This window comes from Rhineura floridana, chromosome 14 (assembly GCF_030035675.1).
Source record: "Rhineura floridana isolate rRhiFlo1 chromosome 14, rRhiFlo1.hap2, whole genome shotgun sequence".
Classification (NCBI taxonomy): Eukaryota; Metazoa; Chordata; class Lepidosauria; order Squamata; family Rhineuridae; genus Rhineura; species Rhineura floridana.
Window position 1 is genome coordinate 9,698,841 of NC_084493.1, and position 129,277 is coordinate 9,828,117.

Here is a 129,277-nt window from a genome sequence, read left to right on the forward strand (position 1 = left end):
AAAAATCTTTAGAAACGTCTTAAGAAGCCATTCCAAAAGAAATGCAGACTGAGATAAGATCCCTACTTAAAAGTCTTGTTGAAGGAGGAAGGTCTTCAGTAGGCTGTAGGTTGTGTGAACATTGTAAACAGTGAGGACAGAGGGAAACAAGATGCACCCTCTCAGTAGCTGCACCCTGACTGTGGAACTCCGCCCCTCCTAGAAACTGTAATCATACCCCAACCTGTTTTACATGTCAACTAAAAGCACTTTTGTTTCGCAGGGCTTTGAGGAGATGATCTTTGCCCTGGGTCTTAACAGTGTTACCACTGTGCTATTGTTGTTGTTGTTGTTGTTGTTGTTTCAATTTATATCCTGCCCTTCCCAGTAGGAGCCCAGGGAGGCAAACAAACCACTGAAAGTTACTGTATTGTTTTTAACTTCTAAACTTTTTTGTACACACTTGCTCTACTTAATTGTTGTTTGTTTGCCCTGGGCTTCATTGAGAGGAAAGGTGGTATACTGTATGATAAAACTCCAGACCTGACCCTGGACTACCCTACACCTCCTGCTTTGCCCTTGCCCTGGGCCTGGACTGCTTGGGTCCCAACCTTGGACTGCTCTGACCTTGCTTCTTGTCTAACCCCTTTGCTGTTGTTGGGGACTCTGTTTGGACTGGCTCTGGATACAGCCTTGCTGTTGCCCTCATCTGTTTTATTGCTGAGAAATTTTCTCTCTCCTTAGGAGCCTACTGAGAACAGTACACACTCTATTGATAATTTCTATTGTGTTTATTGCTGTTTCTGCTGTTTGTAAAGGAATTTCTTTTTTAATGGTGCAGCTGTTTTAATTGAGCTTCTGTAAGCTGCCTTGGAATTTTGTTAGTTAATTATATGGTGACATATAAAAATTAAAACAAAAACAACAAAATAAGAGCATAATTTTTAGAAGAGGGGTACACAAGCCTCTCAGTCTGAAATCTTATCTACCAAACTGAAATCTTAACTGTCTGCAGATATTTGTGTGTGTGTGATTTCACTCTACTTATACAGTTATGAAGGAAAGGTTAAGACACAAAGAAGCTGTCTATCGTTACTTCTCATGTAAGTAAAATTTTATTTCAGTCACAGACCAATACATACACATCATAAATGAAAAGCAAAACCACGCAAGACATAAAATTGGCACTGACTAGAAGAATACAATCAGTGTACAAAACTGTGTATTTAACCAACCAAACCCCAAGATTATACCTTAATATAATATTCCTTCATAATATTATTTGTCATCGATTTCTGGAATACAACGGCAGCAGCTCAGAAACTAGCCACTGTTGCTGTAACCTGTGGATTCATATCTCCCAATAAATATGCTAAGTAAAAATAATTGGATTTACCCAGAAAACACTGTAAAATTGGAGTAATAAAAGAATAACGAAGATCACTTCACTCGAGTCTGGGCTTGCCCAGAAGTGTACTATGCACATGCTCAGCAGGACATTTGTTATAACTTTGCATGTTTCACTTAAGATAATTGTAATGTGTTTTCTGGCCTTCATTAAGTCCTGACCATATATTACTATCATCCAGATGATCAAAAGAGGAAAGTGCATTGTGGACTCTGGGTTCAACTTTAATCCTTAGAACAAGAGTTCTTGTTCTTGGTCAGACTATGAGTCCATGGACCACTAGGGGTCCATGAGCTTCACTGAGATAGTCTGTGGTGTGTCTGTGGATTTGTGAATGAAGAGATGAGATGGCACATCCATTACATTAAATATTTGTACTGATTTTAAATTATATTTTATTGATTCTTTTACTTCCTATATTGTATTTCACTGTGCTAGTTTGAACTCTATGGAATTGCAATTTCTACAACAGGCAGAAAATTTATTAAGGGGTCCACCAAGACTCTCAGTAATTTTCAAGTAGTCCATGGGGGGGGGAGCTGGGGAACCACTGCCCTAGAAGATCCACATAATTATGCCGATAACTGGAAGACTCTAAAGCAGCCTTTCCCAACTAGTGGGCCACCAGATGTTGTTGGACCACAACTCCCATCAGCCTCAGCCAGCATTGCCAATGGTCAGGAAAGATGGGAATTGTGGTCCAACATCTGGTGACCCACGAGTTGGAAAAGGCTGCTCTAAAGCTTCCTTGGCACTGCCACCTTTTTAGGCCCCATCTGCACCTTACATTTAAAGCACTATTATACCATTTTAAAGTCATGGCTTCCCCCAAAGAATCTTGGGAAATGTCATTTGTTAACGGTGCTGAGAGTTGTTAGGGGACCCCCATTTCCCTCACAGAGCTAAAATCCCTAGAGTTCCCTGAGAAGAGGGATTGACTGATAAGCCATTCTGGGAAGTGTAACTCTTTGAAGGGAAAAGGAGTCTCACAAGAACTCTCAGTGCCCTTAACAAACTACAGTTCCCAGGATTCTTGGGTGGAATCCATGACTGCGTAAAGTGGTATAATACTGCTTTAAATGTAAGGTGCAGACGGCGCCTTTAGTCAGGTATCAGTAGCAATTAGTCTAACCCAAAGATGTAATCCTGAGACAGAAAGCCAGGCAGATCAATTTCCAGACCTCATGTGGCTTGTTTTCTATCCCATTATTGTGCTTATAGGCTAATGATCATGTAGTTGTGCTTTAAATTAGGTTCCCGCTTTCGCTAACATAATCAAAAATAATTTTGTCTCACTGTTTCCTTTCCTTCTTCCACCATAATTGAAAATGGAAATGGACTGCCTTCAAGTCGATTCTGACTTATGGCGACCCTTTGAATAGGGTTTTCATGGTAAGCGGTATTCAAAGGGGGTTTACCATTGCCTTCCTCTGAGGCTGAGAGGCCGTGACTGGCCCAAGGTTACCCAGTGAGCTTCATGGTTGTGTGGGGATTCGAACCCTGGTCTCCCAGGTCGTAGTCCAACACCTTAACCACTACACCACACCGGCATAATTACTCCATCCTTTTTAAAACAACTCTTTATTCCTAGCCTGATATTCAGCAATATACCTTTCAAATTCAGAGTCAATTCCAAGAGGCCCAAGGCAAATGGATGAATTGTTGAGCACCTTCTTGGTCTGCATTCAGGATTCTTGGGCATCAAAAAAAATCACGAAAATGAGATGTGTAATATAGAACTAAATAGGAAGAAATGTAATAAGCCTGAGGGCCAATATAGTGTATCAGACAGCATGCTGACTTTGGAACAAAAAGACGTTTAAAAACTGCTATATAGAGCCCTTTGGGCTGGCTTCTTCAGATGAGTAGCACTGCAATAATAGGCCTCACCATGCCAATGTACTGTAATGCGTAGTGGAGTTTAGGCTCCTCAGAACTTCAGCTCTCTTTTAAGAAAACACACACATGCAAGCCAAGTTTCTAGCACTCATGGATGTGGAGATATGCTTGCAGGCAAGTCATTATAATCAATTTCCTCCCTAATGTGATTGCAAATTTGTTGCACTTACTGAGCTCCTTTGTCTGCAAAGGCTTATATTCTGTGTGTAAGGAAACTCAACAGACACAGGTCTCTGAATTATGCTTTGAATGCACCAAATTTGGGTCACTGTTGAACTGGGGCGGTTTTAATGTAAATCTGACTGCTTTTGTCTGCATGAAGTCTCTTTCTGCATAAGAGCCAGCTGGATGAAGCCAATGGTCCATCTAGTCCAGCATCCTGTTCTCACAGTGGTGAACTAGTTGCACATGGGAAACCCACATGCAGGACCTGAGTGCAAAGAGCACTTCCCCCTCCTGCAGTTTCCAGCAAATGGTGTTTGGAAGCATACTGCCTCCAACTATGGAGGCAAAGCATAGCCATCATGGCTAGTAGCCACTGATAGCCTTATCCTCCATGAATTTGTCGAATCCTCTTTTAAATCCATTTGTGGGAGCAAATTCCATAGTTTAACTACGCGCTATGTGAAGAAGTACTTCCTTTTCTCTGTCCTGAATCTTGTAGCATTCACCTTCATTGGATGTCTACAAGTTCTACTGTCATGAGAGAGGGAGAAAAGCTTTTCTCTATCCACTCTCTCCATGCCATGCATAATTTTATACGCCTCTGTCATGTCAACTCTTACTCATCTTTTCTCTAAACTAAGGGCTCATTCACACCAGAGCTAAACTTCGCAGTAAAGACACAGCTTTTGCCATTGTGATAGATTTGCAAGGCTCACACTTCCTACCTTCAAATCCACTGTTTTCCTTTCACACAAGTAGGCATTCCTCTGGAAAGGTTGTATCCCTGTTTCCTTGTGGCTCCACCCCTAATTTTATATGTTTACTCCCTTGGGAGTATTCATATTGCTAATGGAGAAGGTGAGATTTTTTTGTCAGTTTCATTGTTTCTTGTCAATTGCATGCCTCTCCCAGCTAAAGCCCTGAGTGGGGGTGCAATTGACACAAAACTGTATGAAACCCAATAGAAGGGGGAGTGAGTGAAAGGCAAAGTAGGCAACAGCTGCTGCAGCTTTTGCAGGCAGCAGAGAGAGAGGGAGCTGGCAATGGGGCATAAGAGAGCCCACCCACTACAAAAACATTGAGGCAAAGCGCCTACAAGGAGGAGCGCAGCAAAGCTGAGACTGTTCTTCCTTTCCTTTTCGCATTATAGTTGGACTGGACTGATAGGGGAAAATGATGTGATAGTTGCTGATTGCCTGCAATGTCATGTCAACCATGCAAATTAAATGGGGATGCAAGTAGCACCAAACCTCACAGTAAGTCGCATGTGAACAAGCCCTAAAAAGCCCCACATGCTGCAACCTTTCCTCATCGGGGAGACATTCCATCCCCTTGATAATTTTGGCTGCCCTTTTCTGAATCTTTCCCAGCTTTACAGTATCTTTTTTGAGGTGAGATGACCAGAACTGCACACGGTATTCCAAATGCAGCCACACCATAGATTTGGGTAACAGCATTATGATATGAGCAGTTTTATTCTGAATATCTTTCTAATGATCCCTAGCACGGAACTTGCCTTTTTCACAGCTGCTGTAAACTGAGTCGACATCTTCATCGAGCTATCAGCCAGGATCCCAAGGTCTCTTACAGCTAGTTCAGACCCCATGAGCGTATACATATTAAGATTTTTGGCTCCAATACGCATAACTAGAACAGGGATGGAGAACCTCAGGCCCAAGGGCTGAATGTGGCTCTCTATGTGTATGTGGCCTTGGGATTCTCCCTAAGGAACAATTCTCCTTGGTCCTGCTTTACACACTCTTCAAGCGCTTTTGCCTGGCTGACACATGTCCTTGCTAACGCCTCTTGCTTGCCTAGATGATGGAGAAGTGTGTGTGTCAAAACCTATGACTTTTGCACTCCCAACTTTTGCCTCTGGCTCCATTCACTTTTGCCACTGGCTGTATCCACCTCTGGCCTGCGGCCCCCGGACGGTTGCTCATGAGAGAATATGGCCCTCAGGCTGAAAAAGTTTCCCACTCCTGCTTTAGAGGGTGGGGGTGGTGTCATCTTGCTCCACTGTGCCAATTTGAAGAAGGGCACATGGGAAAATGTATGTATCCTTAAGTCACACAAAATAGCTATCATAACTGTACCCTATGGACAGAATCTGCTGAAAGAATCTGTTGCGTCCTTTTTACTACCTTGTCCCTTCAGTTCCAGATCTATCCATTTTGCTTCAGTCCATGGTTTCCCTTGTTTCTGTTGCTTTCCTTGATTGCACTTTTCAGGCTTCTGACACCTCACGTATTTGTGAGATAGCTCGCCGTAGTCATTGTGCTGGGAAATGATGTGGAAAATGTAAAAGATATGAGACTGGCTTAAAATGGAAGAGCAAGCAGAGGAGCCAGGAGAATGATCGGGAAACAAATCACACCCATACATCCCTACAGACGCATTTTGGACTCATACCAGGATCCTAGTTTTGGAGTACTGGAAGGAGAGAAACTAGCACAGTTTCAAGTTTCTGCTGCAGTGTCTGACAACCAGATTTCCCAGAGGAACAAATTTAAAGCAAAGCACATTGCAGAGAGGTCGTTATTTCCCTGCCATACCATGCACCCGTTGTTCCAGATGTACTTGTAACTGAAAGCCACACACATGCATGCTTTTATCTTGGAAGTGAATGACAGACCCCAAGAAATGTATGTGGGGCCAGCCTTTGTGTTTCTGGAAGATCTTCTTTCCTTTTCCAAAGCCAGCTGAGAGATTACCTAGAGCTAAAACACCTCCACTGGAGGCTGGTCCATAAGGGCTAATGAAGAGGTGACCTACCAACCTCAGTCTGCTGCCATCTGCCTGACTTCTTTCTTACAACCATGTCAGGGGATGAAACTGCATGTCAGCTTCCTCCTTCTTAAGTCTGTGTTGTCATTGACTCGGCAGGGAGAAGGATGGGGACAAAACTAGAATTAGTTGGCTCTGCCTGTCACTGGCTCCAACTACTATTGGTCCCCACGCCTTCCGCCCTACCAGTCTCAGTGGGCATCAGCCACCACTGAACACTTCTCTAAATCCAACAGCAAGAAATGGAGGGCCAGCTGCTGGTCAATCATCCATGTGGGCTGATTTTAGCCCAGGAGCAATCAGTTGCCGTTTGCTGTTTTATTTGTCATGATTCTGCTTTAACAATGACCTCTCACTGTAGTTCTGCACGGATGGCATGGAAGTAATGTTTACACAAAAGATAGCACTGCTTTTAAAGTCTATTATTTCAGAAACTAGTGGCGTCCCACTGGTGTGCTGTTGGGTAAATTTAGTTGAAGTGCATGGTTGTAAATTTAACCAGCGGCCAGTAAACATCAAACTTTCCCAGCAGTGGTCTTTGAAATCAGTAAAGGCAATACATTTGGCATGATTTTTTAAACAGACATCAGGGAAACCAGTAAATCCCTATCAAATCAGACAGAAGCAGGGTGCCCGCATCAGTGTTTGAAAACATTTAAAATGGGCATCAGTTGGGACATGTGTAATCATTTGAAATTTAGCTTTGTTGACATTTGGCAAAACTAAAAGGACACTGTGCCCTAGAAAAGAGATGGGGAACTGGTGGCTTGCCAGATGCTGTTGGGCTCCAGTTCCCATTAGACCCAACCAGCATGACCAATGGTCAAGGATGATGGGAGTTGGAGTCCAGTAACATCTGGACAGCCACAGGTTCTCCATCCCTGTCCAAGAACATCACTCTTCATCTTTCACCCCAACCTCCCATGTATGCATTTCAAATGTCTTTTTATTACATATCTGCCCTCCCCTTTGTGTCTTTCCCTGTCTTTCTTCCTCCTTTTCTTAATATAAAATACATTAATAAAAAAAAGAAAATGACCCACCAAGCTGAATAACTGTGCCCCTAAAACATATGCAACAAGCCCCTGCAACCGAGTTGGAAGAAGAAATCGGTTGAGATGGGCAAGCTGTTGGGGAAGGCTGCCAGACAGTGACTTCTCTTCTTTTTGAGGAACTTGGTAAGGTTCTGAGGAACTGCAGTTTTCAAAAACCATCTTTCTCTACCCTAAAGTCGTAATTTAAAAAGTTGTGTTTTGGTGCCACCTTCTGGCTCCTCAGGATCTATTCAGGAAGAGTTATCGGCAATATTGATATGATACACTGTTACTGTTTTTTCATTCCCAAATATGACCAAGATTACAATAATAATGACCTGAGCCACCTCCCCATGTGGTTGGGTCATTTAAAAGTTCTCCTAGCATTTTTACAGCCACAGAAACAAAGTGGAGGTGAGAAACCTGTGGCCCTCCAGTTGTGGTTCGACTCCAGCTCCTATAATCTCTGATCGTTGGCCATGCTGCCGGGGTCTGATGGGAGTTTGAGCCAACATCTGTAGCCCTGGTTCCCTGTACCTGATATAAGGGTTACTCTAGCCAACCCTTCCACACCCTCCAACATTTCAGTTGAAACTGAGTGTTTTATTGTTCGATTTTTTCAAGTTGGATTTTTTGGTCCAAGTCTGGTTTAAAGATAAGAAAGGAAAGTAGGGCCTTGAAGTTGTCCATCTAACAGTTAGCATCTGGACAGCAGACCCTTGCTATTTTTAGGTGAGATTCACTCCTACACTAGTAAATTCATATGGCATAATTATAGTTGATTGGGAGGCTTTTCTGCAAAGGATCAATTTTTTTTTTTACAATAAAGAAAGCAACTACAAAGTGAACTTGTGAAATAACACTTGCTTTGACCTAACCTCATCTAACCTCCCCGCAAATGAGTCAGGATGAATGCTCAATAATGTGCTTGTCTGGAAGAACCCAAGGAAAGATGCACTGGACATTGTGGGATATCAGTTGCTTTGATGCAATGTCACCTAACCTCCCTGCAAACAAATCATAATGAATGCTCAACAAATAGTCCATCTTCTTTAACCTCCCTGCAAATTTTGTGCAAACAAATCAGAACAAACGCTAAAAAAACAAGACAAGCAAGCCACTCTGGCAGTGCAAGAGAGGAAGGGCCTAGAGATGTGATAGCTCGGAAAAAATTGGGAAGAACACTCACCCCCAATTTAGAAAACAAAAAACAAAACAGGCTATGGGGGGAAAAACCAGGAGTTTTCCTAATTTTTTCCCCAGACCTGCCCTTCTCTAGAGGGCCATAGCTCAGTGGTAAAGACTCTGCCTTGCATGCAGAAGGTCCCAAGTTCAATCCCTTGCATCTCCAGACAGGGCTGGGAGAGACTCCCTGCCAGAAACCATGCAGAGGTGCTGCCAGTCAGTGTAGGTAATACTGAGCTAGAGATACCAAAAATCTGACTCAGTATAAACAACCTTCCTTTGTTGACTCAGAAGCAACAAATCCTGCTCAAATCACTGGGGTTTTCTAACCCTGGTGCCAAGTCTAATTTATTTTAAACTGTATGTAATATTATATTTTAAATTGCTGTAACCCGCCCTGTGACCTATGGTGAAGGGCGGGTAAGAAATAGAAGCGAATTTTAATAATAATAATGATGATGATGATGATGAAGTCTTGATTGTTCAGAGCCATAGGCAATGAACAATTAAACAGATACAAAAGGAAGATACAAAATACATATTAAAAAACAGATCACATTACAAGAAAACACAGTTCGATGATCATAATAATGAAAAGAAGCAATAGTAGCACAAAGCTGCAGGCAGTTTATTCGAGCTCTCGGCACTCTCCTCTGCGCTTTCAGACGCTGGCGCAAGGCCTACTAACCCCAGGCAGGCCCCTTTCTCCCTTCCTGCTCTCACAGCAAGGCCTACATTTCTCGAGAGTAAGCCTAATCGAGGTTTAGGCCTCGAACCAAGCGTTCAAGCCTTCTCCGCTCCCAGAGGCGGCCCGACAGCCCGGAAGTGAGCGCTGAGGCGGCGGCAGCAGCAGCGGTGGAAGCTGGCAGCCGCTCGCTCCCTTTGGGGCAGGGCCTGGGCCTTCTCTTCCGGGATGCGACAGCGCGGGGAAGCCGAGGCGGCGGCGGCGTCCCGGGCATGAGCGACGTGGTGGAGCGGACGCTGAGTGCCTTGCCCGGCTTGTTGGGGCAGCACGAGCCGGGGGCTGTGCTTGGCAGCGCTGGAGTCGGGAGACCCGGCCGGGGCTCGGCCACCTCGCGCCTTGGCGGGCTGATCCGGAGCATCACCGCGCTCGCCTCCAAACATGTATGGGTGGGTCGAATTGGAGGGCGGGCGACGTTGTGGCGTGGAAGGTCTGGCGGGGAGCCTCGCTGGGGCCTGAAGCGGGGCTAGCGCGAGGTGTGGCCATCTGAAGCGTGCTTACCTGGAAGCAAACTCCACTGGAAACCTGCGGGATTGACTTCTGAGTAAACGGGGCTAGAATGCGCGTTTGCGTTCGCCCCGAGGTACAGCAGTAAAAGGTCCTCTGGGCATGCACAGAGTTCCCCCCTGTCTACCTCACCACATAGGACCAGCAAGCCACCAGCACGACCTCAAAATGAATGTGCCGATGCACTCAGGCTGCATGCACGAAGGATGAAGCATGGTTGGGGGTAACAGTGGGAGTGGGGTGTGTGCAAATAAAGCGTTCAAGGTGAAAGGGCAACCGACCCTGGATAAAGAGGAAGCTGAGGAGGGAAGCCCAGGTTTCTTATGACAGTAAGGAGTCACTCCTTTTGATCAGAGGCAGTGCACTGGGAGGGCTGCAGGTCTGGGGCCTTAGAAGAAACAACATTGTCCGTTAAAATTGCTCCCAGAAAGCAAATCTTTTAAAAGCCCGATAAGAGATGAATGAACTGTGCAAAGTTGCAAGCGTGTCTTTCAGCATTTTGTGCTATCATGAAACTGCTTGCTTTGTTTCTTTTGTTCTATGAAGTGTGGCCATGATTCAAGCAAAACCCGGCATTCTTTCAGCTGCATCGGCTTCAGTGGGAGTCAAGGGCTTGTCTTTGGCAGCAGCATCTTATGTATCATGGGTGGGGAACATTTTCAGGCTGAGGGCCCCATTCCATTCTGGGCAGCTGCCCAGGGGCCTTGCAGTGATTTAGATGCTACTATGATGGCAGTTCTAGCTGAGGTATCCAATGCAACATCAAACCCAGTGTTGTGGGATCAACTTCAGTTAGTGCGGCCTGATGATGTGGACCAGATGCTTGTAGTGATGCGCCTGCCCACCTGCTCATTAGATCCTTATCCATCCTGGCTTATTAAAGCAATAACTGGCTGTTAGAACAAATTAAACCAGAACTATCATTAGAAGTTAAAATGATGAATCTGAGGTTATCAAACTTTGGACGTATAATGAGAAGACATGATTCACTAGAAAAGACAATAATGCTGGGAAAAACAGAAGAGAGTAGAAAAAGAGGAAGGCCAAACAAGAGATGGATTGATGCCATAAAGGAAGCCACAGACCTGAATTTACAAGATCTGAACAGGGTGGTTCATGACAGATGCTATTGGAGGTTGCTGATTCATAGGGTTGCCATAAGTCGTAATTGACTTGAAGGCACACGTAACACACAGACTAGACACATTTTCACTCCCTTCTGTATCCTCCATCCAGACGAGAGAGGCGTTATTAGAATTTAAGGATGCATTCCAGGCAGGCAAAAATATTTGGGGTGTGAAGCAGGCCTAGGGAGGGGGGTGGTTTGAGGACAGGAAGTGTGGCCTGGGAGAGTGCTAAGGGCCAGAGAAAGAGGCCTGGAGGGGCGCATTTGGCCCCCAGGCCTGAGGTTCCCCACCCCTGTTATATATGTAATAATAGTGTATTTTTTAAAAAATAATAATGTATTGCACTGGGATCAACTTTTTTTTTAAAGTCAAGTCTAGCTGATTGTAGAAATCTAGTGTAGTTGTGCTATAGGGTAAAAGACATCATCTAGATGCCAAGAAAATACTTGGGAATGATTTTTGACTGACTTGTGACAAAGTGTCTTTTATGTTTTAGTTTTATGTCTACTAAAATCGTAAACATTTACAGTGCTTTTAAAAATTTCTTTATTAGGAGGAAGAAAAATTAATCCAACAGGAATTAAATAATTTAAAAGCAACAGTTTCTACACCCACTACAACACTGGTAAGTTCTCAAAGAAAAAAGCTGATTCTGCCCTGTCCTAGCATTTCAGATGTTTTGCCACTGGTGTATCTGAGATGTTCCTCTAGTCTAGTGTATCTATTATAGTGGTGTATTAAGACTTCCCCTGGTTGCTGGGGCTGGAGGGAACTGTAGTTGAACAACAGTGGGAGGGCCAAAGATTTCCTACACCTGCTACAGTAGGGCCCTGCTTCCCGGCACTCTGCTTCCTGGCGTTCCGCTAATGCCGTGGCTTTCATTCCCCGTTTTAAAGCCGCTTTTGCGGCATTTTTGCGGCATTTTTGTGCGACACACCCCATTATACTCAATGTGGTTCTGCTTTACGGCGATTTCCGCTTTACGGCGGGGGTCCAGAACGGAACCTGCCATATAAGCGGGGCCTGCCTGTATAGCCCTTCAGCTGGTGGACCTTTAAGGTAAGGATTGCACTCATAGTGATGTCAAATAAAGGCTTAAGAAGAAAGGCTACAGGACCTTAATGGAATTACAGCCTTAGTCAGAACAGGACTGAATAGTTAGAGCGCTCCCATGATTTCTGAAACATGACAAAAGAAGTGGCTCTTAGCCTCTGCCATCTGTGAATAATAGTTACCATGTCATATTCAGATTTTAACAAAGTTACTTTTTTTGGTGCTGTATGCTAATCATGTGTTGGGATTCATTAGAGTTGCCATAACTGGTGGTCTTCATCTCTTTGCAGAACTAGCACTTAAGAATCCTACTTTTTTCTTTTGGTAATTTGTATGATGTTTCACTTCTTGTATTTCAGAGGCTGATGAAGGAATGTATGGTGAGACTGATCTATTGTGAAATGCTGGGTTATGAGGCTTCTTTTGGATATATCCATGCCATCAAGTTAGCACAACAAGGAAACCTTTTTGAGAAAAGAGTTGGTAAGTATTTGAAACCATTACACATCAGTATGCTGCTCAAGAAAATACACATATAGCTCATGGTAGTATCTTGAGAAAGCAAACATTAAACAGGTTGGTCCATAATAGGTCCTCTTCTATCCATGATTTAATTATGGATTATGGGGCCTGACCTGGCAGATTTTGAAGACTGGGCAGTAGCTGTCATACACCTCCAGATCCAGAGGGCTTCTTAAGAACATCTACTCCAGATCCTGTTCTCATAGTGATCAGCCAAATTCCTGTGGAAAGCCCACAAGCAGGACCTGAGTGCAAAAGAGCTCTTCCTTCCTGTGTTTTCCAGCAACTGGTATGTCGAAGCTTTCTCTGACTGTGGGGGCAGAGCATAGGCATAATGGCTAGTAGCCCTTGATAGCCTTTGTTGTTGTTACATGCCTTCAAGTCGATTACGACTTATGGCGACCCTATGAATCTCTTTTTGGATATATTCATAGGGTTTTCATGGTAAGAGGCATTCAGAGGTGGTTTACCATTGCCTTCCTCTTACGGCACCCGGTATTCCCAGGCGATCTCCGATCTGCTTACCTTCCGAGATCAAACAAGATCAGGCGTGTTCAAGGTAGTATGGCCATAGCCATTGATACCCTTATCCTCCATATATTTGTTCAATCCCTCTTTAAAGCCATCCAAGCTGGTGGCCATCACTGCCTCTATGGGAATAAATTCCATAGTTTAACTATGTGCTGCGTGTAGAAGTATTTTTTTTGTCTTATTTCCAACATTCAGCTTCATTGGATGTCCATGTGTTCTAGTGTTATGAGAGAGGGAGAAAAACTTCTCTGTGCCGTGCATAATTTTATACGCTTCAGTCATGTAATTTTTTACTCACCTTTTCTCTAAACTAAAATGCTTCAAATGCAAAGGGTGGACCATCTCCTCCTTAAGGGTAGCCAGATCTATGTCTTTCTGCAGAGAAATGTTAACCATTTCCTGGCCCGCTAATGAATCTCATCCACCTAGCTGGCAAACAAACTCCCCCGCAGGCTAACTTTGACACGTGGGTCGGACCAAAAGTTTTTATGATAGTATAAAATGCTGAAGCAAGACATCAGTTTCAACATTTTGTACTATCATAAAAATGATCAGGCTTGCAAATTTGTCAGCTTCATTTGCTCTAATGGATTAGCTCTGTTCACTGCCCGCCTGGCATTGTGGCTTACTGCCTCTGAACTTGGAGGTTCCACATAACCGCACGAGTAATTACTTTTTATGTTTATAACATTATTTAATTATTATTATAAAAAATTATTTTGATCCCTGTATTTCTCACATCCTTTAAAAATTTTTAGATCGTCCTTGGGGACAGAGGTGTTTCGTATTTGGGAAAACTGCTGTAAAGCTCCTATGAGCTTGTAAACCAGTGTGGGATAAAAACTGAATAAATACCAATTCACTGGAATGCATAACATAGATTAGTTTTTTCCTTCTTTTAGGTTATTTGGCAGTTTCTTTATTTCTTCATGAAAACCATGAACTACTGCTTCTCCTTGTGAATACAGTTGTGAAGGTAACAGTTTTGTGGGAGGTTTGGAGGTAAACGTCACACTGGCCTCAGGCCTGAGTTCTCAATTTTTATGTAAAGTGTAAATTACAATTATATTATGTATTGATTAATAAAATCTTGTTTACCAGCTACAACATTAACAAAAGCACAAAGGGCTTGGATATTTCTCCTCCTGCGTAGGCCTTTTCAGCTCCGCCTTTCTGAAGGAGCAAAAGATCCTTGTTGCAACCCCCTTCTGAGAGCCCCAAGGGGGACTGTCATTGGACGATTAAATAGGCTGTGCCCCCCTCTATGCTTCATTCTTCTCTGGTTATTTGACAGTGAAGATCTCACTGTAAATTTGTAGTAGTTAGACGTGTGTGCGTGCGTATTGCTTTTGATTGCTCTTTTGTGATGGTTAAACAAAAAAGAAATGGTTTCTGACTCCTTCAGAGCCTTAAACTTCCTGTTGATAAATATTGGGTTCTTCTGAAGACCACATTGCACTTTACAAAGAAGAGGTATTTGTCTTACCTAAAGATCACGTTTTTCTGGTCAGTGAACTTACTTCACTGTATTTTTTGCAAACATTAGTTCCCTCCACCCCAGCTTCAATCTTCCAGGTTTATAATCTATGGGCGGGTAAAGTATTTATTTAAGAAAATCAAAAGAGCCTGCTGGATCAGGCCAGTGGCCTATGTAGTCCAGTATCCTGCACTCACAGTGCCCAACCGGATGTCTGTGGGAACCCTGCAAGCAGGACTTAAGCATAGGACTCCTGCAATTTCTAGCAACTGGTATTCAGACGCATGCTGCCTCCAACCATGGAGGAAGAGCGTAGCCATCATGGCTAGTAGCCATTAATAGCCTTCTCCTCCATGAATTTGTCTAGTCCTCTTTTAAAGCCATCCAAGTTGCTGGCCATCTCTGCTTCTTGTGGGAGCGAATTCTGTAGCTTAACTGTGCTATGTGAAGAAGTACTTTTTTTTTGGTCAGTTCTGAATCTTCCAACATTCAGCTTCGTCGAATGGCCACAAGTTCTAGTGTTATGAGAGAGGGAGAAAAATGTTGCTTTATCCACTTCCTCCATGCCATGCGTTATTTTATACACGGAGCCTGGCTGGGAGTCCAGAGTCTGTCAGTTCAAATCCCCGCTCATGTCTCCTGGGTGTCAAGGGCCAGCTAAAGATCACCCCCACAGCGAGTGGCTCAGGGGTTACGTGCCCTGCCACCTGTGTAGCTGTGGGCAAGCTGCATAGTCCCAAGGAGCCCAGTTGCCCCCCAGCTGGCAGCTGCAGACAAGGAAGGGGCTGTCTTGTGCAGCTGTGGCAAGCTGAGCAGGCCCTAGCCAGCTGGGGAGGACTAGCCTCAGAGGGAGGCGATGGTAAACCCCCTCTGAATACCGCTTACCATGAATTCCTATTCATAGGGTCGCCCATAAGTCGGGATCGACTTGAAAGCAGTGCATTTCCATTTCATCATGTTGACTGTATCCTGCCCTTCCTCCCAGAAGGAGCCCAGGTTGCTTATGAGAATGGAAAAAGCTCTTCCATGAAATGAAATGCTACAAAAGCCCAGAGAAAGTGAGGATTTTTTTTTTATGGGAACGCAAACATCGTTTTTACATGTTGGAGACGGTAACAAACGAATGCAGGATAAGCGAAACAAGTATATTGATATCCCTGTTGGGAGGAAGGGTGGGATATAAATCAAATAATAAATAAATAAATAAATAAAACTGTGTAATTGAGGTTCTGAGAAACATGGATTTACACTTATTGTTTTGATGTCATTTATATGGGAATAGGGAAAATACTTCTTTCCACTACTTTTTATACATAAGACTAACACATTTCAAAACACATCAAAAGCCCTTAAGCTTCACTTCATGTGGAAGCTTTTGTGTACTTTATGTGAGTTGCTATGAACTTCTTTGTTCATCATCTTAAAGTGGTTTTCTGTCTGTGTGGGGCCTTTTTTTTTTTTGTGCAATGCAGCTGTTGAGGCTGCTGTTTGAAGAGAAAGACAACGGAGATAACCTTTCTCCTGTGCTATTTCACCCTTTGGCCAAAAAAGACTCTCGGGGTGGCTTACAAAAATCCGTGCTAAGGCAGTCCCCGCCCCGGCTCATCATCTAAAAAGTCATGACACACGAGGAAAAAGGAATGGCAAGGAGGAAGGAGAAGCAAGCTCCAGCACAGATTCTTCAAGTGACAGTTGTCATCAAACAGTGGCATAGTCCTGTCTATGCAGATTCTGGCTGTCTAGAGAAGCAGCAACTCAGTGGCGGTTCTGGCTACTTTGCCCTTGACAAAGAGCAGATTCTGCAACCCCAAGAAGCCTCCTTCTATCTCCTTCCTTCCCCCTCCGCCAGATCAGATCCAGGAAGAGAGCAGTGAGTCTCCAGGCCAGGAGGACAGGGCAGCTTCTGCCACACTGTTCTTCCCTCAGACAGCTGACTTGATGGCTGAATCCTCATAGGAGGGGACTTACCTTTCTTCTGTTCCCTTTTCAAGCTACACTGCTCTTTTGCTTGAAATTGCACCTTCAGGAACCAGTCCTATAGGCACATAGGAAGCTGCCTTATACCATGTCAGACCATTGGTCCATCTAGCTGAGTACTGTCTACACTGACTGGCAGCATCTCTCCAGGGTTTCAGATAGGGAGTCTCTTCCAGCCCTGCCTGGCTCAACCTGGGACCTTCTGCATGCAAAGCAGGTGCTCTGCCACTGGGCCATGGTCCTTCCCCTTCATGTCACAGTGGCCTTTGTTCTTCATTCAGAAGTTGATAGAAACTGTTTTTCCTAAACAAGGACTAGAAGGACTAGGAACTTTAATGCCAATTTGTGCTCTTTTTATGGAGAGTGGTTTCTTTTCTTTTCTTTTTAGAAGTTGCTCTTTTAAAAAAGAATGACATTAGCGGTTCAAGGCTGTAATCCTATGCACGCTTTCAAGATGCTCCACCACTGAGCCAAGGCCCTTCTCTTGATCCACCAGCTATGGGGCCATAGGATATTCCCACACCCCCCAATGCCATTTCTGCATGAAATACAACAGCATCACTGTGTGGATGTAATGTCACAATAGCCAACATGGGACGGAACCAGGGGCAGGGAGGATGTGGGCCGGGTAGGGGAGGAGTGGACTTAACTGAATTCTATATCTCTTCCGATCCTGAGTGTGCCCCCAAATCAGCAGTGAAGGGGGATTGGCCACATGGGTTGCTGGGGATGGCGTGAGCCAAAAATGCTATTTGGCCCATGCAAAAGGCATGACGTTGGCCCATGCATCGGTCCTCCTGATTGGCTTTACCCGTACCTCAGCCTGGGAGTCACTCCTGGCCTTTTGTAGTCTGACCATGTACCCTGGATTCAAACCTGGGAACCCCCTAAATATTTGAGGCCTAGCATAGTTTTGACTTGCATAAGTAAAAATGTAAAAACGTTTGAAAGAACCTTTAAGAGAGATCTGTTAAACAGACTTAACCCAAGGGTGGGGGAAATCACCAGCTTTGTTTTCACGTCTCTTGCAGGATTTGCAGAGCACTAACCTCCTCGAAGTGTGTATGGCACTTACTGTTGCAAGCCAGATCTTCCCAAGGGAAATGATTCCAGCTGTCCTTCCTCTGATAGAAGACAAGCTTCAGCATTCAAAGTACGCTTGTAAACAATTCTTTTAATAACAACGATATTACTGCCAGCTCTTGAAGGCGCATTTGTTTAGACAAGCGTTTTTATTATGTTGTTTTAATGGGTTTGTTTGCTATATATTTTAATTACGGGTTTTTTAATGCAGTTGTTTTAAACTATTGTAATTACTGGCATTTTTATGGTTGGTTATAGTCCTTTTATTTTGCTGTTGCCTTTTATCTGTGAACGCCTTGGTATTTTTTCTTGAAATGAAAGGCAGTGTATAAATTCTATCATTATTATTACTATTATTTTATTCTCTTAGGAGACTTGAGTTTCAAAAGCTGTGACATAAACATGGAGCCCAAGATATAGTTGGGTATAAGAACGGTATAGTTCGGCTCCAACAAGTTGCAGTAAATTCTTTCTTATAGGGAAATTATTAGAAGAAAAGCAGTCCAGGCTCTGTACAAGTTCTACCTGATCGCTCCCAACCAAGTCCAGCACATCCATGACAAGTTTCGGAAAGCGCTTTGCGACAGGGACGTGGGAGTGATGGCTGCCTCGTTGCACATCTATCTCCAAATGGTGACGGTGAGAATCTTAGAAACAAAAAGCAAACAAACGCAGGGTGACCATGTGACCTGGGCTTGTCTTCAGCGAAGTGACAAAAAGAATGGAAATCTGAACGAGTGCGTTAACAGTGCAGCATTTCTGCCTCTGCAGGCCACTCTTGTGTGTTTCTGACGCATCATTATAGAATATAGGAAGCTGCTTATATGGAGCCAGTATTGTGTGAGAGCCAGTGTGGTGTAGTGGTTAAGGTGTTGGACTATGGCCTGGGAGACCAGGGTTCGAATCTCCACATAGCCGTGAAGCTCGCTGGGTGACCTTGGGCCAGTCACTGCCTCTCAGCCTCATGAAAACCCTATTCATAGGGTCACCATGCGTCAGAATCGACTTGAAGGCAGTACCTTTACATTTTGTGTGCACCAGCTGGCAGTGGCTATCTGGGATTTCAAGCAGGGATCTCTCCCTACCTGAGATGCGGGGGATTGAACCTGGGACCTTCTGATGGGTATACTAAGTTTCGTTTGTGCATTTTCTGCTCAGCTGTGTTTGATTTTGAGTTTGAAAGCTAGGGAGAATACGTGAGTAGGTCAGAAGTGACCAATGAGTAGGGGTGGTTTGGAATATTCGCAAAATTGGATTTGATATTGAGTTCTGGCATAAACTGCAAGTTCATCTCATCGTCGAAGAGGCTCCCACTCTTTGCCTGTGTTTGCGGCTGTTAGTAATGCTGCAATTTTAAAAAAACCGCAGTGAGAACCATGTAATTATTTACGTAATTATTTTTGTAATCTGCTGCTACTGTATACATTATATAAATATACAGCAGCATAAGGAATAACAGAGAAAATTACGTAATTTTTCAGAAAAAATAACAACAAAAAAGGGAGAACCGGGAATTGCGATAACTAGTGGAATAACAATTTGTAGTGAATAGGAGCTGGCAGCCCATTCGACAAACTGAGAAATGGAACCGAATCTCATCCCTACCAATGAGGCATTGAAACATAGCTTTTGTTTCTGTGTTTACGTAGGCCTGTGTCTTAATTGCGTGTTTTGCTCCTTTGTCTAGGAAAACTCCTCTGGATACAAAGACTTGACAGGCAGCTTCGTCGCTATTCTGAAGCAGGTGGTGGGAGGAAAACTCCCTGTAGACTTCAATTATCACAGTGTGCCTGCTCCTTGGCTACAAATCCAGCTATTAAGAATATTGGGGTTGCTTGGAAAAGACGACCCAAGGTAAAACGTTCCCTTCTTTGCTTAAACTTCTTGACAGCTTGCTTTGGCTTCCTGAGCCTCTTACTGTGTTCCCATGACACAAAAGCCCAAAAACATTTCCATGGAGCAGCTCTGCCCTCCGTTCCTCAACAGTTGACATGGCCAGTTCTTTTCTGTTGGATTGCTCTCATTTCTTAGCTAGTCTCTCAGTTTTTCTGCCAGTCAGGATGTGGGGGAACAGGGCAAACAGTGCTTCTGGAATGTAGTTCTGGTTGTTGAATGAAGCTACTGCCTGTGGATGAGTGACAGGTTTTTTTTATCGTCATAAAAGAAATTTCTTATTTGCAAGGCTATCAGTCTTCCCCTTTCCCATGAACATTAGAAGAGCCTGCTGGATTAGGCCAATAGCCCATCTAGTACAGCATCCTGTTTTCACAGTGGCTTACCAGATGCCCATGGGAAGCCCGAAAGCAGGACCTAAGCACAACAGCGTGTGATTCCCAGCATTTAGAAGCGTATTGCCTCAGGCAGCAGGGTAGAACATAGCCATTGTGGCCAGTAGCCATTGATAGCCTTATCCTCCGCGAATTGGCCTAATTCTTTCTTAAAGCCATGCATGTTGGTGGCTGTCACTACTTCTTGTGGTGTGTGAAGAAATACATTTGTCTGTCCTGAATCTTACTAATTAGGTGTGAGGTGTTTTGAGCCTTTACTTGAGGTCTCCATTGCAGGAATGTACATGGATTTTTTATTATTTGTTTATAAAATAAACAATTTCACATGCATCTCAAAGTGGCTTACAAATAAACAAAAAATGCTCCACAGAAAATTTTAAAACGTAGACTTAAAATATCAGAAAATAACATTAAAGCAACATTCACGATGCAAAGGCATCTTGAAATAAAACCATTTTAATCTGAAGTCTGAAACTTTTGCAGGAATGGTGCCTGCCTGGTTTCCGCTGGGAGGGAGTTCCATAGAGTTGGGGCCACTTTCCTGACAGCATGTCACCTTGTCGACATGAGTTGTGCTTCTGGACTGTGGGGGCCACTAATAGTGCTCCCCCAGTGATTGGCTTGGGACATACGGGGCCAGGGTGTAGTTGTCCAGGGTCTTGGGGTGTGTGTGTCTTAGACCCTTTACTTTTTTGGGAGTGGGATCCCAGCACAGTCCCTATGTCTCCAGCATCCTACGAGCCAATCAGTGTGAAAGGGGAGTGGGTTAGTCACTGAGAAGAGTCTTCTGACATGCTTCCTGGTCCATTCTTGGTGATTGGAGCCAATCAGAGTGAAAGGAGGTGAGTCAGCCACTGAGAAGACTCTTTTCAGTAGCTAATAGTATCCCCTTTCATGCTTATTGGCTCCTAGGGACATTGGTTGTTTTAGGAGAAGGCATTAACAAGGATCTCATTCATCAAAAAAGGGGGAGGGGTGTGACTATGATGAAGGGCCCCTGCACTTCTGAATTTGCCACGACACTACTATACGGGGCATTTTGTGTTGTAAATCAAAGAATATTTTGCATAGTCTCCAGTGAGAGACCTCTGTGCTTCTCTCCTTTAATTCATTGGTGTTTTTGCCGGAGACATTCTTGCTGAAATATCTGTGGCTGCTAATGCCAAATATAGTAACCCTCCCTCTCCTCAAGAATGCTTCAGAATATGAACTCTGTGTGGCTTCTAAAACTTCCTTAAACACAAATTTTGATTTGCTGTGCTTTGGATTCTTTCTAGGGCTGTGTGCTTAGCCTGCACGTACTGTATGTGTTTGACACACAGTTGCAAAGGAGCAATCAGGAGCCTTAAAAGTGTGCTCCCAGTTGTTCCTTGACAAGCAGGACTCTTTCTCTGCAGGGCTTGCTGTACGCACAAATACTCCTGTTCACCACTGGATGTGGTGATGCAAAGAATCTTTCTCTATAGCCGCAGCTCAAGCTGTGCCCATAAAGGAATGATTTTACTTTGCATCAGCTGATGTAATTATGACAGCAGGTGATTGACAGGATCAGCCCCCCCCTACTCCCAATTTGGACCATAAACTCTCTTGGGCAGGTTTTGTTACTTGCAATACATTTTGCACATAGGATCCTGATCTCATTTGTTCCTAGTAATTCTCAATTGAAATGACTAGCATGATAAATCATAGTTGTAATATGAAGGCACCCCTTAAAATCTTATAATGGGTTGTTGGACTACATGAAAAGTTGGGGAGCACTCAGATCTTAAAACTGAAACAAATTCTTCTTCTTCTTCTTCTAAAAAAGCATGTTCTTGAATGCTTTTTCATTTTGTTGCAGGACCAGTGAGTTAATGTATGATGTTTTGGATGAATCTTTAAGGAGAGCGGAGATAAACCATAACATTACATACGGTAGGTGAGAGTATATTTTGTAAACTTAAGGAGAAAATGCAAAGTACTGGCTATGTTAAAATTGTATTCTCTTTTAAGTTATAATCCTGAAGGGTCACAACATGAATGGGTGAGAAAGGTATATGCAGGTGAAGATTTTTAGTACAGCTGATGATCTGGCTGAATAAGCAAGCAAGTTTTAAATGTAAAAGCTGTTTGCTTCTTCTGCTGGGGGAATTGACTGCATTCAAATTCAATAAATAAAACTCCTCAAACACATACTGCTTCCTTCCCATTCATACAACTCTGTAGATTACAGATTAAAGTCCTATTTAATAATGAGGTGGCGAATTTGAGCTACTTTGTATAATATACCCTGGTCCCAAAAAAGCTTCCAGCAAATGTGTGCTAAAATATCCTTCGCTAAAACACTCCACTAAGAGTCCTAGTTGTCACTGAGATGGTAAACCTGTCTTTTGGCTATGCTACTGCAGATGGGAACTCTCAGGACTGACTGAATGCCTCTCCATATAGAAAAATTACCAGGGTATAGAAGATATGTTGGGAGAAGGGTTCCAGCCTAGACGCTTACTTGTCATTCGCTTTTTTTGTATAGAAGAAATTCTTTTGTATGGAGGAATATTCAGTAATTTGAGCCCCCACCTGCAGTCTAAAATGGTACACTCCAGTAACAGGTTTATTGCCACAGTGTGAACTGGATGACGACTGACAGCTTAAATGGAAACTTAAACGTAAAAAGTCCTGGCCAGGGTGGGGTGGGGAGAGATCTTCAGCTGGCAGCAAAAAGAATAGGTGAGCCTGCCAGGGGTGATCATTCTGTAAGTGGACCTTCTAGGCACTTATTACCCACTTAACATCAGTAAGCAGGGTCACTTGGAGAAGAACCTCTGAAGATCTTACATCATGGGTTAAGACAGTCTTTTAAAGCAGGGCTGTGGAGTCGGTACGCCAAACCTTCGACTCCGACTCCTCTATTTTTCTACTCTCCGACTCCGACTCCACCCAAAATTGCTTCCAACTCCACAGCCCTGGAAAGGGCTGTAAATGTCTTTTTAAATTGGAAGCTCTCATAGGAGCATTTTTATCGCTGCCTGAATATGCGCTGATCTTGGCATCACAGCATTTGTCTTCATCTGGGTCCTGTGTCATACACTGACACACAAAATGTTTTCCATCTTCAGTTATGGTGAAATACTCAACTACAGCTGACTTCATGGGAAGCTTCTTTGACATTTTGAATTTATATTTTAAAAAATTTGTCAATCAAAATTTATTTTGAAGTCGGAGTCGGTACATTTCTACCGACTCCACCCAAAATTGCTTCCGACTCCACGACTCCGACTCCACAGCCCTGTTTTAAAGGTGTCCATATACAGTGTGGAAGTCAGTGAAGATGTTTCAGAATGAAAGAAATGCACTGTTGAAAGAGTTGTCCTCTGCTTTAAGTGCATCTAGTGTAAATGGAACACAGAATGCTAAAAGTACAAAAATATCTGTGCTCAGGAGTGTTTTTAACAATGGCGCTAACTTCCTTGCTTTCCTACAACACCAGCGTTCTGATGCTGCTACAGAGTAGTGGGATTTGTTTCGTATTCATATGTCACTTTCTACCAACACAACTTGCTGTGATCTCTTTGTCTTCCTGCAGCAATCTTGTTTGAATGCGTCCAGACAATTTACACCGTTTACCCTAAATCTGATCTGCTGGAGAAGGCTGCCAAATGCATTGGAAAATTTGTTCTGTCGCCTAAGATTAATTTGAAATATTTGGGTAAGTTCTCTGATCATCACAGCCCAATGCATTTGGTGCTGAGTGCCCTTGTTTTCAGCTCATATACTTCGCAGTAACTTTTCTTTCTAGGATTAAAGGCCCTAACATATGTTGTCCAGCAGGATCCCACCCTGGCACTGCAGCACCAAATGACAATCATTGAGTGCCTTGATCATCCTGATCCCATTATGAAAAGAGAGGTATGTTGAATTTTAAACCCCCCCCCCATAATCTCTAGTAATACATTTCAAATAGGTATTCTCCTTTTTTAATTGTGTCCCGCTAATGGGGCTTATGCCAGTATTGTACATTTAGAAATACAGCCTCCAATGTTTGTGAGAGATAATGTATATTTTAATTGTTTTTAAACAAAAGTTGTTATCCCACTTTAGCCTTTGACACAAAGATACTGGGTGAAATAATAAATGCTCTTTATAGGCTGACCTTGTAGCAATATAGCAAGGCACACACCTGGATCTAGTAATTGTAAATTTGTATGGGGGAGCGTGCCTGTCTGATTTACTACCACTATATCTTCTCCTTCCACATATTTTTCTCAAGGCGATATACAAAATATAATAAGAAAAACTAAAAAATTACAAACAGCATAGTCGTGTAGTCGTCCAGGGTCTCAGGGGGTCTTAGACCCCTTACTTTTTTGGGAGCAGGGTCCCTATGTCTCCAGCATCCTATGAGCCACTCAGCAAGAAAGGGGAGTGTGATAGCCACTGAGAAGGGTCTTCTAACTTGCTTCCTTGTCGTTTCCTGCTGATTGGAGCCAATCAGAGTGAAAGGAGGTGAGTCAGCCACTGAGAAGACTCTTTTCAATAGCTCACACTCTCCTCTTTCATGCGTATTGGCTCCTAGGGATGTCTCTTGTGGTGGGAGAAGGCACTAACAAGGATCTCATTCTCAACCCAATAGCAAAAAAAGAGGGAGGGCTGTGGCTGTGACTATGATGAAGGGCCCCGGCACTTCTGAATTTGCCATTACACTATTGCGTAAAACCCAACAGAATATGAATTTTAAACAATAGTACACAAAGGACACCTGTGGCAGAGACCCATTCATCCAGCTGAGGAGGCTTTTCGGAACAAAAATGTCTTTAATTGTTTCTGGAAAGTGCAGAGAATGAGCACCTGGCAAATCTACTCACATTTCAGTAGAAGTACCCAATCCATGCATGCAAAATAAAAATTAAATTGTAGGCATGGATTGTGTTTTTAGCTGACAAGAAGCAGCAACCCTTGTGGACTGGGGCGCAGGCAGGTTTCTGGACTGGGGAGTTTTACTACAATCTAATATTCCATATAGATTGCACAGAGACAACTCATGCCGTTTCGAAGTGTGCAAATTGCTCAGCAGTGTTTTCCCATAAAAGCCTAGATTCTGAAGTTCTCTTGATGATGATGATGCATTTTTCATTATGCTTAGACTTCTTTGTGCTTCCTCAACTGCAACTCTCTAACATTCCTAATGTTGTTTGTCAGATGCTTCATGCAGAACTTGATCTTTATACTTTTCCTTTATGGTTTGTGTAACTTGTTCTTAAAAGTGCCAGAGCTGTTAAGATGCATGATACTTGTTGGTTTAGAGCATGGCTTTTATCATATTCACAACCATGCAGCCCGTTCCTTATTATGTTTTCTATTTGGGGATGATTAAACATTGATTAACTCTCTTGTTTTCTCCTTCAGACATTGGAACTTCTCTATAGAATCACCAATGGACAGAATGTCACTGTCATTGTTCAGAAGATGCTCGACTACTTAACTCAGAGTAAGGACGAGTATACCATCATCGACGTAGTTGGCAAAATAGCAGAGCTAGCTGAAAAATATCCTTTTACTTGGTTTCAACAGCTCTGGAATGGCTACATCGGAGTTTATTGTCTGTGATCTCAGTGCTTAATGTGCATTTGTAGGCTTCAAGAATACAGTGCAGAGAACTGTATCTAGTTTTGAAGCACATTAGATTTGCAGTACAGATATTGAAGTGCATTCTGTTGGGCTCTTTATAAAACATGCACCAGAAGAACTAGACATTTTTAAAAAAATTGGTAACTCTCCCTCCCTTCCTCTCCCTCCCTCCCTTCCCCTCCCTCCCTCCCTCGCTCTCCCCCTCTCCACCCACTCCCTCGTCACACTGTAGTTTGCAGCATCCCCTGTTAGCTGCCATTCAGACCCAGTCTTCGTCTGTGTTGGAATTGCTTTTTAATATTTTTTTAAACCTTTTTTTAAAAAAAAAATGTTTATAAACTTTTTTAAAAGATATTTTTAAAGCTTTTAAAATGTTTTTAAAGATGTTTTGTTTTATACATTTTAAAGCCTGTTTTTATGATGTTTTAAAGCGTCTTTAGTGCTTTTGTTTGCTGCCCTGGGCTCCTATTTTGCTAAAGAATTTTTTTATAGAAGGAGGCAGCTGGGCAGATCTAACCTTTACCAATCAAAGGCATGTTGTGGATGATGAACTTGGTGTTAATTGCCCAAGTTGTACGTTCTGTTACAGGGTTGGATAACCTTTTTGGCTCCGTGGGCCAGATGCTTATCAGATCCTAAATCCTTACTGTCAGTACACATAGAAGCTCATGCAAGTAGCTGCATTTTGAAAGTTCTTTGATTTCTAGTGTTTTTTAGTTTTTTTCCCCACTGTTGTTTGCTGCCCTGGGATGAGGGGCAGGATACAGATTTAATAAATAAACAAATAATAAATAACGTTGGGATGGATTGCTTGAACCTGCAAGAGGATAGTTTACAGTGTGTTGATGCTGCAGTGTATATTTCCTTAATGTTCCTGGCACATATGCACCTGACAATGAATGGTTCATCCAGACTATGAATGCAGTATTTTCCATAGGAGGAGAAAAAATGCACTCTGACATCCCAAATAGCTTCTTGCAACTCCTCGCTGAAGGTGAGAGTAATACACGAAATTCAGTAGTGGAAGTCTGAAAGACTGGTGTTATTTGTCTTAATTAAAATAAAACAGAGAGAGAAACAAACATATTGTCATATCCTTTCTAGGTTTTGAAGGTGCAAAAGAAGATAGCCAACTACAGCTTCATGCTGTCCAATCCTACCTTGTGTTGCTAGAGGATGAAAATGCAGTGTATCCACAGAAATTTCTTCAAGTGATGAGTTGGGTAAGGAGGACACAGATGAAAAGGAAATGTGGGAATTTTTTAGCACAGGCAAAATCTAGGTACAGCTTAGGCAATTGAATTTTGAATCATGATAAATAATTTTAAAGGAAACGGAGTAATTTGAAGTGTGAAAAATAGTAATTCATGCATAAATGGTCATGTGTTTTAATACATGTTAAAATGGTGGAAGAATGGCATCCTACTTGTGGCTGTTAGCAGTGGCCAAAGTTGCTCATCAAAATGTCATTGATTTCACTGGGAGTGTTAAGTGTGTGTTGGCACTTCCCAAAATTGTTCTGTGGTAGCGTAGCCTTTGTTTCCAGCGTTAAATCACCCCATTTTCAGTGTGCCCGAAAAGCAATAAAGTGACACTGGGCAGACAACCTGCTTTACAAAATAGTTTGTCCGTTTTTCTAAGAACCTTGGATTTCCCAAAAAAGAAAGCCTTCATGTTTTGCAGCGATAAGGTTAAAATGTCATTTTTTTAAAGGACCGTGAACAAGAAAGTTAGTGAGAAGAAACCAAAATCAATTGTTTTTTCAACCCTCATATTCTTATGATTTCTCAAGGACTTGACACATTTCTTTCACATGTGCGAACCAGAGTTTCAGTGTTTGGCATCTGCATGGTTCATAACAATTTTATATACAAATTATATTAATTGTATGCCACCAAATAAAATATGTCATTTGTAGTTCTCTCTTCCCTGATCTGTTTTCCATTTGGGCCAGTTACTGCCTCTTAGCCTCAGAGGAAGGCAATGGTAAACCATCTCTGAATACTGCTTACCATGAAAACCCTAATAGGGTTGCCATGGGTCAGAATCGACTTGAAGGCAGTCCATTTCAAAGTCTGTAGATCTAAGATTTTGAAATCAGAACTTTCTTGTTTCTTCCTTTTTGCCCAGTAATAGTTTCTTCTGCCATTTCTTGTTGCTCAAGATAGTTTTGAGGATAAAAGTCACTGTTTCGACTCAGATGTTGGCTTATTGCTTGCAGCATATTTTATCTGCAAGCCCTGTTTTGTACTTAAACTCAAATTCCTGTCTGTACATCTCAGCTGTTTTCTAGGCCTCTCTTACTTTTTCTGTGCTCTTGTACAAATGCAAACACTGAGAAGAATGTGTGCATATTTCTTTTCAGTTCATTGTTGCGCATGCCTTTTATAAACTGACCATGGTGTTAATAATTGTCTCCTGATAGGTGTTGGGGGAGTATGCGTACCTTATGAAAAATGTGGATCCAGAAGTTGTCTTGGCAAGTTTGCATAGGATACTTAGGAGTAATGCCACTTCTGAAACCAAAGCCTGGATTATGGCTGCGGCCACTAAAATAGCTTCGCGTACGACACGTTCAAAAACAGTTGATAAACTCATCATGGAATTCAGTACCTCCTTGGATACTTGCATGAGGCAGTACGCCTTTGAATTAAAGCACCTCTATGAAAACAAAGAATTGATGAATAAACTGTTCCCAGTTGATGCTAGTTGTAAGGATGTAGTGGTGAGTTAATGATATTGCATCAGTGTCCATCACTGTTTGGTCCTTGGCAGCTGAATATTTCTTTAAAGCACACTTGAGAGAAGAGAGTGGTGTTTCTAAAGCTTGTACAAAAAATGTAGGGTAGACAGTTAACCTGGAACTTGTACAGAGACAAGTCGCTTCCTCCCTCCACAGTGAGTGGCAAGATCCTGGATAGAGCTTGGCTTCTATGTGAGGCAATACAGTCCCAGCTAGGCTTTTGCAGGGACCTCAGTTTAAATCTAGGAAGTACATGTCTTGAATGAGCAGTGTTGTGTAGCGCAGCTAGTGAGAAACATGCCAGGGTTGCTCACCTCTGATTTGTCAGCTGGACCAGAGAGATTGGGATTGGGGGGAAAAGCCCTTCTTAGATACATTTAATGCAGAGATAGGGAACTTCCAGCTGATGGGGCAAAGTTGGTCCGCAAAGCTGTTTTCTGCAAAGCATGTCCACTTACCCCACACCTGACATGATATGTGACATCAAGTGCAGGGAAGGTAGAGATGTGGCTGGATTGGCTGCATGGCAGTTTGCTGTGTGGGACTTGATTGTGCAGCTGATCCCTGCAGAAAGCAGGCTTGAAATCGCCGCCAGTCAGCTGACAGGTGGTGCCTTCAAGCCTACAGATTAGCAGTGCTTCAAAGCACCATGTGGGGCTATTTGCAAGCCCTGTGTGGTGCTCTGAAGTCCTGATGATCATCACCAGATATTGTGATGTAAGCTGACTGGCAGGTGGGCGGCCTCTGTCAGCTTTGGCCTGCGAGGGGTTGGGAAGCTAAGGATCTGGCCTGCTGGCCCAAATGCAGTTCTCTACTCCTGATTTTATTGTTGCAGGTTTTAAGAACAAATTAGTGGTGAATATAAAATAATAAGGCAAACTGCTTCAGTTAAAAATGAGATGTGTTCCATTTGTGAAGTGAGTTTTTTGAGCAAGATGTATAAAACCTTCTGCTTATGTTCCACTGGGAAGTTCTCCCACGGTATATTTAAATGTAAGCAAGGTGGGAGAACAACGGTGGAAACCCTTACAAAGAAAGGGAACCTAGTGGGCACTGCACACATTTTTACGTATTTAACATAATTTGTATACTGCTTAATTGTAAATAAAACCTCTAAGCAGTTTACAAAGAATATGAAATAGACATTAAAACTGCCAATAAAAGTCAAAGTTAAAAACAAGTTTTTTTAAAAAAACCCACAATATAAATATAATCAATAGTTAAAATTTCATTACAAGCTAACATTACAGATTAAAATACATGTCAGCTTTACACGTCTGAGTAGGCTTGCCTAAACAAGGAAGTTTTTAGCAGGCAGTGAAAAGAGTACAGCAAATGTGCCTTTAATGTTTGATCTGCTGCAGCAGAAATCATATTTTAAAGCAAGGATGGGGAACTTATGGCCTCCAGATGTTGTTGGATTCCAACTCCCCATCTTCCCTGGCCATTGGGCTTGATAGGAATGGTAGTCCAACGATATCTGGAGGGCCGCAGGTTCTCCATCCCTGGTTTAAACTTTCTGAAATAGATTTGATCTGGGGAAGGCCGCAGAAAGAGGACAAAACCAAACTCTGCCTACGCATCTAGGACATTCTCTTATCGTTCAAAGCAGTTTTTCTTAAAAAGGCACTCAGATATATGAACTATTAAAATGAATATTAGTTTGATTTGGTTTTATAATAATAATAATAATATTTTATTTCTAGGCCGCCTATCTGGCCGAATTAACAGCCACTCTAGGTGGCGTACATAGACTAAAATATAACATAGAGTAAAATACAACATATAATACAAAACAACAATAAGTATACTCAATCCAAACCTACCCCCATCATACAAAAATTTAAACTAAATTAGACAGAGGTCTCGAATGCCTGCCTAAAAAACCATGTTTTCAGTTCTCGGCGGAAGCCTGTCAGGGATTATGATAATTGGTTTTGTTTTGGTTTTATGATGATTTTGTTTTGTTGTTTTAATTTATGCATGGCTCATTTTTTGTACACCACGTAGAAATAAGAATGATTAAGTGGTATATAAGTGTCTTTTAAAAATATTGGGTACTAATGGAAGCTTGGTGTGAACAAAAGGTGCTGGATACTAGTAGGTGGGATTTATATAGTGGGAAGGTGTTTCCTTAAGAGACCTGTAAATGGAGAATAATCAGTTTTTGACCTTTCACTCTTAATTCAATGCAGGTTGATGCTTCGTTATCTTTCTTAGATGGATTTGTAGCTGAAGGACTTGACCGCGGTGCAGCACCATATAAGCCTCATCACCAAAGGCAAGAGGAGAAGCTGTCTCAGGAAAAATGTACGGTAATTGCTTGCTTCCTTTTCCTGCAAACAATGGCCAGTATAATCTTAGGGCAAGGATGTAATGAATGTGACTGCATGGAAAGTTTTACAGGGAACTTTTTCAGTGCTTTTGTAGCAGTTAATATCTTGTTGCATGGATGTGTATGCAAATGACAGGAACACACAGAAGCCTCATCAAGTAATTATCCATTACCTTCCCTGCTTATTACTTCCAAATCTCTCTAATCAATTATATAGACTTTTGGCGAAGGACCATTGCTCAGTGATGGAGCATCTGCCTTGCAGGCAGAAGGTCTCCGGTTCAGTCCCTGAAACCCTGGACACCCGATGCTAGTCAGTGTAGACCATACTGAGCCAGATGGACCAGTGGTCTGATTCAGTGTAAGGCAGTGTTAATTGTTTAAAAAGTCCTTCATGTGCAGAGAAATGTTTCCCGTGATAATTAAAGATTTTTTCCCAGTTCTAAAAGTTCTCAGAGAGCTGGTTCAACTGTTACTTCAACTATGGGAGACATGTGCATTTAGGAGCTCGTATGAATGGTTTGTTGTTGTTGTGTTATGTGCCTCCAAGTTGATTATGACTTATGGCAACCCTATGAATCAGCGACCTCCAATAGGATCTGTCGTGAACCACCCTGTTCAGCTCTTGTAAGTTCAGGTCTGTGGCTTCTTTTATGGAACCAATCCATATCTTGTTTGTCCTTCCTCTTTTTCTACTTCCTTCTGTTTTTCCAAGCATTATTATCTTTTCTTACGAATCACGTCTTCTCATTATGTGTCCAAAGTATGATAACCTCAGTTTCATCATTTTAGCTTCTAATAATAGTTCTTGTTTAATTTCTTCTAACACCCAGTTATTTTTCTTTTTCGTGGTCCATGGTTTGCACAAAGGTCTCCTCCAACACCACATTTCAAATGAGTTGAGTCATATATATTAACTTCTAAAAAAGCTCCTTATACGTCCATTCCCTTGGCATATAAAGCTGTATGCTCTAACCTGTAAGTAAGCTTTGTTACTTAGTGGTAAGCCCTGTTATGTCTCAAGTTGCATAGGACTGCATTGTCAAAGTCCCATCGAACAGATTAGAATGCACCCATTTCCTTTTAAATGGAATGCTGCTGCTTCGGGCTTTTTTATGTTTTACTTTTTCTGCCTCTGATACTAATCTGTAAACGAAGCATTTGTTTTGCACTACAAGCACTGCATAGGAAAGTTTTGGGCTTTTATTTATTTATTTAAAGGGATGTTTAAACTGTTCCATATTTTTAAAATCTCTAATCGCTGTACACTATGTAGAACATAAAAATTGTTGCGCTGTGTGTAGTTGTGTTGCTTAATTTCGTTTAAAAGCAGCACCACAGCAGCAGAGGAACAGCAGATGTTGAAATGCGAGTGTGCCAGCGTGTGCGTGCGTTTGCCTAAGAAAGCAGGCTTTTACCCTGCAACAGCATCACTGAGACTGGAGACTTAGTAAAATAAGAAAAGCTACTTTCTTTATAGAAATACATAGTAGATAGAAAAGCAAATCTAGTTCTAACTAACTAGCTAAGTTGGAGGCATAAAGCCCAGGTGTAGGAGTTAGCCCCATGCTTGGAGAGAGCAGAGACAAAGGGATGTCTCCTCTCTCCCGGACAGTCAAAGGACAAAGGGATGGAAAGGGCGGAAGGAGGAGGGGCAGGTAAGCTTCCCTAAAGATGTAACAGTCTAGCAACAGAAGGAAATCAGTCAGAGCATCACAGGTAAAAGGTAAACAAGCCTATCCATCTGGAGAACCCTAGCTCTGTATCCCTTCTGGAGCATAAACAAAAGAACAAAACAGGAGTTGCTCTTGCCCTACTTCCAACAAAAACGACATCCATTAAGACAGAAATTCAGCCTAAAATCATTGAAACGGTATAAAAACATGAAAAGGTGTATAAAAGTGAATAATACAGAAATTCGGAAGATTCAAACACATAAAATGGGGTCCAGTCTTACGGGGCTCAGGGAAAGCCTGGACACAAAGACAAGTCTTCACAAGATATCTGAAGCAACTGATGGTTGCTCTGTCGCCTATGGCAAAGGGCAGGGCATTCCACAGTATAGGGGCAGTAGCAGAAAATGCCTGTTTTCAAGTAACTGACCTGTGATATGCTGCAGGGCGCAGTGGCCGCGAGGAAAATTCCCTCAGGACAGGGAATCTTTCGGGTAGATTCAGGAGCAGGCGGTCTTTCAGGTAGCCTGGTCCCGAGTTGTTCAGGGTTTGTTATGGTGGTGGGGGTTCCATAGTAGCCAGTCTATATGCCTGCCATGAAATATGCTTTTATTACACCTCATACATTACAAAATGCAGACGCTCCTCATACGGACATTGACCTGCATTTGGGCAGTTAATTGGAGGTTGCCTTTCATATTAAACCTTCCTTGCTCTTTAGATTTTAGTTAAGAGATTTTAAATGTGGGATACAGCTCCATTATATCATATGGTCTATTAAATTCCTTTGTTTTGATATGCATATGGTTGTAATAAGTATTTTTTTTTTGGTTAAAAGTCAATATTCTAGACGCTTTTGCAGGCCTCTTTCAGGACAGATTCTGTCTTGAATTCAAAATGTGTTGTATTTCTGAAAGAAAAAAGTCTCAAGAATGATTGGTATTTTATACCGGTAAGATGCTGAATGTGGAATACTCTTGTAGGGACATTGTCCTCTCTGACAGAGAGCAGCCTACCTCTCTCATAATCTGCACTGTTCTTAAGTCTGATGTTCAGTTTTGATGAGTAATTATCCATCCTTTCAGCTTTGAATTTTGAACCTTACGGGCTATCGCTTTCCCAGAGCTTCTCAGCATCTGGTGTTACTGGCAGACAGTCTCCAACTGGACTTTCTCTGGGCTCTGACATCTCTGTTAATAGCACTGAGACAGGGCAGAAAGAGTGAGTATCTTTTGTCACGCCAGTGAAGCGTTAATATGTATTTTAACTCAGTCTGTTCTTCCCTTGTTATCTGTGTAGGGAAATGCTGGCTCTGTGAAAAAAGCAAATGCTTTTCAGTCTAGTAGACAAAAATGCCCTTTCATCAACAATAATTCATTACTAGGCTGATGTTATCCCCCCCCCCAAACTGCATTTAACAAATTGTATTTGTTCACATTCCTTCTGCCTTTTATTTAATATTGAGATGAAATGCATGGAGTCCTAAGCTTTAAGAGTTGAACTCCATCTTAAAATGTAGGTTTCTTAAAGAGCCAAACTACACAGGAGGTCTGTGATTTGGTCTCCCAACACTTTTTATTTAAAAGTAGCTGTGTTGAGCTTTCAGGTATATTGGAGCTGCTGTTCTAGAAGAGGGGGGAATTGACTCCTCTCCCAGAGCCATATTTTTTTTGTTTGCCCCACTGGGAAAAGATACAAGGTTGTATCCAATGTGGTGCTGAGTTAAAGTCACTTAGTGGTATACTTGTTCTGCAGAATGTTGTAGCACAAGAGAATGCATAAGCAGGTTGCTGGTAACTTTGTTCATTGCACAATCTGTTGTGCAATGAATTTCCACTAGTACAACTGTTGCATGGAATTCCTCTGTTGCCCAACATTAAAACCTGTCCATCCACAAGTGCAAGAGCCCTTGCGCTAGTGGACGGTGGGTACAGGCCACAAATACCACATGGAACAACAAATTAGGTTACCTTGATCCACATACAAAATTTGGCTTCTGGAAGTCTTCACAAGAGTAGACTGGCTCTTCAGAAGCATTTTTACAGTCTCCTTCTGGACACTATGGTTTTTTTAAGAAAGTATTTTTTATTAGAAGCTTTTGTAATGCATGAAATAGGAAAATAATCACATTCTGTCACATGTGGTGGGCGTGCCCAGTGATCAGGGAATTTTGGACAAAAGTGTTTTATGAAATCAGCGCAGACCCTGGGTCCCATACCCTCTTATGTCTCTCTCTCATCAATTTTCACTAAATAAAACATCACAGTATTCTTTAAAGAACTACTACTCTCGCATTGTTATAGTGCAGAATTGGAAACAGATCAACTGCAGTTTGGCTGAAGAGTGGTATAATCAAATCTGGAGCCTAAAAAAAGACATCATGTTGACTTTTCCTAATTTACGAATTCTTTAGGACCAACAGTTTGAAGCTAGATGGTGTGAAGAAACTATGGGGAAAAGAGGGCTACCTCCCCCAAAAGGAAAGCCAAGTAGAAAAAGAAGACAACACCAAGCCTGCTCTCCAGGGCATTGCATTTGTGGAACATATTGTTAGTAACTTTCCATCCCAACCTGAGCAAGAAGTTACTGAGCCCTCAGAGGAAGAGGAACGGAAGAGGCAACTTGCTTCAACTCTCTTCGTTGGCCTTGGGTCGCAAAGCAGCATCAGTCTGGTATGGCAGCTAATTGCAGTTTCATAGGCTTGCCCATACCACCAGTGGCCCGTGAGCTTCATGTGGTCCGTGGCCTGTCTGCATAAAATACTCATATTTGCTTTTTAATTGTATTTTTTTTTTGCTTCTTTTCTTATATGGTATTATGATTTGAATTCTGTGGAGTACAAATTGTAATACAATAAAACGCAAGGTAAGAAATAAAAAATGGCAATAAAAATGCAACTAAAATGATACAGCATCTGGCATAGAGCATTACAATTGTTGCAACAGGTGGTAAAATCGTTAAGTGGTCCGCCAAGACCCTCAGCCATTTTCAAGTGGTCCACGGGGGGAAAAAAGTGGGAACCACTGACTTAAAAGGATATGCCCCAAAGCTTCCATGCTTTTGTTCTGAGCCCCCCACTTGCCTAGTACGTATCTTACGATTTGCGTGGAGCGTCTGGGTCTGGAAGATCCATTCAGTTACTTTAGTGTGCTTTGTCTGTCTTGAAATCTATCCCCCATCCTGCATGGCAAAAGTCTTGTGAAGTTGAGAGGAGTTGCAAACAAAACAAAACCACTTTGCAATCTGTGATAGGAGTCAGCTATTCAAGGAAAAAAGGCCCCACTTTCTGTTGGGTGAGTGCACGCCCCTGGGCTTTCCTAAAAGAACTCTCTGGAGTCTGGCCTAATGTCTGGAAGTCCCTCCCACTAAAATGTCAATTCAGGTCCCATAATTTGCATCTCTGGCTTTTCCCTTCTGACAGTTCAAGGGAGGAAAATGTTAGCCAAGTACATGCCTTACTGTTTCCCCCTTTCCCCATAACCTTTTAATCTCGTTGTCTTAATGCACGCTTAACATCCAAAGCGGTAAGATTGCCTTATCATATTTACATGTTCTTAGTGTCTGGTCAACACAAGTCGTGAGCCCCAGTGCTAAGCAAATGGTGTGTGAGTTAATGTCCCCTTTCACAATTGCTGAATAAGTTGATGCGTCCTGTCCTGACATGCATCCTCAGCAAGCCCTTCCAAAACCATGGAAGTTACTTCCGTATTTTCTCATTCACTTAAAATGTTGGTCCTTCAGTTTGGTGAGCTGGGATCCCATAATTGTTTTGTGCCCTAACCAAACGTAGATCACAAACCAAGGAAAGGAGGGACTTTCAAAGTGCCTTGCCAGTGAAAAGCCAAAGGTGGAAAAAATATTTTTATTTACTGCCTGATGTGTTTTGGGTAGAAATAACCCTTTATCAAGCCTTTAGAAAAAATGGACACATTAAGACAGGCTCAGGCCCTAAACCACTGTTTTTCAACCTTAAGGGATGATGGGAATTGTAGTCCAGCAACATCTGGGGACCTAAGGTTGAATAACAGTGCAGTAAGCTCTGCCAAGTTTATTTTCTTTACTGCATGTGCTAAATTTATACCATGCCCTTCCTCCCAAAAGAAGCCCAGGGTTAAGTTAGCAGTAACCTCCCCCCATGTATATTATTCTAACAGAAAGGACAATGAAAATGGAAATGATAAATTTCTGTATTTGCATGTACACAGGTGATGATGCAACTAAAAACTAAGAATCTAACTAAAACGTGCGTCTTGCAGTAAGCTGGTTTGCATATGAAATACCTTTAAAAGAATAGACCTTATGATTTCCTACTTGGCGTGTATAAAAATGTTTAATGTCTGTTTTTGTGTAAAACTTGAAATTTAGCATTTTTTAAAAAAATTAGAGGCCCCTTCCTAATCTGAGGCCCTAAGCTGTAACAAATTTAGTTTATGTGTAAATCTGCCACTGGGCACTGTTAAGAAATAAATTAGTTAAAAAGTGGGCCTGATGTCATAGGCTGGGACTAAAGGTGGTCTGAAAAGCTTGAAACTTACTCCCTTTAATAATAAGCTGCACCCAGACTTGGAGTTTTTTAATAAAAATGTACATTCTCTCTGTTTTTTTAATTAAGATGGGCAAAGGAGACTCTACGACTCAGAAGTTCAGAAGGAAATCGAAAACCAGCGAAACCAAAAATAGTGAGGAACATTTCAGTATCCAAAGCATTGCTAGCCCTTCCCTCTGCCCTTTCCCCGATGCGTTATCTAGGACCCAGGAGCCCTTCCAAAACAATGGACACCTGAGGCTAAGGAAAGTGTCGCTGAGTTCTGCTGAAACTTCTGAATCAAAGGTGGCGCTTGATAGGTCTCATTCTATGCCAGAAAGTGAACTAAATGAGACGCTTTTGGGTCACAGACTCTCGCTGTCCTCTTTGTTTGCCGACAGTAACATGGAAGTTCTCCAGCCTTCTCCGAGTGCTCAGACCGTGGTCCCCGAGCAACTCTCGTCCATGCCTTGCTTATCAGAAGAAGTAGCCAAACACCCTCATTCTGAAATCTCAGAACTTTGTGGCAACAAAACCCTGGTTTTGTACTTTTGTAAAGTATGGAAAGATGACTCTGTCCTACTTTTCTTATTTCTTGCCAATAAAAGCAATTCTGTACTTAAAGCTGTGAATCTGAAATTTGAACACACAGAACATCTTAAGGTAAGATGAGGAAAGCCTATAAGTTCATCTCTGATTTTTGTTTTCTTCTTTAAATGAAGGCTTCGTGGTGATAGTATTAAACCTCTTGGTCCTTTTTCTCTCCTCCTTCTTTAACGTAGATCTGTGAAAATCATGGCTGCCACTTTGCTACGATAGAAGCTCAAAGCATAGAAAGCTTCCAGACGTGTGTAGAGATGGAGGGTCTCTGCTCATCAGAGACGCTCTCTGGTTCCATCAGTTACCTTCTAGACTTGGATGCACACCTCAACTTTTCTGTAACTTTTGCAGTGTTGGATTATACCAGGTAACTGCGTAAAATAGCTTGTTTATCAGTAGTAGGCATGAAGTCCTCTCAAGCAAGTACTGATTTGATTCACTTGATATGCTTAATTTTATTTGTTGTCATATGTAAAACATATTTTGTGCCTTCCTTCCCCCCCATCTGTCTGTCTGTCTCTCTCTCTCACACACACACACACACGCCGTTTGGTTTCTTAAACTTTTAATCATCTGAAAGCTGTGGTGCTTCTAAGGTAATTTGATACATACACATTTTTATTGCGGCCAACCATTCAAGAATATACAACTGTGTAAATAAACAATCACAAAAGCAAAAGAACAAAGGTTATGATTAAGAGCTAGCAGTCTTTGAATGTTTAGTAGATATTACTACATTCAGAAATATTGCTACCTGTTCAGTAAAATGTGATATATAAAATAAGTGTAGAGATGGAGCCTTGACAGAAACAAGGATGGCAACACTGAAGGCAGTTTCCTCTGACCCCCACGGGTTGTTTTAAATGTTTTATTCTAGCTCAGTTTTCAATACCTCTATTTTTAGCATTTTAGTAATCTCCTTAGAAACAGGGGAGTTAAGAGAGTTTGCTGTCAAGGGTTTTAACTATTATGGCTGTACTATCGATTCAGCCGGTTCAGTTGTGGGGGAGTTTCCCGACATTGTTGGTGGACTTAAGATCTAATAAACACAGCTGGGAGTGTAGAGATGTGAAAGCCTGGAAAACTCCAGGAAAATTCAGGGAGAAATATTGTTCCAGGTTTTAAGAACAAATTAGTGGTGAATATAAAATAATAGGCAAACTTGTTCAGTTAAAAATGAGGTGTGTGCTAGAGAAAGTCACTCCACTTAATAAATACCCTAGCTAAAAATTTTAATGGCGTCTTGTTAAGCTTGACAGGCTGCTGTGAAAATACTTTGTATGGGGCAGAAAGTTTTTTTCTTGTTTTCAGGAACAGCTTCCTCTCATTAATATGTTATAAAATCTATTGCTCCTTTTCTCTTTTGTGCTGGTATTTTCAGGCCAATGAAAATGAGCACTGATGAATTTGGAAAACTGTGGCTCTCCACTTCGAACGATGTCAAACAAAACCTAAAGATGACATCATCTCAGGCGTCTCTGTCAGCAGTTCTAAACACTTTGCAGCAAAAGCTGAAGCTGCATATAGTTGATATCATCGGTAAGTAGCTTGAGATTTCTTTCAGATTTGTAGCATGTACAATCTTAAGACATGAGTAGGTGGTCATTGAAGCAGACAAATTTGTAGCCAGGATTAACCCTTGTTCATCAGAAGCCAGTTTACATTTGCAAGGTGATGACTGCATGGCCTTTGCACAAGTTCATTTTATGAGCTGAAGGCTCACAATACCAATTGTGTGCAAAATACTTTGTGGTTCTTAAGCTGATTACATTTTCTTGTGCAAAATGCCAGAATGATTTTTTTAAAAAAAATCTATAACCTGCTATGTACAGAACCGTAAAAGTGTATTGCAGATGAAAATCAGGGGAGCAAAATGTCTAATGACCTGTTCCTTTTGGACTAGCCCACAAGCCATATTACAGGTTACTCTTGAAAGTGCCCTCAGGTTCAACAAGACCTGTGATGTAACATGTTTGAGAAATGCCTGTCCAAAGCCCCCTTGGTTGCACAGAATAAATTATGCGGTAGGTTTAAGAATTCCAAACAACTTTCTTCTTAAAGACCAAGGAGGTATCAGGGTATTATTCAAGGCATAAAGTCCTTTACAAAGTTAAGGTGTAAATTTGAAGCTGTCCTTTTAATAATTAAAGATTATTAGGAATAATTAATGCAAAAGTTACCTGTAAGAAGGATCAGCTATTATTGTATTGAAATTTTTCAAATCTATGATGACGCTAACTTCCCCCCCTTTAGGTAATGAGGGAATAGCATCGTGCCGACTGCTTCCATCAGTTCCCTGTTTACTACATTGTCGAATCCATGCTGGAATGTTGTTATTGTGGTTCAGATCCCCTTGTCCTGCTCTTCCAGACTGTTTACTTTATCAGTGTCAGAAGGTGATGGAAGAATCCTGAGTGCCACAGTGCCTCCTTCCTAAACTAACGGCAAGAAGGATGTGTGTGATTGTGCAGGGCTTTACCAACACAGAGCCAACTCTCATCCAGCTTGTCAAGAGTGGAGTTGCATGTGTGTACACCCTAGGGGGATGTACGGTGGTTATGCTTAGGTGCCTGCCTCCTCTCCTTCCCCCCGAAATGCTCAGGATCAGTCAGTCACTGACAAGGACTAAAAAAAAAAAGCATAAGTAACTGTTGGAACTAGACATGTTATGCAGGATATTTATTTTATATTATGTACTTTGTATTGGTCACCATAGTTTATTCATAGGATCAGCTACTACTTGAATTATTTCACTAACATCACTTATAGCTTAAAGGAACTTGTTGAGCCTTGTCTAACCATTGTTGTTCATGAGCTCTTTTGTGTGACATGACTATCGTTTGCACCAGTTTCACAGCAGTATTGCAAAAGCAAGATGCTGAATCTCAGTGAAACTGACATTCATTTATAAGATAAATCTCCATGACTGTCCATGGTTGTAGGCTGAGTCATCCTGTGACTCAGTAATAACCAGCGTGTGAATGCTAAGCTTTGGAGGTCCAGGTGCACAATTCATTGCACCTCACAAAAAGAGTCAACATTGGGGCTACTGTCTATGCGATGCCATGTGGGACATCTGCATTTAAGGGGACTACCGGGTCTCATCCCAAGATACAGAATACCAGTTTCTTAAGGATGTGGCTTCAAGCGGTGAGCAAGACTCCAGTGTACAACATAGCTGCAGTTTCACTGCGTATCAGTTTGTAGCTCCCTCAGAGTGCTAAGAATCTCAGTTTTCACCAGGCTCCAGAGAGCTTCTCTGGGGGCTTGTGCATGAACTCATCAGAAGTTCTTACTAGGAGCTACTTCCTCACACTGCATTAGTAGACTCCCGTAATTGCACTGACTGTTGGACATGGCTATAACGTAGCATATAGCTATAAGACTTGTACTCTTGGTTCCAGCTTTTATTATAATGCAAAAGAGCTTGTTCCACACAACCATTGAGCTTATGTGTCTCACAGAGCAACTCTTCCATGTTATGTGGCCAGTTGCTTCTGCTTTCAAATACCCTCTCAGTTTCACTTTGTACCATGTGGTGCTTGTTTTGCTGTTAGAAAGGGGGTGGGAGTCAAAATCCCCACTGAACATGCCCTTCTTGGGGAGACTGTAAGTAGCTCTTTGGATCCCAGCCATAATGCTGGAGATCACTAAATACATATCTCCAAATACAAACCATCCTCTTTAAAAATAGTTTTCTAACCCAGCCACGTTTTGTGAATTTGCAGCAGCTTTTACAAAAGATTATGGGTTGTATCCAGTGCTGGTCTTACTCAAAGTAGAACCATTGAAGCTATTGGGCAGGAGTAACTTTTAAGCTCATTCGTTTAAATCGGTCTACTCTATTTATTTTACCGAATTTACATATACCGCTTTTCACTTCTGTGATGAATTATGAAAGTGGTTTACATATAAAACATAATACAATGTAATCAACAAAAACCAATTATTAAAACCAAATTGGAACGGGAGGGGGAAGGGATACAAAATCAATGCCAGAACAGCAAAAATTGTCATTACAGAAGTTTTACCCCCCTGCAGCGTTATTCCCAAGTTCAGCGCTTTATTTTCCTCTCTAGGCATGAAGTCATTTGGTATTGCGTCAAAGAAACTACTGGAGTTAGGACTAGCTTTGGATAACCGCGTGTTATTTCCCCTTGGATGACCTGAGTGAATCCAGCATATGTATACAACAAAATGGCTTTGTGTGCTGGAAAGTTTAGACATACGCACTTTAACTAGTTATTACCTGTATCCCTATCAGTTGTTGTCTGCTGTGTTTGATATATATTACCTTTGGTCTTTGCTGTTGCAGCAGAACAGAAACCTCCCAAGCGGCTGAGTTCCCCCCCCCCCATTCAGTTGTTGTATTTCCTTTTTACTGTCCAGGAAATGAGAGAAATATGACCCTTCAGAGGGTTTATGATGAAGCACTGGGAACTTCCTTTTTAAACCAAACCCCAAAAGGGAATGGGAGTTAGTTATGAGGCTTTCTTGACTTGTAGCCCAGGTTTCTAGTCCTCATGGTTGAGTGTAGGAATAAATACATCTGAACCAACATTTCGTTACGTTTGACCCTGCGTGGCTTATGACATCATAGAGGAAGAGTAGTTTCCATCAAAGAGTTCATTTAACATACCAGAACATTCATAGACTTATTAAAAAAGGATGAATACAGCACTAGTAAGGTAGAAGGACTGGTCTTCATGTTCAGTTTTAAATTGTCACTGATCTTGCCCCCACTGTCAGACATCTGTAAAATTGAAGTGTGTGATTTTCCCTTAAAAACAAAGCTGTCTGATTAGATCACATAAGTATCTTAACAACCGATAATAATTGAGCACAATTTGGCTTTCTTAGTTGTGAAATTAGTGTTTTTGATTTGCCAGGAGACTGAGGTTCCCTCTGTGTGAGTGCTTTGATGCTTTCTTTTGCTAGGCCTTCTTTCGTAAGTGTACTTTTGGAATGATTCCTGTGGAGAGAAATGGCTATGGGAAAATATTATGCAAGAATTGAACGTCCATATACATTTTCAAACATGTAGTTAGGAAAATGTTAACATTCAACATCTTCACTGGTATTATTGTTTCTGGTACCAAGGTAACGCCTTTGCAACCTGGCCCAACATGCTAGCGTGTGTGATTTGCATTGAATTCATGCCAGATCAGAGTGACAACAGTGTTTTTATTATATGCATTTAAATATGTTTATTTCACATAAAATGCTGCTCAGAGTGTGGCTGTCAGCCAGTGTTAAAGAACAATAAATAACAACAGATTCTGTTTCCCTCTCTGCTCCTGGACCCAGCACCAGGATCTTCTTGGACACATGGGCTACCACCAACCTCTTGACATTCAGGGAGGTCTCGTTGATTTCCAGGACCGTATGTAGAGAGACTATAAGATGTGGGCCCTGAGTACCTGTAGATGGGGATCATGAGTGAGAGAGGGCTGTTGAGGTCATGCCTTACTTGTGGGCTTCCATACGCATCTGGTTGGCTACTGTGGGAATAGATATCTAATATTCTACTTTTGTAGAAAGGTAGATTATCTGCATAACAGTACACTACTTGGAGAGTTTTATACTGCCCTTCAATGTATATTTATAAAAGTTGTGATTTGCAAAAGATTAAGCAAACTCCTGAAAACATCTATGATAAAAACTCCTTTAGCTGGTAAAAGGTCCCTCTTGGAATGAAAAAACTCCTTCATCCCAGAATCTTGGGCAAATTGACATTCTGTAGAATGTAGGAAAGCTTACCGTGTGAGGATCACATTTGGGAGAAATGCTTATTGAGCTTGAATAGTGGGCATGTCACTCTGTAACCATAGCATGTCAGAAGTATGTAAAGAGATCATCCAGTTGTGCTGTGTGTTTTGAAGACTGTTAAAAATGAGCTCTGTATTAGATAAAATGTTAACAGTGGGTGGCTGAAGACACTGTTGCTATGTGCATTGCAGGGGCTTAGGAGAGAACACACCTCTGCACTCCAGATTGTGGAATGCCCTTTTGTAGACAGACGAAAACACTTTTCCCATCACTTACTTGAGGATTAGTAGGGATTCTCATTGAGTTTATGTTGTCTTAAATGTGCGTTTATTACTTTTGTTGTACTTTTTTTTTCTATTTTATTTGGACTTTTTTTTTTTACTCGTAATGTGCCTTGTGAAGACTTTTCTGTTGAAAGGTGATCTATAACTCTTGTAACGAAGTAGAGCATCACACACCCATGGGGTCCCATCCAGTGACAGGGGAGAAGGTGAGGGCAGGTTTTGGTAATTGTCTCAACAGTGTCAAAGTGCAGCCCCTCTCTATCCACTTCTATGGTACAAAGCAGGGATGGACAATAGGGCAACTGTTCTACCAACCTCCGTCTTCCCCCACCTGCTTGCCTTTTTACAAACCAGTCAAGGGATGGCTCTGCCTGTCATTGGCTGTGGCTCCACTTGGTGTTGGTCTCTCTGCCTCCTGCCTTTGAGTCCCGATGGACACCAGCCACCACTGTCTCCTGATGTTGGATTCCCAGCTTCCATCAACCCCATCGCCCAGCAGGGCCAATGAGCAGTGATGATGCGAGTTAGTCCAGCAACATCTGAAGGCCCAAATTCCCCATCCCTGGCATAAAGCTGGAGTGTGCACTCTCTGGAGGACATGAGAATACAGGGCACAGAAGTGCAGCGTGACCCATCAGCCAAAGCCAAGAGACAGGCATCATAAGTACAGCTCTTTCCCCATTTCATCCCATGCTGTCCGAATGGAGGGATTTACTAAATGCACTAAAAATATTACTGTATTAAAATAACATGCAGATTATCAGTGTACACTCATGTTTACTTTATGCCTCATGGATGTAAATGGAAGCCTCTATTTTGGCAAAATTAATAGCTCTGGGGTTTTTCCTTCCATGCTACAGTTCACGGTGTGCACCAGATTTAAAGGATAGAACTGGGTGGATTGCAGCAGCTAGCAAAGCTACACTTTCCTCTCCTGTGCAGTTTTCTACCATTTCCATTAGATGGTGTTAGTATGACATCAGATGATAGCGATGGCTTTCACACATCTATGCATGCCGAGTTCTTTTTTTTTTACATTTTGTCAGAAATTCTAAATTCTACTGTTTTACTATTTGTCTACCGGTATGCAGAACTTAAGAGAACTTGGTTGAATACAAATGGATTTGCTTACTTTTTACTTGTAGTAGGCTCTCTTTATTTTTAAGTTGCCTGCCAATGCTGTTTCCTTTTGTTCTTTGGATGAGGATGGATCTGCTCCCCACCCCTACCCGCACCCTGCAGCAGGGCTGCTTAGTCACCATGCTGATCAGAACCAGGAGCCTTGCCAGCATCTTGGCCAATGGGGGGCTATAAAGATCACACAGACCTCCTTATTCTCGATCATGCCCAGAATCAATGGATCCAGGAGCAGAATACATACCTGCTCCCTCAGAGGGAGTGCAACTTGCTCTGAACTGGCAGGGCGTGTCTTTGCCGGACCTGAGAGCCCCTCCACCTTACCAGCATTCAGATTCAGTTTAGTGGCCCTCATGCGCCCCGCTACCGTATCAAGCTATTGGATGACCATACCTGAATCGGACATTAAAAAGAAATAGAGCCTGGGTGGTGGGAGTTATATTTAAGCATATGTCCCATCCTTCCTCCCTTGAGGAGCCTGGGGCAGGAAGGAGAGAACAAAGTGATAATTGAATATTGTTTAATTTAATCATGAATTAAAACCATGCTGTAAGGCCTGGTTCTCCTGGTGCCAAAATGACACCAGAGTTGACATCAGCTGAGCCTGCCTGGGAGAGACATTCCACGTATGGGGAGCCACGGCTGAAAAGGACCTCTTTGAAGTCGCAATCTCCTGAACTTCATCTGGCGGAAGAACTTGCAACAGGGTCTCTGATTATAATGGTAAGTTTCAGGCAGGCTCAGGTTGGAGAAGGTTTAGAATGTTTAGAAATAGGGAAACCTTTTGGTTACAGTCTTTGGTTTTTATTTTAATGACCCTTTTTTAAAACCTGCAAAGGAGGTTGGTGGTAATAACTACAAATGAAAAATGCTAAAAGACCAGCTGTTTAATCACAAATCATTTAATGCATAATTTATGATAACACACAACACACAGTTTGAGCCTGACTTGAACGCTACTGATATCTTGGAATGGATTGTTTTTACATGTTAACCCACCAATATAAAAGTAAATGAATATACAGCATATGCCAACATGAGAAATGCATAATAGTTTCTCCTCCATGTTTTAAGGCTGCTCAAGTCTTTTATACATATAAATAACGTGACATTTGATGGTTTCCTAAAAGAAAAAAATACAAATTTGAAGGTCAATGTGTGCAAGATATAAACACCTCTCCCCTTTTGTGCTTCTTCCCCAGAGTAGCCTTTTCCTGCCTACCTCCCCACACCATGGGAATTGGCTTATTGAAAGTAATTGTGTATAACTGTGGTGGGGAATCTGGCTCTCCAGATATTGCTGAACCCCCAACTCTCATCAGCTTTAGCCATCATGGTCAATGGTCAGGGATGATGGGAGCCCAACACTATTTGGAAGGCCACCCACTCCTGCTGAATAAAGGATTAGCCAGACTATCTGACCATAGCCGATTTTGCACACAGTGCTAACCCATACCTTAGCATTGCATGCACAAGCCTAAGCCTTGCACACTCCCCTTTCCCCCCCAGCATGGCCACAAGATTGGCCTATTTTCCGTTAAATGTGTTTTTTTGTTAAGCCCCAAAAGGACAAACTTTAAATTATGCTTGTGATTGAAATAACCCAGGTTAAACCATGGGTCATGATCCTGCCTTGTTACTCATCTGTAGTTTAAGCTAACTAGAATTTGCCCTAGTTAGATGTAATGTTAGCTGTGATTTGTGAACAGAAATCAGATGCTTCCACTCTCTGTAGCTGTACTGAGGTTCATTCACATAATGTTAAACCATAGTTTAGCATTACATACAAAACGAGCCAATTCCATTGTGTATTTCTTCAAACGAGTTGGTCTTTCCCCCTCTACCTTCCACAGATTACATTATCTGATAAATGGACACTGAAGCAAAATGGCACAATGGCCATCAGTGCTACCCTAAGCAATTGGATTATTGGCTATCTCATCAAAGCCAGCAGGAAGGCATGGATTGTAGGCTGTGCTTTTCTAGTTCCTGGAATATACTTCGAACACAATGGTGGTATATGGGCTTAATCTACAAAAATCATTGCCACACGTCTGCTGCTATGCTGTAACACTCATGTGCAGTTGCAATTTTATATCCACTTACCTGGAAGCAAGCCCAAGTGGATTCAGTGAAACTTACTTCTGAGTAGTCATTGATAGGTTTGTATGGATTTCTTTAGTCACCTATATCTGTTCTCCTATGAACTCTCCTGCATGAGGCTCTCTAGCAGAGAACACAATTTCTATAATTTCAGTAATGCCCTATCAACATAGGCCAAAGTGTTCAGTGTGACCCTACAATAGGGTTGCCAGGCTCAGCCTGAGACTGATCCTGTATCTTTCGGAGAAGAGAAAGTCAGCCAAGTGGAGGTGTTCTTGCAACCCTGTAATGGGAAAAACCACAAGGTGGAATTCTCCCTTTCCTCTGTGTAACTTTTAAAGATGCAGAAGACCTCTTGGTTGCCAGGCCTGGCCTCCCAGAGGTGTGCTGTATCTTTAAAAGTTGTGCAGGGGGAAGGGAGAATTCCACCTTGTGGTTTTTCCCATTACAATGTTGCAAAAACACTTGCACTTGGCTGACTTTCTCTTCTCCTGAAAGATACAGGATCAGGCCCTGAACTTGGCAACCCTACCCTACAATGATTGCCTGAAAGGAGGATGACAGCCTCTGCTGAGGCCCATGTTGTATCAGGCTAAAGATTTAAGTGGTGCAGAGCGGGTGAAAGATCTAACAAATGAGAGGTGCTCAGGCAATGTTTCTTTAAAACAGGCGTGGGGAACCTTTAGCCCCCCAGATGTTGCTGAACTACAACTCCCATCATCCCTGGCCATTGGCCATGCCTGATGGGAGTTTTATCAGAGCAACATCTGGAGAGCCATAGATCCCCCACACCTGCTTTCAAAGAAATTCTGGAGCAAGCAAAGTGAGATCCTGGTGTTGTGGCGTCCTTTTGTTGCTCCCTCATCTCTCCCTTTCAGTCACCTCTTGCAGGAAGCTACCTTATACCGAGTCAGATCATTGGTCTGTCTAGCTCAGTACTGTCTACACTGACTGGCAGCAGCTCTCCAGGGTTTCAGGCAGGGGTCTGTCCCAGCCCTACCCGGAGATGACAGAGATTGAACCTGGGACCTTCTGCATGTAAGGCAGTTCCTCTACCATTGAGCTACAGCCCTTTTCCCTAGATTTTTGGGCTAGCAGGGGTGGGCAACCTTTTTCAACCCAAGGGCCAGATTCCCTTCTGGGTAACCTTCCGAGGGCCGCATAGCAGTGGCTGGTGGGGCCAGAGATAAAAAAGGGCAGAGCAATGAATACAAGTGTCACCTTTGTACAGCAGGCCAATTTTCTACAAACACACACACACACCCCCTCTCTATCCTGCACCCAGGCAAGCAAGAGTTCAAGGACGTATTTCAGCTACGCAAAAACAAATGACATGAAGCAAGAGGTATGGCCTGGGCAAACAGCGTGTGGCAGGGTAGGGGGTGTGGCCTGGGGAAAGTCCCAAGGGCCAGATGGAGATTCCTGGAGGGCCGTCTTTGGCTCACGGGCCTGTCGTTCCCCACCCCTGGACTAAGGCTACAAATGAATTGCAGGTTGCTGTATAGGATTAAGTCAAGGCCTGAAAGTGTTTCATTGGCTTTGGTAAGCAGCTGCTGAGATTACATCCCCTTCGAAGGGCCACTGGCTGCACACCTGGCATAACCTACTCTCTTTTTCACCTGCCGTAGATGGCTAGAAGGAGAAGGTGAGAGGGACAAGCAGAAAGGGCCCCTGGAGCCATCTCATGGTGTTCTTGGTGTTTCAGTGCAGCAAGGGTAGCTAATACGGTGCCCTCCAGATATTGTTGGGCAGATGTCCAACTGACCTGGAACCAGACCGCGGGGGCCTCGTGGATGGCCCGACGAAGATGTCGACCCAGCGCGCGGCAGCTTTGAAAACCGTGAATTCCATATTAGGGATCATTAGGAAACGGGTGGACACTTTGGATGCTGCCCCCTGTTTTGGTTGCTGCACCTCAAAAAGGACACAGTATTATTGAGCTAGAAAAGGGCAAACAAAATGGTCCGAGGAATGGGCAAATCCCCTGTGAGGAAAGGGTACAATTTTGGAAGCTTTTTAATTACATGAGTAAGATTATGCATGGTGTGGAGAAAGTGGACAGAGAGAAGTTTTCCTCCTTCTCTCATGATACTAGAACGCAGGGCCAGCCAGTGAGGCTAAGTGTTGGAAGATTGAAGACAGACAAAGTCCTTTACATCGTGTATATTTAAAACGATGGCATTCACTCCCACATAAGGCAGTGATGGCCACCAACTTGGATGGCTTTAAAAGAGGACCGGACAGATTTAGGGAGAAATCTGGCAACTAGTCATGATGGCCATGTTCAATTGCTATACCTCAGAATAGCGACTGCTGGGAATTGCCGGCGGGGCGAATGCTATTGTACTCGGGTCCTGTTAATGGGCTTTCCATAAGCATCTGGCTGGCCACTGTGAGAACAGGATGCTGGAGCAGATAAGCCTTTGGCCTGAACCAGCAAGGCATTTATGTTCTTTGCAGATTTATATGGAAACAGGATGGAACAGGCTGATGAGTCAACGCATGCAAACTGACATGGATCAGAAATAGGCTGATCCGCTCATCCCGAAGGGATACAGTCCTTCATAGTAATCAGTTGCCATCCAGTTTAATCGAAAGCCATGTAGGATTTAAAAAAAAAAACACTAAAATGAAGCTTTTAACTATTTTTTAAAACAAAAAAATTCTCCATGGCTGTGTTTTAATAAGAAACAATCCTGAGCTCTTCAGTGCTCTGCAGGCAACATTTGGAACAGCTTTGTTTCTTGCAAAACACACGGCGCTGTGTACAGCATAGAAAAGTACACAAACAACAGAGTAATAGAAGACTTTGCGGGGGCCCTGATTCAACTGTGGGGAGGTCATGGACATCACACTGCAATTTAGGAGGAGGGAAAGCTCCCCAAATTACACTTGTTATTCGGGATCCACACAGTCAATGCACACCCCTGTGGATAATAACTTTGACAATGTAGAACATACAAGAAGTTGCACAAATCTTTCTGTTCCTCCCCCTTGAAGAGTCTCAGCCATTCTGCAGCAACAGGATTGGCATAACCTTTCCATCCTTACTTTTTGTAGGAAAGGGAATGCCTTAAAAGAAGCACAGTCTTCTGCTTTTGTTGCGCTTTGCCCTCATTCCTGGCCTATGGAATTCTTCTCAGTTTGGATCATGTGTAAAAAGGGGGAGGATTTCAATTATATTTCTATTCAGAGCCCGCTCTTCATCTTCATCTAATGGTCCTTTCTTTTACAATGTAAATGTGGGCATTTTGGCTCACTGACATGGATCTTCAGGTTTGTTTTTGGAACATCAAATAGCAACATGGCAATAATGATATCATGGCACACAATATATTTTTAAAAAAAATCACAGATGGCCACATATCCTAAAATTCTCGGTCTGTATAAGGACTCACGTGTGACTTGTTTCTGTTTTGCTTTGTGTTATGAACTGAATGCAAGGGCTCTGTAATCAAGATTAAATCCTGGCTCACATATAACATTAAGCCATGGGTAAATTAACCATAGTTAATAAACCATTGTTAACACTGTAACATCTGGCAAATGGTCACTTAAACCCTGGTTGATTACATCTCCCCCCCTTAAAGGAGACAAAAGCCAGGAACAGCTGTTCTTCAGTCGCAGCTCTGTATTTTCTGGGCAGTGACAACTACTTAACCATAGTTAAGGAGATCTGGGTTCGCATTTAATACTAAACTATGGTTTATGTTAACTAAGGTTTATAAACCAGCTACAAACCTGGGCTAATGAGCGATCTTTAACCATAGTCAATAAACCATAGTAAAGCAGCTGGGCTGGGTTCACGCATAACCTTAAGCCATGGTTTAATAAACCATAGTTAAGCAATATGTGCAACCCAGGCCATTAACTTTTGGGTTATATATAGGTATCTCCCTCTCATGTTTCTGTCCTACTCCATAAATTTCATTTCTTAACTAAATGTTTTGTTGCTGTTTTTTTAAAAAGGGCAAAGTTTCAAAGGACTTTCTCATCCAGCAGTTTGTTGATTCCATCACAAATCTTTTTGAGGTGTGGTCGGCATTCCCCATCAGGGCTATAGAGGGCAGTGAGAAATGCCACGTCTGCAAAATGGTTGAAGACGTGATTGATTCGTGCATGGGACCTGGCTGTCAGATGCCTTTCTACGAGTTCGTGCACAAGGTCTTTGCACTCGTTCAGGAGTCCTGAGAGAACGTTTTTGTCAAATGTGTATTCCACCTCATAAAAGCTGACAATCGTCATGGCTGCTTGGTTCAGCTTCTTGCGGAACTTTTCAACAATCTCCAGCTCTTCTGAATTGAACTGATTGTTTCGGTAGAGGATCCCAATCTTGATGGCCACTTTGATCAAGTCCTTCATGATTTTATGCGCTTCTTTCTTGTTTTTCATGTGCTCTGTGGTTACTTTGTATAGCTCATCAAAGATTTCGCTGCTGGTATCATCAATCAGCATATTTGCCACCGTCTTGGTTGCCATTTTGCTCAATATCTTTTTCTGGGCTTGTAGTGCAAGACTCTTTGAACTAAAACTATCAGAACCTGGGTAGTGGATAAGAAAGAGATAAAAAAGGGGATTAGAAGGTGGAGAGAGAGAGACAGAGAAAGAGAGTTAAATTAACTTCAAATCATTTGCAGGGAACATTTCACAATTCAAAGTGCCAGCTATTATCTATAAAGCCTGCAATGATTTAGGATCAAGACATTTCAAGGGCTGCCTTCTTCCATATGACTTTGCCCACCCATTGCCCATACGCAGAGAGCCTGCTCTGTCTTCCACTGCTTTTGGAGGTGCAATTGATGGGGTCATGACAGTGGATCTCTTTGACAGAAGCACCCAACTTGTGTAAAGAGGTTTGACCAGCTCCGTTATTGACCTGTCAGACATTTTATTTCAGTTGGCACTTAATTTGCATTGTAGTATTGTAATATTTATTGTATTAGTTGCTAAGTTTCTTGCCTAAAAGGGGCCAACAGAGAGATAGAGATAAAATGGATCTATATATATATTTAATACAATGTATATAACATGCATATTTTAAAGATGCATGTTCATCCTCAATACAGCAAGGACCTATGCATGGACGAAGCATGCTTCTGCATACGTGTCTGAATGGGGAACATTAGAACCGAATGGGGAACACAGGAACATAGGTCACTGCCTTATACAGAGTCAGACTGTTGCTCCATCTTGCTCAATATGCTCTCCACTAGAGACAGGTGAGAAATCCGATTCAGTTAGCTTTTAAAGGCGAATTTATCAAATTTGCACTTTCCAAAACAATAGAACTGAAACACAGCCGTCCTTCAAAATTTGCACTTGTTCAAATTTTGCAAAGCAGTTCACCAGCGAAGCGACGTTTACAAAAAATGCATATGTTAGGGCAGAGTGTGCATAAAAATGAATATAGGAGTGAAAATAACATACAAAGACGCATGTTACGACTAGAAATTGCTTGCAAAAATGTGTGCATTAGTCAAAACTAAGAAATTCCTACTAAAATGCACAAACATATCTGTTTACTATAATCTTAAACTTGATATATCAATAAAACATAAATATTACTCCATTGAAATGGCCTGCCTTCAAGTGGATCCCGACTTATGGCAACCCTATGAGTAGGGTTTTCATGGTAAGCGGTACTCAGAGGTGGTTTTACCATTGCCTTCCTCTGAGGCTGAGAGGCAGTGACTGGCCCAAGGTCTCCCAGTGAGCTTCATGGCTGTGTGGGGATTCGAACCCTGGTCTCCCAGGTCATAGTCCAACACTCTAACCACTACACCACACTGGCTCTTACTTGTTATATAAAAGAAGTCATTCTTGTAATTCAGTACAATATTTAAAAACTGTTTAATTTGGGGAAAAGCAGGCCAGTTTGTACTAAGAATGGGTGGGGGAGGGGATTTGGTCCAGTTTGCATTTTAATGTGAGTCTACCTAATTTGCACTTCCCAAAACAATATATGAACTGAAAAATCCACACTTCTCCAAATGTTGTGACCCAGTTCTCCAACCAAACAATGTATTCAAAAATGTTAAGTGTTCATAAAATGCATATATTAGTGAAAAAAATATACAAAAACAACAGTGTATTAGGGAAAATGGCTTGCAAAAATGTGTACAAAAGTGCGTACAAAAATGGGCATATTGAAAGAAGTTTGGCCAAAATGCTGACATATTTTCACAAGAACTTAAAACAAAACACAAACAGATGTGGAAATGCGGAGAACTGAACTTAAGACTTGAAAAAAAACCCAAGAAGCAGACAGAAACCAAAATGGAGAGGTTTGTCCGGCCTTGCCGAAGGATCTGGGGAAGCAGTCGCTTGGCTCTCCAAGCCATATGTTTTCCCTCCCCTTCAAAGAGCAGCACAAAAGCTGATGGAGAAGCAAAAAGTAAAAGAAACTCCTGTAGGCGGTGAGAACTGGCTAAGAACAAACAGAGCGGACCTAAAAGCTGTCACAGATAGTTTGCTATGCCCAGAACATCAGAAGAGCTGTGCTGGATCAGGCCAGTGGCCCATCTAGTCCGGCACTCTGTTCTCACAGTGGCCAACCAGATGTCCATGGGAAGCCCGCGAGCAGGACCTGAGCGCAACAGCACTCTCCCCTCCTGCAGTTTCCAGCAGCTGGGATTTCAAAGCATACTGCCTCCGACAGTGGAAAGATGTCAGCTTCACACTTAAATGTCAGGTAGCTGTGTTTGCCCCTTAGGGGACAGGGAAGGGAAAATACCCAGAAAGTCACAATAGGGAAATACGCTGACTGAAGCAGATCTACAGGTGTTCACACAGGAATCTCTCTCAGATCCACCTGGATATGCCAGGGATTGAACATGGGCAGTAGTGTAGCAGCAAATTCAGAAGTGCAGGGGCCCTTCATCATAATCGTAGCCCAGCCCCTCCCCCCTTTTTTGCCAAATGAGATCCTTCTTAATGCCTTCTCCCACAACAACAGACATCCGTAGGAGCCAATCAGCATGAAAGGGGGTAGTGTTAGCTACTGAAAAGAGTCTTCTCAGTGGCTGACTCACCTCCTTTTACTCTGATTGGCTCCAATCAGCAAGAATAGACCAGGAAGCATGTTAGAAGACTCTTTTCAGTGACTAACAGACTCCCCCTTTCACACTGATTGGCTCGTAGGATGCTGGAGACATAAGGACCCTGCTGGGACCCTGCTCCCCAAAAAATAAAGGGTCTAAGATCCCCCAAGACCCTGGATGACTATACCCCTGAACCTGGGGCTTTTTACATGCAAATAATGTGCTCTGACACTGAGCTACAGTCTGTCGCAACATTAACATTAAAATTGTGCCTTAGATTATCCTCTGGAATGAACTTTTTCATTAAGGCAATCTATGATGGTGGTTTCTTATATCGCTTCCAGATGACTTGTGTATTGACCATCCTGATTTGTTTGCACCACGTTTGACAGGAGGCTAGATGGCGTTGCATCAAGCAATTGCTATCCCACACTTCCCAGGACATTTCCCCACCTCCTTATCACAAAAAGTCCCTTTTTGGGGGGGGGGAATGGATTTGTTGTGCCAAAGTGCCCAATCCACCTGAATTTGTGCAACCTAATTTTGCCGGTATGCATTTGAATCCCATCCCAAAATAGCGACAGTCTGGCAGTGCTCTTGCGACGTCTTGAAAAGGCTAATGAGGTTCAGATGCTGGCAATACTTGCCTTCCCTCGCACAGCTGTAACATTTTGCTTAGAGAATGCAAATGGAGAGGCCAATTTGGGGTTTTGCTGTTTACTGCCAGCTAATACTAAAATAGTCCAATTTCTTTTTCTTTTTTAATAGGCTTTAGTTTAGAGGTTGGGGGTGCAGGAGGATGGGACAGGATGCAGACACAACCATTGAACTGCTTCATCTTTAGCATATTGGTGATAATCTAAAAACAATTAGGGACATCATTTTGAAGACAAAAAATTAAAAATAAATTAGCAGCAGCTGCTGCCATTAATAAATGGCATGTTTCAACCATGAATGCAAATCTGCTTCACGTCGATATTTATTTATTTATTTATTTATTAATTAAACTTGTATACCGCCCTATAGCTGAAGCTCTCTGGGTGGTTTACAATAACTAAAAACAAATACAATTTAAAATACATCTTTTAAAAAACAATTTAAAACACAGTTTAAAAATTTAAAACTATATAGAACACATGCTAAAATGCCTGGGAGAAGAGGAAAGCCTTGACCTGGCGCCGAAAAGATAACAGTGTTGGCGCCAGGCACACCTCATCAGGAAGATCATTCTATAATTTGGGGGCCACCACTGAGAAGGCCCTCTCCCTTGTTGCCATTCTCCGAGCTTCCCTCAGAGTAGGCACCCGGTGGAGGGCCTTTGATCTTGAACGTAGTGTATGGGTCAGGTTCCCCCCACTCCACCCCACCCCACAAAAAGCCCTAAACTCACAAGCTTTTCTGACATTCTTCGCACCACCTAACAATGAAAACTGGGTTTGATTTGGGAGAGGTGGCACTTCTGTGGAAGAAAGTATTCTAGGAGAGCAGCAGTAATGCTATCGTACCATTCAGTGGCAACCAGATTGGGCGACTGGATCCAGCAAGGGCTGTTGCTTATGTATGCAACTCTCCACTCCCTATTCTTAGGGTAGCCAATGTAGTACCCTCTAGATCAGGAGTGGGGAACCTTTCTGCAGACCCAAGGCCACACTGCCTTCTGGGCGCACATGCCAATGGTGAGCAGAGCCAGAGGCAAAAGTGGTCAAAGTGCTTCATGTAACATTTTACCTTTGTACAATAGGCTGGTTTCTATGTGCGATCACACACCCTTCTGCATCCTCCATCCAGACAAGCAAGAGGCGTGGTCACAGTTCACTTTCCAGCCAGGCAAAAACATGGATGATGTGCAGCAAGGCTGGTGTGAGGTGTGACCTGTTGTATGTTGTTTTCACTCATATATTTATTTTAATGCACACTTTCCCCTAATAGAGAGCCAGTGTGGCGTAGTGGTTAAGGTGTTGGACTACGACCTGGGAGACCAGGGCTCGAATCCCCACACAGCCGTGAAGCTCACTGGGTGCCCTTGGGCCAGTCCCTGCCTCTCAGCCTCATGAACACCCTATTCATAGGGTCACCATAAGTCGGAATCGACTTGAAGGCAGTACATTTGAATTGTTTCCCCTAATAGATGCATTTTTGTAAATAGCTGGTTGGCGAACTGCATTGCGAAATTCTGTGACTGTCAAAGGATGGCTGAGTTTCGGTTCTCATATCATTTCGGAAAGTGTGGATTGGATCTATTTGGCTTGAAATGCGAACTGAAATTGAATTTCTCGCCCATCCTTACTTGATGCTCAAAGAATGCAGGGAGCTTGCTTATTCACAGAAGCACACAAACAGCCGCCTAGCAACCATCCAAGGGCCGCCGAAGCCTAGACTTTCCTGGCTGTGAGCAGAAGAGGCAGCAGAGACGATGATATCCAACAACTACCCACATGCCCATTATTCTCTCTCCAATCAGTGATAAAGCTGTCTGCCTGCATGAATAAATTTCTGGCTATGCCTGAAAATGCAGTGGAGGCTGGTCCCTTCGGGCAAATGAGGCACTCCCCAACCAACCTCAGTTAGCCCTCCTCAGTCTCCATGTTGCCCTTATAGAACTCAGCGGGGAGGAAGGTGGGCTATAATTGGTTGGCTCTGCCTGTCATTGGCTCTGGCTCCACCTATCCTTGGGCTCCCTGTCTTCTGCTCTACCAGTCCCGAAGGGCACAAGCCACCACTGCCCCACCAGCATGGCCAATGGTCACGGATAATGGCAGTTGGAGTCCAACAACATCTGGAGGGCCACAGGCCCCCCATCACTGCTCTATAGGCAGAGCGTTCCATGCTCTTGTTGTCAGTGGTACATTTTTGTGAGAAAATACAGATTATGTATTTATGTAAATACTGGTTATGGAGGACCACATTGGCCAACAATGGGTTCCTACTGGGAGGAAGAGCAGGATATCAATCAATCAATCAATCAATGAATCAATCAATAATAAATAAATAAATATTTACCTGCACATCATCAGCAATTAATCAAGGCCAAAAGATCGGAAAATCCATGATAGGTATGTTCAGAGTTATTACTGACACATGCACTATTGTGCCAGTATATAATTATAGGAGGGTCAGAAATAGTATGGAATCTTCTTAAAATGTTTGTCTTAAAATGGAATCTTCTTTGAATGTATTTCTCCCCCCTGCCCCAGATTGTAAATGCAAGTTCTGTGAGCATCTGCAAGATTCTCAAAATGTTTTGCCTGCAGATGGCAAAAATAGAACGTACAAATTGTTGTAGATCTGGGGAGTGGGGTACAGCACTCAGCTATGCTATTTGCATGCAAATATGCTTTTATTCAACGTGGACCCTGCACGTATGCAGAAAATGCAATGCACAAAGCAGATTCTGGATATCTATTCCTAGATATGATGAAAATAAGACTTGAACCCTTGCACCCTGAACTATGTGGCTGCATTTGCAACATCTGTTAGGCTAGATGGTTTCTAGCATTATTTTTGGATACAAGGCAGAGGGGAATGTGAGAGAAGCCCTGGGTCACCTCCTTGTCCACTCATCCAATAACTAATGGACAAAACTCTTACCTCTCGTGATTTCACAGGGAAGGTAAATTTGTCAACAGGATGACAACTCATTTCAATGAAAACCTGTACCCAGATGTGCATACAGATAAATCTATTTCTGATCTGTGTCTGTTTAACATGTGTTCACTCATAATTCTGTTCTATCCCAATTTAAACTGTGATTTTATGTGAAAGTCTGCATCTAGATGCATGAAAAAATCCATTTTTTTTTGCAAAATATACATGCCATATCTCATATCTTTAAGTTATATATGGAGTTTTACTCTGTACATCCTTTCTAGTTATTCTCTTGGAGATCTCTATATATCTTCTTGGCACTACAGCAGCCTTTCCCAACTAGTGGGCCACCAGATGTTGTTGGACCACAACTCCCATCAGCCTCAGCCATCATTGCCAATGGTCAGGAAAGATGGGAATTGTGGTCCAACAACATCTGGTGGCCCACTAGTTGGGAAAGGCTGCAAGGGCGGCAAACCTTTTTCAGCCCTTCTGGGCAACTCGCACATCCCACTCTATCCTCCATCCAGGCAAGCAAGAGGCATGATGGGAGTTCAACACATGCCAGGTAGACAAAACCACCCAGGATGTGAAGGTAGGCAAAACCACTCAGGATGTGAAGTGGGGCCAGTGAGGGGTGTGGCCTGGGGAGAGTTCAGAGAGCCAGACAAGAGAGGCCTGGAGGACCGAATTGGCCCATGGGCCTGAGACACCCCATCCCTCCTCTAGAATTATACAGGGCCATGACCCCTTGTCCATTAGTAGCCGGCCCATTTGGGAATCCATTGTTGACAATACCATTATGCATTGAAAACAGGGGTGGGGAACAGGTCCCAATTTGGCCTACAAGGCCATTCTCCCCAAACCACACCCACCTGATGTCGTATGTGATGTCAGATGTGGGGCAGGCAGAAATGTGGCTGCCACTGAACAATCAGCAGCCTTAAAGTGCACTCCCAATGGCGTCTTGGTAAGGGAGGCTTGCTGTCACTGCCAATCAGCTGGTTGGCAGTCACAGCAAGCCTGCTGGGATCAGCTATACTGTGGAGTTCATCATCAAGAGTGGGAGAATCCAGGATCTGACCTGGTAGTTGGAAGAGGTTCCCTGCCCATGATTTAATGTATCGTCTAGTTTGGCCTTATGTCATTACGCTTTGTCTGGATGAGTTTATGGCAAATGTGGGGAACCTATGACCCTCCCGGTGTTGCTGAACTATAACTCCCATCGGCCCTAGCAAGCATGGCCAAAGGCCAGGGATGATGGGAGTTGAGGTTCAGCAACTTCTGGAGGACTCAAAGGTTCCCCACACTAGGTTTATGGGAAGTGAACATGCACCTCCTGTTTACCATCTGCCCTCCTGGTATGGAAGGTATAGCAAGGTACCCCGTCATGAACGGGTCTGCCCATGTGGAACGGGAGGAGTGGAAACTGTAGGTCATGTTTCACTGGACGCTACTTTTTAATAGGGATTGTCGTTATTATTTTATTACTCAAATTTTACAGTGCATTCCGGGTAAATCCGATGAGTTTTACTAAATGCATTTATTGCCAGATATGAATAAACAAGTTACAGCAAAAGTGGCTAGTTTCTGTGCTGCTGCCATTGTATGCCGGAAGTCGATGACAAATGATTTTATATAGGAAGCCTGTATACTGACTGTAATCTGTTCAGTCCTGATTTTATATATCTTATATGGTTTTGATTTATATATGCTGTGTATGTACCGGTCTGCGACCGAAATAAAATTTTACTTACATGTTTACTCAACTGGATTGTACCGATAACATTTCATATTAATAAAAGATGGCTTCCCTGCATTCCAAATACTTGGTGTTTGTGTTCTCCTTTGCATTATATGAAAGAGAAAAAAAAAAGGAAGGGGATTCTGTTTGCTTTCAGACGTGTTTACTGAGCATTCATCCTGAGTTGTTTGCTGGGAGGTTAGACAACACTGAATCAAGCAAATGTTATCTCACACTTTCCAGTGCATTTCCCGCAAAAAGTCACAAAAAGTCGCAAAAAGTCTGGTTTTTTTGGGGGGGGGGAGTTAAACAGGCTTGTTCTACAAGTTCACTAAATCAACCTTAACTGTTGTGATATACAGGCCTGGCAAGCCTCAACCAGAAGTCAGGCATCTAGTGTTGCTGGTCCCATGCTGTGGAATACTCTTCCAGCACAGGCATGCACATTGTTGACTTTCAGGCCCCTCTTAAAGCCTTTTTTTTGTGGCGAGTAGTCAGTCATTTTAATGACTGTTTTGTATTGCTTTTAAACATTTTTATATTGCTATATACCACCCTGATGTTTTGCGAGAGGGCAGTTTATAAGCACTGTTATGGGTTTGGGAGGTTGAGATAGATGATTTCTATGAGTCCCCTTCCAGCTTCTGATTTGGAGCCCTGCACCTGGAGGTGGGCTCTGCAGCTAAGAAACCTGCTCCGCTGTGCAGATGAGTCTCCTTTGTTAATCTAACAGAATGGCCAGGTGGGCTAATTGGTCTTAACTGGAGAATATGCCAGGGAGATCCCATTGTTACTGAAACTCTGCAGGAGAGCCCACCCCCTTTCCTGGGGCCAAAGAGAGGCTTGTGGTTTTACATTAGTCTGAGGAAAGGCTGGGAACTGGAGAGACACAAAGAGGCTGGCTCTCTGTGTCATGGCTTTTGGATGCCTCCTATAAGACTGATGGAATGGCAAGATCTATTGGACTGCTGATGCCTTGAACCCCTCCATCCCAAGCTCAGGTTGGAATGTGTGTAAATAAACCATATTTCATAACGACACCATAGCCTCCGGGAAACCAGACCTTGGGTAAGCGCAGGGACCCCTGGAGATCTCCCACCGCTCAGAGATTGGGGTGGTGTGCAACAGTACTTTTATATAGAAACATAAATACATACAAAATAAAATCATGCACCCTGAATTTGCCAGTATGTGATTGAGTCCCACCTGAAAATAGTGACAGCCTGGAAGCACCCGCTTGTTGCAGCAGCAAAGGATATGCACAGCTAGCAGTAGTTAGGTATTTACAGAGAACACACTAGATAAACAGAAGAAATGAGCCCAGTTTCTCCCACCTGTTTTTGCTGGAAATATACAATTATTGTCATGGTGACAATTGGCTATTGCTGCCTAGTCTCTTAGTTGACTAAAACAATCCATCCTTGGCTGAAAATAACCTATTTTGATATGCTAAATCCTGCTCTTTGTGAAAATATTTAAATACTTTTAACGTTGCTGCAATTTGATGCGGATTTTGAGTGTAAACAAATGTCAGGAAGAAATATGCTCTTCAAAAGAGTGGAGCGCAATCATTTTTAGTAGAGTAAATAACTTTGATAAAACGCCTCTCAGTGTACCCAGGGAAAAGGCCTATGCAATGGTTTGTAGTAGACTAAACACACCACCCACAAATGTTGGTGCAAGTTGAGAGCTAGGGCGGTGTCGCTAGATTGTAAAACTATGACCTGTGAAATGAACTGGGTTCAGATGCTTGTACAACCACGTAGCTCAGTGGGTGATCTTGGGACGGGAGGGACAGATTTGTCCATTTTGGTTTCTCTCTTGTTTCTTATTTTTCCAGTCTTCCAGACTTCTGAATCAGTTTGCATTTTTTTAAGTCCTCATGAAAATTCATTAGCATTTTAGTGTACACTTAAAATTTCTCTGTTCAGGCAAGCCTTTCCAGACACATAGATGTTGATCTGTTTTAATCTTTTTTAGCTGGTAGCTGTTTTAATTGTTTTCAATATGTTTTTATTTACTTGTTTTTAACCTGTTGCTATTTTTAATGTTTTTGTAAACCACTTGCTCAAGCGGTATATACATTTTGTTAAATGAAAATAAATACATCTCTCCTAAGACATTTTTGTCTTCAATTTTGCCTCACATAGGCATTCTTGAAGCTGGCTGGAGCTGATGGGAGTTGGAGTGCAGCAACATCCAGAGGGGTGCAGGTTCTCCATCCCTGTTCTAAAGCAAGCCTCTGCAACTGCAGTAGTTGTAGCTTTTATCATGTTGCAAGGTCGAAAGAGATATGTCTCAAATGCATCTTTGAGTGCTGTGTTTGTGACCTAGGCTGGAACCATGGCATGTCAGGGGGTGGGGTTAGGCAGGGCTTATAAAGTCTCCATGCTCTTTTCTTGCTGAAAATTGCATCCCCAAACCTGCTATTTACTGTCCTTTCAGTGGGAAAATGGTGCAGGAGGAAAGTGTTAACCCTTCCCTCCTGAGAATCCTAAGCATGGGATTAAAATATGTTTTTTAACATCAATGTCTAGGTTGACGTGGGGATACCTACTGGCAGGACATCAAAGATGGATCAAGTAGCCCCTGCCCAAGATTGTGCTACTATGCTGGTTGTGTTTTTTCCATTGGACATAAGGAGCTGTCTTATACTGCTATAATAGTCTGCTATACAGCCTATTGCTCTACGTAGCTTAGTATTGTCTATACTGACAGGCGGGGCTTTTCAGGGTTTCAGATGGGGGTGTTTTCCACCTCTACTTGGAGATGCCAGAGATTGAAGTTGGGATCGTTTCCATGCCAAGAATTACCAGTGTTATATGGTCCTTCCAGAGCTTGGAAAAGTTACTTTTTTGAACTACAACTCCCATCAGCCCCAGCCAGCATGGCCACTGTTGGGCTGATGGGAGTTGTAGTTCAAAAAAGTAACTTTTCCAAGCTCTGGCCTCCTTCCCCAGTAGTGCTAAAGTGACCTACACCTACACAAATTGGATGACAATTTATTACAGGAGCAAATTCAAGGTATTACTAGCTTGGGACCAGCTTAGCTGAAGGATCACCTTATCCCAAATGTCACTGCTTTGATCAGTGGAACTGGCACCTTTACAATTGCCATGTAATGTTTATTCAGCACTTGCGAGAAATGCCGTGTGGAACTCCCTGCCTATTGATATTAGGCAGGTCCTTTCCTTGTACTGTTTTTGACGCCTAAAAACCTTTTTTTAGGCAAACCTACCCAGACATGTAATTTTATTCTGTGCATTTGTTTTTACAACCTGTTGATGTTATCTATCTATTGATAATTTTATTATGTCTACTGCTTTTAAAGTCTGTTTTTATTGCTATTTTATGCCTATTTTAAACCATTTTATGTAAGCCACTTAAGAGGGTTTTTTGTGTGTAATTAAATGGTATATAAAGGTTGCAAAATAAAAATAAATAAATACGCCTGTCAGATTCCTCCACTACACTGCTGGTGTTTTTTCTTTCTTTCCAAAAGTCACCATAAATGAGTTTCTGAACACAGAGGTATGGAGGATGGCAACGATGGAGATGGCCTTTTTGGTAGTGGCTCCCTGTTTATGCAATGCTCTCCCCACAGAGGCCCACCTGGTGCTCACTTTAACATCTTTTCAGCCCCAGGCAAAGCCCTTTCACATCACTCTGAATCATTTTCATACCTTTCATTAGTTAGTCCATTATTTCCTTTGACTGATTTATTTTAAGGACGATGGCGATTATGCCTAGGGTGTGTGTGTTGGGGGGTTGTCATTGCTGCCTGCACTGGCAGCTGGTTCATTGTGCCGTGTTTTATATTTCTCATTGCCCCTTTACTGAGTATTGGCTGATTTATTACATTTTACTGTGTGTTGTCTTGAGGCTTCAGTGTAAGGTGATGAGCACATTGGTTCAAAGAAACAAATGGATAGTTAGTTGATGACGTCATGTAGATCCTCCATGAAAAGTGAGCAATCGAAGAGTGACAATTCCAGGATAACTGCTAGTGTGGAAGCATGCCATGTTTTCTTGGAACTAATGAAGCAATCCAACCCTAACCCTTGGCCTGGACCGGGTTTTGGATTTGCCCAGCTCTGCTGGCTAAGTTGGCCTCCTGCCACCTACTGTTGATGGAGTGATGCAAGTGTCGCTCTCCAGGTGCAGAGCTTCTGCCCATTGAGTTCAGATGAGCTGCAGGAGGGTTCCCTGCTGGTGGCAGCCAGTGGAATGGGATGTTCTGGAGGTGGGGAGGGGCTGAGCTGGTGTTGGATCCTGATGATGGAGTCATGTGATGGCTCCTGCTCTATCAAGTCTCACTGGCCGGTGGGCAACATTTGGATTGACTCCTAAGCAGCGGAGGCAAATTAGGGCAAATGGAGTGCTGCCCCACCAGCCTCATTCTGCTCTCAGACGGCCTCCACCTGCCTTCCTTCATACTTACAACCAGCTCAGGGGGTGGCCCTGTCAGCCGGCTTCTTCTTCCTCAGTCTCAGTGTTGCCCCTTGTAGAACTCAACAGGGAGGAGGAGGAGGAGGACGGAGACAAAGCTAGAATGAGTTGCCTTTGCCTGTCGTTGACTCTGGCTCTGTCTAACGTCTCGGCTCCGTGCCTTTAGTCATACAAGTCTGAATGGGCACCAGCCACCACCGCCCTCTGTGGCTGATGATATTGGTGGGCCTTACTTCTGAGTAAGCACGGTTGGAATTTCAGCCTGAAGTTATGGCCCCCTAACCCTGCCTGGCAGCACAGTAGACCCAAGAACTCATTGAAGGAAGACTCGCTCATTAGGGTGACTCCTGACATACTTGTGGCTCTCTTTCTGCTGGTTCAAAAGCTCAAATCTCAACTATCTCAAGTAGAACTGGCACAAATTGATGCTGCTTCCTGCCCACACAGAAGTACCCTTAGAGTTTGTTTGCCTTGTAAGGAATGGAAACACTTTTTTTTTAAGGAAAAAAATGCTGGCTTTAGAATGGCACCAACAAGGGTATCATTTATCAGTTTGAATCCAAACCCCATAAAGATGCTTTTACTAATGTTGGATGGCAGTATATTGCTAGACGGCGCAGGAAATAAATCTGGATCTCCAAAAGTGCTTGCTGGGATGTCCCCCCACCCTGCTGTATAAGGAATATACCATTTACAAATCTCACATAAATACATTTCAGCCAAGTAATAAGTCAGCAGACAGCAGGGATTTCTATGGCTTCGCTGCCACCTTTTATGGGCAAAGACCCTCAACTTTTAACAGAGACCTAACCAGTAGTGTACTGCCAAATTCAGAAATGCAGGGTCCCTTCATGCTTGTCACAGCCATGTCCCCTTGCCCCCCATTTTTTGCTGCTGGGTTGAGAACGAGGTCCTTGTTAATGCCTTCTCCCACATCAACAGACGTCCCTAGGAGCCAATAGGCATGAAAGAGACTGCTAGCTACTGAGAAGAGTCTTCTCAGTGGCTGACTCATCTCCTTTTACTCTGATTGGCTAGTAGGATGCTGGAGACATTGGGACCCTGCTCCCAAAAAAATTAAGGGGTCTAAGATCCCCCGAGACCCTGGACAACTGCACCCCTGGTCCTAACAAGCAGAAGCCCATGGGCGATGTTTCCGCTATCACTGCACCGTGACTGTTTCACCTGTTGACCTCCACCTGGCCATAACGATGGGGCAACCTCAACAGGCAGTCATGCCCTCCAAATGCTCTGGTGCCATAAGTGCTCTTGAATGGGTGCTTCCTGGCACAGTAGCTTTGAGAACAAGCCTACGGCTGGCCTTCTGGACTCAGGCACAGCTACAGATGTGCCTGAGTCTTGCCTGGACATAGGAACATAGGATGCTGCCCTCTACTGAGTCAGACCATTGCTCAATCTAGCTCCGCATTGGTTACACTTGCTGGTAGTGGCTCTCCAGAGTTTCAGACAAGAGAAGTCCCCAGCCCTACCTGGAGATGCCTTCTGCAGGCACAGCAGATCCTCTGCCACTGAGCTACGGCTCTTTCCAGATGGTGTCTGGACCAGAGCTTGGAAAAGTTACTTTTTAAAACCACAACGCCCATCCGCCCCAGCTAGCATGGCCACTGGATTGGGCTGATGGGAGTTGTAGTTCAAAAAAGTAACTTTGCCAAGCTCTGGTCTGGACCTTAGGAAGGAGAGCATGTCTTACACCAGGTCAGACTTGGTCCCTCTAGCCCAGGAGGGTCTTCCCTGTCAGTGGCGCTCTCGCACCACCTGCTTCCTGATCGCCTAACTTGTAGCTGACCAGAGGCTGTTGGACTCCAGCTCCCATCACTCTCAGCCATTATGGCCAGTGGTCAGGGATGAAGGGGGCTGGAGTCCACCAGTGTCGGGAAGGCACCAAGTCCCTCATCCCCTATTTTAATGGGACATTCCAGGGATTGATCTTGGGACCTTCTGCAGGCAAAGCTGAAAGGGAGGGTGCAAATGCCAAAAATACGTAAAAGTAGAACATACATCATGCAATGTTGTTCAAAGGGGCTTTGATCACCGGTAGCTTTTCTCATGGCCCCGTCGTCTGGCCAGTGAAGGGGCAGCTGTTCCACTACTTTCTTCCCCCCTCTCATTCTTTCTCCCCCTTTGTATCACATCTGTTAGACTATGAGCCCGCAGGCAGGAACTAGGGAACCAGGGAGAAATTCGACCCAGTTAGACGAACCTACTTAAGTCACACTTTCTGAAAGAATGGGAGAACCGAAACGAAGCCAATCCTTCGAAACTTGCCCTTCCCCGAATTTTGTATTGCAGAGTGGTAAGCGGCGGCAACGCAGCCGAAGCTCTGCTCATGGCCGGAGTTTGATTCCAACGAAAGGAGGAAGTCGAATCTCCGGTAAAAGGGATCGAGGTCCACTTAGCCTTCCATCCATCCGTGCTCGGTAAAATGAGTGCCCGGCATATGCTGGGGGGGGGACGGAACTGGCAATCCCACCCCATATATACGGTCTGCCTAGTAAACGTCGCAAGACGTCACCCTAAGAGTCGGAAACGACTCGCACTACAAGTGCGGGGACACCTTTACCTTTATCTCCAGCCAAGGAATGGGCACAAGAATGCAGACCCTGGGCTAAAGTGCGCATAAAAATGGAGACATAAGCGACATACAAAAAAAGCATTATATTAGGGAAAATTGCTTTGCAAAAATGTGCACATTAGGGGAAATGGCATACAATCACATGTGTAGTGGGAGAAATTTGCACTAAAATTCTGGTGAATTTTCATGAGGACATTTTCCCCCCCTTAAAAGTGAGCCAATGTGGCATAGTGGATAGACTGTTCCTCAGAGGAAGGCAATGGTAAAACCACCTCTGAATACCGCTTACCATGAAGACCCTATTCGTAGGGTTGCCATGAGTCGGGATCGACTGGAAGGCAGTCCATTTCTATTTCAAAGTTGCAAACGGATGTGGGGAACTGAAATTAAGACTAGAAAAGTGGGAAACTGACAGACTGAAATTGACAGATTTGTTCATCCCTAGCAGGGGGACTGGCTTGTCTTTTAATTCATGTACAAGTGCTTAGAAGCGCTTTACAAGCGTTTAGCAATAACAGTAAAGTCCAACGCATGTTAGGAAATTCCAGCAGTCTGCAAAGTTTCTGGGGCTTCGTCTTTTAGGAAGCTGTTCTATACTATGAAGAATCTGGAAAGAAACGTTGAAAACTCACAGAAATAGTAAATTTGTCTGAGGCCTGGAACTGGAGCCAAGTGGCTGCAGGCAGCGGATGGAAAGGAGGTGGCAGCATGTCCCCCCCAAAACAAACTTTGAAAGGAGCAGACAGTGAAAGAAAAGAAGGGAGGGGGGTCAGTGTTGTCGAGCCTGGGCAATGCTGAGCTTCAGATTTCCACCCCGGGCAGCCAGAGAGAGACTCAGCCCTCTCCCTGGGAGGGGGGGGGAAGCCACCATAATCTTTTCAGCATGAGCCCCACCATCAGGATCAGCTTCAAAAGGAACTTGCTGAATAGGGCCAAAAAAACCATAAAGCAAACTGAGTTTGGCAGGCAGAGGATGTGACGGTGACTGGAGCAATCTGGCGTTATTCTTTCCAACACTCCCCACTCCCACTTGAACCTCCCATTGAAACACCGCCCGGACCGAGGCCCTCCAGAACGTCCTTTTTATTCTGCATTTATTTATTTCATTCGTTACATTTATATCCTGCCTTTCTTTCATCATGGAACCCAAGTCGTCATATGTGTGGTTCTTCCTTACCAAAGAACGTAAGAAGAGCCTGGCTGCTGGATCAGGCCAACGGCCCATCTAGTCCAGCATCCTGTTCTCACAGTGGCCAACCAGTTGCCCATGGGAAACCCACAAGCAGGCACTGATCAGACCCAAACCTTCAGCAAGGTGGCGGCCTCATGTGCCTTCAGACCATACCTTGGGACCATTCCTGATGATTTGTGCTCATGATGGCATCGGGGCAGTTATACACAATCCTGCTTTCAATACTGCAATCGTTTTGGGGCCAACACACTGCTTCGTTTCCAGTCAGTATATGTCACAGAACAACTAATAAAGTGGAATGATGTATAGAATGTTCAGTATCAATCCACCACTTATGCACTATAATTGTGTCAAGGCTATGGCCATACTACCCTGAACACGTCTGATCTCGGAAGCTAAGCAGGGTCAGGCCTGGTTAGTACTTGGATGGGAGACCGCCTGGGAATACCGGGTGCCATAGACTTAGAGGAAGGCAATGGTAAACCACCTCTGAATACCTCTTACCATGAAAACCCTATGAAAACATCCAAAAGATTCGTAGGGTCGCCATAAGTCGTAATCGACTTGAAAGCACATAACAACAAGAATTGTGTCAAGGACCCTGGCTGCCATTTACCTGTCGGGCAAAGTTCAAGGTACTGGTTTTGGTGTATAAAGGCCTATACAGCTTGGGACCTGGTTACCTGAAAGATCGTCTTACCCCTTATATACCCAGTTGATCACAGTGGTCTGCAGGTGAGGGTCTCCTGCAGCTACCATCTTATCAGAAGGTCCATTCCAATTCAGAAATACAGATCCAGCCTGGGAAACATATCTGATTAAAAGGTTGTCGAAAGAGGAAGGTCTTCAGTAGGGCTAAAAAGACAACAGAGATGGTACCTCTGCACTAACTCTGAGTAACACTCAGTCAGATATGGCTCTATGGGTTTATTTGTACATCACTTGGGGAACTTTTGATCAGCCAGTTTATAAATTTTCTAAATAAATAAAATAAATTTAACAAAACATTTATACCTGCAGAACAATTTCTTAGAATATCTAACCCTAACTGCTTTGTCAGTGAGATACTTATGTTTCAACATGTCTCCTATTGCAATGAATGCAAATGAAAAAACCCCGAATCCATACAGAAGTGAGATATGTCGGGGCCAAGCAACATACAATGTATGAGATCTGTGATTGGAATTTCTGTTGCCCTACAACTGAGGTGGGGTACCTCAGGTCCAGGGGCCAAATCCATCCCCCCAGCCTCTCCATCTGGTCCTTGGGACTCTCCTCAGGCAATGCTGCTCTAGGCCACACCCCTTCTTTCCAGCCCATACCCCTCAAGTGCTTTTGCCTGGCCGCGAGTACCCCTGAATTGTGATGATGCCTCTCGCTTGCCTGCGTGGAGAGAGGTCTGTGTAGGAACATCTGTGGCCACCTTCGCACCACACATTTATTCCACTATTAAACACTCATGGCTCCCCCAAAGAATCCTGGGAAGTGTAGTTTGCCTTTTCCCCTCACAGAGCTACAATTCTCAGAGTTACCTGGGAAGAGGGATTGATTGTGAAACCACTCTGGGAATTGTAGCTCTGTGAGGGGAATAGGGGGTCTCCTAACAATTCTCAGCACTCTTGACAAACTACACTTCCGAGGATTCTTTGGGGGAAGCCACAAAAGTGGAATAATAGTGAAATAAATGTATGGTGTGAATGTGGCCCATCTCATGCTTGGCTGGAACTTAGCCCAATCTACAAAGGGAAGAATCATGTCTGTTGCTCTGCTCACTGTGGCACGACTCACCACTGGCACGTGGCCCCTGAAAGGTTGCTCATGAGGCAATGTGGCCCTCGGTGTAAAAATACAGCCCTCGGGTAAAAAAATACTGTAGGGCCCCACTTTTCGGCGGCCCACTAATAGGGCAACTTTCAATTAGAGTAAGGCCCCACTCATACGGTGCTTGTTCCGCTTTTACTGTGTTTTTTTGGGCATCGAGCACCATTCTACTGAATGAGTTCCGCTTTTCGGTGGGTTTCGCTTTTCGGCGGGGGTCTGGAACGTAATCTGCCATATGAGTGGGGCCCTACTGTATAAAATATTGAGCCAGGTTCACCACGCCCTCCCCACAACTATCTGCAAGATGGGAATAACAACATGGACCAGCCTTATACGCATTTGTACAATGACATTATAGGAACACAGGGACCCGCCTTGTACTGAGTCAGACCATTGGTCCATTTCGCTCAATACTGTCTACGTTGGCTGGCAGCGGTTCACAGGCAAGAGTCTCTTCCAGCCCTCCTTGGAGATGCTGGGGATTGAACCTGGGACCTTCTGCATGAAAGGCAGATGCTCTGCCCCTGAGCTATGGCCCTTCCCCCAAATTCTGGCAGTTTGACTTTCGATCCCTTTCCAACTAATCCCTAGATTACAGAGATAGATTTGTAGTCCATGTTAGCCATACTCAGAGTAGGCACGCAGAAATTAAAAGTCTCTGAATAGAACTATTTGCACACAACCCATAATATAGACAAAATGCTCCACAGAAGCACCATACAAAAGCTTAAAAAAATGCTATGCAACCTGGCTTTCCGGTTTCCCAATTCATCTCCAGAAAGCTTTTTCTTTGAACGCCTGATAACGTTATTCGCCTGGCCCCGGCACTCACATTTTCTTTTCTTTGATTAAACCTCAAGAATAACTGTGCGTGCTTGACTAAACAGCTATCCTTGATTTTTTTCCAAAGCTGATCCTTATTAGGCTATGTTTATACCATAGCCTCTCCAAAAGACGGCACACACCACTTTCATTCACTTCAATCTATGAGTTGTTTCTGTGATCAGGAAGATAAACAGAAACTGGGAAGGGGAGTGCAGGGAGACAGCTGAAAGGAAGCCCCCCATCTACACTATGCATTTAAAGTAGGATTGCCAGGTTCAGGGCCTGAGACTTATCCTGTTTCTTTAGGAGAAGAGAAAGTCAGCTGAGTGCAGGTGTTCTTGCAACACTGTAATGGGAAAAACCACAAGGTGGAATTCTCCCTTCCTCCTGCACAACTTTTAAAGATACAGAAGACCTCTTGGAGACCGGGCTTGGCAACCAAGAGGCCTTCTGTATCTTTAAAAGTTGTGGAGGGGAAAGGAAGAATTCCAATGTGTGGTTTTTCCCATTACAGAGTTGCAAGAACACCTGCACTTGGCTGACTTTCTCTTCTCCTAAAGATACAGAATCAGTCTCAGGCCAGGAACCTGGGAACCCTAATTTACAGCTGTATTATACCACTTTAAACAGTCATGGTTTCTCCCAAAGAGCTGTAATTTGTTAAGGGTGCTGAGAGAGTTATTAGCAGACCTCTCAAAGTGGCGCAGGGTTAGGGATGGGATGGGATGGGATGGGATGGGATGTTGGCTGGGGCCAATTTGAAAGTATTCCATCGATCTAACAGGCTAGCATTGACTGAATTTGTTTTTTGTTTGCTAGCTACTGCTTTTACCAATCTGTTTTCTCCCATTGCAAAAAATACTGATATTAATATTGATATTTTTAAAATATCAATATAATTTTAAAGGAAATATTGATATTTTGAAAGGACATAAAACTTTCATTCTCAGTATTGATATTTTAGAGGGTTTTCTTCAAAAATATCTTTTAAAGAATTCTTTTAAAATATCTGCAGAAAATTGCCACCGAAAAATCTAATCTGCAATGACAAATAGGCAAATCAATGGAAAATTTGGTACCAAATCTGAATTGGGTGAAATTTTAGCACATCCCTATGCAGGGTGATGGTAGTGGAGATACATCGAGTTGTCTTTGAGCACACAGCTTAATGATCAGGAATTCATTTGCAGTACCAGAATTGAGCTTACAGTCCTTCCTAGGGATGGGGCAAGGATTTTAATGCCCACTTTCTGAAACAACATGAGAACCGAAACACAGCCAACTTTAAAAATTCACATTCCTCCCAATATTATGCTGCAGATCTCCATCCAAATAATATGTACAAAAATGGGTACGTTAGGGGAAAGTGTGAATTAAAATGCATATATCTGTAAAAAGAACATACAAAATTGCATTATATCAGAAAAATTAGCTAGCAAAAATGTACGAAACAGGCAAAATTGAATACAAAAATGTAAAATTAGGAGAAATGTCCACTAAAATAGCAATGAATTTTCATGAGAGCTTTTTTTTTTTTTTTTTTTTAATTGCAAACTGATGCAGAAATATGGAGAAATGAATTTAGGATTGGAAAAATGAGAAACCGAAACAAAATTGAGAGAGCTGTTGATCCCAAATCCTTCCCCTCAAATCATCACCCTCAGCTTTCTCTATTGCAGCAGTCTCATTTAACTGAATTAAGTGCAGGACACGGAATAATGGGCTCAAGTTGCAGGAAGCCAGATTTCGACTGGACATCAGGAAAAACTTCCTAACTGTTAAAGCCATATGACAATGGAACCAATTACCTAAAGAGGCAGAGGGCTCTCCGACACTGGAGGCCTTCAAGAGGCAGCTGGACAGCATCTGTCGGGGATGCCTTGATTTGGATTCCTGCACTGAGCAAGGGGTTGGACTTGATGGCCTTATAGGCCCCTTCCAACTCTACTATTCTATGATTCTATAATTCTATGATTCTATGAATTAATTCATGAAGCTGGATTAATTAATGTGGCTTTATTTGCTGCTGCTAGTTTTTAAAGTGATGTTTTTTAATGTTGTAATTTAGAATGAGCTTATTATTGACTGATAGCAGCAAAAATAGTAGTAACCCCGCAGTAGAAAATAGCAGATGTACCAAGAGCAGCGGATTAGGAAACAAAATGTTGGACTGTATAATTAAGGGCGCAATGCAAGTCATATATATGCTGGGCTGAGGGGAGGTGGATACCAAGGATTCCTGGCTGAGACAGCTGGGTCCCGGCTGCCAGGCTGCACCAGCCAAAGTCCCCCCTCCTGGTGCAGCTGTGACGTGGCCACAAGTCAGCTACAGTGAGCTGGCTCAGCCAAAAATCTGCTGGAGAAATGCAACCCAGTGTAGGGAAGCCAACGCAAGCTGGAGCAAGGCCCCCAAAAGGGGCATTCCGGGGGCATGTTGGGGAGGGGCTGAGGGGAGGGGACTTACGGTACATCCAGGTCATGTTTGGCTCCCTCCTGTGGCCCTCCATCATGTATTTTCTTTCCTTCTACTGCGCCCTGCGGCACAGCCAGCGTCCACCCCTCAGAGGCCCCTGAACGGCAGCTGGATGTGGCCGCCCCGTCTGCCAGCCGCTTGCCTCCAACGATTGCTCTGTAAATCCACGACACTAATAGTGCAACCCTGAACATGTCTACTCAGAAGTAAGTCCTACTGAATTCAGTGGGGCTTACCCCCAGGTAAGTACGGTTAGGATTGCAGCCTCACTGAACTAAAAACTGAGAAAGAGTAGGGAAGGGAGTTAGACTGAACTACTTTGGTAAATCGTTTAGATATAGTTATAAAGATCCCCTTTTAAGTGCCATGAAATGGGTTAAGATGTTTTAAAGATGTTTTGTTTTTAAGATTTTTTTTTATTGTTTTATCACTTGTTATTTGCCATCCTAGGCTCCTTTATTTTTTTATTACATTTGTATACCGCCCCATAGCCGAAGCTCTCTGGGTGGTTTACAGCAATCAAAAACATTAAAACAAATATACAATTTAAAACACATATTTTAAAAACAATTTAAAACACAATTTCAAAATTTAAAATGATATAAAAACAATTTAAAACACATGTTAAAATGCCTTTAAGAGGAAGGGCTGGATACAATGATGATGATGATGATGATAACAACGATAACGATGACGACAACAACAACAGCAATAATAATGGATTGCCTTCAAGTCGATCCTGACTTATGGTGACCCTATGATTAGGGTTTTCATGGTAAGCGGTATTCAGAGGGGGTTGACCATTGCCTCCCTCTGAGGCTGAGAGGCAGTGACTGGCCCAAGGTCACCCAGTGAGCTTCATAGCTGTGTGGGGATTCGAACCCTGGTCTCCCAGGTTGCAGTCCAACACTCTAACCACTACACCACACTGTTAATAATAATAATAATAATAATAATAATAATAATAATGGAACCTCCCTCAATTTATAGCCATTTAAATCTCAGCTTGAAAGTTTTATGGGCTTTCTTTCCCCCTTTGTCTCTGTTCAGGATGCGCTCACTAGGGATGATGCGAGTCCAAATACTCAAAACAGGATGAGAAAGAAGGAAAAGGGAAATTTTATTTCACGTTAAAGATCACAGGATGAGAGCGGAAGAGGAGGAAAAGCCTGGGGCAGCAGTGGGGGGGCGAGGGAAAAATTAGACCAGTATGAAACACATACCCAGAACACAAGGACAACTCAACATCTCTGGACTGAAGCAGAAAGGCTTACTCTAAGGAGGTTTAATTCAGAGAGGTTAAAACATCATTAGTACCTTAAAAAAACCCCATCACTTTCTTTCTCATAATTTATTGGCTTTGCACTTAGATAGCATTCAATGAAGCCTTGAAGCAGAGAAGGTGATGAACTACAATGCTACGTACTCTGCAGCAGTAAGGTTCCCGGGACATGTCTGCTTTAATTAACAGGAACTTCCTTAGCTGGACTTGCCATGCTTTTTTCCTGCCTTGAATGGCTGCACGACAGGCAGAAACTCAACAGGTACAGTTTCCTCTGCCATGGCAGAAGCTGAACCTATTGCACTTCTGCCTGCTGTAAGGCTATCCATTTTCTCATCCAAAATGGATTCACAGAATCATAGCTTTAGAGAGTGGGGCCATCTATGGACCAACAAATCACGGTACAAATCCCTTACGTTCAATGGATGGTACCAAACTTCTTAAGGATAAAGAGTCTATTGCACTGCCCTGGAAAGAGCTTTACCATGACCTCCTCAATTGTAACTCTGTTGTGGCGGGTGAGGTCTTCTCGCAAATTCTACAACAACAAACTAGAGACGAGCTTGCAGTATCCCCTAATTTGGATGAAGTCAGTAAAGCCATCAATCAAATGAAGAACAACAAAGCTAGTGGACCTGATGGGATTCCTGCTGAAGTCTTTAAAGAAGGTGGGCCTGTATTTACACAACAACTTCATAAGCTCATTGAAAAAATCTGGATGAGGGAGGAGATCTCGGAAGACTTTAGGGAAGCCATAATTATCACCCTTTTTAAGAAGGGTGATAGAACAGATTGTGGGAGCTATTGAGGTATCTCTCTTCTTGCTACCACAGGTAAAATCCTTGCAAGGATCCTCGCAAATTGCTTCTTACTGATCTCAGAGGATGTCCTCCCAGAATCCTGAACTCCTTAGAGAAAAGCTGATGGAAATGGAAAGGTTTCATACAATTGATTAGCTTCTCGCAATTCAGAGGTGTGGATCTCCTGACCCAGAGGCCTAATTAGGCCCACCAGGCCTCCCCATCTTGGCCAAGCCATGCCCACCTGTCCTACACCTGATGCCATCTGTGAGGTTAGGTGTGGGGCAGGTAAGGATGCAGCTTGGCCAAATTGAGGGTTGCAGGCACCACCCATTAGCTGATCGGCACCATCTGCAAAGTCCTGTGCCTGGATCCTTGCAAGCTGTATACAATCAGCTGTTTGGGGCTTGTATGCACACAGCGCTTTGAAGTCTCGACAGTCAGCTGATCGTTGGGGCTTGCATGCAGAGCCATCGTGCTGACTGTCGGGGCTTCAAAGTGCAGCGCACAGCATGCTTTCATCTTAATTCCAAACCGTACAGGTGAAAACAGATCACCTGATGCCATTGTGATTTCCGGTGATGGACAGGGAGTGACTCCACCCTCTTGCCAAACTTGGCCCACGTGGGATGCAGTTCCACACCCCTGATTTTGAGGGTACCTAGTCAAACAAAGAAACAGATTTACACACACACATGCACGATTCCCACAATGCCCAGAGAAGGTAGCCAGGTGGGGAGAGGGGCTGGCTGGGTGGATGGCTGTGTAGGCTCAGACCAGGAGTTGTTTTTAACTTGCTGTTCTGTGGGTTGAAATCTACACACTTTCCAGAGGTGAGTAATTTCCCATGAGTAGGAAAGGGCTAGCTGGTTAAGTTAAACAGGATTTTGGCTCTGCATCCTCGTTCTCTCTCCTGTTTCCTCACCCCCCCTTTTTTTTGTTGCAAACGCTCATTGCTCAACAAACGCTTTCTGATTAGCTTCTCGCAATTCAGAGGTAGGAAATAAACAGACGTTGATGGGAAGGGAAGAATCGAGTCATGGCCAGAACTGGGAATGTGTTTGGTTGCCAGTGAGTCTAAGCAGAGAAAAGGAAGGGAGGAGGAGGAGGGGACAGGGTTGGGTGCTTTGAAAGTGCTGTATGGAGAACAGGCGTTTGAGATAGAAATGATTATTCACTGGTTCATTCATGGCCTTGCCCTGCCATTCAGAAGATTTGGCAGGAAAAGCAGAGGGCAGAATGGGGTCTATGCTTGGTCGCTGCATAATGATGACCAAAAATCTGCGGTGTTTGTTCTTTTTCCCTTTAAGCAAATGGATCTATTTCATCATCGCCTCTCCTGTAGCTTTTGGGCCCATCCAAATGCTGAACAAAAATTCTGGCCCATGATTCTCAAGTGAGAATCAGCCTTTCCTAGACACAGACAATTGCTAAGCTGGTCCCTGAGCCACTGACTAGATCAGGTTGTTTTTTTAGTGAGTCCAGGCATGCGTGTTAGAATAGACTTGAATTGTTCTTGAAGGCAACCAGCCAGCCCATTTCCCCTCAGTATAACCACCTTTTTGGCTGATAGAGGCGCTTTGCTTGTAGCAGCTGCCTACCAGGCAGAAATCCAAGACAGATTCCCCTAGTACAGGGAAGGGGCAAATCTGCATATGTTGATTTCTTGCATGTGTACAAGCGACAGCACCTGTTTCAGGGAAGAACTTGGCAACCCTTTCTGTGCTGCAGGGGTGGAGAATCCCATGGGGCCAACTTTGACAAGTGGGTGGGGCAACCCACCTGTCAATCCTGTGACACCGTCATGATGCCACAAGATTGACAGGTGGGTGGAACAAGCCTGGGAAGCACACCGCAAGGGGCATTGCTAGACTTATGCTTTTGCAAGCCTCCCTGCACACCTCCAATGTCAGCTGTAGGGAACGGTGCTGGGGGAGAAGCTGTTTCCATCTAATAGAAACGGCTTACCCGTCCTTGAGCAAAGCGTGCTCCTGCTGCCCATCAACTAGGGATGGAAAGCTCTGCCAGTTTTAGTTCTCCCCACTTCTCATCTTTCCAGTCTTAAATTCCGTTCTCCACATTTCTGCAGCAAGTTGAGTCGTCTCTCTGTTCTGTAGGCTATGCTTCAACCACGCAAAAGTCAGAGGCTCCTACACTCCTCTCCATCCAAGCAAGGAAGAGGCAACCAAAATGATCAAGGGTGACATCCCGATGAGGAAAGGCCAGAGCTTGGAAAAGTTACTTTTTTGAACTACAACTCCCATCAGCCCCAGCCAGCATGGCCACTGGATTGGGCTGATGGGAGTTGTAGTTCAAAAAAGTAACTTTTCCAAGCTCTTTCCGAAAGGCTGCAGCATTTGGGGCTTTTCAGTTTCGAGAAAAGGTGAGTTAGAGGCGACATGATGGAAGGGTCTAAAATTATTCATGGTCCGGAGAAAGTGGATAGAGAAAGGTTTTTCTCCCTCTCTCGTAACGCTAGAACTCATGGACATCCAAGGAAGCTGAATTCAGGACAGACAAAAAGCAGTATTTCTTCATGCTATGCATAGTTCAACTATGGGAATTGCCCCCCACAAGAGGCAGGGATGGCCACCAGCTTGGATGGCTTTAAAAGAGGATTAAACAAATTCATGGAGGAGAAGGCTATCAATAGCGACTAGCCACGACGGCTATGCTCTGCCTCCGTAGTTGGAGGCAGTGTGCTTCCAAACACCAGTTGCTGAAAACCGCACGAGGGGAGAGTGCTCTTTGCACTCGGCTCCTGCTTGCGGGCTTCCTGTGGGTGACAGGTTGGCCGCTGAGAGAACAGGATGCTGGACTAGATTGGCTACATTGGCCTGATCCAGCAGGCTCTTATATTCTTATCGCAGTCCCAGCTCATTCCACCCAGGCAAAGCACTCAAGGAAGGTGTGGAGCAGGGTGGTCAGGAGTGAGCCCTGGGAGAGTTCCCAGGGCCGGACAGAAAGGCCTGGAGGGCCACATTCAGCTCCCTGTTCCTGTTCTAGGAGACAACCAGGATGAGCAAAATAATTGTCTTCCCCAATCAAGGCCAGTTTGCTAACAATTGCTGAGGGTTTGAAGTCAGTGATTGATGACAGAGAGCTAGGACATGGCTTTTATTGATAGGATATTAATAGATTTCCATATTATGATTTTGATTACCTGCCAGGTCTGTTTTCCTTCCGCCATTTAATGATGTAAAAGCAGATGCATTTTGTAGAAAAATCAATGACTATTTCATTTTACCTCTGATTATAATGTCAAATAGCTTTTAGACATTGTGCAAATAAACCTTCCCAGGCTGTCTTCAGTTGGCTATAACCCAGAAGGAAGAGTTCACAAGAAATATTAGGAGCAGATATGTATCCCCCTGGAAGATGGTAATGCTAGCAAAGTCACTTAAATAACACAGATGGAGTCCAGAGAGAAGTCCTGATAACCCTTTACTGAGCAAAACTGTTTGTATAATTTGAGGCTAAATGAACAGAGAGCTTTTGTCTTTCTTAGGTCAGGCCTTGCAGGAGATATATGGTCAAAACATATAAAGGAGAAAAATCACCCTCAGAACTACACAGCCAATCATATCATGTGCTACCTTGTCAAAGATCACGCTACTCTGCCTGGTTGCTAAGCAACAACTCTACCACCACCACCCTCTTAGTTAGCTGACTTGCTGATAACAGAATTAAACCTTACGTTACAAATGGAATGATCTCTGCTGTTGCACTTCTAATAGGAAGAGTATGTGTTTTGCATGCAAAAACTCCCAGGTTCAATCCTCACCATCACCATGTAGGCCCGAGAAAGACTCCTGTCTGAAATCCCCGTAACCCAGTGTGAGCCAGCGTAGATAATATTGAGCTGGATGGGCCAGTGTTCTGACTTAGTAGGAGGCAGCTTCCTAAGGATGACTAGCAAGTGAACAGCTGTTATCCTTAAGGTGTTGGAGAAGATTGTAGCACTGGGCACAACTGTAGCAATCACAGCCTGAGGTTCTGAAACATAAACTGGGGGGGGGTGCATGGTTGGTCGTCTGCCAAGGTCCCCACAGCCCAGCGATGATGGTGGGTGGTTACAAAAGTCCCCTGGTCCTGCTCCTTCTCTTACCACTGCACATTCCCCTACCTCTTGCTCTGGCTCAGTGAGGAGGAGGAGCCACCGCCCGCTCGCTCAGGGGCTCCCAACTTCACAAGAAAGCAGGAAGGAGCAACAATGAAGAGGAGAAGGCTCAGCAGTTGGTGTTATTGGCTCTGAGGGGGTACTCGCTGAACGCAGGGAGCCCATAAAGGGTGTCTTGGCCAAGGGCCCTGCAAAGCCTGCAACCAGCACTGCATGCATAGGTCCCATGCAAGCATGTTATGGCATCCAACAGGCCTAGAGGCAGTACACTTCGGAACATAGGAAACTACCTTGTACTGGGAGCACCTTATACTAGGAGCGCTCCCCTATTATATTTAACAAATGTACAATCGGCGTACACAAACAGTTGAGCCATCTGCTTCTACAGTCATTCACATGTAGTGTTCAACAAGTGTACGGCCTGTGTACATACCAGGGGGGCTGTACATACGAACAAGTTTACTCTCTTTCACGCGGACACTTGCGCATGAGTACAGACAGGTCGCCCCTGTGTTCTGTGTAATGTGTGATCAACCCTACTGAGTCAGATCATTGCTCCATCTCGCTCAGCATTGTCTGCACTGACCGGGAGGGGCTCTCCGGGAGTTTCAGAAATGCAACATTTCCAGCGCCACCTGGAGATGTTGGAACCGAACCTCCCCCAGTTGCAGCCAATGGGCTAGGCAGAGAGGCATACTTCCCTTCCTGCTTTGTGCGTTGGTTCTGCTCATTTAAGAGCCTCGTCTGAAAAAGTCTTTTTTCTACTCTCCCAATAGAAGCGAAGAGTTCACATGTTCACTGAACGTGCTGAAATTCAGTTTCACGTTACAAACGCTAGAACTGCTGTCCTCCGCACATATTTGACCTGCTTGCCCTGCTTTCACTAAAAAAAGAAAAGAGGGGGAAAAAAAAAGAGAGTTGTCATGATTTGTACAAGAAACGTTTTAAATAATAAATTCACAGTAACTCCATGCGAGCGACAATTCTTCCTTTCCCTACAGTTCAGGCTGCGTTTCCAAAGAAAGAAATTCATGGACCCGCTCAGACTCGCTTAATGGCTCTTTCTAATGACCTTCTGGAAAGTTATTGACGAACGCTAATAATGACTGTCATAAGATGTGAGGCATTATTTGAACAGGATTCAGGTCCCCCCCCCCGCTCCGGCAAACAGAATATCAGGCTTCCCCCACACTCTTGGCAATGAAATGAAACACCCCGTGTTCTAGCGCTCGGTTTCTCTGCCCACACTCTCGCACAAATCAGACTACAGAGATTCCCTGAGGGGAATCATTCCGGCCATATTTTATTCTCTAAATAGAAATACACCATTCAGCTTTCCTCTTTTCCTCGGGTAAACAGGCAGTGCGAGGACAGGAAGACATGAAGGCCCATAACGAAGGGATAACCTGGCTTCAGTTGTCCATGCTCTGGTAACCTCCAAATTAGATTACTGCAATGCACTCTATGTGGGGCTGCCTTTGAAGACGGTTCGGAAACTGCAGCTTGTGCAAAATGCAGCGGCCAGATTGGTAACAGGGACCAGACGGTCCGAACATATAAAACCAATTCTGGCCCGCTTGCACTGGCTGTCTTTATGTTTCCGAGCTCGATTCAAGGTGCTGGTTTTGACCTATAAAGCCTTACACGGCTTGGGACCACAATACCTGATGGAACGCCTCTCCCGATACGAACCCACCCGTATACTACGTTCAAGATCAAAGGCCCTCCTCTGGGTCCCTACTCCAAGGGAAGCTCGGAGGGTGGCAACAAGGGAGAAGGCCTTCCCAGTGGTGGCCCCCAAATTATGGAATGATCTCCCTGATGAGGTGTGCCTGACGCCAACACTGTTACCTTTTCGGCGCCAGGTCAAGACTTTCCTCTTCTCCCAGGCATTTTAGCATGTGTTTTATATTGTTTTAAATTTTTAAATTGTGTTTTAAATTGTTTTTTAAAAGATGTATCTTAAATTGTATTTGTTTTTAGTTACTGTAAACCGCGCAGAGAGCTTCGGCTATGGGGCGGTATACAGGTATAATAAATAAATAAATAAATATAGCACAGTGGTTAGAGCATCTGCTTTGCATACAGAAGGAACCAGGTTCAATCCTTGGCATCTCCAGGTAGGGCTGGGAGCGCCCCCTATGGGAACCTCTGGAGAGCTGCTCTGCCAGTAGGGACTGTGAGGAGGCATTTGAGTCTCTTCACATTTAAAGGCAACTCCACCAAATGTGCACTTCCTGAACCAAGAGGAGAACAGGCATCCTTTGAAATCCACACTTATCCAAATGTTGTGCTTCAGCCGGACAATGTTTACAAAAATGCACTTATCCAAATGTTGTGCTTCAGCCGGACAATGTTTACAAAAATGCATATCCTGGGGTAAAGTCTACATAAAAATGCATCTACAAGAATACATTCTGTTAGGGGGAACTGCTTTGCAACACTGTGCATATCAGGCAAAAATGCACACCAACGTGCGTTTATTAGGAGACGTTTGCATTAAATGAATGATGGGTCTTCATGAGGACTTCATTTTTTCAAATTTGCAAACTGATGTGGACGTGAGCTTAACACTGGGGGGGAAATGGAATGGAGAGAACCCCAAACTGACAGATTTGCCTATCCCTAGCTGCCAGTCAGTGCAGACAGCATTGAGCTCAATGGACGAACGGTTTGACTCTGTATAAGGCAGCGTCCTTATGTTCCTATGAACTCAAAGGTTGTTACTGCACAAAAACCTCAAGGGGGAAAAATAGCTCTAGAACTCATTTTAAAGGAAGATGAATTGCTTTTTTCACAACTTGCCTCTCCCTTATGTCCTTCCTCCTGATATGTGGCCTTTTTCTTTGCTGTCTGTATTTCCCTACCCACTTTCGTTCTAAATTATTTCAGTCCACCTACGCACGAAGAAATGTGTTGGCTGGAACATCATCGCGGGTGCACTTCATCAAAAGCCCTTCCCGCAGGACTGCTTCTGACGTCGATGTCGCTCAGGAGCAAAGTATACCTGACCTTCAATGTGTCTTTGCATCTAATATGCAGGTTTTTCTCTTTCTTTTTAAATAATAACGCAAATTTCATCAGCTTGAGGTGGAGGGGGCTGATAATTGATGGGATCAGAGCAGAGATGGGGGAGGGGATTTAACCCTTTCCTCCCCTGCTGCAATCCTGAGGCAACTCCCTCTCCTGAAGGTGGTATTAATTTGCTCTGGGGCAAAATCCACAGATAATTATTATTAGGCCTGCAAAGTCTACTTGATTAGTCAGATGAACTATTAATTAATTAATTAATTGATCAATGACAAGAGAGAGTGTGCGGGTTTGGAATCCAAAATTGCACACATTGGGAACCTTGAACAAATATTCGCTTCTGGGCGATTTTGGATCCTTCCTTCCCTTTGTTGTTATGCTTGACCTATTGGCATCACCGTATTACATTTATATTCAACCCTTCTTCCAAGGAGGTCACAGTGGGGTAGGTGGTTCTCCCCCCGTTTTATCTGCACCACGGTCCCATTCGGTAGCTTAGGCTAAGAGACAGTGGCTGGGCCAAAGTCGCCCAATGAGCTTTGTGGCTGAGTGGGGGTGTAAACCGGGTTCTAATGCTCTAATCACTATACCAGGGGCTGCCAGTGTGGTGCCTGCTGGTGCCAGTGTTCCCCTCAGTACCTCCTTTGGTGCCCATGAAAGATCTCAGTAAATATCCCCACCACACACACACACAAATCAATAATGCACGAGAGACTCTTCTTCCCGCTCACTTCCTATTTGCTCTGGCTCAACGTCTCCTACATTGAACACAGCCCCTTAAACTTGCCCGCATTTCATTGGATGCCAAGACCGGACACCCACCGTCCCATCTGTTCTGGAGCCAAGAGAGACGCAGAGAGCTTCTGTCACAGCAAGCGTAGCGTTGTAGGTGCCTTTTCCCTATTGATAGGGGAGGACCGCCCTTTTGTGGTCCTGCCTCACTGCCTGCTCTTTTAAGATGTGGCAGCCATTTTGCATTATGCCACACCCTCACAGCAGCCATGATGTGGGTGGTATCCACAGCCCTTGCAAAATTCCAAATGTGCCCACTGGCCCCGAAAGGTTGGTGACCCCTGCACTACATCACAATCGCCCAAGAAACTATTGTTCTAGCAAGCCTTTGGCTTTTGTGGTACTTGAGAATTTGTCTAGAAGCATCATATTGATTATTGCCTGCTGCTGTATGTGGGTCCTTGCTTCTTTCCACTGATTTTTGCAGCTTATTTTTCTTGTGATATGAGCTCTGTATTGCTCATGTGCCATTTTATATTTTTATGATTTGTCAACTGCCTCGGAGGGCCCGCTGGGTCTGAGAGGCAGAAAAAGAAACATTTTAATTAACACGGCTGATTGCAATAATGTATATAAAGTGCTTTGAAGAGTAAAAAAAAGTGGATCTATAAATGCTAGGGATTATTAAACAATCACAAGTAAATTGTTTAATATCTGTTTCTAGGAAGCTTACTGTGGAGAAAATCTCTTTACAATAGGCAAATAAGTGCTTCTTTTTTAAAAAAAATAATGTTGAAGTTTCGAATTATGGCTTCTATTTTTATTCCAGAGTTGCAGTTACTGCCAAAGAACAAAGCCTGAATCAGAAGCAAATGAAAGGGATGGAAAAACATTACTCATTCTCTTTAGCAGCATTGTTGGAAGGGGAAACAGGAATTTCTTGCCATTACTTTCAGCGTTCATCCTTCTATGTAGCACAATCCATGGTGTCACAACTCGTCCAAATTCTCTTTATTGCAGTTAGCAAAAAATATGTCAACTGTGATTAAGATAGCTTGGTTTGTATCCTGCAATCTTGTTTTCAAAGTGGCTCCTTTTTAAAAATACACATAAAGAGTTTTGCTAGTACAGAATGCATAAAGAGCCTTGGGGTTGTATCTAACAATCCATGGGGTTGCCCACCGGTCCCTCTGGGCACCATGTTGGTAACCCCTGGTGACATGGTTAAAAGGCTTTCTGAGAGAAATGATTAGGGATGGGCGAGTCTGTCAATTTTGGTTTCTGATTCTCGTTTTTCTAGTCTTGAGTTCAGTTCTCCACATTTCCATAAACATTTGCAAAAAAAGTCCTCGTGTAAATTCATCAGCATTTTAGTGCAAATTTATTGTAATATACACAATTTTCCATTCAATTTTGCCTTATACATATTTTTGCCACCCGATTTCTGCTAATATCATGTATTTTGTATGTTATTTATTTATTTGTTTGTTTGTTAGATTTATATCCCACCCTTTCTACCAGTAGGAGCACAGGGTGGCAATTTTCACTAACATAAGCATTCTGTGCACATTTTACCTTAGTATATGCATTTTTCTACACATCACTTGGCTAGAGAACTGCATTGCAAAATACAGAGAAGTGCAAATTTTGAAGGATGGAAAGTGTATTTTGGAAAGTGTAGATTACATAGGTTTGCCTTTAACTGTGAACTTAATCAAATTTCTCTCCTATCCTTAGGTGTGACTCAGCCATTCATGAAGCATTAACTGTACATCTGTAGAAATGGTTTTAGGTTTTTTTTACAGTATGACAGGGGAGTTGTAACCAGAAGAAAACCACTGCCACCACAATAACAAGGGTAATGCAGGGATCTAAATTCTATACAACAATGGCTCACCAACGTTTCTCCCCATGGACCACTTGAAAAATTGCTGAGGGTCTTGGCGGACCAGTTCATGATTTTTCTGCTTGATGGAGCAGAATTTAATGCTCTGTGCTACGTGTGGTATGCTTTCTAATGGTTTCTTTTATTGCTTATATATTGTATTGCAATTTGAACTCCACAGAATTCAAACTGTGATACAATGTAAGAAATAAAAGAAATAAATAAAAATGCAATTAAAAATCAGTACTGAATGCAATGGATGTGCCGTCTCCTGTCTTCAACCACAAATCCACAGACGTGCCATGGACCACCTGAACGAAGCTGGTCCGCAGATCAGAGTTTGGGATCTCCTAGTTTAGCTGATACTGAGTTAGGTCTGATTTATTTATTTACTTATTATTTATTTACTTATTAAATTCATATCTTGCCCTTCCTCCCAGAAGGAGATTAAGGCGGCAAATAAAAATACTAAAAGCACTTTAAAACATTTTAAAAACAAAAGATTTTAAAACATATTAAAACAAAACTTCTTTAAAGCATATTAAAACAACAACAACAAAAACTTTAGAAACATCTCAAAAAACAATTCCAACACAGACAGATACAGACTGGGATAAGGTCTCGACTTAAAAGGCTTGTTGAAAGAGGAAGGTCTTTAGTAGGTGCCCAAAAGATACAGTAACAGAGATGGCGCCCGTCTAATATTTAAGGGGAGGGAATTCCGAAGAGTAGGTGCCACTAGACTAAAGGTCTGCTTCCTATGTTGTGCAGAACAGACCTCCTGATAAGATGGTACCTGCAGGAGGCCATCACCTGCAGACTGCAGTGATCGTCTGGGTATATAATGGGTAAGACAGTCTTTCAGGTATCCTAGTCACAAGCTGCATAGGGCTTTGTACTTCAAAATCAGAACCTTGAACTTGGCCTGGTAGCTAACAGGCACCTGACTTGGTGAAAGACAGCCTCCTATATTCCTTCTAGGTATCTTGTGTGGAATACATCCAAAAAGGCATCTGCTGCAGCAACTGTAATGCATATGTGCTAGATGCTGTATAATTTTTAATTGCATTTTTATTGCTTCTTTTATTTTTTATATTGTGTTTTATTGTATTATGATATGATTTCCATAGAATTCATATTGTAAGTATTCTTTGCAGACATGACGCAGCCCACCTGAATGAAGCTTGTGGACCACGGGTGGTCAATGGACCACAGTCTGGGAACCCCTGATGTACAATACAACAGAAGAAAGAAGCCTTTTTTAGCCCATAGGCCACAATCCCTTCTGGGCAGCCTTCTGATGGCCCCATCTCAGTGGTGGGCAGAGCGAGAGGCAAACACGGGTGGAGTAAGAAATGTAAATATAACCTTTGTACAGTAGGCTAGTTTCTATACACACTTGCACACCCCTCTCTCTCCAGATGACCAAGTGTCATACCAGCCAGGCAAAACCACCTGAGCAGTGGAGTAGTTGTCCAGGGTCTCAGGGTTTTTTAGACCTCTTACTTTTTTGGGAGCAGGGTCCTTATGTCTCCAGCATCCTATGAGTCAATCAGTATGAAAGGGGAGTGTGTTAGCCACTGAGAAGTTTCTTCTAAAATGCTTCCTTGTCCTTTCCTGCTAATTGGAGCCAATCAGAGTAAAAGGAGGTGAGTCAGCCAGGGAGAAGACTCTTTTCAGTAGCTAACACTACTCTTTTGTGCTTATTGGCTTCTAGGGGCGCCTGTTGTTGTGGGAGAAGGCATTAACAAGGATCTCATTCTCAACCCAGCAGCAAAAAAAGGGGGGGCTGGCTGTGACTATCATGAAGCCCCCCTGCATTTCTGAATTTGCCACTGCACTACTGCACCTGAGGAAGGTGAAGAAGGACTGGTGAGAGGAGTAGCCTGGGGAGAGGGGAAAAGATCCCAGGATTAATGCTCATTGTTACAAGGGCCCCAATCCCCCCAAAAACTACAATACCCAGAGTTCTCTGGGAAGAGGGATTGACTGTTAAACCACTCTGGGAATTTTAGCTCTGGGACAGGAATGAGGGGAGGTCTCCTAACAACTCTCAGCACCCTTTACAAATGACAATTCCCAGGATTCTTTGGAGAAGCCATGACTGTTCAAAGAGGTATAATACTGCTTTAAATGTATGATGCAGAGCAGGCCATAATCTCCCCTTAAACAGATCACAACAAATGTTCAATAAAGACTGGACACTGTTTAACCACCACATAAGCTTCCTGCAAGCAAATCAGGATGAATGCCGAATAAACAGGTCATCTGGAGGCACTCTTAACGCTAGCACAGCAGGGAAAGCAAGTGTCTCCCAAGAATGCATTTGTGTCTTTAAAATGGAATGTGAGGATTACAAACCTCAGAGAGCAAAAGGGTCCTCTGCAGTGATTCAACCACACAGCAGAATCTATTTGCTTCAAACCTGTCTGTGGTAGCTTATGCAACTTTTTCTCAATACGCTGCCCACATATTTTATGAATACTCTTGAATAGGCTGTGCAGTGCTAAGTCAATTTCTTTCAAGCAGACTTCGCCCTCCTCTTCACCATTTTGCTGATCCATATGCCTCTAAGTTAACACAAAAGAAGCGGTTAAAAAATGAAAGAACGATCAAAATGCAAACATGTCCTCCACACGGCAAGAGGCCTTCCTTTTGGCTGCCATCGCATAACGTGCAACCAGTCAACCAACACCTCCCCAAAAGCTTGGAGCAACTCCCCTATGAGGAAAGGTGATAACATTTGGAGCTTTTTAGCTTACAGAAAAGGCAAGTCAAGGAGACATGATACAAGTGTATTAATGGTCTAGAGAACACGGATAGGGTGAGGTTTTTCTCCCTCTCTCATAACACTAGAACTCGGGGCCATCCAGGAAGCTGAACATTGGCAGATTCAGGACAGGCAAAAGGAAGTACTTCACACAGAGCATTGTTAAAGTCTGGCATTCGCTCCCACAAAAATGCAGCGTTGGCCACCAACCTGGACAGCATTAAAGAGGATTTGACAACTGAATGGAAAGTGGGAATGGAAAGATCTGTCAGTTTCAGTTCTCTGTTTCTCATTTTTCCAGTGTTAAATTCAGTTCCCTACATTTCCACAGCGATCTACCATTTAACAACAACAACAAAAATCCTCATGAAAATTCTCCACCATTTTAGTGCGAATTTCTCCAAATAAACACATTTCTGTAGGCAGTTTTGACAAAAGTATACATTTTTGCAAGCCATTTCTCATCATGCCGTGCCTTTTTGCATGCTATTTTCACTCAGGTATTCATTTTGATGCACCTTCCCCTAATATATGCATTTTTTAAAAAATGTTGTTTAGTTGGCAAACTGCACCCCAACATTCTAACAAACGTGAATTTGGAAGGATGGCTGTGCTTTGGTTCTTGTATTGTTTCAGAAATTGTGGATTTGATCAATTCTGCTTGAAATGCGAACTGACTCGACATTCTCACCCATCCCTAATGGAAGGTAAGGCCACCCATGGCTACTCGCTATGATGGCTGTGTTCTACCTCCACTGTTGGAAGCAGAATGCCTCTGAATACCAGTTGCTGGGAATTGCAAGCGGGGTAAGCACTCTTGCACTCAGGTCCTGCTTGCAGGCTTCCTATAGGCAAGTGGTTGGCCACTGTGAGAAGAGGATGCTGGGCCAGATGAGCTTTTGGCCTGATCCAGCAAGGTTCTTGTTATGTTCTCACATTCTTAAAGCTGCTCCACAGGATACCTCCTGCAGTCTACCACTTCCCTCAGCAAGGTGTGCTGCCTCAGAAAGCTTCATACCATGAGCATTTGGAAGGCACGTTTTGATTTTAAAATCAAGCACTGCAAAAGCTGTTCTAAGTGGTTCCGATGCAGCATTTAGCTTTGCACAGCACAGGACACTGTATGTGTACAGCTTGCAGTTTCGATCAGAACATCTTCATCCTTTCCTAGCACTGCTGCCGCAAACTAATTATCATCCCTTGACAGCCACAGTTTGGTAATAAAAATTGGGGGGAATCCAGCGATCACAGTTCTCACACATGGCATGTAGTTTGGCCCTAGCTCTAAAATGTATTCTCATTAGGCCTGGGGAAAAATTAGATTCTATTTGCATTTAAAGCCAAATGTATCACACTTACCGAAACACAGCCACCCTTTGAAATTCGCACTTATCTGAATTTTGCAGTGCAGTTCTCCAACTAATGTCTACAATAATGCATATATTAGGGGAAAGTGTGCGTAAAATGAACTGATTAGTGAATATAATATAAAATGCATTATATTAGGAGAAACAGCTTGCAAAAACGTGCATATTAGTCAAAACTGCCTACAAAATGGATTTATTAGGAGAAATTCACACTAAAAGGCTGAAGAATCTTCATGAGGATTTTTCAGAAAAATGCAAATTGATCCAGAAATGTGGAGAATTCAATTTAAGATTGGAAAAATGAGAAATTGAGAGAACCGATCCTTCTACCCCTCATTCTTTGTGATGGCCCCTTTGCAGTCACAGTGCGTTAAGCTTTCCTTCTCTCTCTCTTGCCCTCTCACATACACTTTTGAGTAAAAATATTCACCCCCCCATACAAAAGGCATCCAGAAAGCATACTAGAAAGCACAACTGCAGACACTGCTAAGACCACTAGTATACAGGGATGTGGGAGAAGTTCAATTCAGTTTGCATTTAAAGGAAAATGTACCTAATTTGTACTTTCTGAAGCATTGCACTAACTGAAACAGGGCCATCCTTCAAAATTTGTACTTCTCTGAATTTTGCAGTCCAGTTCTCCAGCAAAGTAACATATACAAATATGCATATAATGAGGCAAACTGCACATATTAGCAAAAGTAACATACAAAATTTTTTATATGAGGAAAAATTGCTTTGCAAAAATGTGTGTTTGGGAGAAAACTGCATACCAACTTATGTAACTAGGGAGAAATTCACACTCAAATGCTGATGGATTTTCATGAGGCTTTTCAAATAAAATAAAATAAAATAAAATTATCAGGCTGAAATGGAAATGTGGAGATCCAAAATTAAGAGTGGACAAATGGGAAACTGAAATTGACAGATTTGCCCATCCCTGCCACTACATTAGGCACACTTAGCAGAGCATCTTTGAGAACAGGGTGGTACCCCACTGGCCATCCCAATGTTCCTGAACTCCAGCTCCCATTAGACCCAGCCAGTGTGGCCAATCTTCAGCTATGATGGGAGTTGTGGTCCAGCAACATCTGGGAGCAGTGCTGGCTGGTGGCTCCATGTCAGTGGGGCAGAGTCCGCTCCGGGTTTTAGACCAAACTTTCAAGGAGCTGTTGAAGGTGCTGAAACCTTTTCCCCACAATAGGTTCAGCACCTTGGACAGCTCCTTGAAAGTTCAGACTAAAACTCAGAGTGGACTGCACTGCCCCACTGACATGGAGCCACCAGCCACCACTGTCTGGAAGGCCACCACCCCTGCTCTAGAATTGCTTCCCACCCACCCCCAAAAAACCTTTGCAGTATGTAAACAGGATGCCAGTGTGGAGGAGAACATAACTCAGCACTATTTAAATTAATTAATAACTTAAACGTAACTCTAAAGGGAAAATGCTCTTCCAGGAAGGGAAATTCTTACACACGGGGAATGCTGGCCATAAAATATGTTAAATGATTTAAAGGAAAATGATTTCCTAGGCATTGCAAATTAGATAATAAAAGGTACTGGACAAAACAAATATATCATGCCATGGCTTTAGAGCCTCAGTTATGATCATAAATAACGTGCAAATCAGATATTGTGTTTACTGGCGACATTTTTCTTTCCCCCCTGTGATCAGGATGAAATGATGCATCATATAATTTAATCATCATCATCCCTTTTGCTCCAGATGAAAAGAGGCAAGAATTGCTCAGAAGGCTGAGGCTGGCAGTGGACAGCGTCCCGGGACAAGGCATAGCATGATTTGAGACAACTCGGCTGTTTTGGGCAGGCTCTGTTTGGAGATCCAGCTGCCAGGCTGTCACAGGCTTAATGCCAATTGGCTTTGGCTAAAGTTCTCCCAAAGAGGGGGGCACGGGGCCAGTGTTCCATCGAGGACGAAGCCATTCCAGCTTGGGGATGCGATGTAGCGGAAAGCTAATTAAATGCAAGCTCTCTCACTCTCCGACTTACACAGCAATTTTGTATTTTAAGTAATAGGTTTCATGAGGGTAGAAGAACCATGGTGGCATAAGGCTTCTCCCTCTCTCTTATATATGTGCATGCGTGCACACACAACACCCACCCTGTAAGCTCTTTTCAGATATCACACTTTGCACTTTGCAGACAAAGCGTGGGTGTTCCCAGGTTAGTGAATTTGCAAAGCGTATCACAACACCGGTAATTTATACCTCAACATCTCTTGGTTATGCTTGTAGCACAGTCAAGAGACAGGGGAGGACAATTTTAAAACAGAGAGGCAGGGCAGTATAAAGCAAGGCGTGGGGCAGGATGGGATCAGGCCAGGTTGTCTATCCCTCTATTTTTCACATGCAGCACTGTTTCCGCTCCACTGCAGCTTGTCTTCTGCCAAAACCTACATTATTTATCTTACCGTCTGCTGTGGTGAAATTACGCAACATATTTAATTCACGTAATTAATCATTACGTTATTCCACTGCATTCATTTCAGGACACACAATGCAAATGGGGAGGGGGATAATCAAGTACAGTAATATCTCAGTTAAGAAATCCTCCAGGGACTAAACTCCTTTTAAATAAGGCTTTTAAAAAGGTTAAACTGAGCATCTTTGCTATGGATAAACATTCTAGCTTTTAGGTCAAACTGATCAAACTGTATCTTTGCTTTGCTATGGATAAACTTTCAAGCCTGTGCCTTTGTTTTAAGGTGAAACTGACCAGTCTGTATCTTTGCTTTGCTATGTATGAACTTTCAAGCCTGTGCCTTTGCTTTTAGGTCAAACTGATCAAACTGTATCTTTGCTTTGCTATGGATGAACTTTCAAGTCTGTGCCTTTGCTTTTAGGTCAAACTGATCAAACTGTATCTTTGCTTTGCTATGGATAAACTTTCAAGCAGGTGCCTTTCTTTAAGCTGAAACTGACCAGCCCGCTGAAACTGATAAGCTTGTGCCTTTGCTTTCCTAAGGTGAAACTAACAAGCCTGTGAGTTTGCTTTGCATTAAAGAGATCTCTTGGTTTCTCCCAAAGGCTGGGGAGGGAAGGATCCAATACATTCAGATGAGGGGGAGGGTGCCAGGTAGGCACCCTTGACAGCCCTTGTTGAAGCTGGCCACACCATCTGTGAGTGGGTGCAGGAACCTATCCCTATTCTTTCCATGTTATTCCTACCTCTGGTACCAAAGCTTCTGTTAAATAAGTAATGTCCAGGAATGCATCTCCTTTGTTAACTTTCTTACTATATGTATCATTTGCAAGCTAAAAGCAACAACAGCAGCAAATGCCAATGGTATTGGCTGGATTGATTTCTGTTCCAGACGTGAGACAAATAAGCAAACACTGACAATTTCCACCCAATTTCTGTTTTTGTCGGCACTCTCCTGTATCCCTAGTTGCAAGCAACACTTTTTCAAGGCACATGTGTAACATAGTGCGTTGCTTGTGAAGGAGAAGGCCAGCCCCACAAATGTATTCCTTTTTGTGTGACATTGGGGACTTTCTCTGCCACCCCAAGCAAAAGGCTGATTTGGCTCCAGTTTCACACTTACAGCAAAAGAGGAACTAGCGGACAACGAAACAAGCAAAACAAACAGAACACAACTTAGAAGGCACTCTGCACACATTTGTGATCCAAACTGGGAGAAAGGTGATGTGAGCCTCTAGGGCAGCCTTTCCCAACCAGTGTGCCTCCAGATGTTGTTGGACCACGACTCCCATCAGCCTCAGCCAGCATTGCCAATGGTCAGGAAAGATGGGAATTGTGGTCCAACAACATCTGGAAGCACACTGGTTGGGAAAGGCTGATCTAGGGACTTGCATAAACATTTGACTCATATGCACACACCTGACTTCTGGGGCGTGGGTCAAAGTCGCATGTGGAGAAAGGGGGGGGGACAGCCGGAGAGCCACTGGGATACTGCATGTGAGGTGCACCACTTTATATGGAATCCGGGGTTTAAGAAGTATATAAAAGGGGGTAAGAATGTAAGCTTGCATGTGCATGTGATTCTTTAGGACCTGGACCACCAACCCTGTGGGCTATGAGCTGGAGAGTATGGGATCCTGGGGTGACAGGCCACCACTGCTATCTTTAATTTCTCCTATATAAGATATGACTCCCATTTCTCCTTTATATGCTTGGGTGAAGCTTTTCTGTATCGTTCAGTAACAAACTTGTTTAGCCCATAACCCCATTTGTTCTGACTGCACTATAAGACCAGCAAGGGGCCAAACTCCAAGGGCCAATCAAAACTGATAGAAAGTTTTCTAGGAACTCTTGGATCAAACTCTGGTACTTCTAGTGTTGCTCTCAGTCTCCCTGTGGGCTCCTCCAGACAACCTATTTATTGAGCATCCATCCTGATTTGCTAGCATAAAGCTTGCACAGAAGTTAGATTATAGCCAGTCTCCACTGAACATTCATTCTGATTTGTTTATGGGGCAAGCTGTATGACAAGGAGCGTTCAGCCTGCATTCATCACCAATTTGCTTGGAAGACGTTTAGATCCTTTCCTACTGGTAATTTGCCCATCCCACATTCCTCAGTGCATTTCCCCTTCACTTTCCAACCTCCCCCACAAAGGTCTTTCTTAAAAAGTTGATTTGTTGCACAAGGACAACAGAATACTTTAATCCATTATAGCCTTGCAAACCTACAGTTCTGACGTGTGTCTGAATTCCTTTCATGGCCCCTGTATCCAGCAGTAATCTGGACATGGAGTCAGAGGCTACAGGGGCACCAGACAGAGAGCCGGGTCAGGGTCAGAGCTGACTGCTGAAGATAGGGAGACCACTGCACCTGTGGCTGTTGGCCAGAAACTTCCAGAGGAACCTGTCAGACCACCAAGGCCTATTGGACCAGAGCCTGGACCCTCGTGGGTGCCTTCACCTGAGCCTGAAGAATCATATGCCTCCCACCACACATCACCAGTCCAGCAGTGCACGGACAGCACCAGGAGGGAGGCTATGGAAAGGAGGAGTGCCCATTTTAAGGCAGGGGGTTGGTCCTTTAAGGCTCCAAAGCGCTTTACAGGGAGCCTGGAGGAGGCACTTTGGAGACACAAAAGGCCTCAGTTTGGTTCCAGTCTTTGTTGGAGCAAGTTGCTCACCTGGAGGCATCTGCAGTTCAGCACTCTGCCCAGAGCCTTGCTGGGATCCAGCATCAGACTACAGCATGACAATCCCTCCTGCAAAACACAGACAGCCTGGAGGCGCCCTGCACCTCTGTCTGTGCAGCTCTATTATTCCAGAAGGCAGCCCCCAAGGGTCTTTCTTCTTCTTGCAAGTAATGACTGACAGCATAACTACCAAACGCTCCCAGAAACCTGCATCTTGTACTGTGTCTAGTGGGCGAAAAGGGAGGGGGGGGTAAGAACAGTGCTCCCAGAGAAACCTGTCCTGTGGTTCCAAGCAAACAATGAGCAATTAGTAAAACAATTATTATTACTTTCTTTTGTAATAGTAAAATGGTTTTGCCAAAGCCCCACACCAGGATTTTTGGCACGACATGTGCATCAACGCCTAAGGATCCAACCGGATATGATGTTAAATGTGGCTTTGCATTTCACATGCAAGGTTTAAGAAATGCCAACAGCACCAGCTTTTTTGGGCGGAAGGAGGAGAGGGTGATTATTGGGATTGCCGCAGGCAAGGAGGGGGGATTTAACCCTTTCCTCCCCTCTGGTGGTCCTGAGATAAACTCCTCTGAAAATGGTGTTAGCTTTGGGAGGAAATCTTCCCTTGGCACCTTGAGGGTGGGGTGGGAGGTGAAGGACTGAAATAAGTGGAGCAGCTAATACTGAGCCAGATGATCCAATGGTCCAATTAGATATAAGACAGTTTCCTCAGGGTGAGTAGCAAGCAAACACCTTCCTTTGTTCCTAGTGAGCCACCACAGGTCAAACGTTGCTGGTGGAACTTTGCCATCTCCTCAAAATCACAATGCTTCCCAGCGCGGCCTATCAGAGCCATTCTACCCATCGCCCAGGGCGAGAGGGGAGAATGATGGGATGTAAGACTTTGGACAAGACAGGAGGCTGCCTGGGAATCCATCGGATGCCATCTTGACTTCCATGATGGAAGATACAATATAAATAAGCCCACAGATGCTCTTGCCACAGCCCAGGAATCCAAAAGCAAAAACCAGGGCAGCTGATCTTGCTCACAATTAAACGAAAATGAAAGAATGTTCCTGTTGAACCCAAGGTCAGTCTTGGAGTGACTTATGATATTTACCTCCTATTTCTGTGACACACAGGATTAAGGGTCAGGCACCAAGGTGGGGAGTAAGAGCCTGGCCTTGCCTGCACCTGTATGAGATGATGTACCACTGTAATTACATCTACAAGGAATTCCTCCTTGTATCAAGAGGGTCACACTCAAGTGCAAGCGTGGGCGGACTTGCAGAGCATGGAGGCTGGCTAGGAGTGGAGCCAGCAGAAGGTCCTACCACAGGAGTCCTGGGGAGGGGTCAGCAGAAGGAAAAGAAACACGTGTTTCCTTCTGCCACCCTTTCCCCTGGTGTGTCATATGCCAGGACCAGCGGCCACAGGACAGAGCCAAACAGGGCCAGGATGCAGCATAACTCCCCCTACCCTTGGTTCCACCCCTGACAACCCCCGGATGCCCCTTTGGGGGGCATTCCGCCAGCTCCACTTGCATTGGTCTCAGTTGAGCCAGCTGGGCCCTGGCTGCGCCCAGGAGGTGGTGGATTTTCCTGGATGTCCCATGGCAACATCTGGGTGGGGGGTATTTCCCAGAGCAGCCCAGCTGTGCCAACACCCTCCCTCCGGCAGGGATACACCACATTTTGTATCTCCTTGGCTTGGTGTAAACACCAGGAGGATGGCACCCTTGAGTTTGTCTCTTTCTTTCTTAAGGATCCTGAGGTCCACTAACAGAAGCCAGATGTGAAGCAGTGGCTTCAAAGGTTGGGCGAGCCTAGCACACCCCTTAAGCCATACACACATATATGTGGAAATCTAGAGCCACGTTACTACAGAGCAGGGTCTCTAACATCTTAATTTAGAAGGAAACAATAGCCTTTTTGCTAGTGTTAAAAATGGGGCTGTGCATCAAAAACTCTTCCCAATCTTATTACAAATCCCCTAGCAATCTCCCACTAGATCCCGATCCACCGCCTACCCACCTATGCTCAAGATCACTCTCCACTTAGCACACCTGATTGCATTTCGTACACACAAAACATCCAATGTGAAGCAAGAGATACCAGGAACATAGGAAACTGCCTTATATTTATTGATTGATTTGATTTATTATTTGATTTATATCCCGCCCTTCCTCCCAGCAGGAGCCCAGCTATCTGGAGATGCCAAGGATTAGGGTTGGAGGAGAAATTTGACTCTGTGCACATTTCAAGCTGAATCTATCAAATGTGCACGTTTCAAAACAATCAGAGAATTGAAACACACCCACCCTTCCAAACTCACCCTTCTTCAAATTTTGCAGTGCAATTCTCCATGCAAATAATGTGTGCAGAAATGCATATAGTAGGGGAACCTACAGTGGTACATGCTCTGGTAACCTCACGTTTGGATTACTGTAATGCGCTTTACGTAGGGCTACCTTTGAAGACAGTTCGGAAGCTACAACTAGTGCAAAATGCGGCGGCCAGATTGCTGACAAGGACCAAGCGGTCCGAGCATATAACACCTGTTCTGGCCAGCTTGCACTGGTTGCCAATATGTTTCCGGGCTAGATTCAAAGTGTTGGTATTAACCTATAAAGCCTTATACGGTGCGGGACCACGATACCTTGCGGAACGCCTCTTCCGATATGAACCGGCCCGTGCACTACGTTCTGCTACGAAGGCCCTCCTCCGGGTTCCAACTCACAGGGAGGCCCGGAGGGTGATGACAAGATCTAGGGCCTTCTCAGTGGTGGCCCCCGAACTATGGAACAGTCTCCCTGAGGAAGTACGCCTGGCGCCGACTCTGCTCTCCTTCCGGCGCCAGGTCAAAACCTTCCTATTCTCTGAAGCATTTTAAGTTACACTGATTTAATTTTAAAAATGTTTATTGTGTTGGATTGTTGCTTGTATTTTAGTATTGTTTTGTTATTTATTGTATTTTTATGCTGTTTTATGTTCACCGCCCAGAGAGCTATTGCTAGTCGGGCGGTATATAAATTTAATAAATAATAATAATAATAATAACCTATGCTTAAAAATGCAATGTATTTGTGGGGATTGCTTTGCAAAAAGGTGTACATTAAGCAAAACTGCGTGGGGAAAAAAACGTGCGTATTAGGAGAAAGGTTCACCCGAATGCTGATGCGTTTGAATGAGGCTTTTTTTCTTAAAAACAAAACAAAACAAAAACACAAATTGATATGGAAATGCAGAGAACTAAACTTTAGACGGAAAAACGAGAAACCAAAGTGGACAGATTCACCCATCCAGCTTCCAGCTCCTATTTCAGTCTCATTCCTGAAGAGATAGTTTCTGTCTAAGCTCCAGTCCAAAGCCTTCCTGAACCTTAACAAGTTGTTATGAGCTCAGTAAGAGTGTGACACAGGATCCGTACACACCATACATTGAAAGCACATGACTTCTTCCAAAGAATCCTGAGAACTGTCGTTTGTTAAGGGTGCTGAGAACTGTAGCTCTCTGAGGGGTAAACCACAGTTCCCAGGACTCTTTGGTGGAAGCCATGTGCTTTAAATGTTTAGTGCGCATGCATGTTATAGGACCAATATATTTTTCTAGTATATCTTTAACTGACAGAACACACGCTCTTGTGGCTATTCAGCTGGTGAAAGGCAGGCGATTGCAGAGTAAGGAGATATAACAGTTGAGTAGAGCCAATGTTAATGTGGAATTGCAGTGTGTGTGTGTGTGTGTGTGTGAATGCTTAATATGGAAATCCGAGTGTTACAAGCATTTGTTTTCATCTCTGAAATGTTAGAAGGTAGGCTACACTTGCAAAGGTACCGTGACAGCTCTCACAGGAAGATTTTATTAGAAATTACATCCCACCGCCCCTGTGCACCTTTCATGGCTAGATGTGTTAACGGCAACTCATTTGATTTGTTTGCTACACAGAGATCTGACCTGGGAGGAACACATTTCTCTATCCGCTTTTTTTTAAAAAACCCAACCTTATCTGTTTTCCATCCATGGAAAACAGCTGGATTATTGTCTCTGTGAAATCGAGTTAGGTCACAGAACAAGAAAAGTTCCGCCTGCTTTTCAGATGTTTTGACATCAGGTCCAAATTAGTTAAAGAGAGAATACCACCCATGATAAAGGAATTAGCACCAGCAGAATTTGTTCTTCCTCAGTGATGTTTACCAGGGAGAATTCTATCTCCTTCTAGCACAAAACATTTAGGGGAACTCCAAAGAATATGAAAAGTGCAGTCTGAACTATGTCTACTCAGTCCTATTGAATTCAATGAGACTTACTCCCAGATAACTGGGATTAGGATTGCAGCCGTATAGTAAGCATGTATAATGGGCTTACATTTCATCAAGGTGGTCTCTTTTTCTTTTTGTTCAGATGAGTCCATTTATTGGCCCAAACATTTCTCTAACAATAATCCACCTTAATAAAGTTGAATCCTTCCAACTGACGCCATTCTATGCTTCCATCTTCTAACCCATCTTTCCTAAGCCTGAGGAGGCTCACAGCATTTCTTTGTGAATGGCCACTTCTTTGATTGCCTAACAGCAAGTAAGAATCGCTCTCAGTGAGCCGGAAAGGAAGCTTCAGTAAATGAGAAGGTGAAGACAGGTATACATTCTTTGTATTTCTACAGCTTTTGGTTAGTAAATAGATACTCTAAAGATGAAGAGAAAGAATCAAAGTCTGCTGGGTGTGATTTTTACCTTTTTTCCTGGTCCTTGAAAAGCAACAGGAACACAGAAATTGCACACCAGATCAGACCACTGGTCCACCTAGCCTAATATTGTCAACACTGACTGGCAGCAGCTGTCTGGGGTTTCAGGCAGGGGGCTCTCCTAGCCCTATCTGGAGATACCAAGGACCAAACCTGAGACCTTCTGCGTGCAAGGCAGATGCTCTGCCACTGAACTATGGCCCTTCCCTGAAAGTCCATATAACTGACTAGAGAGATTTGGAAGTAAAAAGCAGAGAAGGTAATGGATAGATTACTTTATGAGGCTTCTGTGTGCTCCTATCATTTGCATAGCTATCCCAGGATCTTTTGCATGCAAAGCATAGACTCTCCTACCATAGAGCTACATCCCTTAGGAACATAGGAAGCTGCCTTTCTACTGAGTCAGACCATTGGTCCATCTAGATCAGTGTGGTCTACACTGACTGGCAGCAGCTTTCCAGGGTTTCAGGCAGGGGATATTCCCAGCCCTACCCAGTGATTGAACCTCGGACCTTCTGCATGCAAAGCAGATGCTCTAACCACTAAGCTATGGGCAGCATTGGAGCAAATCAGCAAACTTCTCTGTGGGTTAAGGCATTGCATCCAGATGCTTCCAAAACAATATCCCACAACATGGGTGTGGCGAACTGGGGCTGACTTACAGAATGTGCAGTGGCTTCTGAACATATATATATAGTGGGTGATGAGCAAAAATAGCCACTTGTACAAATGTACATGATGGGGTGTATGTGTGTGTGGTGTGTATTAGGAATGGGGTTTGCTATCCGATTCTGTTCCATTTTTCAATTTGTCAAATGAGCTGCTAGTTTCTATTCGCTATAAGTTGTAGTCCACTAGTTATCGCAATTCCCGGTTCTCTCGTTTCTCTCCCCGTTATTTTTTTCTGAAAAATTACGCAATTTTCTCCGTTATTCCTTATGCTGCTATACATTTATATAGCATATACAGCAGCAGCATATTACAAAAATAATTACATAATTATGTTATTCTCACTGTGGATTTTTTTTTTTTTAAATTACAGTATCGCTAACAGCCACAAACGCATGCAAAGAACAGGAGTCTGTTGGACAATGAGATGAACGTGCGGATTATGCCAAAATTCAATATCAAATCCGATTTTGAAAATATTCGACACCGTCCCTAGTGTGTATGCAGTCCCTCCCCATATACCCGGGTTCTTCTGTGAAGTTGTCTGAAAACAAAGGTAGGGTACTCTATTTTAAATCAGATCCCTCTCCCTTCAAGCAAGAACATCAGATGCATGGCCTCATTCAAATTACTTAAGAGTCAGTGCCACACAATGCGGTGAGTGTCACCAGCTTAGATGGCTTTAAAAAAGGGGATTAAGACACATTTGTGGTGTAGTAGTTAAGGTGTTGGCCTACGACCTGGGAGACCAGGGTTCGAATCCCCACACAGCCATGAAGCTCACTGGGTGGCCTTGGGCCAGTCACTGCCTCTCAGCCTCAGAGGAAGGCAATGGTAAACCCCCTCTGAATACCGCTTACCATGAAAACCCTATTCATAGGGTTGCCATGAGTCGGGACTGACTTGAAGGCAGTCCAAAAAAAGAAAAAGATGCATTCATGGTGGAGATGTCTAGCAATCACGCTGACTAAATGAGAATGGCAACAAAGCATAGCAAGGTGCAGTACTCCTGTTCTAGCCAGCCAGACAAGCGCTTTCACATGTGCTCTGTTGCAGTCTCCCTCCAAATTGCTTTTCTGCCCTCCTCAAGTCAGGAGATACTCAATCATCACGGGGCCAAGCCCACCACCACCCTGCCACCTTTAGGGGTTCTCTCTAAACTGTTATTATTATTCCTGCAAACTTCAGGATCCCCCCAAGCCACTGTTTTTGACTCCATAAGGATCAGCATCCACCGTCTGAACATCAGCAATGGAAGGAATGACTGCTGTATTGCATGTCCCCGTGCAGAGGGCCAGAGCCGCTCAATATTGGTGGCTGTGAACCAAAACTGGGGGAAAGGCCCTTACGCCCTGCTTGAGGGCTTCCCAGAGGCATTGTGTTTCTAGGGGAATGGCCACAGCCCAGTGCCGGAGCATCGGCTTTGCATGCAGAAGGTCCCAGATTCAATCCCTGGCATCTCCAAAACCCTAGAGAACTGCTGCCAGTCAGTGTAGGCAATACTGAGCTAGATGGATCAATAATCTGACGCATTGTAAGGCAGCTTCCTATGTTTCCTATTACGGGGAACAGGATGGTGAGCTAGATGGATCTTTGGTCTGACCCACCACAGCACTCTTCTTATGTTCTCATGAGTTACTCAGTCCACACTCAATGATCTTGTGATTCCCTTATAACCCTGTTCTTCAACCTTGGGTCGCTGGCTGGTTTTGGACTACAAGTTCCATCATCCCCAGCCAGCTTAGCCACTGGTCAAAGGATCATGGGAGCTGAAGTCCAACAACATTTGGGGACCCGAAGTTGAAGAGCAGTGTCTTATAAAACACTTGCGCAGAATTATGACAGGTAATGGCTTCCACCACCACCCTCCTTTTTGGGGGGCAGGGGTAGTGGTGTGTGTGTGTGGTCAATCCTGATAGCAGAATTATCAAGATTTTGGAGGTTCCTCCTTCCTTTATGTTATCAAAACACTTTTCATGCCTTACCATATGATCAAAGATGTATCCCTGAACACTGAATTCAGGATCATTCAGACCATAGTATTCCCGATCTCTATGTAACTATGGATGTGAAAGTTGGACAGTGAAATAAGCAGATAAGAGAAAAATGAACTCATTTGAAATGTGGTGTTGGAGAGCTTTGCGGACATCATGGACTGCGAAAAACACAAATAATTGGGTGTTAGAACAAATTAAACCAGAACTATCACTAGAAGCTAAAATGATGGAACTGACATACTTTGGACACATAATGAGAAGACATGATTCACCAGAAAAGACAATAATGCTGGGAAAAACAGAAGGGAGTAGAAAAAGAGGAAGGCCAAACAAGAGGTGCATTGATTCCATAAAGGAAGCCACAGACCTGAACTTACAAGATCTGAACAGGGTGGTTTAAAAGAGATGCTGTTGGAGGTCGCTGATTCATAGGGTCGCCGTAAGTCGTAATCGACTTGAAGGCACATAACAACCAACAACATATGATCACCACTTTTAAACTCACCCAGGTTTAGCCCCATAACGGGTGTCCCTGCCCCACCCCCTACTTCCCGAGTAGTCCATTCTGTAACAGGTGAAAGTTACTCTAAAGAAGGCAGATATATGGAGCCTCTCAAACTGCCAAGTGACCACCAATTTGGCCCACATCTCAGAGTTAATGTAAATGCTTTGGTGCAGGAAACAGGCCTTCCAGATACTTCCCAATCCGATGCTGGCCCAAGAAGGGCTGTAGCTCAGGGGCAGAGCTTGAATGCAGCAGGTCCCAGGTTCAATCCCTGGCATCTTCAGGTCAGGCTGGCAAAGACTCCTAACGTAAACCCTGGCAGCAGCTGCCAGTCAGTGTCGACAATACTGAGCTAAATGGACCAACTCAATACAAGGCAACTTCTTATGTTCCCAGCTTAACTAATACAGAATTTGGGGTAGGAAGGCCCATCACTCGGTGACAGAGCATCTGCTTTGCGTGCAAAAGCTCTCAGGTCCCATCCCCAACATCTCCAGACAGGGCTAGGAACATCCCCAGTCTGAAACCCTGGAGAGATGCTGCCAGTCAGTGTAGGCTAGGGGTTCCCAAACTGTGGTCCGTGGCCCACCAGTGGTCTGTGAGCTGCAGTCAAGTGGTCCGCGGCATGTCCACATTGAATATGCATATTGACTTTTAACTGTATTTTTATGGCTTCCTTCCTTTCTCATACTGCATTTTATCAGATCACAGTTGGGATTCTATGGAATGCAAATTGCAATACAATACAATAAAACAGAAGGGATAAAAGAAGCCATAAAAATGCAATTAAAAGTCGTACAGCACTTAGCACAGCGCATTGCAATTGCCACTACAGGCAGAAATAATCACTAAGTGGTTGGACAAGCCCCTCGGCAATTGTCAAGCGGCCCATGGGGGAAAAGGTTTGGGGATCAGGGGTGCAGATGTACCACTGGTCTGACTCTGTAGAAGGCGGATTCCTATATTCCTTGCGCCGAAATCCCAAAGTCAATGAGGTTAGTGAGGTATGACACAAGCCTACAACTTCCAACCACGGAAAATGTTTATTGCATTTTAAAAAATAATTACAAAAAAAACGCAACCCCACCCTTCTTCCAAAGAGCCCAGGGCAGCATATATGATCTTCTTTTCACCTCACAACAGCCCTGCAAGGTAGGATAGGCTGAGAGATAGCGGCTAGCTCAAGGTCATCCAACAGGCTTCATAGCCACATTGGGATTTGAATTCAGGATTCTCTAACCCAGGCCCAACACACCCACTGATATCGTGTACAAAGAAGAAAGATGATCGCAAGAGGTAGTGCTGGCTGACAATGTGAATAGCTTGAAAAGGGGATGAGGCAAATTCATGGAGGATCAGGGTAGTGGTGGCTACTAGCCACAATGGCTATGTTCTACCTCCTCTGTTGGAGGCAGTATGGTTTTGGATACCAGTTGCTGGAAGCTGCTGGAGGGGAGAGTGCTCTTTGCACTCAGGTCCTGCTTGCAGACTGGCTGGCCACCGAGAGAACAGGATGCCCATATGGGCCATTGGCTTGATCCCGCAAGAATGATCGTACCACTGCTGGCGCACCATTGGTGATCATCAATGGCATTTCTTTCACTAGATGCGCACCCTGCCAGAGTTGTACATAGTTGGATATCTAGGATCATTTATCTCCCTATTCTTCCATGCACAACCTCCACCTGGGCTTTCAATAAATCGTATTGCCACGCTGGTAATAAAACCGTGGGCCTCTCTGAGCATGGCCAGAGTACACTTCCCCTCCCGACAAAGTCACCCAGAACCATTTATGAATTATCATCATCATCCATTTATATAGCACCATCAGCTGTACACAAAACAAAACAATAAAAACAAGTCCCTGCCCCCAAAGGCGTACATTAGGTTCTCCTGACTTACTCCGCATTAAACGCTCCTGTGATCCCCTTATAAAGTCCTATGAACTATTCAGATCGCAATCCTCCACCCCGGACCCTCGCTTAACCACGTCGGACTGAACTCCGAAGGGATTCTAATGAATAAACACGTTGCAATTCACGCTGTATTTTTTAAAAAAACGTGCGTGGGGGAGTGGGGGAGGGACGAGCAGCGCGCACCTCCCCGGCTGCGATCCTTCCGAGCGTCGCCCCGAACCCCTCCGCCCCCCTTTCCCCGGCGAGCGCGGCTCCGGAGCTGCCAAGGAACCCCGCACGGCTGCCGACCAGCTGCCTGCCCCGTCCGCACCGCTCCTCCCTCGCGGCTGCCGCCCGGGCTGAGCGCAAACGCCTTTTTCTGGCGCTCGCCTCCTGCAAGCGGAGATTCCGCCCCCCCCAACCCCACACGCGCACACCAAAAAAGTGCCTGCTTCCCCCCCCCCGCTCTATTTACCTGCGGAAGAAACGAGCTCCCCCTCGCTCAGCTCGCCGGAATCCGAATCCATGCTGGAGAGCGGCGGAGCGGCGGCCCCTGCCCGGATTCGGCGCCTGCGGGAGCGCAACCGCCTCACCTCCGCCGCGCGCCAGAAGTCGCCGGGCCAGAGTGACTTGGAGAGCGAGACAGCGAAGCAGAAGGGCTGGCCTCGCCTCGGCTCGGCCTCCTTCGCCTCCCACCCCGGCGCCGGGTCAGCTCCACCACTGCACGCGGCAGAAACAGCCGCCGCCTCCCCCTTCGCCACCTCCGAGCAGACGAAGCGTTTGGCTGCTTGCACGGGCGGAGCAAAGAGGCCCGCCGGTGGCGCTGGCTTATTTGAGGGGGAGCCTGGGGACGGGGGGGGACAGGGTCCCCCCCCTTGCCTGAGCCGGCCCCCCCAACTTGATCTAGCTGGACTGCTCCTCCTCTACCACCCCTCCGGCTGGTCCTCCTTACAGTACTTTCTTATATTGCTCTGCCCTCCCCGCCTCGTTTCTCGCCTACGAGCCATACATTTCAAGCAGCGGCTCCTAACCTGTGATCCCTGGACGGGATGGAGGGGTGGGTGGTTTCCAGGAACTGGGTGCCAAAAAAAAATTTTTTTTTCAACACAATAAAATAATTTTTATTTATTTATTTATTTATTCAAAGAGCCAGTGTGGCTTAGTAGTTACAGTGGTGGACTACGACCTGGGAGACCAGGGTTCAAATCCCCGCACAGCCATGAAGCTCACTGGGTGACCTTGGGCCAGTCACTGCCTCTCAGCCTCAGAGGAAGGCAATGGTAAACCACCTCTGAATGCCACCTACCATGAAAACCCTATTCGTAGAGTCGCCATGAGTCTGGATAGACTTGAAAGGCAGTCTATTTTTCCTTTATTTATTTATTTATTTATTGGGGGTCCATAGCCTTCATCAGATTCTCCAAGAGGTCCAGAAAGTTGAAGAAACACCCATTTGAATTGCCTTTTTCCTCTCCCCCGACCAGCGAAGAATCCTGAGAGCTGTGGAACTACAGTTCCCAGCACCCTTAACAAACTATGGTTCCCAGGATTCTTTGAGGGGGGGATGTGCTTTGAATGCATGCGCTGCCTTGTGGGTGGCCTTCTGAGGCAGGCAGGGCCGGAGGCAAGAGAACTGAGCAGAGCATACAGAGGTGGTTCTTTTGGGTGCTCCTGCCGGACAGAAAATGTGAGGGCCAGGCAGGCCAGCAAGCCAGAAGCTGTAGCGCAGTTCGGGGCACTTGAGGAGGGCATGGAGCAAGAGCCTTTGAGGGGTGTGGCCTAGAGTGAGAGGGTGTGGTCTGAGGACACTGATGCCCTGATCAGTCCATCTGTTTCCAGTGTTCAGCTGTGAGTGGCGATTGCTGAAGCCGCCAAAATGGTACCAGCCACACACGAGAGGGAGGGGTCTGTAAAGAACGGAAGGGAGGAGGATGGAGGCAGAACTTGAATTAGGACACGTCCGCACCATACGCTTCAAGCTCTCTTATGTCACTTTAACAGTCATGGCTTCCCCCCCCCCCAAAAAAAGTCCTGGGAACTGCAGTTTGTTAAAGATGCGGAGAGTTGTTCGGAGACCCCTGTTCCCTTGAGCTGGCGACAGTTCTCAGATTGGTTTGACAACCAAGCCATTCCCCTGGGGAACTCTGAAAAGTGTAGCACTGTGAATCTTTGGGGGAACCCAGGACTGCCAGTGTGGTCTAGTGGTTAGAGTGTCAGACTAGATTCTGGGAGACCAGGGTTCAAATCCGCACTGAGCCGCGAAGCTTGCGAAATGAGCTTGGGCCAGTCCCTGTCTCTCAGCCTAACCTTTCTCACAGGGTTGTTGTGATGGAGCGGAGCCATGTTTGCCATCATGAGCTCCTTGGAGGAAAGGTGGGGTATGAATGTAATAATAAACCATTCAAAACAAAGTGTTAAACTAGTGCTTCAAACATGATTTGGATGTGGCCCTAGTTGGCTCTGCCTGCCACTGACTCTGGCTCCACCTGCTGTTGGCCTCTCTGCCTTCTGCCTTTCCAGTCCCAATGGGCACCAGTCGCCACTGGCTAGAACATCATATTCCCTCTTTTTTTTGTTTCAGAGCCTACATCTATATGTCCAAAGGCAACTGAACAGGGCAGGAAATTAGTATCCGCGGTATTTAAATTATTTGCAGGGAGAGAGTGCTAATTTAAATTTGTTTAAGACTTTAATTACTGTGCTGGAGTTAAAGGGAAAATCATACTGTAAACCCCATGGTAATAATTAGGCCTTGCTGGTTATATAAGTGCTTTTGATTTGATGTCCTGATGGTGTATGGACATTATGAGGCCAGGCATGGCTCTCTGCATGAAGCATGGCAACTATAACAGGTAACACCATGATGATGATTTTTTTCTCTTTAACCACAATGAATTTAATGATTCATGGCTAGAGTTGCCAACTTTGTTTTTCAACTGCTTCTGCTTTTATGCTTTTAACAGCAGCTTAATCTGCAGACCTTAGCAGGCGATAATGGAGATATTTATCCCCATGCCATGAGAAAGGTTCTTCTGTTGATTTCTACAGGCCAAGTTGCTATTGAAGGCAACAGGAACAGTCCAGGGAAGGAGTTGTTTTGGTCAGGCAGGAGTGGAGCCGCCGTCATACAGGGCCCTCGTTACTCAGCTTGACAAGCTGCTCTAGAAGGATCCCATGGTCAATGCTACCCAAAGCTCCTCAGAGATCCAGAAGGAAAAACGGGTGCTCTCCTCCTGTCCATCTCCTGCTAAAGGTAATCAATTAAGGTGTCTAATCACCTTCATCAAGATATGCCTGAAGTTGCTCAGCCACCAACCTGTCAATCACCTTTCAAAGGAATGGAAATTTAGCAACTGGACAGTTCTTTGTTTATTATTATTATTATTATTATTATTATTATTATTATTATTATTATTATTATTATTATTAGAGTGCCAGTGTGGCGTAGTGGTTAAGGTGTTGGCCTACAACCTGGGAGACCAGTGTTCGAATCCCCACACAGCCATGAAGCTCACTGGAGGACCTTTGGCCAGTCACTGCCTCTCAGCCTCATGAAAACCCTCTTCATAGGGTCGCCATAAGTCGGGATCGACTTGAAGGCAGTATTATAACATCATCATCATCATCATCATCATCTCATCATCATCATCAAAGATTGGGAAGGTTTTCTGCTTAAAATGCTTGTTGGAAGATGAAGGTCTTCAGTAGGTGCCAAAAAGACAACAGAGATGGCTCCTGTCTAATACAGTATTTAAGGGGAGGGAATTCCAAAAGGTCGGTGCCACAACACTAAAGGTCCATTTCCTATATCTACAGAATGGACCTCCTGATAAGATGGTATCTGCAGGAGGCCCTCACCTGCAGAGCGCATTGATTCATTGGGAACATAAGGGGGTGCGAATCTTCCCAGTATCCTGGTCCCAAGCTATATAAGGCTTTGTATCTAAAACCTCAAAGTCCAGGGTGGTTCTCTTGAGGAAGGGGTGCACCACCACTGCTTTCAAGGTGGTGGGCATCACACCCTGCTCCAGTGAGGCCTTCACGACTTCCTCAGCCCACCTAGTCAGCTCTTCCTAACTTGCTCTTACAAGACAAGATGGGCAAGGATCAAGTGGTTGGCTGAACCCCTGTAGGCGTCCTGTCCATATCTTCAGGCTGCAGTAATTGAGTGATCTTAACTAAATGGTGCTCTGGACACCTCTGGAAGATCAGCAACACCGGTGGTGTTAAGATCAACATCATGACCATGGAAGGATCTCCCTACAAAAGTTCAATATTGTCCTTTCAGCACCAGGCTAAGGTTTTTTTTTAAATTCTCCCAGGCCTTTTAAGATTCTGTATTTTAGTCTCTTTGACATGTGAAAATGTTTCAGATTTATTTTGTATGATGTCTAGAGAACACATTTTATGAGGCATCTAACAGATATAAATAATAAATAAATATAAATAAACGTGAAAAAGGCTCAACTGCTGATGGCAGTTCCTTTCTATTTTTTTTAAAGTTCATTTACATAGGGTTGTATCTAATGCTAGTCTACGCAGAGTAGACCCACTGGTGTTAATGGACATGACTAATTTAGGTTCATTAACTTCAGTGGGTCTACTCTGAGTATAACTTAGTTTGATACAGTCCACAATATCTCAAATAAAGTATTCCTGAAATCATACATTAATCTTGTCTCATATCATATGTCATATATTTATACCGTGCTAAGAATATCCATAGTTATCTCATCATTTCTTTCCTTATTCCGATACATCATAAAAGGCCACCTATTTTGTTGAATAGTCTGAGTTGTTTGCATTCTCCCTTCCCATGGCCATTTATGACATGTAATTTTCTTGAAACCATGATATCCCACACTTGCTTTAACCACTGTTTAATGTCTGGAAGATTATTGCTCCTCCAGGATTTTGCAACCATAATCTGAGCTGTTATCAACAAATGAGATACTAAGAGCTGTTGATCTTTCTTTATCTGCTGGTTCGGATGATCCAGCCAAATTGTGGTTGGATTCAGTTGTGAACAACAACCTGTAATTTCCCTTACGGAAATTTAATTTTTTTTAAAAAAGGATTTAAAAAAACCCTAATTCGGTTGCATTCCCACTGTATATGGGGAAAAGTTCCTTTCTCTTTGTGACAACCCAACAGATGTCTGCAATGTTATGAAACATCCTTAATAGGGATGGAAAGATCTGTCCATTTCAGCTCTCGTTTTCTCATTTTTCCAATCTTAAATTCAGGTCTCCACATTCCTGCAGCAATTTATTTTAAATCCTCATGAAAATTCTTCACCATTTTCAGGTGCAATCCAATACATGTCTACTTAGAAGTAAGCTCCATTGAGCTCAATCGGACTTACTCCCAGGTAAGTGTGTATTGGATTGCATCCTTAGTGTGAATTTTTCCTAATAAACACATTTTGTATGCAATTTTAACTGATGTATGCAAGCAATTGATTCTAATATGCATTTTGTATGCTATTTTCATGAACATATTAATCACTTCCCCCTAATATATGCATTTTCATAAATGTTCTTTGGTCGGAGAATTGCACTGCAATATTCAGAAATGTGCAAATTTTGAAGGATGGCTCTTTACATTGTTTCAGAAAATATGAATTTGATACATTTGGCTTTAAATGCAAAGTGAATCATATTTCCCTTCATTGCCACATTAATTAAATTTCTTGCCTGTTATAAACATATGTGCTTCAAATGTTCATCAAATATAACTAAATGCGGGAACTTAATCTAAAAGAATGACTTTCAGTATCAGACATTTGCTTTGTTTTCAGGTGAGAATAGAGATGGGGGAGAAATCTGAATCAATTCACATTTAAAGATTAACCTACCTGATTCGCACATCCTGAAGCAATATAAGAACCAAAATGCAGCCTTCCTGCAAAATTTGCAGTTCTCCAAATGTTGCAGTTCTCCAGCCAATTATTGTGTTCACAAATGCATATACCAGGGCAATGTGTATATAAGCATGCATATATTTGTGAAAATGACATAAAAAGGCTTGCAACTTTTGCAACTTTGCAACTTTTGACAATTTTCAAAATCTGAAATTGCTTGCAAACAGATGTATATGCATAAATGTGTATATCAGGAGAATTTCATGCTAGAATGCGGATGGACTTGTCACAAGGACTTCTTTTAAAACATAAATTGCAAACTGGTTTGGAGAACTGAACTAAGATTGGAAAAATGAGAAATGGAGACAGTCTCCCATCCCTAGGCAGGAATGCCAAATGCTTTGACAATATGTTTCCAGACATTTAAGGATATACAGTAGTTCCATGAATGGGGGAGCAAGAAGGGATTTAGTCTGGATTATCAGACTGGATGTAGTTAAATAAATAAGAAGGGAAAAGTAAAACAATGAGATCAGAAATGCAGTAATCAACATTTGGGATAAGCATGGAAAAATATTATCATCAGACGCAGAAGCATGAGCCATGATAGACTACTTCTGTGGGCAAGCAAGGTATAAGATGAGATTTAAAGACTTTTGATTCAGTTATGTCATATGACCAAACAGTAGAGAAATTGATGGTATCCATTCTCTATTTTGTCAATATTTACAAAGAAAAAATTATATTTTAAAAAAATACGATGTTGATTTGAACGGGGGTCTTACGCCATTCAAGAAGATGCTAATATTTAAACAACAAAAAGTCCAGTTATCAAAAGTAGAGATGATTTTTATTAGAAGCAGATCATGATAATGAAAACTGGACAAAAATCAAAATGAAAAAAAGAATTTAATTGAGTTATATTTGGTCTTCCTCCCCCCTTCTTACTAATCAAGAACAAGCATCTGCTGATCTTTTTCATAGCTTCACATCGTATTAATTTTTTTTTACATTAAAAAAGTCACCATTGGGTACGCCTCACAGACAGATTACACAATTCATTGTCTTTGTAGGATGCTCTCATGTTCCAAGCTATAGTTTAATACAAGGAGATATATTTAGATATAATGATACTGTGCCTGCATTTTAAAAATTCCCCATATTTTCAACACAGGAATTACACCCTGGTATGTATAGTATAAACTGCTCTCTTTGTATGAGTGCCTCCCTCCCCCGCCCAATGCTCTTAAAATCCCTTTTGTGTGTGCAATATGATTTGTCATTAAAAGGTTTGGCTTGCTCTATTGCAAGTGGTAGAACTGATGCTAAATGCAAATGAGGCAGCCCACACAGACGTCTTACTTGTCTGTTAAAATATCTGAGACTGGCTACTCTAGCTGAAGATGGAGTTCTGCATCAGTTGCCTGAAGACTCACATCTAGAAATATGCTGAACATCTGTGGATGATGCTAAAACCACACTAAACTGTAAAATTGTTACTTGGGGTTCTGCTGCTACTATGAATGCAGCTTGTTGTAGAGCAAGACCTAAATTCTTACAAAGTGAGTTGGGCAATACAATCAAGCCAGTTTGGTTGATATGCAGAGGGCTTCAAAGCGTCTTCTGAGTAGGGTCTCCAGTAGCTCAATGTTTAAGACTCATGGGATGGGAAGCAGTGATATCACGGGGCAGGGTGTAGTAATGGTATGAAGTCACCCAAATACCAAGACCTGATCTCTAGGCAAGTGCCAAAGATAGGAGAGCTCTGGAGTTAACTTGTAGTTAGGGGCCAGGAGTCCAGATGGCCAAGTCGTCAACATCAGAGGATGATGCCGAAGGCAGGACTGGAGAACAAGCCAGGAGTCAGGACTAAAGAGCGATCAGGAGCAGAGGGATAACCAGAGGGAGGACTGAAAAAGAAGCCAAGGATCAGGACTGAAGAGTGACTAAAGATGCTACCAGATGACCTATCCTGATGTGCTTGCGCAAAGATGATGTAGGAGTTAAATTATATCCAGTCTTTATTGAGCATTTGTTATGGTTTGTTTGTGGGGAGGTTACACGAGAATGACCATTCATCCTGCATTCATTTGGATTTGTTTGTGGGTGTTTATATGTCTCCCAGTTAATAATTTGTTCATTTCACTTTTTTCAGTGCTTTCCCCTGTCACTTACCTAACCGCAAACGTCTGTTCCTTTTTTAAAGTAAATGAGTTGTGCTAAGGCAACAGAGGGCTTCAGTTGTGCAAACCTAAATTTCTCGGTATGCGCTTGAATCCCTCCTGCACAGAGGTGCACTGGAGCTCAGATAGGTATTGTTGCTTGAGCAAGGAACAGGAAGTCTCCCCATACTCCTTCCTGAGAAGGAGCCAATGGCCAGCCTGGATGGAACAGCCAGGCCAGATCAGGCTTTCTAGAGAGGCTACAGTTGTGCAGCCCTCCACATGGGACAGAGGTCAGTGATTCTTGCCAGAAAGGCCCAGAGATATGGCCCAGCAGTAAAGGGGTAGGACTAGAGATGTGAAAACTCAAGAACATGGAAACATAGGAAAGCTGCTTTATACTGAGTCAGACTATTGGTCTACACCAGCGTTTCCCAACTAGTGGGCCACCAGATGTTGTTGGACCACAATTCCCATCTTTCCTGACCATTGGCAATGCTGGCTGAGGCTGATGGGAGTTGTGGTCCAACAACATCTGGTGGCCCACTAGTTGGGAAAGGCTGGTCTACACTGTTGAGCGGCAGCTTTCCAGGTATCTCATAGCCCTACCTGGAGATACCAAGGACTGAACCTGGGATCTTCGGTATGCAAAGCAGATGCTCTTCCCCTGAGCTATGACCTTTCCCCTAAAGGGACACGGAGGCCAGAGAGGTTGGGGGGCGGGGAATCAAGGGGAGGAATTGGCTTTATCCAATTGGGAAAATGGGAAGTTTGGGGAAACACTGAGAGAGAGGAACCCTCTTACATAATTTTTTTCTCTTTCAGAATGATGACTAGAATCCTTTTTTTAATTTATTTATAAAATGGTGTTGTAAAATAATAGTTCTGGAAAAGTCCTAGACCCAATATTCAAAGGCATTGCTGTTGCTGTTATATGCCTTCAAGTCGATTTCTTGAAGCATTATAAATAGCATTCTTGAATAGCATTATTGTCTTTTCTAGTGAATCATGTCTTCTCATTATGTCCAAATGTTCAAAGGCATTAATTTGAGACTAACTGCATCCCCGTGGTTTAAACACTTCCCTGAGGCCCTGAGAATGGACCCCTGGAACTATATGTGTGCCTCCTCTGGGGTTTCCATGCCCTGCTCACAACTCTGCCCTATTCAGCTGTTCTACCAGGTGTCATTACTGGAAGAATGGCTTTGCTGGCGGAATGGTCCATATTTGTCATATATATATTCTACAATACATATGTGTGTGTCCGTGTGCCTGCGTGCGCATAATTTGTTACCGAGACTTCCAGGACAGATTACATTAAAAAACGAACACAATGAAACACAGACACATGGAACAAGCCCACCCCAAAATACCACACAACACAAAATGTCCTTATCATGAAGCCAGGGAGTATATAGGGAGACACAATAAAACAGTCAAAGGCCAAGAAGAAACTGTGTCTTCAATGACTGCCTATAGCTATAAAGAGATGGTGCCTGATGTATCTCTTGTGACGGGGGAGAAATTAGATGCAGTTTACATTAAAAGGTAAATCTACCTTTCTAAAACAATATCCAAATTGAAACTGAACCGCTGAATTTTGCAGCGCAGTTCTCCGGCCGAGAAATGCAAGCAAAAAAGCATATACTAAGGTAATGTGCGCATGAAAATGAGTATATGAATGAAAATACCATACAAAAATGTGTTATATTAGGGAAAATTGTTTTGCAAAGATGTGTATATTAGGAGAAATTTGCACTAAAATGCTGGTATGTCCCTCTACAGCAAGAGAGTTCCACAGTTTGGGGGGCATTGCACCCCCCCATATATTTCTGGTGTGGACTGTATTCAGCGTGGGGTACTAATGAGTTGTGCAGACTTGGACTAAAATAGTTGTACTTGCAGTTCACTTTGCCTTATATGGGTGATTTTGTAAGGACACCTCTCATCCATGAGACCGGTTTGGTTCCTCCCACTCAGTTCTGTGCTATCATGGTGGCGTGGTGGCTTTTGGCTGTGTTCTGATCTTGTCTTCAGTGACAAGTGGCATGCTTGGGGAAATGGGAATAAGTCCCCAAACTGAAAGCAGATGGATTACAAGCCTCCTTTGAGGTCGTGCAGCACTTGACCTCAAGCAGATAACCTCTGCGCAACTCTGAAGGGGAATTCAGCATTATTACCCTAATTTTGTGAAGCTCAGATTTGTTTCATCTACAATTTATTGGCCTTCTGTTCCCACATTCAGGGAAAGATTAATACAATTATGGATTTGTTCAAGTGGAAACCCATGAAATTTGGTGGAATTACTTTAATCTTTTCCCAGACACATATATAAATACATCACAATAGTCTGTCTGTTTCTTTTTCTGAAACACACAGACCACATACACACACTGACCAGCCAGAAAATAAAAGCCTAGCAATTTGTTTGGTTAAAAAACAAAAACACCTGGGCCAGTAGCCAGATTTTTTTTGGTCTAAAAGCCAGAATTTGGGTCTAGCTGGTAGATTTCTTTCAAAGTAAAGCAGGGATCTTTTTTTTTTTTAAAAAAAACCAAAACAAAATTCAGCATGATGACAGATTCACAATGGAGATACATGGCAAAGGGTTTACAAGACAGTTTAATATGCAACATTTAGAAAAAGATTTGTGTGATTCAGACCTCAATCTTCTCTACAACACCCTCATTTCACTCAGAAAAGTGACCCAAGAATAGCATTTTTGAATGCATGTTAAAGACTGAAGCAGCGCTTTTCGTACATCATAGTGAGTCTGAGTCCACCATCCTGCTCTATTTGTATGTGTGTGTACTTTCTCACTAGGGTGGCCACTTGTGTTTCCCATCCAAGGAAATGCATCACCAAAATAAGATGAAAAAAGACATTTGCATAAAACTTGCACGTGCTAATTCACATGTAGAGATCCAGGGTCGTCTCCAGCTAAGTCCTACTCAGAACAGACCCAATAAAATTAATGAACCTAAGTTAATCGTTCCTATTAACCTCAGTAGATCTACTCTGAGTAGAACAAGCACTGAATACCGTCCACACATTTAGAAATAGTTACTAGGAGTTATAGCCAAACGCTAGACTTTCTTGGAGACCCATTGAAATGAATGGGCACGAGTAACTTAAGCCCACTAATTCCAGTGGTTCCACTCTGAGTAGGACTAGCGTGGGATGCAAGCCTGTCATTTAAATAGGGAAACAAGCCACTCAGGAATGGAGAGTGGACAGTTGGGGTGGCAAAGTGGATTTGGCTTCCTGACAGTGGGGTTGCTGCCTTGAAGCAGGATGGGGAAGGGTGGCGGTGAGGCTGGGGTGCTTTGGGTGCACCAGTGAGGGTGCCAGATTGGCTACATTGGGGCCCCTGAACCACCCCAACGACCTGCTGCTCTGCCCCACCATCATACTATGTGACACCATGGCTGGGAGGTCAGGGCTGTGGCACTGCCCCGCCCCTGCTAGCCATTCCTTTTGTTTTTTAAAAAAATATTTTTCAATTGCAATTTCATTAGGAAAAAAGGGAGACTAGGGGAAAGCAAAAGGAGAAAGAAACCCCCTGTCAACCTACATTAACAGAACATTTAAACCTCTATACATCCGTTTAGTGTGCACGTATAGATAGATCAATATATGCCGTCCAAATGTGCAAATATGTATCCAGATGAAGTTGGTGCTTATGGAAGGTATGCTCAAATATAGCAAGGGCTTTTAGGTCATCAGACCTAGAGCTTGGAAAAGTTACTCTTTTGAACTACAACTCCCATCAGCCCCAGCCAGCATGGCCACTGGATTGGGCTGATGGGAGCTGTAGTTCGAAAAAGTAACTTTTTGCATAAGAGTTGTTGGGTATTTGTTCTTCCGGGCTCAAACCATAAGTCCCTTAGCAACCACTAGGGCAGAGCTTGGAAAAGTTACTTTTTTGAACTACAACTCCCATCAGCCCCACTGGCTGGGGCTGATGGGAGTTGTAGTTCAAAAAAGTAACTTTTCCAAGTTCTGCGCTAGGGCATGTTTTGTTGTTATGTGCCTTCAAGTCGATTATGACCCTATGAATCAGCGACCTCCAGTAGCATCTGTCATGAACCACCCTGTTCAGATCTTGTAAGTTCAGGTCTGTGGCTTCCTTTATGGAAACAATCCATCTCTTGTTTGGCCTTCCTCTTTTCCTTCTCCCTTCTGTTTTCCCCAGTCTTATTGCTGCCCTGCCGTTAATCTCCATAGAACAGGGATATAATTTAAAAGTACATGGACATCCAGCCAGCCATTCCTGAAGATGAATGTGGTTGTTAGATTAGGAATAGGATTCGGAGATGAGAGCTCCTGACTGGAAGGTTTCAGTTCTGAAAGAAGTTCAGACCCTGTATTACTGGCAACCTTAAGGACATAAGGAGAGCTTCCTGGATCAGGCCAGTGGTCCATCTAGTCCAGCATGTTGTTTTCACAGTGGCCAACCACATTCCTGCACTGAGCAGGGGCCTAGACTTGATGGCCTTATAGGCCCCTTCCAACTCTACTATAATTCTATGCCCATATTTATTTATTATTTATATATTAGATTTATGGTCCCCCCCTTCCTCCCAGCAGGAGCCTGCAAGCACTCTCCCCTCCTGTGGTTCCTAGCAACTGGTATTCAAAGCATACTGCCTCCAGCGGTTGAGGCAGAGCATAACTATTGTGGCTGGAAGCTCCTGATGCTCTTATACTCTGTGAATTTGTCCAAGCTTGGGACATTTGTCTTAGCTTGGGATATCTAACTTAGGTTGGCATTTATCTGTCTCTCATGGGATTCACATTTTATGGCTTTGAACAGCCACTCGTCACAGTGAGACCATGACAGATATACTTCCCAGTCCTCACAGCCATGAATTTTCTGAGCTTCAGGGGTCTTCTGGATGACTGCTTCCCTGAGCAATGGTAGCCCCACATTAGGAAGGGGAACAGGAAGGACTTCATAGAAGTATCTCCATCAGGGAGACCTGTTCAGATGTAAGGACAAAGCATAGTTTGACCCTGGTTCATTTTTAACTCATCACTATGATGATGATGATGTCACTTTTCTCACCAAGGTGACCCAAAGTGACTTACGGTAACCAGTTAACACAACAGAATCAATAAAACCTAAAAACACTTCTGACAATTAAAAACCAGTTAAAATAAACACTGCCAATGCAAATAAATACAAATGAAGGGCAGATATACAGGTTCTGCCCCGTCATGAATAGCCAACACCCCACTCATGAAGGGCCAAACGCCTGGGAAAAGAGAAAGTTCTTTGCATGGTGCCTAAAGATGGACAAAGATGGCACCAGGCATGCTTCCCTGGGGAGAACTTTCCATAGCTAGGGGGTCACCCTTGAAAAGGCCATGGAGGAAAATCTCCCATGGAGGGGGCACACAAAGAAGGACCTCCGATGACGATTGTAGGGTCTGGATTGGTTCACATGGGGAGAGGTAGTCTTGAGGTATTGGAGTCCTGTGTTCTGCCAGGGAACTATCTGTGAGGGGAATAGGGGGTCTCCTAACAACTCTCAGCACCCTTAACATCCTACACTTCCCAGGAATCTTTGGGAGGTGGCCATGACTGTTTAAAGTGGTATAAGAGTGCTTTAAATGTATAGTGCAGATGGGACCTTACTCCAATGGGTTTTGCTCTGAGGTAAACTAGAACAGGATTGCTGCTTGTGGGCAGGATGAATTTTAGTCCATGTATCTCTTTACACATTTTAAATGCCATTTATACTAGCAGCTACCACAAAGTTCTTAAGCTAAATGTTCCATAGGGTAACTGTGCCCTGGGTGAAGAGGTGTTTCTTTCTGTGTGTCTGTAGCAGCTGTGGAAAACCTCAGGCCCAGAAGCCAAAACCATCCCTCTGTCTGGCCCTCAGAACTCTCCTCAGCCAGATCCCTCATTGGCCTTACTCCACACCCTCCTCAGGTGTGTTTGGCTGGCAGGACTGTGTCCCTGAGCCCTGATAATGCTTCTTTCCTTGCTGGGGTGGAGGAGAGTGAGGGTACATGAGTGGGTGTAGAAACTGCTCGATTCTGCAAAGGTAACCTTTACACCACCGCTCTGCTCACTTTTTCCTCTGCCCTGCCCACCACTGGCAAGCGGCCCTTGGGAGCTTACCAAGAAGGGAATGTGGCCCTCAGGCTGAAAAAGGCTCACTACCCATGATCTATCACGTGACACCTGTTATCCATTTCAGCAGGCGCATTTTGCATTTCCAGAGAAAGAGACTGGATTGTTTTCCCTGCTTGCTCTTTTTTTATTGCTTAGTTTTTAAACAGCAACAACAACAACCAGAGAACACCAAAGAATGGCTAAGTACAAATAAAAATCCCATTAAGCCCTCAGCAGATACTGCTTGACATTTAGACATTTTTTTTATTGGGCTCTGAAACCAGGTTTAGTGGAGAGCCTCAGTACGGGTCATCCTTTTCCTCAGCCTTTGGATCAGGATGCATATGGGAGGGAGGACCCCTCTCAAAAAAGCAGAGCAGAGGAGTGCTGGTTGCAAGGAAACAATAGAGGCACTGTGCATTACTTTCCCTTGAAGACAATTGCTTGGCTTTCATTTTTTTCACTCTTCATGGATTCTTTCAGGCTGGTTTCCATTGTTCCTCTCCTTGAAGCGCCAGCATGTGGCATCATTGGGCAGCAGCTAGGGCTCCAATATCCCAGCAAGGTCCATTTGAGGGCTCCTGCCCTACCTTTAAATGGGAACTGAATCCAATTTCGCCCTCATCCCTGCTGCAGAGGAAGATCCTTTTACATTGACAGTTTCACCTGAAGCTGGCAAAAGAAAGGATCTTCCTCTGCAGGGGTGGCTTGAATTGCATCCAGAAGAGGAAAATGTTCCTTTGCATTGCTGGCTTGAATCAAGCCGCAGCCACAGAGGATTTGGTTTTTTTTTTTTTTTGTACTTTGGGTCACCTAATATCATTGTGATGTCAGGTGATTAATCGGTGGGCAATTTGCCCCACCTGGCAAAATGGCTTGTGGGCAGTGAAGAAGGTCAGGATCGAGCCCATCAGCTGGATCCTATTCCCCACCCCTGCCCTATGTAGGGAAGAAATACCATTCATATAGGCCCATCACTGAAAAGGCCCTGTCTTTTGTACCCTCCATCCCAGATCAGTTTTGATCCAGTGGCTGATGACTTCTGAGGCCAATCTCAAGGCCTAGGCAGGTTCATATGGGGCAAACAACCCTTTAAAAACCTGGTCTCAGAACATGCAGGATGTAAAGGTCAAAACCAGCACTTTAAATTATAAAATGAGTTAAGCTGGCAATGCAACTTGTACTGTGTTTGTGTATAATGATCAGAACACTCAGGCCCCCTAAGTATTCTGGCATCTGTGTTCTGTACCAGTCAACGTTTCTGAACTGTCTTTAAAGTCCTTTGCAGTTCTTGTTTCAGTAGTCCAGTCTGGATGTAACCAGGACATGTGCAACTGAAGCAGTGGGTTCATTTGTTTGTAAACCTTCCCGCAGTCCTATCCCCTAATCTGTCCCAATCTGTTTCTGAGCACAATTAACGGTGTTGGTGCTTGCCTTCAAAACTCTACATGACTTGGGACCAGGATATCTGGAGAACTGCCTGCCTCTACAGTGTGATGCAGTGGTTAGCATGGTGCTCTAAAGGAAAGCTGGGGGACCTCAGGCCCAGTGGCTGAAAGTGGCCCTCTGATTCTCTCCATTTGGCTCCCAGGACAATTTTTCAGGTCACACTCCCTTCCCAGCCAAACCCACTATCGCCCCTACCTTACTTCTTCCTTGAGTGTTTGTGCCTGGCATGAACATGAATTAAGTTCATTCTGGGGTAGAACATTGAATGATTTCTAGTTCATCTTCCAGTTCATTTTCTTACATGTGTTTTTGACTTTAGACTCTTTGGACCTTTAAGCTTAAATATCATAATTGTGGGGAAAAAGAAATGATACAAGTCACATTCACCCATGTGTGTTTTGATGCTTTCTTACTCTTCTTAAGTCTATTTTATACTTCCGCACAGCGGCTTGTGATGTTCTGAATGATGAAAAAAAATTGCCGAGGATCATTTGAATGAACTTGAATTGAATTGTGAACTGAATGTGAACTGAACTGGTTTGTTTTGTAAAGGGACAACCATGAACTGGAATTAGTTCCTTTTGGGACATGTTGAACTTGAACTAGAAGTAGTTCCTTTAAAAAACGAACTTTCCAAGCTCTGTGCTTAAAGCATGGCTTCCCCTAAAGAATCCCGGGAACAGTAGCTTACTCCTCACAGAGCAACTATTCCCAGCAACCTTAACAAAGAATTCCCAGGATCCTCTGGGGGAAGCCGTGTGCTTTACATATGGCGTGGATGGGACTTCTCTTTCAGGCTAATGGACTTCACAGGACTGTTGTGAGGATATTGGACTGGGAAGAGGGCTTGGTACACCCCCCCTGAAGTTTTTAGAGGGTGGGTTAAAAATCTGACAGCTATGATGCTGTCAGATAAGAAATTAATTGATAAAGCCTCTCAGTTCATCAAAAATGTTTGCAAACTGAGTTTAAAAGATTGTTCGCCAGAAAAGCACAGTCATACTAGGATGCATATTTTAAACAGAAATCAAGCAGTCACTCTCTCATAAATAATGTGCCATGATGCTAGACACAAAACTGTTTGATGTGCAGTCTTAGGAACATGCTACATAAGGAAATCAAATTATATGTACTTCTATAGCTTTCTAACTATAGAAAATAAAATTACGCAGAAATTTGCTGTCCAGGTCATTGCCCGTTGAATTATGTCTAAGTTACATGCCCCAATCACTGGAAACATTCCGTGTCTATTATGGGAAGAAGATATGGATTTCAAAAACTCAACAGCTATTATTTAGTGAGCAGAACTATTGCTCTGATCTGACATAGGTGATTTGGGCATAGTCCTCCCTTCCTGACTGAGGTCCATATGTGTCTAATACAGGGATAGCTAATGTAGTGCCCTCCAGATGTTGTTGGACTCCAAATTCCATCAGCTCCAGCCAACAATGGTGAGGGATGGTGGGAGTTGTAGTCAACATCTGGAGGGCGCAATGTTGGCTATCCCTAGTCTAATACTTTAGGGATGTGCACAGAATTTTAGAAATTCTCTATTCATTTTTGTTCTTAAACTTTCCTTGTTTCATTTTCCATTCATTTGAATTACATTTCTTTCACTTTGAAAAATTTGTTACTGATTCACTTGGTGTTCCCCTCCCGGTATTTCAGTGGGAGACCCAACTGGTTTCCCATTGCCTGTAACTTTGGTGTTTTACATCCAAACTGCACAACATTTTCAGGGATTCCATCCAAGCATCCGTCCTACCAAACTTGAGACAGATAGGGAAAGGAACCCTGCCCTCCCTATAGAGAGACGATTTTTAAAAAGCACACATCCAATAATATTCCCTTCACTTGGAGACCCAGCTGTATTTCTCCTGCTTGCAACTTGTATGATTTGTATCCTACCAGCATGATATTTTTTGGTTTCTTGCCACCCCTCCAATGGATCAGAATTGCAAAATTTCAGATAGCTAGGACAAATTCTCCATTTTGTAGGCAATCAAAAAAGGGGCAGAGATGCAACCTATTGTGATCTAAACACTTTACCAGACTAAAAATGAATAAAGCAAGTTGAGCTTCTGTTGTTGCTCACCACCCCAGTCTCCGAGGGGTGTCAGACTTCCAGGGGTCCCTGTGCTTGCCCAGGGTTTGGTTTCACTGGAAAAGGTCAGTAGAAGCTATGGTGTCTTTATGAAATATGGTTTATTTACACCCATTCACAGTCTGAGCATAAGATGGAGGGGTTCAAAGCATTAGCAGTCCAATAGATCTTGCTTTTTCATCTGGCTTATAGGAGGCATCCGAAAGCCATGGTGCAGAGAACCAGCCTCTCTGCTTGTCTCCAGTTCCCAGCCTTTCCTCCGACTCCACTAACACAAGCCTTTCTTTGGCCCCAGGATGGGGGGAGGCTCTCCTGAAGAGTTACAATAACAACAGGATCTCCCAGGCCCATTCGCCAGTCAATGGGCACTCTGCAGACCAATTAGCCCACCTGGCCACTCTGTTAGATTAACAAAGGAGACTCACCTGACCAGCAGAGCAGGTTTCTCAGCTGCAGAGCCCACCTCCAGGTGCAGGGCTCCAAATCAGAGGCTGGAAGGGGACTCATAGAAATCATCTATCTCAACCCCAAACCCGTAACAATATTTTGTTTAGATTTTGCTCCCTCCTTTTCTTTTTCTTCCTGAAAAACAACAAAAATGTTATAGAATTCTGCCTCCGCCCATTGTGCCACCTGCAAATGGGAAAGTGGAGAGATCTGAGACGCCCTTTCCACTCACTTTCCCTAGGAATGAATGCAGTCAGAGCTTTCTTTAAGCATTGTTCAGGTACAGCATCAAGCCTAGTAACCTCTCTGCTCTTTTAACAAACATCACCGCTGGCCAGAATTACAAGCAATGCTAACTTGTTCCATATATGAACAAGGAACATCCCTCTGGCATAAGCTCCCATTACGTCCTGTACTTTCTCAATGTCTCCCATCACACCCCGATGAGAGCTAACACTGTACTCACCAAGAAGCGAATTAGTGAGAACCTTGGGCTATGCATGAATCTGCTGGTATCCCACAATTCCCCAAAGAGCTGGTGAGATCTTGGTTACAATAACAAATACTTCATTTTCTCCCTAAAATGATTCTTTTTTTGCTCCTGTGGTTCCCCAATCCCTATGGTTTGCTGTCAGACCTCCAAATCAAGCCACTATCAGCCAATTGCCAACTACTTGCTGGAATTACCAAAAGTGGAAGGTATGTGTCCTCCTAGGAGGGGTCTCCAACGTGGCACCCATGGGCACTGTTGTGCCTTTGAGATCTTACCCTGGTGTCCATGAAACCTCTGAGCCCCCACACTCCCTGCCTCTCCTTGGTTACGAGGTGGTAAGGATGGTTACTTTTTTCTCCCGTGAAAAGTGACACTCTTCCTCATTTCCTCTTTCACCTCTATGTGCTTTTCGGAGCTTGGATTTATTCTACTGGATCCAGCTTTTACCCAGATTCCTTAGGAAAGCGGAGCATGCACCTACATGAGTTCTCTCATTCTGTCTCTGTTCACAGGCTGATACAGGGAGAGGCGAGGAGAGGGAAGTAACCAAAGGGGGTGGCACTTGCTTAAAAGTCCAAATGAGCCCAAGGGCTTAAAAAGTTAGCTGACTCTGTCACGTTACTGTATCACATTAAAATAGATAGCTCCCGCCCAAATCAGATGAGCATACATCAGTTATTATTTATGAGAAAGGCCCCCTGTGGTCATGCTACTGAGTTTAACACTCTCTTTTTCCTAATAGTGGTGAAATATTGATTGATTTCAATATTTATATGCCTCACTTTCATAAACAAAGGTAGTGTACAACATAAAAACATAATATTATAGCAACTTCAATAAAAACAGCAACAAAGACTGGTTGGTTCAAAAACAAATCACATTCCGAAGGCGTGTCTGAACAATACATTTTTCAAAAGATGTCTAAAAGAATGCAAGGGTGACTTCTGCTGGACCTCTGCTTGCAAGGAGTTCCACAGGACACTTTCTTCCTCCTTTCTTCCTCTTCCCTTCCTGTTCCTTTTTCCTTTTGTATCGTGTCTTTTAGATTGTAAGCCTGCAGGCAGGGATTGTCTTGTTTTAATTGATTGTATGCAAACTGACAAGCACCTTGGACAGCTTCTTGAACGTTTAGACAAAAACCTGGAATGGATTCATGGCCCCACTGACATTGGAGTTACCAGCCTCCACTGTCGGGCATCCTAGTGAGAAAGGAGGCAATGGCGTGCTCAGAATCACCACCACCTAGGCACACTGTTGCTTCATTCATTGACATGCATTGACAAAACCTATTCTTGGATTGCTTCTAGGAGCGCAAAGGGGGAAGGGATTCAGGGGTTGCACAGATGACTGAGCTCTGAATCACTCCACTTTCTTCTTCTTAATATGGCACATTGAACTTGCCTTGTAAAGCCTTTGACATGTATCGCGACAGTGACTCACCGAGACTCAGGAAAGATTCCAACAGCACAGATTGTGGTGGGTCACAACTTGCCCAAAATGGCAGAAGGGAGCTTCCCGGGCCAAGAATCCCATGATCACATGATGTAATATCCCAGATGGGCTGGAAACAATATGATTAAATTACTTGGAAGGATATGATGATATAACTGATGATATTATTATACAGCTGTTAACAGTGGCTAAAACAGAGGTGCACCTAGCATCTTAAGAACATAGGAAGCTGCCTTATATTGAGACAGATCATTGATCCATCCAGAGCTTGGGAAAGTTACTTTTTTGAACTACAACTCCAATCAGCCCCAGCCAGCATGGCCACTGGATTGGGCTGATGGGAGCTGTAGTTCGAAAAAGTAACTTTTCCAAATTCTGGGTCCATCTAGTTTAGCACTGTCTACACTGACTGGCAGCAGCTCTCCAGGCCTTCAGGTAGGGGTCTCTCCCAGCCCTACTTGGAGATGTCAGGGGTTGAACCTGGGACCTTCTGCATGCAAGGCAGATGCTCTGCCACAGAGCCTTCCCTTATCTTCTTTGTAATAGCTGTTGCCATATGCTGAAGATGCATCTGTTTACCTTGGCTTTTGATAGTTAAGGCGTTTTGTTCGGTAGGACTCACCTCTTTTGCTGAATCAATGTTGTTCTGTTCCATTTGGAATTACTTTATGTGTTTCATAAAGGCAACAGTTTTATTTCTTTTTATAATTGTATATGCCGTGGTTGTAACCTGCCCTGGGACCTTATGGTGAAGGGCAGGTAAGAGATCTTGCAAATAACTAAATAAACTGTCAGTTGGCATAAAAGAGAAAAAGAAAGTCGTTCCATGGCTCTCTGGTTCTGTAGGATCTGGGATATAGCAATAATGCGCAAAAATTCATATTACATTTGGGCCCAGGGAAATCATATATATGAAAAAGCAATTGGTTAGGAAATGGTCAACTGTTATTAAGTTTTGGAATGACACATTTGTTTAAATTGGTTTGGAATGATATGATTGTTTACACTGATGTAATGAATCAATCTCCTTCATAGGAGCTGGGATTTTTTTTTTTTTAAAAATTAAGACTAAAACCCGGAACGGATTCATGGCCCCGCTATAACTGGGAAACTTTATGCAAAACGCCTGAATAATAAACTAACTGATTGGCCAGAAAAATAATCACTTACATGAACGAGCAGGGTTTACATAGGGTGGATCCACTACAGATCATTGTTTGTTGCTCAATCATTTGGTTGATTGTAAAATATGCAAAAAATCTGGGGGTGCTTTGTATACAGCATTCATTGACTTAAAGCACCATTTGATTCAATTTCTCATACAATACTTTTTTTTAAGGGGAGGGGAATCAACTATAGAACTCATCAGCTATAGACAAACGATGCCTTTTTCTAACTAAACGTTTACATAGTAATATCTGGCTGAAGGTACGATGCACTACAGATGGATATTTTATAGATTCTACGGAGCCATCCACTAAAGGGGTGAAGCAAGGGTGCAGGGCTCCTGCTAGGAGGAAGGATGGGATATAAATCAAACAACAACAACAACAACAATAGCTAGACCTGCCTACCAAATGAAATATCCCCCTACTCCTCCACTCCTCTCCCGTCAAGTTCTGGGCATTTTCCTAGTCAGCTTGATTTCGTTTCTCGCGTGGAGGTAGGGAACGCGCAGTGTTGTTTTGGACATCTAAAGCCGCGGAGCCAACTGGAAGTTTAGGGAGTCCCTGATCTGCCTTGAGATATCTTGTTAATGATGTGATCTGAGTAGGGATGGGTGAGAAATTCAATTCCGTTCACATTTCAAGCTGAATCTATCAAATTTGCAATTTCTGAAACAATATGAGACCCAAAACACAGCCATCCTTCAAAATCTGCTCTTATTCAAATTTTGCAATGCAGGGTTTACAAAAATGTGTATATTAGGGAGGTGTTTGCATAAAAATGAATATATGAGTGAAAATAACATTCAAGAATGTATTATATAACAAGATATTGCTTGCAAAAATGTGTACATTGGTCAAAACCGCCTACAAAAATGTGTTTATTAGGAAAAATGCACTCTAAAATGCTGAAGAATTTTCGTGAGGAATTTTGCTTTTTTTGCAAATTGCTGCAGAAATGTGGAGAACTGAATTTAAGGTTGGAAAAATGAGTAATGGAAAGAACCGAAATTGACAGATCTTTTCATCCCTAGATCCGACACAGAAAGATGAAAACCTTCCCTGAATCACCCCCATTTGGCTCATAATTCAGGGTACAATTAGAGCTGATGCACACCCCAACTGGCCCTGCAATTTAAACCCCGGGCAGGGAAAGCGAAGCCCATTACCACATCTGCAGCCCCGATGCTCAGGAAAACTGCTGTGCCATCCTAGAGCTGGCACAGCGATCAGGCCTGATGCCCTCACACAGTGGCGTTGGGGCTCACTCAGGCTCCAGCAGATCTCGGGTCAACTCACCCCCCCAGTCTGGGGGACTTTCTGTGTGCTGCTGCCACTGTCGGCCTGCTCACCCATTCTGCAGGGAGAACAGGGTGTTCCATGTTCGCAGAGTGATGCTGGCATCACTCTGTGGGCAGAGGCTGGCAGAGGTTCCAATCCATAGCAACAGAGAAAGCTGACACATAATGAGACAGACCGCCAGTGCCTCGAGCCTAGTGTTGTCCACACTGACTGGCAGCAGCTCTTCAGGGTTTAGGCAGGAGACTTCCCCAGCCCTACCTGGAGATGCTGGGGACGGAACCCTGGGACCTTCTCCATGCAAGGCAGATGCTCTACCACTGAGCTGTGGTCCTTACCCCCACCCCACCCCCAGGCTGGCACAAATGGGGCTTGAACTGCAGCCTAAATAAAACAAATTAAAATACCCGTATGAATCCTGAAATAACTTTTCTGCACTCATCTGACGCAAAGATGGACCAGCAAGCATTTCTGGTCCGGCTGTTTACATGTGCGAGACATGTAGGTGTTGTCTAAATCCAGCGTTTCTGATGTAGTCACAGCCTTCTGTTTTTGTCCCCCCCCCTGAAAAAAAAACCCTACAAGGAAGTCATTTCCTTTCTGATGCACACAGGTTGGTTTCATTCCAGTTGAAGCAAGGCATCTGATTTCTCGCCCGGCCCCCTGCTCTTTCCCTCGGAATACTTGGAAAGGAATGTGAAGTAGCTCTCGGAGCCAGGTGAGCGATTTGATCGGTGAGCGATTTTTGTCCCTCCTCCAGCGTGTTCCAATTCTATTTGGGACAATAACATAAGTAATGAAAAGGGGATAGATTTATAGGAAAGGCCTTGCCTAGACTTTGTTTCCCCTGGTAGGATTATATCTAATGGCATTTTAAAAAATCTATCTCATCCAGTGACTTTCCATCACTGTTGCCTGGGGGACCCCGTGATTCATTTCAACGGGGAGACTGGCTCCTCATGAGGATTTCAACACACACTAATCTACACCATGCTCCATTTAATTTTTGCCATGACACAGATCTTCTAAGTGGCCAAAGGTGATCTGGTTTCTCCCTCTTATTGCGTTGAGGATGTTTTTTCTTGGTACTGGAGTTAGGGATGGACAAATCTGTCCAATTCAATTGCTCTCTTTTTCCGTCTTAAATTCAGTTTTCCACTGAATTTCCAAATTCATCTGAGTTTTAGTGCAGATAACATACATTTTTGCACTCAAAGTTCCCTAATATAATGCCTGTTTATATATTATTGTCACAAACATAGGTATTTTTACTGAGCTAAATGAACTGATGGTCTGATTCAGCATAAGGCAGCTTCTTCAATGTTGCTGGACTAGAACTCCCGCCATCTCTGACCATTGGTCCCAAGGGCTGGGACTGATGGGAGTTGGAGTCCAACAAAGTTGGGAGGACCACAGGTTCCCCATCCCTACTTTTAGGTACTGAGAATGCCATGATGGGTTGAGAGCAAACGCTTCAGAACCTGAGAAACCATCATAGCCTTGAGAAAAGGCTGCATAATGACTTGCTAAGTTCTTTGCCTCAGCTTCAGCCCTATGAATATTTATTATTTAGCATCATACGCAGGATCGTCAACACTGGCATTTTACATCAGCAGCTGGCCAAGTCTTTGTAATGCAATTGTCCTGTTTTGAACCACCCATTGCGGGGAAGGTGGAGAGATCACATTCTTGGTCCTTCACAATTGCTTATGGTAATGCAGCTGGGTGGCTTTAAGGTTGCTGGGTGGTGGAACATGGTTGAGCTGTGGTCAAGTTGAAGGAGGTTCATGAAAATAAACCCTATTCTTTCTCACGATGTCAGGGAAAGTCAAAGAAGACACATGCATTGCTGCTATTTATATATTGCTCTCAGTTGCATTGTAGTTTATAGCAGCCTTCCCCAAGCTGGTGCCCTCCATGAGGACCAGCCTACTCGGATGGGAGTTGTAATCTGAAACATCTAGACGAAGGGTAGGGACCCTCAGGGTCAGGGACCCTCCCGGCCTCTGTATCTGGCCCTCGCAGGCCACATATCCTCCCCAGCGCCCCATCACCCATCTTGCTTTCCACTCTCATTGGACAAGGGATGTAGCTGTATGTCCCTTTTTACTCCACTAATATATCTATTTATTTTGTTTTATTTATATTACAGTTTATATTCCACCTTTCCTCCAAGGAGATCAAGGTGGCGTACAAACCTAGTTTTCCCCTTCCCAATTTAATCCTTACAACAATCCTATGAGTTAGGTTAGGCTGAGAGATGGTGACTGGCCCAAGATCAGCCAATGAGTTTCAAGGCTGAGCAGGGATTTGAACCCTGGTCTCCCAGGACTCAGTTTGACACTCTAGTCACTATACCACACAAACACTGGACAGCCACTAGCGGTCAGAAGAGACAACGCTGAGCTAGATGGATCAATGCATAAAAATGAAAAAGGTGCAAATTTCTCCTAATAAACAGATTTTTGTTTGCGGTTTTGACTAGTATTCACATTTTTGCAAGCAATTTCTTGTAATATAATGACATTTTGAATGTTATTTTTACTAATATATTCATTTTTATGCAACTTTCCCCTAATATATGCATTTTTGTAAACATCGTCTGGTTGGAGAAAATTCAGATAACTGAATTTCAAAGGATGGTTGTGTTTCAGTGCTCATATTGTTTCAGAAAATGCGGTTTGATAGATTCATCTTTGCATTTAACTGAGTTGAATTTCTCCCCCACCCCTACGCAGATGCAATAAATTTCTCTGTTAAAATTTGTACCATATAAAAAATCGACAATAGCTGCAATCTGTACTCCCTAATCTGGGAGTAAAACCCATTGAATGCAATGCGATTGCTTTCTGAGTACACATGCATAGGATTGCCCTGCACAATGCCTTTAATTGGCTGATGGTCATTGTGATGCTCTTCAGATGTTGTTGGGATACAGCTCTCACCACGCTTGATCATTGGCCATGCTGGCTGGGGCTGATGAGAGTTGGAGTCCGACAACATTTGGAGAATACCACATGAGGAACATATTGGATCTGCCCTGTACTGAGTCAGATCCAGTGGTAGCTGGTGCCCACTTTGGCTGGTGGGATAGAAGGCAGGAGACCAACAGCAGGTGGAACCAGAGCCGCAGAAAGGCAGAGCTACCCCATGACTGGTTGTAAATAAGAAGGCAAGCAGGTGAGGTCTAGCTGAGAACAGGATGAGGTTGGTGGGAGAGCACCCCATTTGCCCTGATGGACCAGCCTCCACTGGTGAGACCATTGGTCTATCTAGCCCAGTATTGTCTGCTCTGACTGGTAGCAACTCTCCATGGTTTCAGGCAGGGTTCTCTCCCAGTCCTATGTGGAAGCTCCAGGGACTGAACCTGGGACCTTCTGCATGCAAAGCAGATGCTCTACCGCTGAGCTATAGCCTTCCCTCTTGATTTCAAGGCTACCCTTGATATAAATGATCTTGATGTATTGTATCTCTTGATGTTACCTTCCTCTCAAGTTAGTTTTTTTCCTTTTGGTGTTCTTTGTTTGAT

The 129,277-nt window shown here is 43.6% G+C and overlaps 2 protein-coding genes and 1 pseudogene across 7 annotated transcripts; 2 read left to right on the forward strand and 1 right to left on the reverse strand.

Moving 5' to 3' along the window:
• Positions 1 to 9,199: 9,199 nt before the first annotated feature.
• AP4E1 (adaptor related protein complex 4 subunit epsilon 1) lies at positions 9,200 to 44,122 on the forward strand. 6 transcript variants are annotated; one of them, XM_061595114.1, is made up of 21 exons: positions 9,200 to 9,588; positions 11,387 to 11,458; positions 12,246 to 12,369; positions 13,842 to 13,915; positions 17,425 to 17,546; positions 17,956 to 18,115; positions 19,164 to 19,330; positions 21,605 to 21,678; positions 23,327 to 23,449; positions 23,540 to 23,649; positions 25,147 to 25,286; positions 26,250 to 26,362; positions 26,473 to 26,591; positions 27,794 to 28,093; positions 30,307 to 30,421; positions 33,205 to 33,340; positions 34,533 to 34,791; positions 36,732 to 37,307; positions 37,427 to 37,611; positions 38,626 to 38,783; positions 39,498 to 44,122. In XM_061595114.1, the coding sequence occupies exons 1-21, from the start codon at positions 9,415 to 9,417 to the stop codon at positions 39,656 to 39,658; spliced, it is 3,462 nt and encodes a 1,153-aa protein (XP_061451098.1). In that variant the 5' UTR covers positions 9,200 to 9,414; the 3' UTR covers positions 39,659 to 44,122. The 6 variants fall into 6 exon arrangements, with proteins under 6 accessions (XP_061451098.1, XP_061451099.1, XP_061451100.1 ...); XM_061595115.1 differs by having other exon boundaries at positions 9,201 to 9,582; XM_061595116.1 differs by lacking the exon at positions 9,200 to 9,588 and adding an exon at positions 9,733 to 10,035.
• Positions 44,123 to 47,011: 2,889 nt separating this feature from the next.
• Positions 47,012 to 103,904, reverse strand: TNFAIP8L3 (TNF alpha induced protein 8 like 3). The gene is made up of 2 exons (XM_061594989.1): positions 103,662 to 103,904; positions 47,012 to 51,078 (listed from the first exon to the last, which is right to left on the reverse strand). The coding sequence occupies exons 1-2, from the start codon at positions 103,711 to 103,713 to the stop codon at positions 50,516 to 50,518; spliced, it is 615 nt and encodes a 204-aa protein (XP_061450973.1). The 5' UTR covers positions 103,714 to 103,904; the 3' UTR covers positions 47,012 to 50,515.
• LOC133370168 (5S ribosomal RNA) lies at positions 67,495 to 67,603 on the forward strand (annotated as a pseudogene).
• Positions 103,905 to 129,277: the final 25,373 nt, after the last annotated feature.

Bases quoted from the DNA above. Each gene is read 5' to 3' on its own strand.
- AP4E1 (XM_061595114.1), top strand. From the start codon at position 9,415: ATGAGCGACGTGGTGGAGCGGACGCTGAGTGCCTTGCCCGGCTTGTTG. The intron at 25,287-26,249 runs ATATCCTTTTAC...TGTTCCTGGCAC, and splicing joins ATAGCAGAGCTAGCTGAAAA to ATATGCACCTGACAATGAAT. The intron at 38,784-39,497 runs GTAAGTAGCTTG...CCCCCCCTTTAG, and splicing joins GCATATAGTTGATATCATCG to GTAATGAGGGAATAGCATCG.
- TNFAIP8L3 (XM_061594989.1), bottom strand. From the start codon at position 103,713: ATGGATTCGGATTCCGGCGAGCTGAGCGAGGGGGAGCTCGTTTCTTCC. The intron at 51,079-103,661 runs GTAAATAGAGCG...TCCACTACCCAG, and splicing joins GGAGCTCGTTTCTTCCGCAG to GTTCTGATAGTTTTAGTTCA.